At 38.5% G+C, this 144,179-nt stretch overlaps 1 long non-coding RNA gene across 1 annotated transcript; it reads left to right on the plus strand.

Moving 5' to 3' along the window:
• The first annotated feature begins 85,841 nt into the window (after positions 1–85,841).
• LOC139430412 (uncharacterized) lies at positions 85,842–86,989 on the plus strand. Its single transcript, XR_011640903.1, has 2 exons — positions 85,842–86,633; positions 86,687–86,989. It is a non-coding gene; the product is annotated as an uncharacterized lncRNA (long non-coding RNA).
• The last annotated feature ends 57,190 nt before the right edge of the window (positions 86,990–144,179 follow it).

Genomic DNA, 144,179 nt, shown 5'->3' on the forward strand with positions numbered 1-144,179 from the left:
TTATGACGTTACACGCCGTTCTGAGCCATGTTTGAAATTTCTATCACTTTTGGTTCCAATAATTCTGTTGACCATATTTGTGATATTCAGGGGCCAAATATCGTATTGGAGCATGTTGGAGATAAAAAACAAAATGTGCCCAAAACGTGATATTATGACGTTATACGCCGTTCTGAGCCATGTTTGAACTTTCTATCACTTTTGGTTCCGGTAATTCTGTTGACCATATATGTGATATTCAGGGGCCAAATGTCATATTGGAGCATGTTGGAGATAAAAAACAAAATGTGCCCAAAACGTGATATTATGACGTTATACGCCGTTCTGAGCCATGTTTGAACTTTCTATCACTTTTGGTTCCGATAATTCTGTTGACCATATTTGTGATATTCATTGGCCAAATATCGTATTGGAGCATGTTGGAGATAAAAAACAAAATGTGCCCAAAACGTGATATTATGACGTTATACGCCGTTCTGAGCCATGTTTGAACTTTCTATCACTTTTGGTTCCGGTAATTCTGTTGACCATATATGTGATATTCAGGGGCCAAATGTCATCATGGAGCATGTTGGAGATAAAAAACAAAATGTGCCCAAAACGTGATATTATGACGTTATACGCCGTTCTGAGCCATGTTTGAACTTTCTATCACTTTTGGTTCCGGTAATTCTGTTGACCATATATGCGATATTCAGAGGCCAAATGTCGTATTGGAGCATGTTGGAGATAAAAAACAAAATGTGCCCAAAACGTGTATTATGACGTTATACGCCGTTCTGAGCCATGTTTGAACTTTCTATCACTTTTGGTTCCGATAATTCTGTTGACCATATTTGTGATATTCAGGGGCCAAATATCGTATTGGAGCATGTTGAAGATAAAAAACAAAATGTGCCCAAAACGTGATATTATGACGTTACACGCCGTTCTGAGCCATGTTTGAACTTTCTATCACTTTTGGTTACGGTAATTCTGTTGACCATATATGTGATATTCAGGCGCCAAATGACATATTGGAGCATGTTGGAGATAAAAAACAAAATGTGCCCAAAACGTGATATTATGACGTTATACGCCGTTCTGAGCCCTGTTTGAACTTTCTATCACTTTTGGTTCCGATGATTCTGTTGACCATATATGTGATATTCAGGCGCCAAATGACATACTGGAGCATGTTGGAGATAAAAAACAAAATGTGCCCAAAACGTGATATTATGACGTTACACGCCGTTCTGAGCCACGTTTGAACTTTCTATCACTTTTGGTTCCGGTAATTCTGTTGACCATATATGTGATATTCAGGCGCAAAATGACATATTGGAGCATGTTGGAGATAAAAAACAAAATTTGCCCAAAACGTGATATTGTGACGTTATACGCCGTTCTGAGACATGTTTGAACTTTCTATCACTTTTGGTTCCGATGATTCTGTTGACCATATATGTGATATTCAGGCGCCAAATGACATATTGAAGCATGTTGGAGATAAAAAACAAAATGTGCCCAAAACGTGATATTATGACGTTATACGCCGTTCTGAGACATGTTTGAACTTTCTATCACTTTTGGAACCAAAATATGAATATCACAAATATGGTGGACAGAATTATCGGAACCAAAAGTGATAGAAAGTTCTGACATGGCTCAGAACGGCGTATAACGTCATAACATCACGTTTTGGGCACATTTTGTTTTTTATCTCCAACATGCTCCAATACGACATTTGGCCCCTGAATATCACAAATATGGTCAACAGAATTACCGGAACCAAAAGTGATAGAAAGTTCAAACATGGCTCAGAACGGCGTATAACGTCAAAATATCACGTTTTGGGCGCATTTTGTTTTTTATCTCCAACATGCTCCAATATGTCATTTGGCGCCTGAATATCACATATATGTCAACAGAATTACCGGAACCAAAAGTGATAGAAAGTTCAAACATGGCTCAGAACGGCGTATAACGTCATAATATCACGTTTTGGGCGCATTTTGTTTTTTATCTCCAACATGCTCCAAGATGTCATTTGGCGCCTGAATATCACATATATAGTCAACAGAATTACCGGAACCAAAAGTGATAGAAAGTTCAAACATGGCTCAGAACGGCGTATAACGTCATAATATCACGTTTTGGGCGCATTTTGTTTTTTATCTCCAACATGCTCCAAGATGTCATTTGGCGCCTGAATATCACAAATATGGTGGACAGAATTATCGGAACCAAAAGTGATAGAAAGTTCTGACATGGCTCAGAACGGCGTATAACGTCATAACATCACGTTTTGGGCACATTTAGTTTTTTATCTCCAACATGCTCCAAGACGACATTTGGCCACTGAATATCACATATATGGTCAACAGAATTACTGGAACCAAAAGTGATAGAAAGTTCAAACATAGCTCAGAACGGCGTATAACGTCATAATATCACGTTTTGGGCACATTTTGTTTTTTATCTCCAACATGCTCCAATACGACATTTGGCCCCTGAATATCACAAATATGGTCAACAGAATTATCGGAACCAAAAGTGATAGAAAGTTCAGACATGGCTCAGAACGCCGTATAACGTCATAATATCACGTTTTGGGCGCATTTTGTTTTTTATCTCCAACATGCTCCAAGATGTCATTTGGCGCCTGAATATCACATATATGGTCGACAGAATTATCGGAACCAAAAGTGATAAAAAGTTCAAACATGGCTCAGAACGGCGTATAACGTCATAATATCACGTTTTGGGCACATATTGTTTTTTATCTCCTACATGCTCCAACATGTCATTTGGCGCCTGAACATCACAAATATTGTCAACAGAATTACCGGAACCAAAAGTGATAGAAAGTTCAAACATGGCTCAGAACGGCGTATAACGTCATAATATCACGTTTTGGGCACATATTGATTTTATCTCCAACATGCTCCAACTGTCATTTGGCTCCTAAATATCACATATATGGTCAACAGAATTATCGGAATCAAAAGTGATAGAAAGTTCAAACATGGCTCAGAACGGCGTATAACGTCATAATATCACGTTTTGGGCACATATTGATTTTATCTCCAACATGCTCCAACATGTCATTTGGCGCCTGAATATCACAAATATGGTCAACAGAATTATCGGAACCAAAAGTGATAGAAAGTTCAAACATGGCTCAGAACGGCGTATAACGTCATAATATCACGTTTTGGGCACATTTTGTTTTTTATCTCCAACATGCTCCAATATGTCATTTGGCGCCTGAATATCACATATATGTCAACAGAATTACCGGAACCAAAAGTGATAGAAAGTTCAAACATGGCTCAGAACGGCGTATAACGTCATAATATCACGTTTTGGGCGCATTTTGTTTTTTATCTCCAACATGCTCCAAGATGTCATTTGGCGCCTGAATATCACATATATAGTCAACAGAATTACCGGAACCAAAAGTGATAGAAAGTTCAAACATGGCTCAGAACGGCCTATAACGTCATAATATCATGTTTTGGGCGCATTTTGTTTTTTATCTCCAACATGCTCCAAGATGTCATTTGGCGCCTGAATATCACAAATATGGTGGACAGAATTATCGGAACCAAAAGTGATAGAAAGTTCTGACATGGCTCAGAACGGCGTATAACGTCATAACATCACGTTTTGGGCACATTTAGTTTTTTATCTCCAACATGCTCCAAGACGACATTTGGCCACTGAATATCACATATATGGTCAACAGAATTACTGGAACCAAAAGTGATAGAAAGTTCAAACATGGCTCAGAACGGCGTATAACGTCATAATATCACGTTTTGGGCACATTTTGTTTTTTATCTCCAACATGCTCCAATACGACATTTGGCCCCTGAATATCACAAATATGGTCAACAGAATTATCGGAACCAAAAGTGATAGAAAGTTCAGACATGGCTCAGAACGCCGTATAACGTCATAATATCACGTTTTGGGCACATTTTGTTTTTTATCTCCAACATGCTCCAAGATGACATTTGGCCCCTGAATATCACATATATGGTCAACAGAATTACCGGAACCAAAAGTGATAGAAAGTTCAAACATGGCTCAGAACGGCGTATAACGTCAAAATATCACGTTTTGGGCGCATTTTGTTTTTTATCTCCAACATGCTCCAATATGTCATTTGGCGCCTGAATATCACATATATGTCAACAGAATTACCGGAACCAAAAGTGATAGAAAGTTCAAACATGGCTCAGAACGGCGTATAACGTCATAATATCACGTTTTGGGCGCATTTTGTTTTTTATCTCCAACATGCTCCAATACGACATTTGGCCCCTGAATATCACAAATATGGTCAACAGAATTATCGGAACCAAAAGTGATAGAAAGTTCAGACATGGCTCAGAACGCCGTATAACGTCATAATATCACGTTTTGGGCACATTTTGTTTTTTATCTCCAACATGCTCCAAGATGACATTTGGCCCCTGAATATCACATATATGGTCAACAGAATTACCGGAACCAAAAGTGATGGAAAGTTCAAACATGGCTCAGAACGGCGTATAACGTCATAATATCACGTTTTGGGCACATTTTGTTTTTTATCTCCAACATGCTCCAATATGTCATTTGGCGCCTGAATATCACATATATGGTCAGCAGAATTATGGGAACCAAAAGTGATAGAAAGTTCAAACATGGCTCAGAACGGCGTATAACGTCATAATATCACGTTTTGGGCGCATTTTGTTTTTTATCTCCAACATGCTCCAAGATGTCATTTGGCGCCTGAATATCACATATATGGTCAGCAGAATTATGGGAACCAAAAGTGATAGAAAGTTCAAACATGGCTCAGAACGGCGTATAACGTCATAATATCAAGTTTTGGGCACATTTTGTTTTTTATCTCCAACATGCTCCAATATGTCATTTGGCGCCTGAATATCACATATATGGTCAACAGAATCATCGGAACCAAAAGTTATAGAAAGTTCAAACATGTCTCAGAACGGCGTATAACGTCATAATATCACGTTTTGGGCACATTTTGTTTTTTATCTCCAACATGCTCCAAGATGTCATTTGGCGCCTGAATATCACAAATATGGTGGACAGAATTATCGGAACCAAAAGTGATAGAAAGTTCTGACATGGCTCAGAACGGCGTATAACGTCATAACATCACGTTTTGGGCACATTTAGTTTTTTATCTCCAACATGCTCCAAGACGACATTTGGCCACTGAATATCACATATATGGTCAACAGAATTACTGGAACCAAAAGTGATAGAAAGTTCAAACATAGCTCAGAACGGCGTATAACGTCATAATATCACGTTTTGGGCACATTTTGTTTTTTATCTCCAACATGCTCCAATACGACATTTGGCCCCTGAATATCACAAATATGGTCAACAGAATTATCGGAACCAAAAGTGATAGAAAGTTCAAACATGGCTCAGAACGGCGTATAACGTCATAATATCACGTTTTGGGCACATTTTGTTTTTTATCTCCAACATGCTCCAAGATGACATTTGGCCCCTGAATATCACATATATGGTCAACAGAATTACCGGAACCAAAAGTGATAGAAAGTTCAAACATGGCTCAGAACGGCGTATAACGTCATAATATCACGTTTTGGGCACACTTTGTTTTTTATCTCCAACATGCTCCAATACGACATTTGGCCCCTGAATATCACAAATATTGTCAACAGAATTACCGGAACCAAAAGTGATAGAAAGTTCAAACATGGCTCAGAACGGCGTATAACGTCATAATATCACGTTTTGGGCACATATTGATTTTATCTCCAACATGCTCCAACTGTCATTTGGCTCCTAAATATCACATATATGGTCAACAGAATTATCGGAATCAAAAGTGATAGAAAGTTCAAACATGGCTCAGAACGGCGTATAACGTCATAATATCACGTTTTGGGCACATATTGATTTTATCTCCAACATGCTCCAACATGTCATTTGGCGCCTGAATATCACAAATATGGTCAACAGAATTATCGGAACCAAAAGTGATAGAAAGTTCAAACATGGCTCAGAACGGCGTATAACGTCATAATATCACGTTTTGGGCACATTTTGTTTTTTATCTCCAACATGCTCCAATACGACATTTGGCCCCTGAATATCACAAATATGGTCAACAGAATTATCGGAACCAAAAGTGATAGAAAGTTCAAACATGGCTCAGAACGGCGTATAACGTCATAATATCACGTTTTGGGCACATTTTGTTTTTTATCTCCAACATGCTCCAAGATGACATTTGGCCCCTGAATATCACATATATGGTCAACAGAATTACCGGAACCAAAAGTGATAGAAAGTTCAAACATGGCTCAGAACGGCGTATAACGTCATAATATCACGTTTTGGGCACACTTTGTTTTTTATCTCCAACATGCTCCAATACGACATTTGGCCCCTGAATATCACAAATATTGTCAACAGAATTACCGGAACCAAAAGTGATAGAAAGTTCAAACATGGCTCAGAACGGCGTATAACGTCATAATATCACGTTTTGGGCACATATTGATTTTATCTCCAACATGCTCCAACTGTCATTTGGCTCCTAAATATCACATATATGGTCAACAGAATTATCGGAATCAAAAGTGATAGAAAGTTCAAACATGGCTCAGAACGGCGTATAACGTCATAATATCACGTTTTGGGCACATATTGATTTTATCTCCAACATGCTCCAACATGTCATTTGGCGCCTGAATATCACAAATATGGTCAACAGAATTATCGGAACCAAAAGTGATAGAAAGTTCAAACATGGCTCAGAACGGCGTATAACGTCATAATATCACGTTTTGGGCACATTTTGTTTTTTATCTCCAACATGCTCCAATATGTCATTTGGCGCCTGAACATCACATATATGTCAACAGAATTACCGGAACCAAAAGTGATAGAAAGTTCAAACATGGCTCAGAACGGCGTATAACGTCATAATATCACGTTTTGGGCGCATTTTGTTTTTTATCTCCAACATGCTCCAAGATGTCATTTGGCGCCTGAATATCACATATATAGTCAACAGAATTACCGGAACCAAAAGTGATAGAAAGTTCAAACATGGCTCAGAACGGCGTATAACGTCGTAACATCACGTTTTGGGCACATTTAGTTTTTTATCTCCAACATGCTCCAAGACGACATTTGGCCACTGAATATCACATATATGGTCAACAGAATTACTGGAACCAAAAGTGATAGAAAGTTCAAACATGGCTCAGAACGGCGTATAACGTCATAATATCACGTTTTGGGCACATTTTGTTTTTTATCTCCAACATGCTCCAATACGACATTTGGCCCCTGAATATCACAAATATGGTCAACAGAATTATCGGAACCAAAAGTGATAGAAAGTTCAGACATGGCTCAGAACGCCGTATAACGTCATAATATCACGTTTTGGGCACATTTTGTTTTTTATCTCCAACATGCTCCAAGATGACATTTGGCCCCTGAATATCACATATATGGTCAACAGAATTACCGGAACCAAAAGTGATAGAAAGTTCAAACATGGCTCAGAACGGCGTATAACGTCAAAATATCACGTTTTGGGCGCATTTTGTTTTTTATCTCCAACATGCTCCAATATGTCATTTGGCGCCTGAATATCACATATATGTCAACAGAATTACCGGAACCAAAAGTGATAGAAAGTTCAAAAATGGCTCAGAACGGCGTATAACGTCATAATATCACGTTTTGGGCGCATTTTGTTTTTTATCTCCAACATGCTCCAATACGACATTTGGCCCCTGAATATCACAAATATGGTCAACAGAATTATCGGAACCAAAAGTGATAGAAAGTTCAGACATGGCTCAGAACGCCGTATAACGTCATAATATCACGTTTTGGGCACATTTTGTTTTTTATCTCCAACATGCTCCAATACGACATTTGGCCCCTGAATATCACAAATATTGTCAACAGAATTACCGGAACCAAAAGTGATAGAAAGTTCAAACATGGCTCAGAACGGCGTATAACGTCATAATATCACGTTTTGGGCACATATTGATTTTATCTCCAACATGCTCCAACTGTCATTTGGCTCCTAAATATCACATATATGGTCAACAGAATTATCGGAATCAAAAGTGATAGAAAGTTCAAACATGGCTCAGAACGGCGTATAACGTCATAATATCACGTTTTGGGCACATTTTGTTTTTTATCTCCAACATGCTCCAATATGTCATTTGGCGCCTGAACATCACATATATGTCAACAGAATTACCGGAACCAAAAGTGATAGAAAGTTCAAACATGGCTCAGAACGGCGTATAACGTCATAATATCACGTTTTGGGCGCATTTTGTTTTTTATCTCCAACATGCTCCAAGATGTCATTTGGCGCCTGAATATCACATATATAGTCAACAGAATTACCGGAACCAAAAGTGATAGAAAGTTCAAACATGGCTCAGAACGGCGTATAACGTCGTAACATCACGTTTTGGGCACATTTAGTTTTTTATCTCCAACATGCTCCAAGACGACATTTGGCCACTGAATATCACATATATGGTCAACAGAATTACTGGAACCAAAAGTGATAGAAAGTTCAAACATGGCTCAGAACGGCGTATAACGTCATAATATCACGTTTTGGGCACATTTTGTTTTTTATCTCCAACATGCTCCAATATGTCATTTGGCGCCTGAACATCACATATATGTCAACAGAATTACCGGAACCAAAAGTGATAGAAAGTTCAAACATGGCTCAGAACGGCGTATAACGTCATAATATCACGTTTTGGGCGCATTTTGTTTTTTATCTCCAACATGCTCCAAGATGTCATTTGGCGCCTGAATATCACATATATAGTCAACAGAATTACCGGAACCAAAAGTGATAGAAAGTTCAAACATGGCTCAGAACGGCGTATAACGTCGTAACATCACGTTTTGGGCACATTTAGTTTTTTATCTCCAACATGCTCCAAGACGACATTTGGCCACTGAATATCACATATATGGTCAACAGAATTACTGGAACCAAAAGTGATAGAAAGTTCAAACATGGCTCAGAACGGCGTATAACGTCATAATATCACGTTTTGGGCACATTTTGTTTTTTATCTCCAACATGCTCCAATACGACATTTGGCCCCTGAATATCACAAATATGGTCAACAGAATTATCGGAACCAAAAGTGATAGAAAGTTCAGACATGGCTCAGAACGCCGTATAACGTCATAATATCACGTTTTGGGCACATTTTGTTTTTTATCTCCAACATGCTCCAAGATGACATTTGGCCCCTGAATATCACATATATGGTCAACAGAATTACCGGAACCAAAAGTGATAGAAAGTTCAAACATGGCTCAGAACGGCGTATAACGTCAAAATATCACGTTTTGGGCGCATTTTGTTTTTTATCTCCAACATGCTCCAATATGTCATTTGGCGCCTGAATATCACATATATGTCAACAGAATTACCGGAACCAAAAGTGATAGAAAGTTCAAACATGGCTCAGAACGGCGTATAACGTCATAATATCACGTTTTGGGCGCATTTTGTTTTTTATCTCCAACATGCTCCAATACGACATTTGGCCCCTGAATATCACAAATATGGTCAACAGAATTATCGGAACCAAAAGTGATAGAAAGTTCAGACATGGCTCAGAACGCCGTATAACGTCATAATATCACGTTTTGGGCACATTTTGTTTTTTATCTCCAACATGCTCCAATACGACATTTGGCCCCTGAATATCACAAATATTGTCAACAGAATTACCGGAACCAAAAGTGATAGAAAGTTCAAACATGGCTCAGAACGGCGTATAACGTCATAATATCACGTTTTGGGCACATATTGATTTTATCTCCAACATGCTCCAACTGTCATTTGGCTCCTAAATATCACATATATGGTCAACAGAATTATCGGAATCAAAAGTGATAGAAAGTTCAAACATGGCTCAGAACGGCGTATAACGTCATAATATCACGTTTTGGGCACATATTGATTTTATCTCCAACATGCTCCAACATGTCATTTGGCGCCTGAATATCACAAATATGGTCAACAGAATTATCGGAACCAAAAGTGATAGAAAGTTCAAACATGGCTCAGAACGGCGTATAACGTCATAATATCACGTTTTGGGCACATTTTGTTTTTTATCTCCAACATGCTCCAATACGACATTTGGCCCCTGAATATCACAAATATGGTCAACAGAATTATCGGAACCAAAAGTGATAGAAAGTTCAAACATGGCTCAGAACGGCGTATAACGTCATAATATCACGTTTTGGGCACATTTTGTTTTTTATCTCCAACATGCTCCAAGATGACATTTGGCCCCTGAATATCACATATATGGTCAACAGAATTACCGGAACCAAAAGTGATAGAAAGTTCAAACATGGCTCAGAACGGCGTATAACGTCATAATATCACGTTTTGGGCACACTTTGTTTTTTATCTCCAACATGCTCCAATACGACATTTGGCCCCTGAATATCACAAATATTGTCAACAGAATTACCGGAACCAAAAGTGATAGAAAGTTCAAACATGGCTCAGAACGGCGTATAACGTCATAATATCACGTTTTGGGCACATATTGATTTTATCTCCAACATGCTCCAACTGTCATTTGGCTCCTAAATATCACATATATGGTCAACAGAATTATCGGAATCAAAAGTGATAGAAAGTTCAAACATGGCTCAGAACGGCGTATAACGTCATAATATCACGTTTTGGGCACATATTGATTTTATCTCCAACATGCTCCAACATGTCATTTGGCGCCTGAATATCACAAATATGGTCAACAGAATTATCGGAACCAAAAGTGATAGAAAGTTCAAACATGGCTCAGAACGGCGTATAACGTCATAATATCACGTTTTGGGCGCATTTTGTTTTTTATCTCCAACATGCTCCAAGATGTCATTTGGCGCCTGAATATCACATATATAGTCAACAGAATTACCGGAACCAAAAGTGATAGAAAGTTCAAACATGGCTCAGAACGGCGTATAACGTCGTAACATCACGTTTTGGGCACATTTAGTTTTTTATCTCCAACATGCTCCAAGACGACATTTGGCCACTGAATATCACATATATGGTCAACAGAATTACTGGAACCAAAAGTGATAGAAAGTTCAAACATGGCTCAGAACGGCGTATAACGTCATAATATCACGTTTTGGGCACATTTTGTTTTTTATCTCCAACATGCTCCAATACGACATTTGGCCCCTGAATATCACAAATATGGTCAACAGAATTATGGGAACCAAAAGTGATAGAAAGTTCAGACATGGCTCAGAACGCCGTATAACGTCATAATATCACGTTTTGGGCACATTTTGTTTTTTATCTCCAACATGCTCCAAGATGACATTTGGCCCCTGAATATCACATATATGGTCAACAGAATTACCGGAACCAAAAGTGATAGAAAGTTCAAACATGGCTCAGAACGGCGTATAACGTCAAAATATCACGTTTTGGGCGCATTTTGTTTTTTATCTCCAACATGCTCCAATATGTCATTTGGCGCCTGAATATCACATATATGTCAACAGAATTACCGGAACCAAAAGTGATAGAAAGTTCAAACATGGCTCAGAACGGCGTATAACGTCATAATATCACGTTTTGGGCGCATTTTGTTTTTTATCTCCAACATGCTCCAATACGACATTTGGCCCCTGAATATCACAAATATGGTCAACAGAATTATCGGAACCAAAAGTGATAGAAAGTTCAGACATGGCTCAGAACGCCGTATAACGTCATAATATCACGTTTTGGGCACATTTTGTTTTTTATCTCCAACATGCTCCAAGATGACATTTGGCCCCTGAATATCACATATATGGTCAACAGAATTACCGGAACCAAAAGTGATGGAAAGTTCAAACATGGCTCAGAACGGCGTATAACGTCATAATATCACGTTTTGGGCACATTTTGTTTTTTATCTCCAACATGCTCCAATATGTCATTTGGCGCCTGAATATCACATATATGGTCAGCAGAATTATGGGAACCAAAAGTGATAGAAAGTTCAAACATGGCTCAGAACGGCGTATAACGTCATAATATCAAGTTTTGGGCACATTTTGTTTTTTATCTCCAACATGCTCCAATATGTCATTTGGCGCCTGAATATCACATATATGGTCAACAGAATCATCGGAACCAAAAGTTATAGAAAGTTCAAACATGTCTCAGAACGGCGTATAACGTCATAATATCACGTTTTGGGCACATTTTGTTTTTTATCTCCAACATGCTCCAAGATGTCATTTGGCGCCTGAATATCACAAATATGGTGGACAGAATTATCGGAACCAAAAGTGATAGAAAGTTCAAACATGGCTCAGAACGGCGTATAACGTCATAATATCACGTTTTGGGCACATTTTGTTTTTTATCTCCAACATGCTCCAAGATGACATTTGGCCCCTGAATATCACATATATGGTCAACAGAATTACCGGAACCAAAAGTGATAGAAAGTTCAAACATGGCTCAGAACGGCGTATAACGTCATAATATCACGTTTTGGGCACACTTTGTTTTTTATCTCCAACATGCTCCAATACGACATTTGGCCCCTGAATATCACATATATGGTCAGCAGAATTATGGGAACCAAAAGTGATAGAAAGTTCAAACATGGCTCAGAACGGCGTATAACGTCATAATATCAAGTTTTGGGCACATTTTGTTTTTTATCTCCAACATGCTCCAATATGTCATTTGGCGCCTGAATATCACATATATGGTCAACAGAATCATCGGAACCAAAAGTTATAGAAAGTTCAAACATGTCTCAGAACGGCGTATAACGTCATAATATCACGTTTTGGGCACATTTTGTTTTTTATCTCCAACATGCTCCAAGATGTCATTTGGCGCCTGAATATCACAAATATGGTGGACAGAATTATCGGAACCAAAAGTGATAGAAAGTTCAAACATGGCTCAGAACGGCGTATAACGTCATAATATCACGTTTTGGGCACATTTTGTTTTTTATCTCCAACATGCTCCAAGATGACATTTGGCCCCTGAATATCACATATATGGTCAACAGAATTACCGGAACCAAAAGTGATAGAAAGTTCAAACATGGCTCAGAACGGCGTATAACGTCATAATATCACGTTTTGGGCACACTTTGTTTTTTATCTCCAACATGCTCCAATACGACATTTGGCCCCTGAATATCACAAATATGGTCAGCAGAATTATGGGAACCAAAAGTGATAGAATGTTCAAACATGGCTCAGAACGGCGTATAACGTCATAATATCACGTTTTGGGCGCATTTTGTTTTTTATCTCCAACATGCTCCAAGATGTCATTCGGCGCCTGAATATCACAAATATGGTGGACAAAATTATCGGAACCAAAAGTGATAGAAAGTTCAGACATGGCTCAGAACGGCGTATAACGTCATAACATCACGTTTCGGGCACATTTTGTTCATAATATCACGTTTTGGGCACACTTTGTTTTTTATCTCCAACATGCTCCAATACGACATTTGGCCCCTGAATATCACAAATATGGTCAGCAGAATTATGGGAACCAAAAGTGATAGAATGTTCAAACATGGCTCAGAACGGCGTATAACGTCATAATATCACGTTTTGGGCGCATTTTGTTTTTTATCTCCAACATGCTCCAAGATGACATTTGGCCCCTGAATATCACATATATGGTCAACAGAATTACCGGAACCAAAAGTGATGGAAAGTTCAAACATGGCTCAGAACGGCGTATAACGTCATAATATCACGTTTTGGGCACATTTTGTTTTTTATCTCCAACATGCTCCAATATGTCATTTGGCGCCTGAATATCACATATATGGTCAGCAGAATTATGGGAACCAAAAGTGATAGAAAGTTCAAACATGGCTCAGAACGGCGTATAACGTCATAATATCAAGTTTTGGGCACATTTTGTTTTTTATCTCCAACATGCTCCAATATGTCATTTGGCGCCTGAATATCACATATATGGTCAACAGAATCATCGGAACCAAAAGTTATAGAAAGTTCAAACATGTCTCAGAACGGCGTATAACGTCATAATATCACGTTTTGGGCACATTTTGTTTTTTATCTCCAACATGCTCCAAGATGTCATTTGGCGCCTGAATATCACAAATATGGTGGACAGAATTATCGGAACCAAAAGTGATAGAAAGTTCAAACATGGCTCAGAACGGCGTATAACGTCATAATATCACGTTTTGGGCACATTTTGTTTTTTATCTCCAACATGCTCCAAGATGACATTTGGCCCCTGAATATCACATATATGGTCAACAGAATTACCGGAACCAAAAGTGATAGAAAGTTCAAACATGGCTCAGAACGGCGTATAACGTCATAATATCACGTTTTGGGCACACTTTGTTTTTTATCTCCAACATGCTCCAATACGACATTTGGCCCCTGAATATCACATATATGGTCAGCAGAATTATGGGAACCAAAAGTGATAGAAAGTTCAAACATGGCTCAGAACGGCGTATAACGTCATAATATCAAGTTTTGGGCACATTTTGTTTTTTATCTCCAACATGCTCCAATATGTCATTTGGCGCCTGAATATCACATATATGGTCAACAGAATCATCGGAACCAAAAGTTATAGAAAGTTCAAACATGTCTCAGAACGGCGTATAACGTCATAATATCACGTTTTGGGCACATTTTGTTTTTTATCTCCAACATGCTCCAAGATGTCATTTGGCGCCTGAATATCACAAATATGGTGGACAGAATTATCGGAACCAAAAGTGATAGAAAGTTCAAACATGGCTCAGAACGGCGTATAACGTCATAATATCACGTTTTGGGCACATTTTGTTTTTTATCTCCAACATGCTCCAAGATGACATTTGGCCCCTGAATATCACATATATGGTCAACAGAATTACCGGAACCAAAAGTGATAGAAAGTTCAAACATGGCTCAGAACGGCGTATAACGTCATAATATCACGTTTTGGGCACACTTTGTTTTTTATCTCCAACATGCTCCAATACGACATTTGGCCCCTGAATATCACAAATATGGTCAGCAGAATTATGGGAACCAAAAGTGATAGAATGTTCAAACATGGCTCAGAACGGCGTATAACGTCATAATATCACGTTTTGGGCGCATTTTGTTTTTTATCTCCAACATGCTCCAAGATGTCATTCGGCGCCTGAATATCACAAATATGGTGGACAAAATTATCGGAACCAAAAGTGATAGAAAGTTCAGACATGGCTCAGAACGGCGTATAACGTCATAACATCACGTTTTGGGCACATTTTGTTCATAATATCACGTTTTGGGCACACTTTGTTTTTTATCTCCAACATGCTCCAATACGACATTTGGCCCCTGAATATCACAAATATGGTCAGCAGAATTATGGGAACCAAAAGTGATAGAATGTTCAAACATGGCTCAGAACGGCGTATAACGTCATAATATCACGTTTTGGGCGCATTTTGTTTTTTATCTCCAACATGCTCCAAGATGTCATTCGGCGCCTGAATATCACAAATATGGTGGACAGAATTATCGGAACCAAAAGTGATAGAAAGTTCAGACATGGCTCAGAACGGCGTATAACGTCATAACATCACGTTTTGGGCACATTTTGTTTTTTATCTCCAACATGCTCCAAGATGACATTTGGCGCCTGAATATCACAAATATGGTGGACAGAATTATCGGAACCAAAAGTGATAGAAAGTTCAGACATGGCTCAGAACGGCGTATAACGTCATAACATCACGTTTTGGGCACATTTTGTTTTTTATCTCCAACATGCTCCAAGATGACATTTGGCCACTGAATATCACATATATGGTCAACAGAATTACCGGAACCAAAAGTGTTAGAAAGTTCAAACATGGCTCAGAACGGCGTATAACGTCATAATATCACGTTTTGGGCACACTTTGTTTTTTATCTCCAACATGCTCCAATACGACATTTGGCCCCTGAATATCACAAATATGGTCAGCAGAATTATGGGAACCAAAAGTGATAGAAATTTCAAACATGGCTCAGAACGGCGTATAACGTCATAATATCACGTTTTGGGCACATTTTGTTTTTTATCTCCAACATGCTCCAATATGTCATTTGGCGCCTGAATATCACATATATGGTCAGCAGAATTATGGGAACCAAAAGTGATAGAAAGTTCAAACATGGCTCAGAACGGCGTATAACGTCATAATATCACGTTTTGGGCGCATTTTGTTTTTTATCTCCAACATGCTCCAAGATGTCATTTGGCGCCTGAATATCACATATATGGTCAGCAGAATTATGGGAACCAAAAGTGATAGAAAGTTCAAACATGGCTCAGAACGGCGTATAACGTCATAATATCACGTTTTGGGCACATTTTGTTTTTTATCTCCAACATGCTCCAATATGTCATTTGGCGCCTGAATATCACATATATGGTCAACAGAATCATCGGAACCAAAAGTTATAGAAAGTTCAAACATGTCTCAGAACGGCGTATAACGTCATAATATCACGTTTTGGGCACATTTTGTTTTTTATCTCCAACATGCTCCAAGATGTCATTTGGCGCCTGAATATCACAAATATGGTGGACAGAATTATCGGAACCAAAAGTGATAGAAAGTTCAAACATGGCTCAGAACGGCGTATAACGTCATAATATCACGTTTTGGGCACATTTTGTTTTTTATCTCCAACATGCTCCAAGATGACATTTGGCCCCTGAATATCACATATATGGTCAACAGAATTACCGGAACCAAAAGTGATAGAAAATTCAAACATGGCTCAGAACGGCGTATAACGTCATAATATCACGTTTTGGGCACACTTTGTTTTTTATCTCCAACATGCTCCAATACGACATTTGGCCCCTGAATATCACAAATATGGTCAGCAGAATTATGGGAACCAAAAGTGATAGAATGTTCAAACATGGCTCAGAACGGCGTATAACGTCATAATATCACGTTTTGGGCGCATTTTGTTTTTTATCTCCAACATGCTCCAAGATGTCATTCGGCGCCTGAATATCACAAATATGGTGGACAGAATTATCGGAACCAAAAGTGATAGAAAGTTCAGACATGGCTCAGAACGGCGTATAACGTCATAACATCACGTTTTGGGCACATTTTGTTTTTTATCTCCAACATGCTCCAAGATGACATTTGGCCACTGAATATCACATATATGGTCAACAGAATTACCGGAACCAAAAGTGTTAGAAAGTTCAAACATGGCTCAGAACGGCGTATAACGTCATAATATCACGTTTTGGGCACACTTTGTTTTTTATCTCCAACATGCTCCAATACGACATTTGGCCCCTGAATATCACAAATATGGTCAGCAGAATTATGGGAACCAAAAGTGATAGAAAGTTCAAACATGGCTCAGAACGGCGTATAACGTCATAATATCACGTTTTGGGCGCATTTTGTTTTTTATCTCCAACATGCTCCAAGATGTCATTCGGCGCCTGAATATCACAAATATGGTGGACAGAATTATCGGAACCAAAAGTGATAGAAAGTTCAGACATGGCTCAGAACGGCGTATAACGTCATAACATCACGTTTTGGGCACATTTTGTTTTTTATCTCCAACATGCTCCAAGATGACATTTGGCGCCTGAATATCACAAATATGGTGGACAGAATTATCGGAACCAAAAGTGATAGAAAGTTCAGACATGGCTCAGAACGGCGTATAACGTCATAACATCACGTTTTGGGCACATTTTGTTTTTTATCTCCAACATGCTCCAAGATGACATTTGGCCACTGAATATCACATATATGGTCAACAGAATTACCGGAACCAAAAGTGTTAGAAAGTTCAAACATGGCTCAGAACGGCGTATAACGTCATAATATCACGTTTTGGGCAAACTTTGTTTTTTATCTCCAACATGCTCCAATACGACATTTGGCCCCTGAATATCACAAATATGGTCAGCAGAATTATGGGAACCAAAAGTGATAGAAAGTTCAAACATGGCTCAGAACGGCGTATAACGTCATAATATCACGTTTTGGGCACACTTTGTTTTTTATCTCCAACATGCTCCAATACGACATTTGGCCCCTGAATATCACAAATATGGTCAGCAGAATTATGGGAACCAAAAGTGATAGAAAGTTCAAACATGGCTCAGAACGGCGTATAACGTCATAATATCACGTTTTGGGCACATTTTGTTTTTTATCTCCAACATGCTCCAATACGACATTTGGACCCTGAATATCACAAATATGGTCAACAGAATTATCGGAACCAAAAGTGATAAAAAGTTCAAACATGGCTCAGAACGGCGTATAACGTCATAATATCACGTTTTGGGCGCATTTTGTTTTTTATCTCCAACATGCTCCAAGATGTCATTTGGCGCCTGAATATCACAAATATGGTGGACAGAATTATCGGAACCAAAAGTGATAGAAAGTTCAGACATGGCTCAGAACGGCGTATAACGTCATAACATCACGTTTTGGGCACATTTTGTTTTTTATCTCCAACATGCTCCAATATGTCATTTGGCGCCTGAATATCACATATATGGTCAACAGAATTACCGGAACCAAAAGTGATAGAAAGTTCAAACATGGCTCAGAACGGCGTATAACGTCATAATATCACGTTTTGGGCACATTTTGTTTTTTATCTCCAACATGCTCCAAGATGACATTTGGCCCCTGAATATCACATATATGGTCAACAGAATTACCGGAACCAAATGTGATAGAAAGTTCAAACATGGCTCAGAACGGCGTATAACGTCATAATATCACGTTTTGGGCACATTTTGTTTTTTATCTCCAACATGCTCCAAGATGACATTTGGCCCCTGAATATCACATATATGGTCAACAGAATTACCGGAACCAAATGTGATAGAAAGTTCAAACATGGCTCAGAACGGCGTATAACGTCATAATATCACGTTTTGGGCACATTTTGTTTTTTATCTCCAACATGCTCCAAGATGACATTTGGCCCCTGAATGTCACATATATGGTCAACAGAATTACCGGAACCAAAAGTGATAGAAAGTTCAAACTTGTCTCAGAACGGCGTATAACGTCATAATATCACGTTTTGGGCGCATTTTGTTTTTTATCTCCAACATGCTCCAAGATGTCATTTGGCGCCTGAATATCACATATATGGTCAACAGAATTACCGGAACCAAAAGTGATAGAAAGTTCAAACATGGCTCAGAACGGCGTATAACGTCATAATATCACGTTTTGGGCGCATTTTGTTTTTTATCTCCAACATGCTCCAATACGACATTTGGCCCCTGAATATCACAAATATGGTCAACAGAATTATCGGAACCAAAAGTGATAGAAAGTTCAAACATGGCTCAGAACGGCGTATAACGTCATAATATCACGTTTTGGGCACATTTTGTTTTTTATCTCCAACATGCTCCAAGATGACATTTTCCCCCTGAATATCACATATATGGTCAACAGAATTAGCGGAACCAAAAGTGATAGAAAGTTCAAACATGGCTCACAACGCCGTATAACGTCATAATATCACGTTTTGGGCGCATTTTGTTTTTTATCTCCAACATGCTCCAAGATGTCATTTGGCGCCTGAATATCACATATATGGTCAACAGAATTACCGGAACCAAAAGTGATAGAAAGTTCAAACATGGCTCAGAACGGCGTATAACGTCATAATATCACGTTTTGGGCGCATTTTGTTTTTTATCTCCAACATGCTCCAAGATGTCATTTGGCGCCTGAATATCACATATATGGTCAACAGAATTACCGGAACCAAAAGTGATAGAAAGTTCAAACATGGCTCAGAACGGCGTATAACGTCATAATATCACGTTTTGGGCACATTTTGTTTTTTATCTCCAACATGCTCCAATACGACATTTGGCCCCTGAATATCACAAGTATGGTCAACAGAATTATCGGAACCAAAAGTGATAGAAAGTTCAGACATGGCTCAGAACGCCGTATAACGTCATAATATCACGTTTTGGGCACATTTTGTTTTTTATCTCCAACATGCTCCAAGATGACATTTGGCCCCTGAATATTACATATATGGTCAACAGAATTACCGGAACCAAAAGTGATAGAAAGTTCAAACATGGCTCAGAACGGCGTATAACGTCATAATATCACGTTTTGGGCACATTTTGTTTTTTATCTCCAACATGCTCCAAGATGTCATTTGGCGCCTGAATATCACATATATAGTTAACGGAATTACCGGAACCAAAAGTGATAGAAAGTTCAAACATGGCTCAGAACGGCGTATAACGTCATAATATCACGTTTTGGGCGCATTTTGTTTTTTATCTCCAACATGCTCCAAGATGACATTTGGCCCCTGAATATCACATATATGGTCAACAGAATTACCGGAACCAAAAGTGATAGAAAGTTCAAACATGGCTCAGAACGGCGTATAACGTCATAATATCACGTTTTGGGCGCATTTTGTTTTTTATCTCCAACATGCTCCAAGATGTCATTTGGCGCCTGAATATCACATATATGGTCAACAGAATTACCGGAACCAAAAGTGATAGAAAGTTCAAACATGGCTCAGAACGGCGTATAACGTCATAATATCACGTTTTGGGCACATTTTGTTTTTTATCTCCAACATGCTCCAATACGACATTTGGCCCATGAATATCACAAATATGGTCAACAGAATTATCGGAACCAAAAGTGATAGAAAGTTCAGACATGGCTCAGAACGCCGTATAACGTCATAATATCACGTTTTGGGCACATTTTGTTTTTTATCTCCAACATGCTCCAAGATGACATTTGGCCCCTGAATATCACATATATGGTCAACAGAATTACCGGAACCAAAAGTGATAGAAAGTTCAAACATGTCTCAGAACGGCGTATAACGTCATAATATCACGTTTTGGGCGCATTTTGTTTTTTATCTCCAACATGCTCCAAGATGTCATTTGGCGCCTGAATATCACATATATGGTCAACAGAATTACCGGAACCAAAAGTGATAGAAAGTTCAAAAATGGCCCAGAACGGCGTATAACGTCATAATATCACGTTTTGGGCACATTTTGTTTTTTATCTCCAACATGCTCCAATACGACATTTGGCCCCTGAATATCACAAATATGGTCAACAGAATTATCGGAACCAAAAGTGATAAAAAGTTCAAACATGGCTCAGAACGGCGTATAACGTCATAATATCACGTTTTGGGCACATATTGTTTTTTATCTCCTACATGCTCCAACATGTCATTTGGCGCCTGAACATCACAAATATGGTCAACAGAATTACCGGAACCAAAAGTGATAGAAAGTTCAAACATGACTCAGAACGGCGTATTACGTCATAATATCATGTTTTGGGCGCATTTTGTAATTTATCTCCAACATGCTCCAAGATGTCATTTGGCTCCTGAATATCACATACATGGTCAACAGAATTATCGGAATCAAAAGTGATAGAAAGTTCAAACATGGCTCAGAACGGCGTATAACGTCATAATATCACGTTTTGGGCACATTTTGTTTTTTATCTCCAACATGCTCCAATATGTCATTTGGCGCCTGAATATCACATATATGTCAACAGAATTACCGGAACCAAAAGTGATAGAAAGTTCAAACATGGCTCAGAACGGCGTATAACGTCATAATATCACGTTTTGGGCGCATTTTGTTTTTTAGCTCCAACATGCTCCAAGATGTCATTTGGCGCCTGAATATCACATATATGGTCAACAGAATTATCGGATCCAAAAGTGATAGAAAGTTCAAACATGACTCAGAACGGCGTATAACGTCATAATATCACGTTTTGGGCACATATTGTTTTTTATCTCCAACATGCTCCAACATGTCATTTGGCGCCTGAATATCACAAATATGGTCAACAGAATTATCGGAACCAAAAGTGATAGAAAGTTCAAACATGGCTCAGAACGGCGTACAACGTCATAATATCACGTTTTGGGCACATTTTGTTTTTTATCTCCAACATGCTCCAATACGACATTTGGCCCCTGAATATCACAAATATGGTCAACAGAATTATCGGAACCAAAAGTGATAGAAAGTTCAAACATGGCTCAGAACGGCGTATAACGTAATAATATCACGTTTTGGACGCATTTTGTTTTTTATCTCCAACATGCTCCAAGATGTCATTTGGCGCCTGAATATCACATATATGGTCAACAGAATTACCGGAACCAAAAGTGATAGAAAGTTCAAACATGGCTCAGAACGGCGTATAACGTCATAATATCACGTTTTGGGCACATATTGTTTTTTATCTCCAACATGTCATTTGGCGCCTGAATATCACATATATGGTCAACAGAATCATCGGAACCAAAAGTGATAGAAAGTTCAAACATGTCTCAGAACGGCGTATAACGTCATAATATCACGTTTTGGGCACATTTTGTTTTTTTTCTCCAACATGCTCCAAGATGTCATTTGGCGCCTGAATATCACAAATATGGTGGACAGAATTATCGGAACCAAAAGTGATAGAAAGTTCAGACATGGCTCAGAACAGCGTATAACGTCATAATATCACGTTTTGGGCACATTTTGTTTTTTATCTCCAACATGCTCCAATACGACATTTGGCCCCTGAATATCACACATATGTCAACAGAATTACCGGAACCAAAAGTGATAGAAAGTTCAAACATGGCTCAGAACGGCGTATAACGTCATAATATCACGTTTTGGGCGCATTTTGTTTTTTATCTCCAACATGCTCCAAGATGTCATTTGGCGCCTGAATATCACATATATGGTCAACAGAATTACCGGAACCAAAAGTGATAGAAAGTTCAAACATGGCTCAGAACGGCGTATAACGTCATAATATCACGTTTTGGGCACATTTTGTTTTTTATCTCCAACATGCTCCAATACGACATTTGGCCCATGAATATCACAAATATGGTCAACAGAATTATCGGAACCAAAAGTGATAGAAAGTTCAGACATGGCTCAGAACGCCGTATAACGTCATAATATCACGTTTTGGGCACATTTTGTTTTTTATCTCCAACATGCTCCAAGATGACATTTGGCCCCTGAATATCACATATATGGTCAACAGAATTACCGGAACCAAAAGTGATAGAAAGTTCAAACATGTCTCAGAACGGCGTATAACGTCATAATATCACGTTTTGGGCGCATTTTGTTTTTTATCTCCAACATGCTCCAAGATGTCATTTGGCGCCTGAATATCACATATATGGTCAACAGAATTACCGGAACCAAAAGTGATAGAAAGTTCAAAAATGGCCCAGAACGGCGTATAACGTCATAATATCACGTTTTGGGCACATTTTGTTTTTTATCTCCAACATGCTCCAATACGACATTTGGCCCCTGAATATCACAAATATGGTCAACAGAATTATCGGAACCAAAAGTGATAAAAAGTTCAAACATGGCTCAGAACGGCGTATAACGTCATAATGTCACGTTTTGGGCACATATTGTTTTTTATCTCCTACATGCTCCAACATGTCATTTGGCGCCTGAACATCACAAATATGGTCAACAGAATTACCGGAACCAAAAGTGATAGAAAGTTCAAACATGACTCAGAACGGCGTATTACGTCATAATATCATGTTTTGGGCGCATTTTGTAATTTATCTCCAACATGCTCCAAGATGTCATTTGGCTCCTGAATATCACATACATGGTCAACAGAATTATCGGAATCAAAAGTGATAGAAAGTTCAAACATGGCTCAGAACGGCGTATAACGTCATAATATCACGTTTTGGGCACATTTTGTTTTTTATCTCCAACATGCTCCAATATGTCATTTGGCGCCTGAATATCACATATATGTCAACAGAATTACCGGAACCAAAAGTGATAGAAAGTTCAAACATGGCTCAGAACGGCGTATAACGTCATAATATCACGTTTTGGGCGCATTTTGTTTTTTAGCTCCAACATGCTCCAAGATGTCATTTGGCGCCTGAATATCACATATATGGTCAACAGAATTATCGGATCCAAAAGTGATAGAAAGTTCAAACATGACTCAGAACGGCGTATAACGTCATAATATCACGTTTTGGGCACATATTGTTTTTTATCTCCAACATGCTCCAACATGTCATTTGGCGCCTGAATATCACAAATATGGTCAACAGAATTATCGGAACCAAAAGTGATAGAAAGTTCAAACATGGCTCAGAACGGCGTACAACGTCATAATATCACGTTTTGGGCACATTTTGTTTTTTATCTCCAACATGCTCCAATACGACATTTGGCCCCTGAATATCACAAATATGGTCAACAGAATTATCGGAACCAAAAGTGATAGAAAGTTCAAACATGGCTCAGAACGGCGTATAACGTAATAATATCACGTTTTGGACGCATTTTGTTTTTTATCTCCAACATGCTCCAAGATGTCATTTGGCGCCTGAATATCACATATATGGTCAACAGAATTACCGGAACCAAAAGTGATAGAAAGTTCAAACATGGCTCAGAACGGCGTATAACGTCATAATATCACGTTTTGGGCACATATTGTTTTTTATCTCCAACATGCTCCAACATGTCATTTGGCGCCTGAATATCACATATATGGTCAACAGAATCATCGGAACCAAAAGTGATAGAAAGTTCAAACATGTCTCAGAACGGCGTATAACGTCATAATATCACGTTTTGGGCACATTTTGTTTTTTTTCTCCAACATGCTCCAAGATGTCATTTGGCGCCTGAATATCACAAATATGGTGGACAGAATTATCGGAACCAAAAGTGATAGAAAGTTCAGACATGGCTCAGAACAGCGTATAACGTCATAATATCACGTTTTGGGCACATTTTGTTTTTTATCTCCAACATGCTCCAATACGACATTTGGCCCCTGAATATCACACATATGTCAACAGAATTACCGGAACCAAAAGTGATAGAAAGTTCAAACATGGCTCAGAACGGCGTATAACGTCATAATATCACGTTTTGGGCGCATTTTGTTTTTTATCTCCAACATGCTCCAAGATGTCATTTGGCGCCTGAATATCACATATATGGTCAACAGAATTACCGGAACCAAAAGTGATAGAAAGTTCAAACATGGCTCAGAACGGCGTATAACGTCATAATATCACGTTTTGGGCACATTTTGTTTTTTATCTCCAACATGCTCCAATACGACATTTGGACCCTGAATATCACAAATATGGTCAACAGAATTATCGGAACCAAAAGTGATAAAAAGTTCAAACATGGCTCAGAACGGCGTATAACGTCATAATTTTACGTTTTGGGCACATATTGTTTTTTATCTCCTACATGCTCCAACATGTCATTTGGCGCCTGAACATCACAAATATGGTCATCAGAATTACCGGAACCAAAAGTGATAGAAAGTTCAAACATGGCTCAGAACGGCGTATTACGTCATAATATCATGTTTTGGGCGCATTTTGTTTTTTATCTCCAACATGCTCCAAGATGTCTTTTGGCGCCTGAATATCACATATATAGTCAACAGAATTACCGGAACCAAAAGTGATAGAAAGTTCAAACATGGCTCAGAACGGCGTATAACGTCATAATATCACGTTTTGGGCGCATTTTGTTTTTTATCTCCAACATGCTCCAAGATGTCATTTGGCGCCTGAATATCACATATATGGTCAACAGAATTACCGGAACCAAAAGTGATAGAAAGTTCAAACATGGCCCAGAACGGCGTATAACGTCATAATATCACGTTTTGGGCACATATTGATTTTATCTCCAACATGCTCCAACATGTCATTTGGCGCCTGAATATCACAAATATGGTCAACAGAATTATCGGAACCAAAAGTGATAGAAAGTTCAAACATGGCTCAGAACGGCGTATAACGTCATAATATCACGTTTTGGGCACATTTTGTTTTTTATCTCCAACATGCTCCAATATGTCATTTGGCGCCTGAATATCACATATATGGTCAACAGAATTATCGGAACCAAAAGTGATAGAAAGTTCAAACATGGCTCAGAACGGCGTATAACGTCATAATATCACGTTTTGGGCACATATTGTTTTTTATCTCCAACATGCTCCAACATGTCATTTGGCGCCTGAATATCACATATATGGTCAACAGAATCATCGGAACCAAAAGTGATAGAAAGTTCAAACATGGCTCAGAACGGCGTATTACGTCATAATATCATGTTTTGGGCGCATTTTGTTTTTTATCTCCAACATGCTCCAAGATGTCATTTGGCGCCTGAATATCACATATATAGTCAACAGAATTACCGGAACCAAAAGTGATAGAAAGTTCAAACATGGCTCAGAACGGCGTATAACGTCATAATATCACGTTTTGGGCGCATTTTGTTTTTTATCTCCAACATGCTCCAAGATGTCATTTGGCGCCTGAATATCACAAATATGGTGGACAGAATTATCGGAACCAAAAGTGATAGAAAGTTCAGACATGGCTCAGAACGGCGTATAACGTCATAACATCACGTTTTGGGCACATTTTGTTTTTTATCTCCAACATGCTCCAATACGACATTTGGCCCCTGAATATCACAAATATGGTCAACAGAATTATCGGAACCAAAAGTGATAAAAAGTTCAAACATGGCTCAGAACGGCGTATAACGTCATAATATCACGTTTTGGGCACATATTGTTTTTTATCTCCTACATGCTCCAACATGTCATTTGGCGCCTGAAAATCACAAATATGGTCATCAGAATTACCGGAACCAAAAGTGATAGAAAGTTCAAACATGGCTCGGAACGGCGTATAACGTCATAATATCACGTTTTGGGCGCACTTTGTTTTTTATCTCCAACATGCTCCAATACGACATTTGGCCCCTGAATATCACAAATATGGTCAGCAGAATTATGGGAACCAAAAGTGATAGAAAGTTCAAACATGGCTCAGAACGGCGTATAACGTCATAATATCACGTTTTGGGCACATATTGTTTTTTATCTCCAACATACTCCAAGATGTCATTTGGCGCCTGAATATCACATATATGGTCAATAGAATTACCGGAACCAAAAGTGATAGAAAGTTCAAACATGGCTCAGAACGGCGCATAACGTCATATCACGTTTTGGGCACACTTTGTTTTTTATCTCCAACATGCTCCAATACGACATTTGGCCCCTGAATATCACAAATATGGTCAGCAGAATTATGGGAACCAAAAGTGATAGAAAGTTCAAACATGGCTCAGAACGGCGTATAACGTCATAATATCACGTTTTGGGCACATTTTGTTTTTTATCTCCAACATGCTCCAATATGTCATTTGGCGCCTGAATATCACATATATGGTCAACAGAATCATCGGAACCAAAAGTTATAGAAAGTTCAAATATGTCTCAGAACGGCGTATAACGTCATAATATCACGTTTTGGGCGCATTTTGTTTTTTATCTCCAACATGCTCCAAGATGTCATTTGGCGCCTGAATATCACATATATGGTCAACAGAATTACCGGAACCAAAAGTGATAGAAAGTTCAAACATGGCTCAGAACGGCGTATAACGTCATAATATCACGTTTTGGGCACATTTTGTTTTTTATCTCCAACATGCTCCAATACGACATTTGGCCCCTGAATATCACAAATATGGTCAACAGAATTATCGGAACCAAAAGTGATAGAAAGTTCAGACATGGCTCAGAACGCCGTATAACGTCATAATATCACGTTTTGGGCACATTTTGTTTTTTATCTCCAACATGCTCCAATACGACATTTGGCCCCTGAATATCACAAATATGGTCAACAGAATTATCGGAACCAAAAGTGATAGAAAGTTCAGACATGGCTCAGAACGCCGTATAACGTCATAATATCACGTTTTGGGCGCATTTTGTTTTTTATCTCCAACATGCTCCAAGATGTCATTTGGCGCCTGAATATCACAAATATGGTGGACAGAATTATCGGAACCAAAAGTGATAGAAAGTTCAGACATGGCTCAGAACGGCGTATAACGTCATAACATCACGTTTTGGGCACATTTTGTTTTTTATCTCCAACATGCTCCAAGATGACATTTGGCCACTGAATATCACATATATGGTCAACAGAATTACCGGAACCAAAAGTGATAGAAAGTTCAAACATGGCTCAGAACGGCGTATAACGTCATAATATCACGTTTTGGGCACATTTTGTTTTTTATCTCCAACATGCTCCAATACGACATTTGGCCCCTGAATATCACAAATATGGTCAACAGAATTATCGGAACCAAAAGTGATAGAAAGTTCAGACATGGCTCAGAACGCCGTATAACGTCATAATATCACGTTTTGGGCACATTTTGTTTTTTATCTCCAACATGCTCCAAGATGACATTTGGCCCCTGAATATCACATATATGGTCAACAGAATTACCGGAACCAAAAGTGATAGAAAGTTCAAACATGGCTCAGAACGGCGTATAACGTCAGAATATCACGTTTTGGGCGCATTTTGTTTTTTATCTCCTACATGCTCCAACATGTCATTTGGCGCCTGAAAATCACAAATATGGTCATCAGAATTACCGGAACCAAAAGTGATAGAAAGTTCAAACATGGCTCAGAACGGCGTATAACGTCATAATATCACGTTTTGGGCGCACTTTGTTTTTTATCTCCAACATGCTCCAATACGACATTTGGCCCCTGAATATCACAAATATGGTCAGCAGAATTATGGGAACCAAAAGTGATAGAAAGTTCAAACATGGCTCAGAACGGCGTATAACGTCATAATATCACATTTTGGGCACATTTTGTTTTTTATCTCCAACATGCTCCAATACGACATTTGGCCCCTGAATATCACAAATATGGTCAACAGAATTATCGGAACCAAAAGTGATAAAAAGTTCAAACATGGCTCAGAACGGCGTATAGCGTCATAATATTACGTTTTGGGCACATATTGTTTTTTATCTCCTACATGCTCCAACATGTCATTTGGCGCCTGAAAATCACAAATATGGTCATCAGAATTACCGGAACCAAAAGTGATAGAAAGTTCAAACATGGCTCAGAACGGCGTATAACGTCATAATATCACGTTTTGGGCGCACTTTTTTTTTATCTCCAACATGCTCCAATACGACATTTGGCCCCTGAATATCACAAATATGGTCAGCAGAATTATGGGAACCAAAAGTGATAGAAAGTTCAAACATGGCTCAGAACGGCGTATAACGTCATAATATCACGTTTTGGGCACATATTGTTTTTTATCTCCAACATACTCCAAGATGTCATTTGGCGCCTGAATATCACATATATGGTCAATAGAATTACCGGAACCAAAAGTGATAGAAAGTTCAAACATGGCTCAGAACGGCGCATAACGTCATATCACGTTTTGGGCACACTTTGTTTTTTATCTCCAACATGCTCCAATACGACATTTGGCCCCTGAATATCACAAATATGGTCAGCAGAATTATGGGAACCAAAAGTGATAGAAAGTTCAAACATGGCTCAGAACGGCGTATAACGTCATAATATCACGTTTTGGGCACATTTTGTTTTTTATCTCCAACATGCTCCAATATGTCATTTGGCGCCTGAATATCACATATATGGTCAACAGAATCATCGGAACCAAAAGTTATAGAAAGTTCAAATATGTCTCAGAACGGCGTATAACGTCATAATATCACGTTTTGGGCGCACTTTGTTTTTTATCTCCAACATGCTCCAATACGACATTTGGCCCCTGAATATCACAAATATGGTCAGCAGAATTATGGGAACCAAAAGTGATAGAAAGTTCAAACATGGCTCAGAACGGCGTATAACGTCATAATATCACGTTTTGGGCACATATTGATTTTATCTCCAACATGCTCCAACATGTCATTTGGCGCCTGAATATCACAAATATGGTCAACAGAATTATCGGAACCAAAAGTGATAGAAAGTTCAAACATGGCTCAGAACGGCGTATAACGTCATAATATCACGTTTTGGGCGCATTTTGTTTTTTATCTCCAACATACTCCAAGATGTCATTTGGCGCCTGAATATCACATATATGGTCAACAGAATTACCGGAACCAAAAGTGATAGAAAGTTCAAACATGGCTCAGAACGGCGCATAACGTCATATCACGTTTTGGGCACACTTTGTTTTTTATCTCCAACATGCTCCAATACGACATTTGGCCCCTGAATATCACAAATATGGTCAGCAGAATTATGGGAACCAAAAGTGATAGAAAGTTCAAACATGGCTCAGAACGGCGTATAACGTCATAATATCACGTTTTGGGCACATTTTGTTTTTTATCTCCAACATGCTTCAATATGTCATTTGGCGCCTGAATATCACATATATGGTCAACAGAATCATCGGAACCAAAAGTTATAGAAAGTTCAAATATGTCTCAGAACGGCGTATAACGTCATAATATCACGTTTTGGGCGCATTTTGTTTTTTATCTCCAACATGCTCCAAGATGTCATTTGGCGCCTGAATATCACATATATAGTCAACAGAATTACCGGAACCAAAAGTGATAGAAAGTTCAAACATGGCTCAGAACGGCGTATAACGTCATAATATCACGTTTTGGGCACATTTTGTTTTTTATCTCCAACATGCTCCAATTCGACATTTGGCCCCTGAATATCACAAATATGGTCAACAGAATTATCGGAACCAAAAGTGATAAAAAGTTCAAACATGGCTCAGAACGGCGTATAGCGTCATAATATTACGTTTTGGGCACATATTGTTTTTTATCTCCTACATGCTCCAACATGTCATTTGGCGCCTGAAAATCACAAATATGGTCATCAGAATTACCGGAACCAAAAGTGATAGAAAGTTCAAACATGGCTCAGAACGGCGTATAACGTCATAATATCACGTTTTGGGCGCACTTTGTTTTTTATCTCCAACATGCTCCAATACGACATTTGGCCCCTGAATATCACAAATATGGTCAGCAGAATTATGGGAACCAAAAGTGATAGAAAGTTCAAACATGGCTCAGAACGGCGTATAACGTCATAATATCACGTTTTGGGCACATATTGTTTTTTATCTCCAACATACTCCAAGATGTCATTTGGCGCCTGAATATCACATATATGGTCAATAGAATTACCGGAACCAAAAGTGATAGAAAGTTCAAACATGGCTCAGAACGGCGCATAACGTCATATCACGTTTTGGGCACACTTTGTTTTTTATCTCCAACATGCTCCAATACGACATTTGGCCCCTGAATATCACAAATATGGTCAGCAGAATTATGGGAACCAAAAGTGATAGAAAGTTCAAACATGGCTCAGAACGGCGTATAACGTCATAATATCACGTTTTGGGCACATTTTGTTTTTTATCTCCAACATGCTCCAATATGTCATTTGGCGCCTGAATATCACATATATGGTCAACAGAATCATCGGAACCAAAAGTTATAGAAAGTTCAAATATGTCTCAGAACGGCGTATAACGTCATAATATCACGTTTTGGGCGCATTTTGTTTTTTATCTCCAACATGCTCCAAGATGTCATTTGGCGCCTGAATATCACATATATGGTCAACAGAATTACCGGAACCAAAAGTGATAGAAAGTTCAAACATGGCTCAGAACGGCGTATAACGTCATAATATCACGTTTTGGGCACATTTTGTTTTTTATCTCCAACATGCTCCAATACGACATTTGGCCCCTGAATATCACAAATATGGTCAACAGAATTATCGGAACCAAAAGTGATAGAAAGTTCAGACATGGCTCAGAACGCCGTATAACGTCATAATATCACGTTTTGGGCACATTTTGTTTTTTATCTCCAACATGCTCCAATACGACATTTGGCCCCTGAATATCACAAATATGGTCAACAGAATTATCGGAACCAAAAGTGATAGAAAGTTCAGACATGGCTCAGAACGCCGTATAACGTCATAATATCACGTTTTGGGCGCATTTTGTTTTTTATCTCCAACATGCTCCAATACGACATTTGGCCCCTGAATATCACAAATATGGTCAGCAGAATTATGGGAACCAAAAGTGATAGAAAGTTCAAACATGGCTCAGAACGGCGTATAACGTCATAATATCACGTTTTGGGCACATATTGATTTTATCTCCAACATGCTCCAACATGTCATTTGGCGCCTGAATATCACAAATATGGTCAACAGAATTATCGGAACCAAAAGTGATAGAAAGTTCAAACATGGCTCAGAACGGCGTATAACGTCATAATATCACGTTTTGGGCGCATTTTGTTTTTTATCTCCAACATACTCCAAGATGTCATTTGGCGCTTGAATATCACATATATGGTCAACAGAATTACCGGAACCAAAAGTGATAGAAAGTTCAAACATGGCTCAGAACGGCGCATAACGTCATATCACGTTTTGGGCACACTTTGTTTTTTATCTCCAACATGCTCCAATACGACATTTGGCCCCTGAATATCACAAATATGGTCAGCAGAATTATGGGAACCAAAAGTGATAGAAAGTTCAAACATGGCTCAGAACGGCGTATAACGTCATAATATCACGTTTTGGGCACATTTTGTTTTTTATCTCCAACATGCTCCAATATGTCATTTGTCGCCTGAATATCACATATATGGTCAACAGAATCATCGGAACCAAAAGTTATAGAAAGTTCAAATATGTCTCAGAACGGCGTATAACGTCATAATATCACGTTTTGGGCGCATTTTGTTTTTTATCTCCAACATGCTCCAAGATGTCATTTGGCGCCTGAATATCACATATATGGTCAACAGAATTACCGGAACCAAAAGTGATAGAAAGTTCAAACATGGCTCAGAACGGCGTATAACGTCATAATATCACGTTTTGGGCACATTTTGTTTTTTATCTCCAACATGCTCCAATACGACATTTGGCCCCTGAATATCACAAATATGGTCAACAGAATTATCGGAACCAAAAGTGATAGAAAGTTCAGACATGGCTCAGAACGCCGTATAACGTCATAATATCACGTTTTGGGCACATTTTGTTTTTTATCTCCAACATGCTCCAATACGACATTTGGCCCCTGAATATCACAAATATGGTCAACAGAATTATCGGAACCAAAAGTGATAGAAAGTTCAGACATGGCTCAGAACGCCGTATAACGTCATAATATCACGTTTTGGGCGCATTTTGTTTTTTATCTCCGACATGCTCCAAGATGTCATTTGGCGCCTGAATATCACAAATATGGTGGACAGAATTATCGGAACCAAAAGTGATAGAAAGTTCAGACATGGCTCAGAACGGCGTATAACGTCATAACATCACGTTTTGGGCACATTTTGTTTTTTATCTCCAACATGCTCCAAGATGACATTTGGCCACTGAATATCACATATATGGTCAACAGAATTACCGGAACCAAAAGTGATAGAAAGTTCAAACATGGCTCAGAACGGCGTATAACGTCATAATATCACGTTTTGGGCACATTTTGTTTTTTATCTCCAACATGCTCCAATACGACATTTGGCCCCTGAATATCACAAATATGGTCAACAGAATTATCGGAACCAAAAGTGATAGAAAGTTCAGACATGGCTCAGAACGCCGTATAACGTCATAATATCACGTTTTGGGCACATTTTGTTTTTTATCTCCAACATGCTCCAAGATGACATTTGGCCCCTGAATATCACATATATGGTCAACAGAATTACCGGAACCAAAAGTGATAGAAAGTTCAAACATGGCTCAGAACGGCGTATAACGTCAAAATATCACGTTTTGGGCGCATTTTGTTTTTTATCTCCTACATGCTCCAACATGTCATTTGGCGCCTGAAAATCACAAATATGGTCATCAGAATTACCGGAACCAAAAGTGATAGAAAGTTCAAACATGGCTCAGAACGGCGTATAACGTCATAATATCACGTTTTGGGCGCACTTTGTTTTTTATCTCCAACATGCTCCAATACGACATTTGGCCCCTGAATATCACAAATATGGTCAGCAGAATTATGGGAACCAAAAGTGATAGAAAGTTCAAACATGGCTCAGAACGGCGTATAACGTCATAATATCACGTTTTGGGCACATTTTGTTTTTTATCTCCAACATGCTCCAATACGACATTTGGCCCCTGAATATCACAAATATGGTCAACAGAATTATCGGAACCAAAAGTGATAAAAAGTTCAAACATGGCTCAGAACGGCGTATAACGTCATAATATCACGTTTTGGGCACATATTGTTTTTTATCTCCTACATGCTCCAACATGTCATTTGGCGCCTGAAAATCACAAATATGGTCATCAGAATTACCGGAACCAAAAGTGATAGAAAGTTCAAACATGGCTCAGAACGGCGTATAACGTCATAATATCACGTTTTGGGCGCACTTTGTTTTTTATCTCCAACATGCTCCAATACGACATTTGGCCCCTGAATATCACAAATATGGTCAGCAGAATTATGGGAACCAAAAGTGATAGAAAGTTCAAACATGGCTCAGAACGGCGTATAACGTCATAATATCACGTTTTGGGCACATTTTGTTTTTTATCTCCAACATGCTCCAATACGACATTTGGCCCCTGAATATCACAAATATGGTCAACAGAATTATCGGAACCAAAAGTGATAAAAAGTTCAAACATGGCTCAGAACGGCGTATAACGTCATAATATCACGTTTTGGGCACATATTGTTTTTTATCTCCTACATGCTCCAACATGTCATTTGGCGCCTGAACATCACAAATATGGTCAACAGAATTACCGGAACCAAAAGTGATAGAAAGTTCAAACATGGCTCAGAACGGCGTATTACGTCATAATATCAGGTTTTGGGCGCATTTTGTTTTTTATCTCCAACATGCTCCAAGATGTCATTTGGCTCCTGAATATCATATATATGGTCAACAGAATTATAGGAATCAAAAGTGATAGAAAGTTCAAACATGGCTCAGAACGGCGTATAACGTCATAATATCACGTTTTGGGCACATATTGATTTTATCTCCAACATGCTCCAACATGTCATTTGGCGCCTGAATATCACAAATATGGTCAACAGAATTATCGGAACCAAAAGTGATAGAAAGTTCAAACATGGCTCAGAACGGCGTATAACGTCATAATATCACGTTTTGGGCACATTTTGTTTTTTATCTCCAACATGCTCCAATATGTCATTTGGCGCCTGAATATCACATATATGGTCAACAGAATCATCGGAACCAAAAGTTATAGAAAGTTCAAATATGTCTCAGAACGGCGTATAACGTCATAATATCACGTTTTGGGCGCATTTTGTTTTTTATCTCCAACATGCTCCAAGATGTCATTTGGCGCCTGAATATCACATATATGGTCAACAGAATTATCGGAACCAAAAGTGATAAAAAGTTCAAACATGGCTCAGAACGGCGTATAGCGTCATAATATTACGTTTTGGGCACATATTGTTTTTTATCTCCTACATGCTCCAACATGTCATTTGGCGCCTGAAAATCACAAATATGGTCATCAGAATTACCGGAACCAAAAGTGATAGAAAGTTCAAACATGGCTCAGAACGGCGTATTACGTCATAATATCATGTTTTGGGCGCATTTTGTTTTTATCTCCAACATGCTCCAAGATGTCATTTGGCTCCTGAATATCACATATATGGTCAACAGAATTATCGGAATCAAAAGTGATAGAAAGTTCAAACATGGCTCAGAACGGCGTATAACGTCATAATATCACGTTTTGGGCACATATTGATTTTATCTCCAACATGCTCCAATATGTCATTTGGCGCCTGAATATCACAAATATGGTGGACAGAATTATCGGAACCAAAAGTGATAGAAAGTTCAGACATGGCTCAGAACGGCGTATAACGTCATAATATCACGTTTTGGGCACATATTGTTTTTTATCTCCAACATGCTCCAATACGACATTTGTCCCCTGAATATCACATATATGTCAACAGAATTACCGGAACCAAAAGTGATAGAAAGTTCAAACATGGCTCAGAACGGCGTATAACGTCATAATATCACGTTTTGGGCGCATTTTGTTTTTTATCTCCAACATGCTCCAAGATGTCATTTGGCACCTGAATATCACATATTTGTCAACAGAATTACCGGAACCAAAAGTGATAGAAAGTTCAAACATGGCTCAGAACGGCGTATAACGTCTTAATATCACGTTTTGGGCGCATTTTGTTTTTTATCTCCAACATGCTCCAATACGACATTTGGCCCCTGAATATCACAAATATGGTCAACAGAATTATCGGAACCAAAAGTGATAGAAAGTTCAAACATGGCTCAGAACGGCGTATAACGTCATAATATCACGTTTTGGGCACATATTGATTTTATCTCCAACATGCTCCAACATGTCATTTGGCTCCTAAATATCACATATATGGTCAACAGAATTATCGGAATCAAAAGTGATAGAAAGTTCAAACATGGCTCAGAACGGCGTATAACGTCATAATATCACGTTTTGGGCACATATTGATTTTATCTCCAACATGCTCCAACATGTCATTTGGCGCCTGAATATCACAAATATGGTCAACAGAATTATCGGAACCAAAAGTGATAGAAAGTTCAAACATGGCTCAGAACGGCGTATAACGTCATAATATCACGTTTTGGGCACATTTTGTTTTTTATCTCCAACATGCTCCAATATGTCATTTGGCGCCTGAATATCACATATATGTCAACAGAATTACCGGAACCAAAAGTGATAGAAAGTTCAAACATGGCTCAGAACGGCGTATAACGTCATAATATCACGTTTTGGGCGCATTTTGTTTTTTATCTCCAACATGCTCCAAGATGTCATTTGGCGCCTGAATATCACATATATAGTCAACAGAATTACCGGAACCAAAAGTGATAGAAAGTTCAAACATGGCTCAGAACGGCCTATAACGTCATAATATCACGTTTTGGGCGCATTTTGTTTTTTATCTCCAACATGCTCCAAGATGTCATTTGGCGCCTGAATATCACAAATATGGTGGACAGAATTATCGGAACCAAAAGTGATAGAAAGTTCTGACATGGCTCAGAACGGCGTATAACGTCATAACATCACGTTTTGGGCACATTTAGTTTTTTATCTCCAACATGCTCCAAGACGACATTTGGCCACTGAATATCACATATATGGTCAACAGAATTACTGGAACCAAAAGTGATAGAAAGTTCAAACATGGCTCAGAACGGCGTATAACGTCATAATATCACGTTTTGGGCACATTTTGTTTTTTATCTCCAACATGCTCCAATACGACATTTGGCCCCTGAATATCACAAATATGGTCAACAGAATTATCGGAACCAAAAGTGATAGAAAGTTCAGACATGGCTCAGAACGCCGTATAACGTCATAATATCACGTTTTGGGCACATTTTGTTTTTTATCTCCAACATGCTCCAAGATGACATTTGGCCCCTGAATATCACATATATGGTCAACAGAATTACCGGAACCAAAAGTGATAGAAAGTTCAAACATGGCTCAGAACGGCGTATAACGTCAAAATATCACGTTTTGGGCGCATTTTGTTTTTTATCTCCAACATGCTCCAATATGTCATTTGGCGCCTGAATATCACATATATGGTCAGCAGAATTATGGGAACCAAAAGTGATAGAAAGTTCAAACATGGCTCAGAACGGCGTATAACGTCATAATATCAAGTTTTGGGCACATTTTGTTTTTTATCTCCAACATGCTCCAATATGTCATTTGGCGCCTGAATATCACATATATGGTCAACAGAATCATCGGAACCAAAAGTTATAGAAAGTTCAAACATGTCTCAGAACGGCGTATAACGTCATAATATCACGTTTTGGGCACATTTTGTTTTTTATCTCCAACATGCTCCAAGATGACATTTGGCCCCTGAATATCACATATATGGTCAACAGAATTACCGGAACCAAAAGTGATAGAAAGTTCAAACATGGCTCAGAACGGCGTATAACGTCATAATATCACGTTTTGGGCACACTTTGTTTTTTATCTCCAACATGCTCCAATACGACATTTGGCCCCTGAATATCACAAATATGGTCAGCAGAATTATGGGAACCAAAAGTGATAGAATGTTCAAACATGGCTCAGAACGGCGTATAACGTCATAATATCACGTTTTGGGCGCATTTTGTTTTTTATCTCCAACATGCTCCAAGATGTCATTCGGCGCCTGAATATCACAAATATGGTGGACAGAATTATCGGAACCAAAAGTGATAGAAAGTTCAGACATGGCTCAGAACGGCGTATAACGTCATAACATCACGTTTTGGGCACATTTTGTTCATAATATCACGTTTTGGGCACACTTTGTTTTTTATCTCCAACATGCTCCAATACGACATTTGGCCCCTGAATATCACAAATATGGTCAGCAGAATTATGGGAACCAAAAGTGATAGAATGTTCAAACATGGCTCAGAACGGCGTATAACGTCATAATATCACGTTTTGGGCGCATTTTGTTTTTTATCTCCAACATGCTCCAAGATGTCATTCGGCGCCTGAATATCACAAATATGGTGGACAGAATTATCGGAACCAAAAGTGATAGAAAGTTCAGACATGGCTCAGAACGGCGTATAACGTCATAACATCACGTTTTGGGCACATTTTGTTTTTTATCTCCAACATGCTCCAAGATGACATTTGGCGCCTGAATATCACAAATATGGTGGACAGAATTATCGGAACCAAAAGTGATAGAAAGTTCAGACATGGCTCAGAACGGCGTATAACGTCATAACATCACGTTTTGGGCACATTTTGTTTTTTATCTCCAACATGCTCCAAGATGACATTTGGCCACTGAATATCACATATATGGTCAACAGAATTACCGGAACCAAAAGTGTTAGAAAGTTCAAACATGGCACAGAACGGCGTATAACGTCATAATATCACGTTTTGGGCACACTTTGTTTTTTATCTCCAACATGCTCCAATACGACATTTGGCCCCTGAATATCACAAATATGGTCAGCAGAATTATGGGAACCAAAAGTGATAGAAATTTCAAACATGGCTCAGAACGGCGTATAACGTCATAATATCACGTTTTGGGCACATTTTGTTTTTTATCTCCAACATGCTCCAATATGTCATTTGGCGCCTGAATATCACATATATGGTCAACAGAATCATCGGAACCAAAAGTTATAGAAAGTTCAAACATGTCTCAGAACGGCGTATAACGTCATAATATCACGTTTTGGGCACATTTTGTTTTTTATCTCCACCATGCTCCAAGATGTCATTTGGCGCCTGAATATCACAAATATGGTGGACAGAATTATCGGAACCAAAAGTGATAGAAAGTTCAAACATGGCTCAGAACGGCGTATAACGTCATAATATCACGTTTTGGGCACATTTTGTTTTTTATCTCCAACATGCTCCAAGATGACATTTGGCCCCTGAATATCACATATATGGTCAACAGAATTACCGGAACCAAAAGTGATAGAAAGTTCAAACATGGCTCAGAACGGCGTATAACGTCATAATATCACGTTTTGGGCACACTTTGTTTTTTATCTCCAACATGCTCCAATACGACATTTGGCCCCTGAATATCACAAATATGGTCAGCAGAATTATGGGAACCAAAAGTGATAGAATGTTCAAACATGGCTCAGAACGGCGTATAACGTCATAATATCACGTTTTGGGCGCATTTTGTTTTTTATCTCCAACATGCTCCAAGATGTCATTCGGCGCCTGAATATCACAAATATGGTCAACAGAATTACTGGAACCAAAAGTGATAGAAAGTTCAAACATGGCTCAGAACGGCGTATAACGTCATAATATCACGTTTTGGGCACATTTTGTTTTTTATCTCCAACATGCTCCAATACGACATTTGGCCCCTGAATATCACAAATATGGTCAACAGAATTATCGGAACCAAAAGTGATAGAAAGTTCAGACATGGCTCAGAACGCCGTATAACGTCATAATATCACGTTTTGGGCACATTTTGTTTTTTATCTCCAACATGCTCCAAGATGACATTTGGCCCCTGAATATCACATATATGGTCAACAGAATTACCGGAACCAAAAGTGATAGAAAGTTCAAACATGGCTCAGAACGGCGTATAACGTCAAAATATCACGTTTTGGGCGCATTTTGTTTTTTATCTCCAACATGCTCCAATATGTCATTTGGCGCCTGAATATCACATATATGGTCAGCAGAATTATGGGAACCAAAAGTGATAGAAAGTTCAAACATGGCTCAGAACGGCGTATAACGTCATAATATCAAGTTTTGGGCACATTTTGTTTTTTATCTCCAACATGCTCCAATATGTCATTTGGCGCCTGAATATCACATATATGGTCAACAGAATCATCGGAACCAAAAGTTATAGAAAGTTCAAACATGTCTCAGAACGGCGTATAACGTCATAATATCACGTTTTGGGCACATTTTGTTTTTTATCTCCAACATGCTCCAAGATGTCATTTGGCGCCTGAATATCACAAATATGGTGGACAGAATTATCGGAACCAAAAGTGATAGAAAGTTCAAACATGGCTCAGAACGGCGTATAACGTCATAATATCACGTTTTGGGCACATTTTGTTTTTTATCTCCAACATGCTCCAAGATGGCATTTGGCCCCTGAATATCACATATATGGTCAACAGAATTACCGGAACCAAAAGTGATAGAAAGTTCAAACATGGCTCAGAACGGCGTATAACGTCATAATATCACGTTTTGGGCACACTTTGTTTTTTATCTCCAACATGCTCCAATACGACATTTGGCCCCTGAATATCACAAATATGGTCAGCAGAATTATGGGAACCAAAAGTGATAGAATGTTCAAACATGGCTCAGAACGGCGTATAACGTCATAATATCACGTTTTGGGCGCATTTTGTTTTTTATCTCCAACATGCTCCAAGATGTCATTCGGCGCCTGAATATCACAAATATGGTGGACAGAATTATCGGAACCAAAAGTGATAGAGAGTTCAGACATGGCTCAGAACGGCGTATAACGTCATAACATCACGTTTTGGGCACATTTTGTTCATAATATCACGTTTTGGGCACACTTTGTTTTTTATCTCCAACATGCTCCAATACGACATTTGGCCCCTGAATATCACAAATATGGTCAGCAGAATTATGGGAACCAAAAGTGATAGAATGTTCAAACATGGCTCAGAACGGCGTATAACGTCATAATATCACGTTTTGGGCGCATTTTGTTTTTTATCTCCAACATGCTCCAAGATGTCATTCGGCGCCTGAATATCACAAATATGGTGGACAGAATTATCGGAACCAAAAGTGATAGAGAGTTCAGACATGGCTCAGAACGGCGTATAACGTCATAACATCACGTTTTGGGCACATTTTGTTCATAATATCACGTTTTGGGCACACTTTGTTTTTTATCTCCAACATGCTCCAATACGACATTTGGCCCCTGAATATCACAAATATGGTCAGCAGAATTATGGGAACCAAAAGTGATAGAATGTTCAAACATGGCTCAGAACGGCGTATAACGTCATAATATCACGTTTTGGGCGCATTTTGTTTTTTATCTCCAACATGCTCCAAGATGTCATTCGGCGCCTGAATATCACAAATATGGTGGACAGAATTATCGGAACCAAAAGTGATAGAAAGTTCAGACATGGCTCAGAACGGCGTATAACGTCATAACATCACGTTTTGGGCACATTTTGTTTTTTATCTCCAACATGCTCCAAGATGACATTTGGCGCCTGAATATCACAAATATGGTGGACAGAATTATCGGAACCAAAAGTGATAGAAAGTTCAGACATGGCTCAGAACGGCGTATAACGTCATAACATCACGTTTTGGGCACATTTTGTTTTTTATCTCCAACATGCTCCAAGATGACATTTGGCCACTGAATATCACATATATGGTCAACAGAATTACCGGAACCAAAAGTGTTAGAAAGTTCAAACATGGCTCAGAACGGCGTATAACGTCATAATATCACGTTTTGGGCACACTTTGTTTTTTATCTCCAACATGCTCCAATACGACATTTGGCCCCTGAATATCACAAATATGGTCAGCAGAATTATGGGAACCAAAAGTGATAGAAATTTCAAACATGGCTCAGAACGGCGTATAACGTCATAATATCACGTTTTGGGCACATTTTGTTTTTTATCTCCAACATGCTCCAATATGTCATTTGGCGCCTGAATATCACATATATGGTCAACAGAATCATCGGAACCAAAAGTGATAGAAAGTTCAAACATGGCTCAGAACGGTGTATAACGTCATAATATCATGTTTTGGGCACATTTTGTTTTTTATCTCCAACATGCTCCAATACGACATTTGGCCCCTGAATATCACAAATATGGTCAACAGAATTATCGGAACCAAAAGTGATAGAAAGTTCAAACATGGCTCAGAACGGCGTATAACGTCATAATATCACGTTTTGGGCACATTTTGTTTTTTATCTCCAACATGCTCCAAGATGACATTTGGCCCCTGAATATCACATATATGGTCAACAGAATTACCGGAACCAAAAGTGATAGAAAGTTCAAACATGGCTCAGAACGGCGTATAACGTCATAATATCACGTTTTGGGCACACTTTGTTTTTTATCTCCAACATGCTCCAATACGACATTTGGCCCCTGAATATCACAAATATGGTCAGCAGAATTATGGGAACCAAAAGTGATAGAATGTTCAAACATGGCTCAGAACGGCGTATAACGTCATAATATCACGTTTTGGGCGCATTTTGTTTTTTATCTCCAACATGCTCCAAGATGTCATTCGGCGCCTGAATATCACAAATATGGTGGACAGAATTATCGGAACCAAAAGTGATAGAAAGTTCAGACATGGCTCAGAACGGCGTATAACGTCATAACATCACGTTTTGGGCACATTTTGTTTTTTATCTCCAACATGCTCCAAGATGACATTTGGCCACTGAATATCACATATATGGTCAACAGAATTACCGGAACCAAAAGTGTTAGAAAGTTCAAACATGGCTCAGAACGGCGTATAACGTCATAATATCACGTTTTGGGCACACTTTGTTTTTTATCTCCAACATGCTCCAATACGACATTTGGCCCCTGAATATCACAAATATGGTCAGCAGAATTATGGGAACCAAAAGTGATAGAATGTTCAAACATGGCTCAGAACGGCGTATAACGTCATAATATCACGTTTTGGGCGCATTTTGTTTTTTATCTCCAACATGCTCCAAGATGTCATTCGGCGCCTGAATATCACAAATATGGTGGACAGAATTATCGGAGCCAAAAGTGATAGAAAGTTCAGACATGGCTCAGAACGGCGTATAACGTCATAACATCACGTTTTGGGCACATTTTGTTTTTTATCTCCAACATGCTCCAAGATGACATTTGGCGCCTGAATATCACAAATATGGTGGACAGAATTATCGGAACCAAAAGTGATAGAAAGTTCAGACATGGCTCAGAACGGCGTATAACGTCATAACATCACGTTTTGGGCACATTTTGTTTTTTATCTCCAACATGCTCCAAGATGACATTTGGCGACTGAATATCACATATATGGTCAACAGAATTACCGGAACCAAAAGTGTTAGAAAGTTCAAACATGGCTCAGAACGGCGTATAACGTCATAATATCACGTTTTGGGCACACTTTGTTTTTTATCTCCAACATGCTCCAATACGACATTTGGCCCCTGAATATCACAAATATGGTCAGCAGAATTATGGGAACCAAAAGTGATAGAAAGTTCAAACATGGCTCAGAACGGCGTATAACGTCATAATATCACGTTTTGGGCACATTTTGTTTTTTATCTCCAACATGCTCCAAGATGACATTTGGCCCCTGAATATCACATATATGGTCAACAGAATTACCGGAACCAAAAGTGATAGAAAGTTCAAACTTGTCTCAGAACGGCGTATAACGTCATAATATCACGTTTTGGGCGCATTTTGTTTTTTATCTCCAACATGCTCCAAGATGTCATTTGGCGCCTGAATATCACATATATGGTCAACAGAATTACCGGAACCAAAAGTGATAGAAAGTTCAAACATGGCTCAGAACGGCGTATAACGTCATAATATCACGTTTTGGGCACATTTTGTTTTTTATCTCCAACATGCTCCAAGATGACATTTGGCCCCTGAATATCACATATATGGTCAACAGAATTACCGGAACCAAATGTGATAGAAAGTTCAAACATGGCTCAGAACGGCGTATAACGTCATAATATCACGTTTTGGGCACATTTTGTTTTTTATCTCCAACATGCTCCAAGATGACATTTGGCCCCTGAATATCACATATATGGTCAACAGAATTACCGGAACCAAATGTGATAGAAAGTTCAAACATGGCTCAGAACGGCGTATAACGTCATAATATCACGTTTTGGGCACATTTTGTTTTTTATCTCCAACATGCTCCAAGATGACATTTGGCCCCTGAATATCACATATATGGTCAACAGAATTACCGGAACCAAAAGTGATAGAAAGTTCAAACTTGTCTCAGAACGGCGTATAACGTCATAATATCACGTTTTGGGCGCATTTTGTTTTTTATCTCCAACATGCTCCAAGATGTCATTTGGCGCCTGAATATCACATATATGGTCAACAGAATTACCGGAACCAAAAGTGATAGAAAGTTCAAACATGGCACAGAACGGCGTATAACGTCATAATATCACGTTTTGGGCGCATTTTGTTTTTTATCTCCAACATGCTCCAATACGACATTTGGCCCCTGAATATCACAAATATGGTCAGCAGAATTATGGGAACCAAAAGTGATAGAAAGTTCAAACATGGCTCAGAACGGCGTATAACGTCATAATATCACGTTTTGGGCACATTTTGTTTTTTATCTCCAACATGCTCCAATTCGACATTTGGCCCCTGAATATCACAAATATGGTCAACAGAATTATCGGAACCGAAAGTGATAAAAAGTTCAAACATGGCTCAGAACGGCGTATAGCGTCATAATATTACGTTTTGGGCACATATTGTTTTTTAACTCCTACATGCTCCAATACGACATTTGGCCCCTGAATATCACAAATATGGTCAACAGAATTATCGGAACCAAAAGTGATAGAAAGTTCAGACATGGCTCAGAACGCCGTATAACGTCATAATATCACGTTTTGGGCGCATTTTGTTTTTTATCTCCAACATGCTCCAATACGACATTTGGCCCCTGAATATCACAAATATGGTCAGCAGAATTATGGGAACCAAAAGTGATAGAAAGTTCAAACATGGCTCAGAACGGCGTATAACGTCATAATATCACGTTTTGGGCACATATTGATTTTATCTCCAACATGCTCCAAGATGACATTTGGCCCCTGAATATTACATATATGGTCAACAGAATTACCGGAACCAAAAGTGATAGAAAGTTCAAACATGGCTCAGAACGGCGTATAACGTCATAATATCACGTTTTGGGCACATTTTGTTTTTTATCTCCAACATGCTCCAATACGACATTTGGCCCATGAATATCACAAATATGGTCAACAGAATTATCGGAACCAAAAGTGATAGAAAGTTCAGACATGGCTCAGAACGCCGTATAACGTCATAATATCACGTTTTGGGCACATTTTGTTTTTTATCTCCAACATGCTCCAAGATGACATTTGGCCCCTGAATATCACATATATGGTCAACAGAATTACCGGAACCAAAAGTGATAGAAAGTTCAAACATGTCTCAGAACGGCGTATAACGTCATAATATCACGTTTTGGGCGCATTTTGTTTTTTATCTCCAACATGCTCCAAGATGTCATTTGGCGCCTGAATATCACATATATGGTCAACAGAATTACCGGAACCAAAAGTGATAGAAAGTTCAAAAATGGCCCAGAACGGCGTATAACGTCATAATATCACGTTTTGGGCACATATTGTTTTTTATCTCCTACATGCTCCAACATGTCATTTGGCGCCTGAACATCACAAATATGGTCAACAGAATTACCGGAACCAAAAGTGATAGAAAGTTCAAACATGGCTCAGAACGGCGTATAACGTCATAATATCACGTTTTGGGCGCATTTTGTTTTTTATCTCCAACATGCTCCAAGATGACATTTGGCCCCTGAATATCACATATATGGTCAACAGAATTACCGGAAACAAAAGTGATAGAAAGTTCAAACTTGTCTCAGAACGCCGTATAACGTCATAATATCACGTTTTGGGCGCATTTTGTTTTTATCTCCAACATGCTCCAAGATGTCATTTGGCGCCTGAATATCACATATATGGTCAACAGAATTACCGGAACCAAAAGTGATAGAAAGTTCAAACATGGCTCAGAACGGCGTATAACGTCATAATATCACGTTTTGGGCGCACTTTGTTTTTTATCTCCAACATGCTCCAATACGACATTTGGCCCCTGAATATCACAAATATGGTCAGCAGAATTATGGGAACCAAAAGTGATAGAAAGTTCAAACATGGCTCAGAACGGCGTATAACGTCATAATATCACGTTTTGGGCACATTTTGTTTTTTATCTCCAACATGCTCCAATTCGACATTTGGCCCCTGAATATCACAAATATGGTCAACAGAATTATCGGAACCAAAAGTGATAAAAAGTTCAAACATGGCTCAGAACGGCGTATAGCGTCATAATATTACGTTTTGGGCACATATTGTTTTTTATCTCCTACATGCTCCAATACGACATTTGGCCCCTGAATATCACAAATATGGTCAACAGAATTATCGGAACCAAAAGTGATAGAAAGTTCAGACATGGCTCAGAACGCCGTATAACGTCATAATATCACGTTTTGGGCGCATTTTGTTTTTTATCTCCAACATGCTCCAATACGACATTTGGCCCCTGAATATCACAAATATGGTCAGCAGAATTATGGGAACCAAAAGTGATAGAAAGTTCAAACATGGCTCAGAACGGCGTATAACGTCATAATATCACGTTTTGGGCACATTTTGTTTTTTATCTCCAACATGCTCCAATATGTCATTTGGCGCCTGAATATCACATATATGGTCAACAGAATCATCGGAACCAAAAGTTATAGAAAGTTCAAATATGTCTCAGAACGGCGTATAACGTCATAATATCACGTTTTGGGCGCATTTTGTTTTTTATCTCCAACATGCTCCAAGATGTCATTTGGCGCCTGAATATCACATATATGGTCAACAGAATTACCGGAACCAAAAGTGATAGAAAGTTCAAACATGGCTCAGAACGGCGTATAACGTCATAATATCACGTTTTGGGCACATTTTGTTTTTTATCTCCAACATGCTCCAATTCGACATTTGGCCCCTGAATATCACAAATATGGTCAACAGAATTATCGGAACCAAAAGTGATAAAAAGTTCAAACATGGCTCAGAACGGCGTATAGCGTCATAATATTACGTTTTGGGCACATATTGTTTTTTATCTCCTACATGCTCCAACATGTCATTTGGCGCCTGAAAATCACAAATATGGTCATCAGAATTACCGGAACCAAAAGTGATAGAAAGTTCAAACATGGCTCAGAACGGCGTATTACGTCATAATATCATGTTTTGGGCGCATTTTGTTTTTATCTCCAACATGCTCCAAGATGTCATTTGGCTCCTGAATATCACATATATGGTCAACAGAATTATCGGAATCAAAAGTGATAGAAAGTTCAAACATGGCTCAGAACGGCGTATAACGTCATAATATCACGTTTTGGGCACATATTGATTTTATCTCCAACATGCTCCAATATGTCATTTGGCGCCTGAATATCACAAATATGGTGGACAGAATTATCGGAACCAAAAGTGATAGAAAGTTCAGACATGGCTCAGAACGGCGTATAACGTCATAATATCACGTTTTGGGCACATATTGTTTTTTATCTCCAACATGCTCCAATACGACATTTGGCCCCTGAATATCACATATATGTCAACAGAATTACCGGAACCAAAAGTGATAGAAAGTTCAAACATGGCTCAGAACGGCGTATAACGTCATAATATCACGTTTTGGGCGCATTTTGTTTTTTATCTCCAACATGCTCCAAGATGTCATTTGGCACCTGAATATCACATATTTGTCAACAGAATTACCGGAACCAAAAGTGATAGAAAGTTCAGACATGGCTCAGAACGGCGTATAACGTCATAATATCACGCTTTGGGCACGTATTGTTTTTTATCTCCAACATGCTCCAAGATGTCATTTGGCGCCTGAATATCACATATATGTCAACAGAATTACCGGAACCAAAAGTGATAGAAAGTTCAAACATGGCTCAGAACGGCGTATAACGTCATAATATCATGTTTTGGGCACATTTTGTTTTTTATCTCCAACATGCTCCAATACGACATTTGGCCCCTGAATATCACAAATATGGTCAACAGAATTATCGGAACCAAAAGTGATAGAAAGTTCAGACATGGCTCAGAACGCCGTATAACGTCATAATATCACGTTTTGGGCACATTTTGTTTTTTATCTCCAACATGCTCCAAGATGACATTTGGCCCCTGAATATCACATATATGGTCAACAGAATTACCGGAACCAAAAGTGATAGAAAGTTCAAACATGGCTCAGAACGGCGTATAACGTCTTAATATCACGTTTTGGGCGCATTTTGTTTTTTATCTCCAACATGCTCCAATACGACATTTGGCCCCTGAATATCACAAATATGGTCAACAGAATTATCGGAACCAAAAGTGATAGAAAGTTCAAACATGGCTCAGAACGGCGTATAACGTCATAATATCACGTTTTGGGCACATTTTGTTTTTTATCTCCAACATGCTCCAATATGTCATTTGGCGCCTGAATATCACATATATGGTCAACAGAATCATCGGAACCAAAAGTGACAGAAAGTTCAAACATGTCTCAGAACGGCGTATAACGTCATAATATCACGTTTTGGGCACATTTTGTTTTTTATCTCCAACATGCTCCAATATGTCATTTGGCGCCTGAATATCACATATATGGTCAACAGAATCATCGGAACCAAAAGTGATAGAAAGTTCAAACATGTCTCAGAACGGCGTATAACGTCATAATATCACGTTTTGGGCACATTTTGTTTTTTATCTCCAACATGCTCCAAGAGGTCATTTGGCGCCTGAATATCACAAATATGGTGGACAGAATTATCGGAACCAAAAGTGATAGAAAGTTCAGACATGGCTCAGAACGCCGTATAACGTCATAATATCACGTTTTGGGCACATTTTGTTTTTTATCTCCAACATGCTCCAAGATGACATTTGGCCCCTGAATATCACATATATGGTCAACAGAATTACCGGAACCAAAAGTGATAGAAAGTTCAAACATGGCTCAGAACGGCGCATAACGTCATATCACGTTTTGGGCACACTTTGTTTTTTATCTCCAACATGCTCCAATACGACATTTGGCCCCTGAATATCACAAATATGGTCAGCAGAATTATGGGAACCAAAAGTGATAGAAAGTTCAAACATGGCTCAGAACGGCGTATAACGTCATAATATCACGTTTTGGGCACATTTTGTTTTTTATCTCCAACATGCTCCAATATGTCATTTGGCGCCTGAATATCACATATATGGTCAACAGAATCATCGGAACCAAAAGTTATAGAAAGTTCAAATATGTCTCAGAACGGCGTATAACGTCATAATATCACGTTTTGGGCGCATTTTGTTTTTTATCTCCAACATGCTCCAAGATGTCATTTGGCGCCTGAATATCACATATATGGTCAACAGAATTACCGGAACCAAAAGTGATAGAAAGTTCAAACATGGCTCAGAACGGCGTATAACGTCATAATATCACGTTTTGGGCACATTTTGTTTTTTATCTCCAACATGCTCCAATTCGACATTTGGCCCCTGAATATCACAAATATGGTCAACAGAATTATCGGAACCAAAAGTGATAAAAAGTTCAAACATAGCTCAGAACGGCGTATAGCGTCATAATATTACGTTTTGGGCACATATTGTTTTTTATCTCCTACATGCTCCAACATGTCATTTGGCGCCTGAAAATCACAAATATGGTCATCAGAATTACCGGAACCAAAAGTGATAGAAAGTTCAAACATGGCTCAGAACGGCGTATTACGTCATAATATCATGTTTTGGGCGCATTTTGTTTTTATCTCCAACATGCTCCAAGATGTCATTTGGCTCCTGAATATCACATATATGGTCAACAGAATTATCGGAATCAAAAGTGATAGAAAGTTCAAACATGGCTCAGAACGGCGTATAACGTCATAATATCACGTTTTGGGCACATATTGATTTTATCTCCAACATGCTCCAATATGTCATTTGGCGCCTGAATATCACAAATATGGTGGACAGAATTATCGGAACCAAAAGTGATAGAAAGTTCAGACATGGCTCAGAACGGCGTATAACGTCATAATATCACGTTTTGGGCACATATTGTTTTTTATCTCCAACATGCTCCAATACGACATTTGGCCCCTGAATATCACATATATGTCAATAGAATTACCGGAACCAAAAGTGATAGAAAGTTCAAACATGGCTCAGAACGGCGTATAACGTCATAATATCACGTTTTGGGCGCATTTTGTTTTTTATCTCCAACATGCTCCAAGATGTCATTTGGCACCTGAATATCACATATTTGTCAACAGAATTACCGGAACCAAAAGTGATAGAAAGTTCAAACATGGCTCAGAACGGCGTATAACGTCATAATATCACGTTTTGGGCGCATTTTGTTTTTTATCTCCAACATGCTCCAAGATGTCATTTGGCGCCTGAATATCACATATATGTCAACAGAATTACCGGAACCAAAAGTGATAGAAAGTTCAAACATGGCTCAGAACGGCGTATAACGTCATAATATCACGTTTTGGGCACATTTTGTTTTTTATCTCCAACATGCTCCAATACGACATTTGGCCCCTGAATATCACAAATATGGTCAACAGAATTATCGGAACCAAAAGTGATAGAAAGTTCAGACATGGCTCAGAACGCCGTATAACGTCATAATATCACGTTTTGGGCACATTTTGTTTTTTATCTCCAACATGCTCCAAGATGACATTTGGCCCCTGAATATCACATATATGGTCAACAGAATTACCGGAACCAAAAGTGATAGAAAGTTCAAACATGGCTCAGAACGGCGTATAACGTCTTAATATCACGTTTTGGGCGCATTTTGTTTTTTATCTCCAACATGCTCCAATACGACATTTGGCCCGTGAATATCACAAATATGGTCAACAGAATTATCGGAACCAAAAGTGATAGAAAGTTCAAACATGGCTCAGAACGGCGTATAACGTCATAATATCACGTTTTGGGCACATTTTGTTTTTTATCTCCAACATGCTCCAATATGTCATTTGGCGCCTGAATATCACATATATGGTCAACAGAATCATCGGAACCAAAAGTGATAGAAAGTTCAAACATGTCTCAGAACGGCGTATAACGTCATAATATCACGTTTTGGGCACATTTTGTTTTTTATCTCCAACATGCTCCAAGAGGTCATTTGGCGCCTGAATATCACAAATATGGTGGACAGAATTATCGGAACCAAAAGTGATAGAAAGTTCAGACATGGCTCAGAACGCCGTATAGCGTCATAATATCACGTTTTGGGCACATTTTGTTTTTTATCTCCAACATGCTCCAATACGACATTTGGCCCCTGAATATCACAAATATGGTCAACAGAATTATCGGAACCAAAAGTGATAGAAAGTTCAAACATGGCTCAGAACGGCGTATAACGTCATAATATCACGTTTTGGGCCCATTTTGTTTTTTATCTCCAACATGCTCCAATATGTCATTTGGCGCCTGAATATCACATATATGGTCAACAGAATCATCGGAACCAAAAGTGATAGAAAGTTCAAACATGTCTCAGAACGGCGTATAACGTCATAATATCACGTTTTGGGCACATTTTGTTTTTTATCTCCAACATGCTCCAATATGTCATTTGGCGCCTGAATATCACATATATGGTCAACAGAATCATCGGAACCAAAAGTGATAGAAAGTTCAAACATGTCTCAGAACGGCGTATAACGTCATAATATCACGTTTTGGGCACATTTTGTTTTTTATCTCCAACATGCTCCAAGATGTCATTTGGCGCCTGAATATCACAAATATGGTGGACAGAATTATCGGAACCAAAAGTGATAGAAAGTTCAGACATGGCTCAGAACGGCGTATAACGTCATAATATCACGTTTTGGGCACATATTGTTTTTTATCTCCAACATGCTCCAACATGTCATTTGGCGCCTGAATATCACAAATATGGTCAACAGAATTATCGGAACCAAAAGTGATAGAAAGTTCAAACATGGCTCAGAACGGCGTATAACGTCATAATATCACGTTTTGGGCACATTTTGTTTTTTATCTCCAACATGCTCCAAGAAGACATTTGGCCCCTGAATATCACAAATATGGTCAACAGAATTACCGGAACCAAAAGTGATAGAAAGTTCAAACATGGCTCAGAACGGCGTATAACATCATAATATCACGTTTTGGGCGCATTTTGTTTTTTATCTCCAACATGCTCCAAGATGTCATTTGGCGCCTGAATATCACATATATGGTCAACAGAATCATAGGAACCAAAAGTGATAGAAAGTTCAAACATGGCTCAGAACGGCGTATTACGTCATAATATCACGTTTTGGGCACATTTTGTTTTTTATCTCCAACATGCTCCAAGATGTCATTTGGCGCCTGAATATCACATATATGGTCAACAGAATCATCGGAACCAAAAGTTATAGAAAGTTCAAACATGTCTCAGAACGGCGTATAACGTCATAATATCACGTTTTGGGCACATTTTGTTTTTTATCTCCAACATGCTCCAAGATGTCATTTGGCGCCTGAATATCACAAATATGGTCAACAGAATCATCGGAACCAAAAGTGATAGAAAGTTCAAACATGTCTCAGAACGGCGTATAACGTCATAATATCACGTTTTGGGCACATTTTGTTTTTTATCTCCAACATGCTCCAATATGTCATTTGGCGCCTGAATATCACATATATGGTCAACAGAATCATCGGAACCAAAAGTGAGAGAAAGTTCAAACATGTCTCAGAACGGCGTATAACGTCATAATATCACGTTTTGGGCACATTTTGTTTTTTATCTCCAACATGCTCCAATATGTCATTTGGCGCCTGAATATCACATATATGGTCAACAGAATCATCGGAACCAAAAGTGATAGAAAGTTCAAACATGTCTCAGAACGGCGTATAACGTCATAATATCACGTTTTGGGCACATTTTGTTTTTTATCTCCAACATGCTCCAAGATGACATTTGGCCCCTGAATATCACATATATGGTCAACAGAATTACCGGAACCAAAAGTGATAGAAAGTTCAAACATGTCTCAGAACGGCGTATAACGTCATAATATCACGTTTTGGGCGCATTTTGTTTTTTATCTCCAACATGCTCCAATACGACATTTGGCCCCTGAATATCACAAATATGGTCAACAGAATTATCGGAACCAAAAGTGATAAAAAGTTCAAACATGGCTCAGAACGGCGTATAACGTCATAATATCACGTTTTGGGCACATATTGTTTTTTATCTCCTACATGCTCCAACATGTCATTTGGCGCCTGAACATCACAAATATGGTCAACAGAATTACCGGAACCAAAAGTGATAGAAAGTTCAAACATGGCTCAGAACGGCGTATTACGTCATAATATCATGTTTTGGGCGCATTTTGTTTTTTATCTCCAACATGCTCCAAGATGTCATTTGGCTCCTGAATATCACATATATGGTCAACAGAATTATCGGAATCAAAAGTGATAGAAAGTTCAAACATGGCTCAGAACGGCGTATAACGTCATAATATCATGTTTTGGGCACATATTGATTTTATCTCCAACATGCTCCAACATGTCATTTGGCGCCTGAATATCACAAATATGGTCAACAGAATTATCGGAACCAAAAGTGATAGAAAGTTCAAACATGGCTCAGAACGGCGTATAACGTCATAATATCACGTTTTGGGCGCATTTTGTTTTTTATCTCCAACATGCTCCAAGATGTCATTTGGCGCCTGAATATCACATATATAGTCAACAAAATTACCGGAACCAAAAGTGATAGAAAGTTCAAACATGGCTCAGAACGGCGTATAACGTCATAATATCACGTTTTGGGCGCATTTTGTTTTTCATCCCCAACATGCTCCAAGATGTCATTTGGCGCCTGAATATCACAAATATGGTGGACAGAATTATCGGAACCAAAAGTGATAGAAAGTTCAGACATGGCTCAGAACGGCGTATAACGTCATAACATCACGTTTTCGGCACATTTTGTTTTTTATCTCCAACATGCTCCAAGATGACATTTGGCCACTGAATATCACATATATGGTCAACAGAATTACCGGAACGAAAAGTGATAGAAAGTTCAAACATGGCTCAGAACGGCGTATAACGTCATAATATCACGTTTTGGGCACATATTGTTTTTTATCTCCTACATGCTCCAACATGTCATTTGGCGCCTGAACATCACAAATATGGTCAACAGAATTACCGGAACCAAAAGTGATAGAAAGTTCAAACATGGCTCAGAACGGCGTATTACGTCATAATATCAGGTTTTGGGCGCATTTTGTTTTTTATCTCCAACATGCTCCAAGATGTCATTTGGCTCCTGAATATCACATATATGGTCAACAGAATTATCGGAACCGAAAGTGATAGAAAGTTCAAACATGGCTCAGAACGGCGTATAACGTCATAATATCACGTTTTGGGCGCATTTTGTTTTTTATCTCCAACATGCTCCAAGATGTCATTTGGCGCCTGAATATCACAGATATGGTCAACAGTATTATCGGAACCAAAAGTGATAGAAAGTTCAAACATGGCTCAGAACGGCGTATAACGTCATAATATCATGTTTTGGGCACATTTTGTTTTTTATCTCCAACATGCTCCAATACGACATTTGGCCCCTGAATATCACAAATATGGTCAACAGAATTATCGGAACCAAAAGTGATAGAAAGTTCAAACATGGCTCAGAACGGCGTACAACGTCATAATATCACGTTTTGGGCGCATTTTGTTTTTTATCTCCAACATGCTCCAAGATGTCATTTGGCGCCTGAATATCACAAATATGGTGGACAGAATTATCGGAACCAAAAGTGATAGAAAGTTCAGACATGGCTCAGAACGGCGTATAACGTCATAACATCACGTTTTGGGCACATTTTGTTTTTTATCTCCAACATGCTCCAAGATGTCATTTGGCGCCTGAATATCACAAATATGGTGGACAGAATTATCGGAACCAAAAGTGATAGAAAGTTCAGACATGGCTCAGAACGGCGTATAACGTCATAACATCACGTTTTGGGCACATTTTGTTTTTTATCTCCAACATGCTCCAAGATGACATTTGGCCACTGAATATCACATATATGGTCAACAGAATTACCGGAACCAAAAGTGATAGAAAGTTCAAACATGGCTCAGAACGGCGTATAACGTCATAATATCACGTTTTGGGCACATTTTGTTTTTTATCTCCAACATGCTCCAATACGACATTTGGCCCCTGAATATCACAAATATGGTCAACAGAATTATCGGAACCAAAAGTGATAAAAAGTTCAAACATGGCTCAGAACGGCGTATAACGTCATAATATCACGTTTTGGGCACATATTGTTTTTTATCTCCTACATGCTCCAACATGTCATTTGGCGCCTGAACATCACAAATATGGTCAACAGAATTACCGGAACCAAAAGTGATAGAAAGTTCAAACATGGCTCAGAACGGCGTATTACGTCATAATATCAGGTTTTGGGCGCATTTTGTTTTTTATCTCCAACATGCTCCAAGATGTCATTTGGCTCCTGAATATCACATATATGGTCAACAGAATTATCGGAACCAAAAGTGATAGAAAGTTCAAACATGGCTCAGAACGGCGTATAACGTCATAATATCACGTTTTGGGCGCATTTTGTTTTTTATCTCCAACATGCTCCAAGATGTCATTTGGCGCCTGAATATCACAAATATGGTCAACAGTATTATCGGAACCAAAAGTGATAGAAAGTTCAAACATGGCTCAGAACGGCGTATAACGTCATAATATCATGTTTTGGGCACATTTTGTTTTTTATCTCCAACATGCTCCAATACGACATTTGGCCCCTGAATATCACAAATATGGTCAACAGAATTATCGGAACCAAAAGTGATAGAAAGTTCAGACATGGCTCAGAACGGCGTATAACGTCATAACATCACGTTTTGGGCACATTTTGTTTTTTATCTCCAACATGCTCCAAGATGACATTTGGCCACTGAATATCACATATATGGTCAACAGAATTACCGGAACCAAAAGTGATAGAATGTTCAAACATGGCTCAGAACGGCGTATAACGTCATAATATCACGTTTTGGGCACATTTTGTTTTTTATCTTCAACATGCTACAATACGACATTTGGCCCCTGAATATCACAAATATGGTCAACAGAATTATCGGAACCAAAAGTGATAGAAAGTTCAGACATGGCTCAGAACGGCGTATAACGTCATAATATCACGTTTTGGGCACATTTTGTTTTTTCTCTCCAACATGCCCCAATACGACATTTGGCCCCTGAATATCACAAATATGGTCAACAGAATTATCGGAACCAAAAGTGATAGAAAGTTCAGACATGGCTCAGAACGCCGTATAACGTCATAATATCACGTTTTGGGCACATTTTGTTTTTTATCTCCAACATGCTCCAAGATGACATTTGGCCCCTGAATATCACATATATGGTCAACAGAATTACCGGAACCAAAAGTGATAGAAAGTTCAAACATGTCTCAGAACGGCGCATAACGTCATAATATCACGTTTTGGGCGCTTTTTGTTTTTTATCTCCAACATGCTCCAAGATGTCATTTGGCGCCTGAATATCACATATATGGTCAACAGAATTACCGGAACCAAAAGTGATAGAAAGTTCAAACATGGCTCAGAACGGCGTATAACGTCATAATATCACGTTTTGGGCACATATTGTTTTTTATCTCCTACATGCTCCAACATGTCATTTGGCGCCTGAACATCACAAATATGGTCAACAGAATTACCGGAACCAAAAGTGATAGAAAGTTCAAACATGGCTCAGAACGGCGTATTACGTCATAATATCAGGTTTTGGGCGCATTTTGTTTTTTATCTCCAACATGCTCCAAGATGTCATTTGGCTCCTGAATATCACATATATGGTCAACAGAATTATCGGAACCGAAAGTGATAGAAAGTTCAAACATGGCTCAGAACGGCGTATAACGTCATAATATCACGTTTTGGGCGCATTTTGTTTTTTATCTCCAACATGCTCCAAGATGTCATTTGGCGCCTGAATATCACAGATATGGTCAACAGTATTATCGGAACCAAAAGTGATAGAAAGTTCAAACATGGCTCAGAACGGCGTATAACGTCATAATATCATGTTTTGGGCACATTTTGTTTTTTATCTCCAACATGCTCCAATACGACATTTGGCCCCTGAATATCACAAATATGGTCAACAGAATTATCGGAACCAAAAGTGATAGAAAGTTCAAACATGGCTCAGAACGGCGTACAACGTCATAATATCACGTTTTGGGCGCATTTTGTTTTTTATCTCCAACATGCTCCAAGATGTCATTTGGCGCCTGAATATCACAAATATGGTGGACAGAATTATCGGAACCAAAAGTGATAGAAAGTTCAGACATGGCTCAGAACGGCGTATAACGTCATAACATCACGTTTTGGGCACATTTTGTTTTTTATCTCCAACATGCTCCAAGATGTCATTTGGCGCCTGAATATCACAAATATGGTGGACAGAATTATCGGAACCAAAAGTGATAGAAAGTTCAGACATGGCTCAGAACGGCGTATAACGTCATAACATCACGTTTTGGGCACATTTTGTTTTTTATCTCCAACATGCTCCAAGATGACATTTGGCCACTGAATATCACATATATGGTCAACAGAATTACCGGAACCAAAAGTGATAGAAAGTTCAAACATGGCTCAGAACGGCGTATAACGTCATAATATCACGTTTTGGGCACATTTTGTTTTTTATCTCCAACATGCTCCAATACGACATTTGGCCCCTGAATATCACAAATATGGTCAACAGAATTATCGGAACCAAAAGTGATAAAAAGTTCAAACATGGCTCAGAACGGCGTATAACGTCATAATATCACGTTTTGGGCACATATTGTTTTTTATCTCCTACATGCTCCAACATGTCATTTGGCGCCTGAACATCACAAATATGGTCAACAGAATTACCGGAACCAAAAGTGATAGAAAGTTCAAACATGGCTCAGAACGGCGTATTACGTCATAATATCAGGTTTTGGGCGCATTTTGTTTTTTATCTCCAACATGCTCCAAGATGTCATTTGGCTCCTGAATATCACATATATGGTCAACAGAATTATCGGAACCAAAAGTGATAGAAAGTTCAAATATGGCTCAGAACGGCGTATAACGTCATAATATCACGTTTTGGGCGCATTTTGTTTTTTATCTCCAACATGCTCCAAGATGTCATTTGGCGCCTGAATATCACAAATATGGTCAACAGTATTATCGGAACCAAAAGTGATAGAATGTTCAAACATGGCTCAGAACGGCGTATAACGTCATAATATCACGTTTTGGGCACATTTTGTTTTTTATCTTCAACATGCTACAATACGACATTTGGCCCCTGAATATCACAAATATGGTCAACAGAATTATCGGAACCAAAAGTGATAGAAAGTTCAGACATGGCTCAGAACGGCGTATAACGTCATAATATCACGTTTTGGGCACATTTTGTTTTTTCTCTCCAACATGCCCCAATACGACATTTGGCCCCTGAATATCACAAATATGGTCAACAGAATTATCGGAACCAAAAGTGATAGAAAGTTCAGACATGGCTCAGAACGCCGTATAACGTCATAATATCACGTTTTGGGCACATTTTGTTTTTTATCTCCAACATGCTCCAAGATGACATTTGGCCCCTGAATATCACATATATGGTCAACAGAATTACCGGAACCAAAAGTGATAGAAAGTTCAAACATGTCTCAGAACGGCGCATAACGTCATAATATCACGTTTTGGGCGCATTTTGTTTTTTATCTCCAACATGCTCCAAGATGTCATTTGGCGCCTGAATATCACATATATGGTCAACAGAATTACCGGAACCAAAAGTGATAGAAAGTTCAAACATGGCTCAGAACGGCGTATAACGTCATAATATCACGTTTTGGGCACATTTTGTTTTTTATCTCCAACATGCTCCAAGATGTCATTTGGCGCCTGAATATCACATATATGGTCAACAGAATCATCGGAACCAAAAGTTATAGAAAGTTCAAACATGTCTCAGAACGGCGTATAACGTCATAATATCACGTTTTGGGCGCATTTTGTTTTTTATCTCCAACATGCTCCAAGATGTCATTTGGCCACTGAATATCACATATATGGTCAACAGAATTACCGGAACCAAAAGTGATAGAAAGTTCAAACATGGCTCAGAACGGCGTATAACGTCATAATATCACGTTTTGGGCGCATTTTGTTTTTTATCTCCAACATGCTCCAAGATGTCATTTGGCCACTGAATATCACAAATATGGTGGACAGAATTATCGGAACCAAAAGTGATAGAATGTTCAAACATGTCTCAGAACGGCGTATAACGTCATAATATCACGTTTTGGGCGCATTTTGTTTTTTATCTCTAACATGCTCCAAGATGTCATTTGGCGCCTGAATATCACAAATATGGTGGACAGAATTATCGGAACCAAAAGTGATAGAAAGTTCAGACATGGCTCAGAACGGCGTATAACGTCATAACATCACGTTTTGGGCACGTTTTGTTTTTTATCTCCAACATGCTCCAAGATGACATTTGGCCACTGAATATCACATATATGGTCAACAGAATTACCGGAACCAAAAGTGATAGAAAGTTCAAACATGGCTCAGAACGGCGTATAACATCATAATATCACGTTTTGGGCACATTTTGTTTTTTATCTCCAACATGCTCCAATACGACATTTGGCCCCTGAATATCACAAATATGGTCAACAGAATTATCGGAACCAAAAGTGATAGAAAGTTCAAACATGGCTCAGAACGGCGTATAACATCATAATATCACGTTTTGGGCACATTTTGTTTTTTATCTCCAACATGCTCCAATACGACATTTGGCCCCTGAATATCACAAATATGGTCAACAGAATTATGGGAACCAAAAGTGATAGAAAGTTCAAACATGGCTCAGAACGGCGTATAACGTCATAATATCAGGTTTTGGGCGCATTTTGTTTTTTATCTCCAACATGCTCCAATACGACATTTGGCCCCTGAATATCACAAATATGGTCAACAGAATTATGGGAACCAAAAGTGATAGAAAGTTCAAACATGGCTCAGAACGGCGTATTACGTCATAATATCAGGTTTTGGGCGCATTTTGTTTTTTATCTCCAACATGCTCCAAGATGTCATTTGGCTCCTGAATATCACATATATGGTCAACAGAATTATCGGAACCAAAAGTGATAGAAAGTTCAAACATGGCTCAGAACGGCGTATAACGTCATAATATCACGTTTTGGGCGCATTTTGTTTTTTATCTCCAACATGCTCCAAGATGTCATTTGGCGCCTGAATATCACAAATATGGTCAACAGTATTATCGGAACCAAAAGTGATAGAAAGTTCAAACATGGCTCAGAACGGCGTATAACGTCATAATATCATGTTTTGGGCACATTTTGTTTTTTATCTCCAACATGCTCCAATACGACATTTGGCCCCTGAATATCACAAATATGGTCAACAGAATTATCGGAACCAAAAGTGATAGAAAGTTCAAACATGGCTCAGAACGGCGTACAACGTCATAATATCACGTTTTGGGCGCATTTTGTTTTTTATCTCCAACATGCTCCAAGATGTCATTTGGCGCCTGAATATCACAAATATGGTGGACAGAATTATCGGAACCAAAAGTGATAGAAAGTTCAGACATGGCTCAGAACGGCGTATAACGTCATAACATCACGTTTTGGACACATTTTGTTTTTTATCTCCAACATGCTCCAAGATGTCATTTGGCGCCTGAATATCACAAATATGGTGGACAGAATTATCGGAACCAAAAGTGATAGAAAGTTCAGACATGGCTCAGAACGGCGTATAACGTCATAACATCACGTTTTGGGCACATTTTGTTTTTTATCTCCAACATGCTCCAAGATGACATTTGGCCACTGAATATCACATATATGGTCAACAGAATTACCGGAACCAAAAGTGATAGAAAGTTCAAACATGGCTCAGAACGGCGTATAACGTCATAATATCACGTTTTGGGCACATTTTGTTTTTTATCTTCAACATGCTACAATACGACATTTGGCCCCTGAATATCACAAATATGGTCAACAGAATTATCGGAACCAAAAGTGATAGAAAGTTCAGACATGGCTCAGAACGGCGTATAACGTCATAATATCACGTTTTGGGCACATTTTGTTTTTTCTCTCCAACATGCTCCAATACGACATTTGGCCCCTGAATATCACAAATATGGTCAACAGAATTATCGGAACCAAAAGTGATAGAAAGTTCAGACATGGCTCAGAACGCCGTATAACGTCATAATATCACGTTTTGGGCACATTTTGTTTTTTATCTCCAACATGCTCCAAGATGACATTTGGCCCCTGAATATCACATATATGGTCAACAGAATTACCGGAACCAAAAGTGATAGAAAGTTCAAACATGTCTCAGAACGGCGCATAACGTCATAATATCACGTTTTGGGCGCATTTTGTTTTTTATCTCCAACATGCTCCAAGATGTCATTTGGCGCCTGAATATCACATATATGGTCAACAGAATTACCGGAACCAAAAGTGATAGAAAGTTCAGACATGGCTCAGAACGCCGTATAACGTCATAATATCACGTTTTGGGCACATTTTGTTTTTTATCTCCAACATGCTCCAAGATGACATTTGGCCCCTGAATATCACATATATGGTCAACAGAATTACCGGAACCAAAAGTGATAGAAAGTTCAAACATGTCTCAGAACGGCGCATAACGTCATAATATCACGTTTTGGGCGCATTTTGTTTTTTATCTCCAACATGCTCCAAGATGTCATTTGGCGCCTGAATATCACATATATGGTCAACAGAATTACCGGAACCAAAAGTGATAGAAAGTTCAAACATGGCTCAGAACGGCGTATAATGTCATAATATCACGTTTTGGGCACATTTTGTTTTTTATCTCCAACATGCTCCAAGATGTCATTTGGCGCCTGAATATCACATATATGGTCAACAGAATCATCGGAACCAAAAGTTATAGAAAGTTCAAACATGTCTCAGAACGGCGTATAACGTCATAATATCACGTTTTGGGCGCATTTTGTTTTTTATCTCCAACATGCTCCAAGATGTCATTTGGCCACTGAATATCACATATATGGTCAACAGAATTACCGGAACCAAAAGTGATAGAAAGTTCAAACATGGCTCAGAACAGCGTATAACGTCATAATATCACGTTTTGGGCGCATTTTGTTTTTTATCTCCAACATGCTCCAAGATGTCATTTGGCCACTGAATATCACAAATATGGTGGACAGAATTATCGGAACCAAAAGTGATAGAATGTTCAAACATGTCTCAGAACGGCGTATAACGTCATAATATCACGTTTTGGGCGCATTTTGTTTTTTATCTCTAACATGCTCCAAGATGTCATTTGGCGCCTGAATATCACAAATATGGTGGACAGAATTATCGGAACCAAAAGTGATAGAAAGTTCAGACATGGCTCAGAACGGCGTATAACGTCATAACATCACGTTTTGGGCACGTTTTGTTTTTTATCTCCAACATGCTCCAAGATGACATTTGGCCACTGAATATCACATATATGGTCAACAGAATTACCGGAACCAAAAGTGATAGAAAGTTCAAACATGGCTCAGAACGGCGTATAACATCATAATATCACGTTTTGGGCACATTTTGTTTTTTATCTCCAACATGCTCCAATACGACATTTGGCCCCTGAATATCACAAATATGGTCAACAGAATTATCGGAACCAAAAGTGATAGAAAGTTCAAACATGGCTCAGAACGGCGTATAACATCATAATATCACGTTTTGGGCACATTTTGTTTTTTATCTCCAACATGCTCCAATACGACATTTGGCCCCTGAATATCACAAATATGGTCAACAGAATTATGGGAACCAAAAGTGATAGAAAGTTCAAACATGGCTCAGAACGGCGTATAACGTCATAATATCACGTTTTGGGCACATTTTGTTTTTTATCTCCAACATGCTCCAATATGTCATTTGGCGCCTGAATATCACATATATGGTCAACAGAATCATCGGAACCAAAAGTTATAGAAAGTTCAAACATGTCTCAGAACGGCGTATAACGTCATAATATCACGTTTTGGGCGCATTTTGTTTTTTATCTCCAACATGCTCCAAGATGTCATTTGGCGCCTGAATATCACATATATGGTCAACAGAATTACCGGAACCAAAAGTGATAGAAAGTTCAAACATGTCTCAGAACGGCGTATAACGTAATAATATCACGTTTTGGGCACATTTTGTTTTTTATCTCCAACATGCTCCAAGATGTCATTTGGCGCCTGAATATCACAAATATGGTGGACAGAATTATCGGAACCAAAAGTGATAGAAAGTTCAGACATGACTCAGAACGGCGTATAACGTCATAATATCACGTTTTGGGCACATTTTGTTTTTTATCTCCAACATGCTCCAATACGATATTTGGCCCCTGAATATCACAAATATGGTCAACAGAATTATCGGAACCAAAAGTGATAGAAAGTTCAAACATGGCTCAGAACGGCGTATAACGTCATAATATCACGTTTTGGGCACATTTTGTTTTTTATCTCCAACATGCTCCAAGATGACATTTGGCCCCTGAATATCACATATATGGTCAACAGAATTATCGGAACCAAAAGTGATAGAAAGTTCAAACATGGCTCAGAACGGCATATAACGTCGTAATATCACTTTTTGGGCACATATTGTTTTTATCTCCAACATGCTCTAATACGATATTTGGCCCCTGAATATCACAAATATGGTCAACAGAATTATCGGAACCAAAAGTGATAGAAAGTTCAAACATGGCTCAGAACGGCGTATAACTTCATAATATCACGTTTTGGGCACATATTGTTTTTTATCTCCAACATGCTCCAACATGTCATTTGGCGCCTGAATATCACAAATATGGTCAACAGAATTATCGGAACCAAAAGTGATAGAAAGTTCAAACATGGCTCAGAACGGCGTATAACATCATAATATCACGTTTTGGGCACATTTTGTTTTTTATCTCCAACATGCTCCAATACGATATTTGGCCCCTGAATATCACAAATATGGTCAACAGAATTATCGGAACCAAAAGTGATAGAAAGTTCAAACATGGCTCAGAACGGCGTATAACGTCGTAATATCACTTTTTGGGCACATATTGTTTTTATCTCCAACATGCTCTAATACGATATTTGGCCCCTGAATATCACAAATATGGTCAACAGAATTATCGGAACCAAAAGTGATAGAAAGTTCAAACATGGCTCAGAACGGCGTATAACTTCATAATATCACGTTTTGGGCACATATTGTTTTTTATCTCCAACATGCTCCAACATGTCATTTGGCGCCTGAATATCACAAATATGGTCAACAGAATTATCGGAACCAAAAGTGATAGAAAGTTCAAACATGGCTCAGAACGGCGTATAACGTCATATCACGTTTTGGGCACATTTTGTTTTTTATCTCCAACATGCTCCAAGATGACATTTGGCCCCTGAATATCACATATATGGTCAACAGAATCATCGGAACCAAAAGTGATAGAAAGTTCAAACATGGCTCAGAACGGCGTATAACGTCATAATATCACGTTTTGGGCACATTTTGTTTTTTATCTCCAACATGCTCCAAGATGACATTTGGCCCCTGAATATCACATATATGGTCAACAGAATCATCGGAACCAAAAGTGATAGAAAGTTTAAACATGGCTCAGAACGGCGTATAACGTCATAATATCACGTTTTGGGCACATTTTGTTTTTTATCTCCTACATGCTCCAATACGATATTTGGCACCTGAATATCACAAATATGGTCAACAGAATTATCGGAACCAAAAGTGATAGAAAGTTCAAACATGGCTTAGAACGGCGTATAACGTCATGATATCACGTTTTGGGCCCATTTTGTTTTTTATCTCCAACATGCTCCAAGATGACATTTGGCCCCTGAATATCACATATATGGTCAACAGAATTACCGGAACCAAAAGTGATAGAAAGTTCAAACATGGCTAAGAACGGCGTATAACGTCATAATATCACGTTTTGGGCACATTTTGTTTTTTATCTCCAACATGCTCCAATATGTCATATGGCGCCTGAATATCACATATATGGTCAACAGAATCATCGGAACCAAAAGTGATAGAAAGTTCAAACATGTCTCAGAACGGCGTATAACGTCATAATATCACGTTTTGGGCACATTTTGTTTTTTATCTCCAACATGCTCCAAGATGTCATTTGGCGCCTGAATATCACCTATATGGTCAACAGAATTACCGGAACCAAAAGTGATACAAAGTTCAAACATGGCTCAGAACGGCGTATAACGTCATAATATCACGTTTTGGGCACATATTGTTTTTTATCTCCAACATGCTCCAACATGTCATTTGGCGCCTGAATATCACAAATATGGTCAACAGAATTATCAGAACCAAAAGTGATAGAAAGTTCAAACATGTCTCAGAACGGCGTATAACGTCATAATATCACGTTTTGGGCACATTTTGTTTTTTATCTCCAACATGCTTAAAGATGTCATTTGGCGCCTGAATATCACATATATGGTCAACAGAATTACCGGAACCAAAAGTGATAGAAAGTTCAAACATGGCTCAGAACGACGTATAACGTCATAATATCACGTTTTGGGCGCATTTTGTTTTTTATCTCCAACATGCTCCAATACGATATTTGGCCCCTGAATATCACAAATATGGTCAACAGAATTATCGGAACCAAAAGTGATAGAAAGTTCAAACATGGCTCAGAACGGCGTATAACGTCATAATATAACGTTTTGGGCACATTTTGTTTTTTATCTCCAACATGCTCCAAGATGACATTTGGCCCCTGAATATCACATATATGGTCAACAGAATTACCGGAACCAAAAGTGATAGAAAGTTCAGACATGGCTCAGAACGGCGTATAACGTCATAATATCACGTTTTGGGCACATTTTGTTTTTTATCTCCAACATGCTCCAAGATGTCATTTGGCGCCTGAATATCACATATATGGTCAACAGAATTACCGGAACCAAAAGTGATAGAAAGTTCAAACATGGCTCAGAACGACGTATAACGTCATAATATCACGTTTTGGGCGCATTTTGTTTTTTATCTCCAACATGCTCCAATACGATATTTGGCCCTTGAATATCACAAATATGGTCAACAGAATTATCGGAACCAAAAGTGATAGAAAGTTCAAACATGGCTCAGAACGGCGTATAACGTCATAATATTACGTTTTGGGCACATTTCGTTTTTTATCTCCAACATGCTCCAATACGACATTAGGCCCCTGAATATCACAAATATGTTCGACAGAATTATCGGAACCAAAAGTGATAGAAAGTTCAAACATGGCTCAGAACGGCGTATAACGTCATAATATTACGTTTTGGGCACATTTCGTTTTTTATCTCCAACATGCTCCAATACGACATTAGGCCCCTGAATATCACAAATATGTTCGACAGAATTATCGGAACCAAAAGTGATAGAAAGTTCAAACATGGCTCAGAACGGCGTATAACGTCATAATATCACGTTTTGGACATATTTTGTTTTTTATCTCCAACATGCTCCAATATGTCATTAGGCGCCTGAATATCACATATATGCTCAACAGAATCATCGGAACCAAAAGTGATAGAAAGTTCAAACATGTCTCAGAACGGCGTATAACGTCATAATATCACGTTTTGGGCACATTTTGTTTTTTATCTCCAACATGCTCCAAGATGACATTTGGCCCCTGATTATCACATATATGGTCAACAGAATCATCGGAACCAAAAGTGATAGAAAGTTTAAACATGGCTCAGAACGGCGTATAACGTCATAATATCACGTTTTGGGCACATTTTGTTTTTTATCTCCTACATGCTCCAATACGATATTTGGCACCTGAATATCACAAATATGGTCAACAGAATTATCGGAACCAAAAGTGATAGAAAGTTCAAACATGGCTCAGAACGTCGTATAACGTCATGATATCACGTTTTGGGCCCATTTTGTTTTTTATCTCCAACATGATCCAAGATGACATTTGGCCCCTGAATATCACAGATATGGTCAACAGAATTACCGGAACCAAAAGTGATAGAAAGTTCAAACATGGCTAAGAACGGCGTATAACGTCATAATATCACGTTTTGGGTACATTTTGTTTTTTATCTCCAACGTGCTCCAATATGTCATGTGGCGCCTGAATATCACATATATGGTCAACAGAATCATCGGAACCAAAAGTGATAGAAAGTTCAAACATGTCTCAGAACGGCGTATAACGTCATAATATCACGTTTTGGGCACATTTTGTTTTTTATCTCCAACATGCTCCAAGATGTCATTTGGCGCCTGAATATCACCTATATGGTCAACAGAATTAGCGGAACCAAAAGTGATACAAAGTTCAAACATGGCTCAGAACGGCGTATAACGTCGTAATATCACTTTTTGGGCACATATTGTTTTTATCTCCAACATGCTCTAATACGATATTTGGCCCCTGAATATCACAAATATGGTCAACAGAATTATCGGAACCAAAAGTGATAGAAAGTTCAAACATGGCTCAGAACGGCGTATAACTTCATAATATCACGTTTTGGGCACATATTGTTTTTTATCTCCAACATGCTCCAACATGTCATTTGGCGCCTGAATATCACAAATATGGTCAACAGAATTATCGGAACCAAAAGTGATAGAAAGTTCAAACATGGCTCAGAACGGCGTATAACATCATAATATCACGTTTTGGGCACATTTTGTTTTTTATCTCCAACATGCTCCAATACGATATTTGGCCCCTGAATATCACAAATATGGTCAACAGAATTATCGGAACCAAAAGTGGTAGAAAGTTCAAACATGGCTCAGAACGGCGTATAACGTCGTAATATCACTTTTTGGGCACATATTGTTTTTATCTCCAACATGCTCTAATACGATATTTGGCCCCTGAATATCACAAATATGGTCAACAGAATTATCGGAACCAAAAGTGATAGAAAGTTCAAACATGGCTCAGAACGGCGTATAACGTCATAATATCACGTTTTGGGCACATATTGTTTTTTATCTCGAACATGCTCCAACATGTCATTTGGCGCCTGAATATCACAAATATGGTCAACAGAATTATCGGAACCAAAAGTGATAGAAAGTTCAAACATGTCTCAGAACGGCGTATAACGTCATAATATCACGTTTTGGGCACATTTTGTTTTTTATCTCCAACATGCTCCAAGATGTCATTTGGCGCCTGAATATCACATATATGGTCAACAGAATTACCGGAACCAAAAGTGATAGAAAGTTCAAACATGGCTCAGAACGGCGTATAACGTCATAATACACGTTTTGGGCACATTTTGTTTTTTATCTCCAACATGCTCCAATACGATATTTGGCCCCTGAATATCACATATATGGTCAACAGAATTACCGGAACCAATAGTGATAGAAAGTTCAAACATGGCTCAGAACGGCGTATAACGTCATAATATCACGTTTTGGGCACATTTTGTTTTTTATCTCCTACATGCTCCAATACGATATTTGGCACCTGAATATCACAAATATGGTCAACAGAATTATCGGAACCAAAAGTGATAGAAAGTTCAAACATGGCTCAGAACGGCGTATAACGTCATGATATCACGTTTTGGGCCCATTTTGTTTTTTATCTCCAACATGCTCCAAGATGACATTTGGCCCCTGAATATCACAAATATGGTCAACAGAATTATCGGAACCAAAAGTGATACAAAGTTCAAACATGGCTCAGAACGGCGTATAACGTCGTAATATCACTTTTTGGGCACATATTGTTTTTATCTCCAACATGCTCTAATACGATATTTGGCCCCTGAATATCACAAATATGGTCAACAGAATTATCGGAACCAAAAGTGATAGAAAGTTCAAACATGGCTCAGAACGGCGTATAACTTCATAATATCACGTTTTGGGCACATATTGTTTTTTATCTCCAACATGCTCCAACATGTCATTTGGCGCCTGAATATCACAAATATGGTCAACAGAATTATCGGAACCAAAAGTGATAGAAAGTTCAAACATGGCTCAGAACGGCGTATAACATCATAATATCACGTTTTGGGCACATTTTGTTTTTTATCTCCAACATGCTCCAATACGATATTTGGCCCCTGAATATCACAAATATGGTCAACAGAATTATCGGAACCAAAAGTGATAGAAAGTTCAAACATGGCTCAGAACGGCGTATAACGTCATCATATCACGTTTTGGGCACATTTTGTTTTTTATCTCCAACATGCTCCAAGATGACATTTGGCCCCTGAATATCACATATATGGTCAACAGAATTATCGGAACCAAAAGTGATAGAAAGTTCAAACATGGCTCAGAACGGCGTATAACGTCGTAATATCACTTTTTGGGCACATATTGTTTTTATCTCCAACATGCTCTAATACGATATTTGGCCCCTGAATATCACAAATATGGTCAACAGAATTATCGGAACCAAAAGTGATAGAAAGTTCAAACATGGCTCAGAACGGCGTATAACTTCATAATATCACGTTTTGGGCACATATTGTTTTTTATCTCCAACATGCTCCAACATGTCATTTGGCGCCTGAATATCACAAATATGGTCAACAGAATTATCGGAACCAAAAGTGATAGAAAGTTCAAACATGGCTCAGAACGGCGTATAACATCATAATATCACGTTTTGGGCACATTTTGTTTTTTATCTCCAACATGCTCCAATACGATATTTGGCCCCTGAATATCACAAATATGGTCAACAGAATTATCGGAACCAAAAGTGATAGAAAGTTCAAACATGGCTCAGAACGGCGTATAACGTCGTAATATCACTTTTTGGGCACATATTGTTTTTATCTCCAACATGCTCTAATACGATATTTGGCCCCTGAATATCACAAATATGGTCAACAGAATTATCGGAACCAAAAGTGATAGAAAGTTCAAACATGGCTCAGAACGGCGTATAACTTCATAATATCACGTTTTGGGCACATATTGTTTTTTATCTCCAACATGCTCTAACATGTCATTTGGCGCCTGAATATCACAAATATGGTCAACAGAATTATCGGAACCAAAAGTGATAGAAAGTTCAAACATGGCTCAGAACGGCGTATAACATCATAATATCACGTTTTGGGCACATTTTGTTTTTTATCTCCAACATGCTCCAATACGATATTTGGCCCCTGAATATCACAAATATGGTCAACAGAATTATCGGAACCAAAAGTGATAGAAAGTTCAAACATGGCTCAGAACGGCGTATAACGTCATAATATCACGTTTTGGGCACATTTTGTTTTTTATCTCCAACATGCTCCAAGATGACATTTGGCCCCTGAATATCACATATATGGTCAACAGAATTATCGGAACCAAAAGTGATAGAAAGTTCAAACATGGCTCAGAACGGCGTATAACGTCGTAATATCACTTTTTGGGCACATATTGTTTTTATCTCCAACATGCTCTAATACGATATTTGGCCCCTGAATATCACAAATATGGTCAACAGAATTATCGGAACCAAAAGTGATAGAAAGTTCAAACATGGCTCAGAACGGCGTATAACTTCATAATATCACGTTTTGGGCACATATTGTTTTTTATCTCCAACATGCTCCAACATGTCATTTGGCGCCTGAATATCACAAATATGGTCAACAGAATTATCGGAACCAAAAGTGATAGAAAGTTCAAACATGGCTCAGAACGGCGTATAACATCATAATATCACGTTTTGGGCACATTTTGTTTTTTATCTCCAACATGCTCCAATACGATATTTGGCCCCTGAATATCACAAATATGGTCAACAGAATTATCGGAACCAAAAGTGATAGAAAGTTCAAACATTTCTCAGAACGGCGTATAACGTCGTAATATCACTTTCTGGGCACATATTGTTTTTATCTCCAACATGCTCTAATACGATATTTGGCCCCTGAATATCACAAATATGGTCAACAGAATTATCGGAACCAAAAGTGATAGAAAGTTCAAACATGGCTCAGAACGGCGTATAACGTCATAATATTACGTTTTGGGCACATTTCGTTTTTTATCTCCGACATGCTCCAATACGACATTAGGCCCCTGAATATCACAAATATGTTCGACAGAATTATCGGAACCAAAAGTGATAGAAAGTTCAAACATGGCTCAGAACGGCGTATAACGTCATAATATCACGTTTTGGACATATTTTGTTTTTTATCTCCAACATGCTCCAATATGTCATTAGGCGCCTGAATATCACATATATGCCCAACAGAATCATCGGAACCAAAAGTGATAGAAAGTTCAAACATGTCTCAGAACGGCGTATAACGTCATAATATCACGTTTTGGGCACATTTTGTTTTTTATCTCCAACATGCTCCAAGATGACATTTGGCCCCTGATTATCACATATATGGTCAACAGAATCATCGGAACCAAAAGTGATAGAAAGTTTAAACATGGCTCAGAACGGCGTATAACGTCATAATATCACGTTTTGGGCACATTTTGTTTTTTATCTCCTACATGCTCCAATACGATATTTGGCACCTGAATATCACAAATATGGTCAACAGAATTATCGGAACCAAAAGTGATAGAAAGTTCAAACATGGCTCAGAACGTCGTATAACGTCATAATATCACGTTTTGGGCCCATTTTGTTTTTTATCTCCAACATGCTCCAAGATGACATTTGGCCCCTGAATATCACAGATATGGTCAACAGAATTACCGGAACCAAAAGTGATAGAAAGTTCAAACATGGCTAAGAACGGCGTATAACGTCATAATATCACGTTTTGGGTACATTTTGTTTTTTATCTCCAACGTGCTCCAATATGTCATGTGGCGCCTGAATATCACATATATGGTCAACAGAATCATCGGAACCAAAAGTGATAGAAAGTTCAAACATGTCTCAGAACGGCGTATAACGTCATAATATCACGTTTTGGGCACATTTTGTTTTTTATCTCCAACATGCTCCAAGATGTCATTTGGCGCCTGAATATCACCTATATGGTCAACAGAATTAGCGGAACCAAAAGTGATACAAAGTTCAAACATGGCTCAGAACGGCGTATAACGTCGTAATATCACTTTTTGGGCACATATTGTTTTTATCTCCAACATGCTCTAATACGATATTTGGCCCCTGAATATCACAAATATGGTCAACAGAATTATCGGAACCAAAAGTGATAGAAAGTTCAAACATGGCTCAGAACGGCGTATAACTTCATAATATCACGTTTTGGGCACATATTGTTTTTTATCTCCAACATGCTCCAACATGTCATTTGGCGCCTGAATATCACAAATATGGTCAACAGAATTATCGGAACCAAAAGTGATAGAAAGTTCAAACATGGCTCAGAACGGCGTATAACATCATAATATCACGTTTTGGGCACATTTTGTTTTTTATCTCCAACATGCTCCAATACGATATTTGGCCCCTGAATATCACAAATATGGTCAACAGAATTATCGGAACCAAAAGTGATAGAAAGTTCAAACATGGCTCAGAACGGCGTATAACGTCGTAATATCACTTTTTGGGCACATATTGTTTTTATCTCCAACATGCTCTAATACGATATTTGGCCCCTGAATATCACAAATATGGTCAACAGAATTATCGGAACCAAAAGTGATAGAAAGTTCAAACATGGCTCAGAACGTCGTATAACGTCATGATATCACGTTTTGGGCCCATTTTGTTTTTTATCTCCAACATGCTCCAATATGTCATTAGGCGCCTGAATATCACATATATGCCCAACAGAATCATCGGAACCAAAAGTGATAGAAAGTTCAAACATGTCTCAGAACGGCGTATAACGTCATAATATCACGTTTTGGGCACATTTTGTTTTTTATCTCCAACATGCTCCAAGATGACATTTGGCCCCTGATTATCACATATATGGTCAACAGAATCATCGGAACCAAAAGTGATAGAAAGTTTAAACATGGCTCAGAACGGCGTATAACGTCATAATATCACGTTTTGGGCACATTTTGTTTTTTATCTCCTACATGCTCCAATACGATATTTGGCACCTGAATATCACAAATATGGTCAACAGAATTATCGGAACCAAAAGTGATAGAAAGTTCAAACATGGCTCAGAACGTCGTATAACGTCATGATATCACGTTTTGGGCCCATTTTGTTTTTTATCTCCAACATGCTCCAAGATGACATTTGGCCCCTGAATATCACAGATATGGTCAACAGAATTACCGGAACCAAAAGTGATAGAAAGTTCAAACATGGCTAAGAACGGCGTATAACGTCATAATATCACGTTTTGGGTACATTTTGTTTTTTATCTCCAACGTGCTCCAATATGTCATGTGGCGCCTGAATATCACATATATGGTCAACAGAATCATCGGAACCAAAAGTGATAGAAAGTTCAAACATGTCTCAGAACGGCGTATAACGTCATAATATCACGTTTTGGGCACATTTTGTTTTTTATCTCCAACATGCTCCAAGATGTCATTTGGCGCCTGAATATCACCTATATGGTCAACAGAATTAGCGGAACCAAAAGTGATACAAAGTTCAAACATGGCTCAGAACGGCGTATAACGTCGTAATATCACTTTTTGGGCACATATTGTTTTTATCTCCAACATGCTCTAATACGATATTTGGCCCCTGAATATCACAAATATGGTCAACAGAATTATCGGAACCAAAAGTGATAGAAAGTTCAAACATGGCTCAGAACGGCGTATAACTTCATAATATCACGTTTTGGGCACATATTGTTTTTTATCTCCAACATGCTCCAACATGTCATTTGGCGCCTGAATATCACAAATATGGTCAACAGAATTATCGGAACCAAAAGTGATAGAAAGTTCAAACATGGCTCAGAACGGCGTATAACGTCGTAATATCACTTTTTGGGCACATATTGTTTTTATCTCCAACATGCTCTAATACGATATTTGGCCCCTGAATATCACAAATATGGTCAACAGAATTATCGGAACCAAAAGTGATAGAAAGTTCAAACATGGCTCAGAACGGCGTATAACTTCATAATATCACGTTTTGGGCACATATTGTTTTTTATCTCCAACATGCTCCAACATGTCATTTGGCGCCTGAATATCACAAATATGGTCAACAGAATTATCGGAACCAAAAGTGATAGAAAGTTCAAACATGGCTCAGAACGGCGTATAACATCATAATATCACGTTTTGGGCACATTTTGTTTTTTATCTCCAACATGCTCCAATACGATATTTGGCCCCTGAATATCACAAATATGGTCAACAGAATTATCGGAACCAAAAGTGATAGAAAGTTCAAACATGGCTCAGAACGGCGTATAACGTCATAATATCACGTTTTGGGCACATTTTGTTTTTTATCTCCAACATGCTCCAAGATGACATTTGGCCCCTGAATATCACATATATGGTCAACAGAATTATCGGAACCAAAAGTGATAGAAAGTTCAAACATGGCTCAGAACGGCGTATAACGTCGTAATATCACTTTTTGGGCACATATTGTTTTTATCTCCAACATGCTCTAATACGATATTTGGCCCCTGAATATCACAAATATGGTCAACAGAATTATCGGAACCAAAAGTGATAGAAAGTTCAAACATGGCTCAGAACGGCGTATAACTTCATAATATCACGTTTTGGGCACATATTGTTTTTTATCTCCAACATGCTCCAACATGTCATTTGGCGCCTGAATATCACAAATATGGCCAACAGAATTATCGGAACCAAAAGTGATAGAAAGTTCAAACATGGCTCAGAACGGCGTATAACGTCATAATATCACGTTTTGGGCACATTTTGTTTTTTATCTCCAACATGCTCCAAGATGACATTTGGCCCCTGAATATCACATATATGGTCAACAGAATCATCGGAACCAAAAGTGATACAAAGTTCAAACATGGCTCAGAACGGCGTATAACGTCATAATATCACGTTTTGGGCACATATTGTTTTTTATCTCCAACATGCTCTAACATGTCATTTGGCGCCTGAATATCACAAATATGGTCAACAGAATTATCGGAACCAAAAGTGATAGAAAGTTCAAACATGTCTCAGAACGGCGTATAACGTCATAATATCACGTTTTGGGCACATTTTGTTTTTTATCTCCAACATGCTCCAAGATGTCATTTGGCGCCTGAATATCACATATATGGTCAACAGAATTACCGGAACCAAAAGTGATAGAAAGTTCAAACATGGCTCAGAACGACGTATAACGTCATAATATCACGTTTTGGGCGCATTTTGTTTTTTATCTCCAACATGCTCCAATACGATATTTGGCCCCTGAATATCACAAATATGGTCAACAGAATTATCGGAACCAAAAGTGATAGAAAGTTCAAACATGGCTCAGAACGGCGTATAACGTCATAATATAACGTTTTGGGCACATTTTGTTTTTTATCTCCAACATGCTCCAAGATGACATTTGGCCCCTGAATATCACATATATGGTCAACAGAATTACCGGAACCAAAAGTGATAGAAAGTTCAGACATGGCTCAGAACGGCGTATAACGTCATAATATCACGTTTTGGGCACATTTTGTTTTTTATCTCCAACATGCTCCAAGATGTCATTTGGCGCCTGAATATCACATATATGGTCAACAGAATTACCAGAACCAAAAGTGATAGAAAGTTCAAACATGGCTCAGAACGACGTATAACGTCATAATATCACGTTTTGGGCGCATTTTGTTTTTTATCTCCAACATGCTCCAATACGATATTTGGCCCCTGAATATCACAAATATGGTCAACAGAATTATCGGAACCAAAAGTGATAGAAAGTTCAAACATGGCTCAGAACGGCGTATAACGTCATAATATTACGTTTTGGGCACATTTCGTTTTTTATCTCCAACATGCTCCAATACGACATTAGGCCCCTGAATATCACAAATATGTTCGACAGAATTATCGGAACCAAAAGTGATAGAAAGTTCAAACATGGCTCAGAACGGCGTATAACGTCATAATATCACGTTTTGGACATATTTTGTTTTTTATCTCCAACATGCTCCAATATGTCATTAGGCGCCTGAATATCACATATATGCTCAACAGAATCATCGGAACCAAAAGTGATAGAAAGTTCAAACATGTCTCAGAACGGCGTATAACGTCATAATATCACGTTTTGGGCACATTTTGTTTTTTATCTCCAACATGCTCCAAGATGACATTTGGCCCCTGATTATCACATATATGGTCAACAGAATCATCGGAACCAAAAGTGATAGAAAGTTTAAACATGGCTCAGAACGGCGTATAACGTCATAATATCACGTTTTGGGCACATTTTGTTTTTTATCTCCTACATGCTCCAATACGATATTTGGCACCTGAATATCACAAATATGGTCAACAGAATTATCGGAACCAAAAGTGATAGAAAGTTCAAACATGGCTCAGAACGTCGTATAACGTCATGATATCACGTTTTGGGCCCATTTTGTTTTTTATCTCCAACATGCTCCAAGATGACATTTGGCCCCTGAATATCACAGATATGGTCAACAGAATTACCGGAACCAAAAGTGATAGAAAGTTCAAACATGGCTAAGAACGGCGTATAACGTCATAATATCACGTTTTGGGCACATTTTGTTTTTTATCTCCAACATGCTCCAAGATGTCATTTGGCGCCTGAATATCACATATATGGTCAACAGAATTACCGGAACCAAAAGTGATAGAAAGTTCAAACATGGCTCAGAACGACGTATAACGTCATAATATCACGTTTTGGGCGCATTTTGTTTTTTATCTCCAACATGCTCCAATACGATATTTGGCCCCTGAATATCACAAATATGGTCAACAGAATTATCGGAACCAAAAGTGATAGAAAGTTCAAACATGGCTCAGAACGGCGTATAACGTCATAATATCACGTTTTGGGCACATTTTGTTTTTTATCTCCAACATGCTCCAATATGTCATATGGCGCCTGAATATCACATATATGGTCAACAGAATCATCGGAACCAAAAGTGATAGAAAGTTCAAACATGTCTCAGAACGGCGTATAACGTCATAATATCACGTTTTGGGCACATTTTGTTTTTTATCTCCAACATGCTCCAAGATGTCATTTGGCGCCTGAATATCACCTATATGGTCAACAGAATTACCGGAACCAAAAGTGATACAAAGTTCAAACATGGCTCAGAACGGCGTATAACGTCATAATATCACGTTTTGGGCACATATTGTTTTTTATCTCCAACATGCTCTAACATGTCATTTGGCGCCTGAATATCACAAATATGGTCAACAGAATTATCGGAACCAAAAGTGATAGAAAGTTCAAACATGTCTCAGAACGGCGTATAACGTCATAATATCACGTTTTGGGCACATTTTGTTTTTTATCTCCAACATGCTCCAAGATGTCATTTGGCGCCTGAATATCACATATATGGTCAACAGAATTACCGGAACCAAAAGTGATAGAAAGTTCAAACATGGCTCAGAACGACGTATAACGTCATAATATCACGTTTTGGGCGCATTTTGTTTTTTATCTCCAACATGCTCCAATACGATATTTGGCCCCTGAATATCACAAATATGGTCAACAGAATTATCGGAACCAAAAGTGATAGAAAGTTCAAACATGGCTCAGAACGGCGTATAACGTCATAATATAACGTTTTGGGCACATTTTGTTTTTTATCTCCAACATGCTCCAAGATGACATTTGGCCCCTGAATATCACATATATGGTCAACAGAATTACCGGAACCAAAAGTGATAGAAAGTTCAGACATGGCTCAGAACGGCGTATAACGTCATAATATCACGTTTTGGGCACATTTTGTTTTTTATCTCCAACATGCTCCAAGATGTCATTTGGCGCCTGAATATCACATATATGGTCAACAGAATTACCAGAACCAAAAGTGATAGAAAGTTCAAACATGGCTCAGAACGACGTATAACGTCATAATATCACGTTTTGGGCGCATTTTGTTTTTTATCTCCAACATGCTCCAATACGATATTTGGCCCCTGAATATCACAAATATGGTCAACAGAATTATCGGAACCAAAAGTGATAGAAAGTTCAAACATGGCTCAGAACGGCGTATAACGTCATAATATTACGTTTTGGGCACATTTCGTTTTTTATCTCCAACATGCTCCAATACGACATTAGGCCCCTGAATATCACAAATATGTTCGACAGAATTATCGGAACCAAAAGTGATAGAAAGTTCAAACATGGCTCAGAACGGCGTATAACGTCATAATATCACGTTTTGGACATATTTTGTTTTTTATCTCCAACATGCTCCAATATGTCATTAGGCGCCTGAATATCACATATATGCTCAACAGAATCATCGGAACCAAAAGTGATAGAAAGTTCAAACATGTCTCAGAACGGCGTATAACCTCATAATATCACGTTTTGGGCACATTTTGTTTTTTATCTCCAACATGCTCCAAGATGACATTTGGCCCCTGATTATCACATATATGGTCAACAGAATCATCGGAACCAAAAGTGATAGAAAGTTTAAACATGGCTCAGAACGGCGTATAACGTCATAATATCACGTTTTGGGCACATTTTGTTTTTTATCTCCTACATGCTCCAATACGATATTTGGCACCTGAATATCACAAATATGGTCAACAGAATTATCGGAACCAAAAGTGATAGAAAGTTCAAACATGGCTCAGAACGTCGTATAACGTCATGATATCACGTTTTGGGCCCATTTTGTTTTTTATCTCCAACATGCTCCAAGATGACATTTGGCCCCTGAATATCACAGATATGGTCAACAGAATTACCGGAACCAAAAGTGATAGAAAGTTCAAACATGGCTAAGAACGGCGTATAACGTCATAATATCACGTTTTGGGCACATTTTGTTTTTTATCTCCAACATGCTCCAAGATGTCATTTGGCGCCTGAATATCACATATATGGTCAACAGAATTACCGGAACCAAAAGTGATAGAAAGTTCAAACATGGCTCAGAACGACGTATAACGTCATAATATCACGTTTTGGGCGCATTTTGTTTTTTATCTCCAACATGCTCCAATACGATATTTGGCCCCTGAATATCACAAATATGGTCAACAGAATTATCGGAACCAAAAGTGATAGAAAGTTCAAACATGGCTCAGAACGGCGTATAACGTCATAATATAACGTTTTGGGCACATTTTGTTTTTTATCTCCAACATGCTCCAAGATGACATTTGGCCCCTGAATATCACATATATGGCCAACAGAATTACGGGAACCAAAAGTGATAGAAAGTTCAGACATGGCTCAGAACGGCGTATAACGTCATAATATCACGTTTTGGGCACATTTTGTTTTTTATCTCCAACATGCTCCAAGATGTCATTTGGCGCCTGAATATCACATATATGGTCAACAGAATTACCGGAACCAAAAGTGATAGAAAGTTCAAACATGGCTCAGAACGACGTATAACGTCATAATATCACGTTTTGGGCGCATTTTGTTTTTTATCTCCAACATGCTCCAATACGATATTTGGCCCCTGAATATCACAAATATGGTCAACAGAATTATCGGAACCAAAAGTGATAGAAAGTTCAAACATGGCTCAGAACGGCGTATAACGTCATAATATTACGTTTTGGGCACATTTCGTTTTTTATCTCCAACATGCTCCAATACGACATTAGGCCCCTGAATATCACAAATATGTTCGACAGAATTACCGGAACCAAAAGTGATAGAAAGTTCAAACATGGCTCAGAACGGCGTATAACGTCATAATATCACGCTTTGGACATATTTTGTTTTTTATCTCCAACATGCTCCAATATGTCATTAGGCGCCTGAATATCACATATATGCTCAACAGAATCATCGGAACCAAAAGTGATAGAAAGTTCAAACATGTCTCAGAACGGCGTATAACGTCATAATATCACGTTTTGGGCACATTTTGTTTTTTATCTCCAACATGCTCCAAGATGACATTTGGCCCCTGAATATCACAAATATGGTCAACAGAATTATCGGAACCAAAAGTGATAGAAAGTTCAAACATGGCTCAGAACGGCGTATAACGTCATAATATTACGTTTTGGGCACATTTCGTTTTTTATCTCCAACATGCTCCAATACGACATTAGGCCCCTGAATATCACAAATATGTTCGACAGAATTATCGGAACCAAAAGTGATAGAAAGTTCAAACATGGCTCAGAACGGCGTATAACGTCATAATATCACGTTTTGGACATATTTTGTTTTTTATCTCCAACATGCTCCAATATGTCATTAGGCGCCTGAATATCACATATATGCTCAACAGAATCATCGGAACCAAAAGTGATAGAAAGTTCAAACATGTCTCAGAACGGCGTATAACGTCATAATATCACGTTTTGGGCACATTTTGTTTTTTATCTCCAACATGCTCCAAGATGACATTTGGCCCCTGATAATCACATATATGGTCAACAGAATCATCGGAACCAAAAGTGATAGAAAGTTTAAACATGGCTCAGAACGGCGTATAACGTCATAATATCACGTTTTGGGCACATTTTGTTTTTTATCTCCTACATGCTCCAATACGATATTTGGCACCTGAATATCACAAATATGGTCAACAGAATTATCGGAACCAAAAGTGATAGAAAGTTCAAACATGGCTCAGAACGTCGTATAACGTCATGATATCACGTTTTGGGCCCATTTTGTTTTTTATCTCCAACATGCTCCAAGATGACATTTGGCCCCTGAATATCACAGATATGGTCAACAGAATTACCGGAACCAAAAGTGATAGAAAGTTCAAACATGGCTAAGAACGGCGTATAACGTCATAATATCACGTTTTGGGGACATTTTGTTTTTTATCTCCAACATGCTCCAATATGTCATATGGCGCCTGAATATCACATATATGGTCAACAGAATCATCGGAACCAAAAGTGATAGAAAGTTCAAACATGGCTCAGAACGGCGTATAACGTCATAATATCACGTTTTGGGCGCATTTTGTTTTTTATCTCCAACATGCTCCAAGATGTCATTTGGCGCCTGAATATCACATATATGGTCAACAGAATTACCGGAACCAAAAGTGATAGAAAGTTCAAACATGGCTCAGAACGGCGTATAACGTCATAATATCACGTTTTGGACATATTTTGTTTTTTATCTCCAACATGCTCCAATATGTCATTAGGCGCCTGAATATCACATATATGCTCAACAGAATCATCGGAACCAAAAGTGATAGAAAGTTCAAACATGGCTCAGAACGGCGTATAACGTCATAATATCACGTTTTGGGCACATTTTGTTTTTTATCTCCAACATGCTCCAAGATGACATTTGGCCCCTGAATATTACATATATGGTCAACAGAATTACCGGAACCAAAAGTGATAGAAAGTTCAAACATGGCTCAGAACGGCGTATAACGTCATAATATCACGTTTTGGGCACATTTTGTTTTTTATCTCCAACATGCTCCAAGATGACATTTGGCCCCTGAATATCACATATATGGTCAACAGAATCATCGGAACCAAAAGTGATAGAAAGTTTAAACATGGCTCAGAACGGCGTATAACGTCATAATATCACGTTTTGGGCACATTTTGTTTTTTATCTCCTACATGCTCCAATACGATATTTGGCACCTGAATATCACAAATATGGACAACAGAATTATCGGAACCAAAAGTGATAGAAAGTTCAAACATGGCTCAGAACGGCGTATAACGTCATAATACACGTTTTGGGCACATTTTGTTTTTTATCTCCAACATGCTCCAATACGATATTTGGCCCCTGAATATCACATATATGGTCAACAGAATTACCGGAACCAAAAGTGATAGAAAGTTCAAACATGGCTCAGAACGGCGTATAACGTCATAATATCACGTTTTGGGCACATTTTGTTTTTTATCTCCAACATGCTCCAATAGGATATTTGGCCCCTGAATATCACATATATGGTCAACAGAATTACCGGAAGCAAAAGTGATAGAAAGTTCAAACATGGCTCAGAACGGCGTATAACGTCATAATATCACGTTTTGGGCACATTTTGTTTTTTATCTCCAACATGCTCCAATACGATATTTGGCCCCTGAATATCACAAATATGGTCAACAGAATTATCGGAACCAAAAGTGATAGAAAGTTCAAACATGTCTCAGAACGGCGTATAACGTCATAATATCACGTCTTGGGCACATTTTGTTTTTTATCTCCAACATGCTCCAATACGATATTTGGCCCCTGAATATCGCATATATGGTCAACAGAATTACCGGAACCAAAAGTGATAGAAAGTTCAAACATGTCTCAGAACGGCGTATAACGTCATAATATCACGTCTTGGGCACATTTTGTTTTTTATCTCCAACATGCTCCAATACGATATTTGGCCCCTGAATATCACAAATATGGTCAACAGAATTACCGGAACCAAAAGTGATAGAAAGTTCAAACATGGCTCAGAACGGCGTATAACGTCATAATATCACCTTTTGGGCGCATTTTGTTTTTTATCTCCAACATGCTCCAATACGATATTTGGCCCCTGAATATCACATATATGGTCAACAGAATTACCGGAACGAAAAGTGATAGAAAGTTCAAACATGGCTCAGAACGGCGTATAACGTCATAATATCATGTTTTGGGCACATTTTGTTTTTTATCTCCAACATGCTCCAATAGGATATTTGGCCCCTGAATATCACATATATGGTCAACAGAATTACCGGAACCAAAAGTGATAGAAAGTTCAAACATGGCTCAGAACGGCGTATAACGTCATAATATCACGTTTTGGGCACATTTTGTTTTTTATCTCCAACATGCTCCAATACGATATTTGGCCCCTGAATATCACAAATATGGTCAACAGAATTATCGGAACCAAAAGTGATAGAAAGTTCAAACATGTCTCAGAACGGCGTATAACGTCATAATATCACGTTTTGGGCACATTTTGTTTTTCATCTCCAACATGTCATTTGGCGCCTGAATATCACAAATATGGTCAACAGAATTATCGGAACCAAAAGTGATAGAAAGTTCAAACATGTCTCAGAACGGCGTATAACGTCATAATATCACGTTTTGGGCACATTTTGTTTTTTATCTCCAACATGCTCCAATACGATATTTGGCCCCTGAATATCACAAATATGGTCAATATGGTATATTTGTGATATTCAGGGGCCAAACGTCGTATTGGAGCACGTTGGAGATAAAAAACAAAATGTGCCCAAAACGTGATATTATGAAGTTATACGCCGTTCTGAGCCATGTTTGAACTTTCTATCACTTTTGGTTCCGATGTGCGACCATATTTGTGATATTAAGGGGCCAAATGTCATCTTGGAGCATGTTGGAGATAAAAAACAAAATGCGCTCAAAACCTGATATTATGACGTTATACGCCGTTCTGAGACATGTTTGAACTTTCTATCACTTTTGGTTCGGGTAATTCTGTCGACCATATATGTGATATTCAGATGCCAAATGTCACATTAGAGCATGTTGGAGATAAAAAACAAAATGCGCCCAACACGTGATATTATGACGTTATACGCTGTTCTGAGACATGTTTGAACTTGCTATCACTTTTGGTTCCGGTAATTCTGTTGACCATATATGTGATATTCAGGCGCCAAATGACATCTTGGAGCATGTTGGAGATAAAAAACAAAATGCGCCCAATACGTGATATTATGACGTTATACGCCGTTGTGAGCCATGTTTGAACTTTCTATCACTTTTGGTTCCGGTAATTCTGTTGACCATATATGTGATATTCAGGCGCCAAATGACATCTTGGAGCATGTTGGAGATAAAAAACAAAATATGCCCAAAACGTGATATTATGACGTTATACGCCGTTCTGAGACATGTTTGAACTTTCTATCACTTTTGGTTCCGATGATTCTGTTGACCATATATGTGATATTCAGGCGCCAAATGACATCTTGGAACATGTTGGAGATAAAAAGCAAAATGTGCCCAAAACGTGATATTATGACGTTATACGCCGTTCTGAGCCATGTTTGAACTTTCTATCACTTTTGGTTCCGATAATTCTGTTGACCATATTTGTGATATTCAGGGGCCAAATGTCGTATTGGAGCATGTTGGAGATAAAAAACAAAATGTGCCCAAAACGTGATATTATGACGTTATACGCCGTTCTGAGCCATGTCTGAACTTTCTATCACTTTTGGTTCCGATAATTCTGTCCACCATATTTGTGATATTCAGGCGCCAAATGACATCTTGGAGCATGTTGGAGATAAAAAACAAAATGCGCCCAGAACGTGATATTATGACGTTATACGCCGTTCTGAGCCATGTTTGAACTTACTATCACTTTTGGTTCCGGTAATTCTGTTGACCATATATGTGATATTCAGGGGCCAAATGTCATCTTGGAGCATGTTGGAGATAAAAAACAAAATGTGCCCAAAACGTGATATTATGACGTTATACGCCGTTCTGAGCCATGTCTGAACTTTCTATCACTTTTGGTTCCGGTAATTCTGTTGACCATATATGTGATATTCAGGCGCCAAATGACATCTTGGAGCATGTTGGAGATAAAAAGCAAAATGTACCCAAAACGTGATATTATGACGTTATACGCCGTTCTGAGCCATGTTTGAACTTTCTATCACTTTTGGTTCCGATAATTCTGTTGACCATATTTGTGATATTCAGGGGCCAAATGTCGTATTGGAGCATGTTGGAGATAAAAAACAAAATGTGCCCAAAACGTGATATTATGACGTTATACGCCGTTCTGAGCCATGTTGTGGCGGCTTTTCAACAAAACAACAACAACACAATCGAACCCCTTTTAAAAAAATACAGATCTGCAACACCTCGGCTTCCCAGTGAAGATGGGGTGGGTTTGAATTTATAAGGCGCCACGCAGTTTCAGTTACAGATCGCTCTAACTGCGAAGAGGGCTGGAAGGGAAAAGGTTCGACAACACCAACATATAACAAAACACAAAGAAATCGCGAAATCATATACCATATAAAAACAAATTTATTAAGGAAAAAAAAATATGGTAAAACAAAATATAAAGTATATAAGTAGTAAATAAAATAACGGAGATTGTTCAAAAAAAAATCCCGAATAATTAGGGGGGTAAAAGAGAAAGAAAATAATAATGAACTGAATAAAACAAAATTAAAACAAACCTAAATAATGATCGCGACACGTCCCCGATTGACCCGAGCGCTCGATCAGGCGAACGGAAAAGAAAACAAAATCGAAATCAATACCGAAATTAATAACACCCCTAATAAATCCGATAACTTTACAAGAAAAATTAATTGATAATTAAAATGAGATAATAATAATAAAGAACTGGTTTAAAGTGAAATGAACAAAATGAACCAGTGAAGTTAACAAAAAAATTAAATGGTAAGTACAAAAGAAAATCTTACTTTATAAAAAAAATACAAAAGTATCTAACCACACTGATATTCTTTTTGTATAAAAAGGGAAATTCTGACCTTTATTCCAAACTCTTTTGAACGAAGGATGATGACTTCACGATGACAACAATTATACGTAGATACAGCAACAAAATCCAGCAAACCTCCTTTGGAAACACTTGTTCGATGGTAAGTACAGGAAACTTGGGTTATGTAGCTTCTAATTTACTTCTTTATTCCAGGTAGTACTTGTTTCCAGGATGGGAGATTTCCCAAGAACTTATGTAAGGAATAAGGCTCTCAGAAAAAAACCTAGCGTGTAAAGAAAAGAAAGAAAAATGTAAATAGATAATTAGGCAAGAATGTAGGGATGGATGATTTTATGTAGTGTGAAAGGAGTTTAAATGAATTTAGGTTTAAGTTAGTATTAAGCTAAAATTAGAGAAAATGTAAAAAGAAAAACCTACCTCAAGGTGGTATGAGGTTTTAACCAGCAAAATGAATAATCTTTGTAAAAATGTGCAATAAATCCGGTGAAACCGTAATCGTTGAATAATTTCCAAACGAAAAATTAAAGGATTAATTAACTCAGATCCCGAAAAATACGGATATAAATCGATCCAAAATTCTACACAGAATTATACCAAAATGTCGACTTAAAATTCTTGTTAACCATCCATACACTACAAAGGCTGGTTTCAAAAGAGGAAGAGTAAAATCGCGCACGGGTTTTCATTTCCCAAGATTTTAACCAAAAAACTCGTTATAAAATCGCGCGGTGCCAAGAATTCAAAATCACTCCCTCCCTCTATTATTGACAGTCTGAACTTAAAAATGTAAACAAAATTCATGATAGTAACGAAGAAGAGAAAAAGAAAAGTTTTAAGGTTAAGATTTATTGTGTGATTGTAATGAAGGTAATGAAAAAGAAAAAGGCGTTTAAAATGAGCGAAAGGAAAGGATTTAAGAAAAGTGATGAAAAGGAAAGGATTTTCAAGTGTTTCCAAATTCGGCTTGCTGTAACAAAAAAACAAAAATTATAACAAGGTAAATAAACAAAATGGTATATAATTCCCCGACTTCTAACAATTACAGACAATTCACAAGGAAATTCAATAACCTCGAACGGAACCGTTACATTCCCCCCTTACAACAAGAAAGTTTACTCGTAAACTTTAAACTTTAAACAAGCAACCCTAACAACCAAAATCCAACCCAAAAATAAGTATATGCAACTATGGAACCAACCACCTGATCCACCTCCTGCCCATAGCCTTCAGGTCTTCGACATTCGGTCGGAAGGGAAAATAATAAAATAATAAATGAAAATACAGAGATATAGGAATTCATGAATACCAACAATAAGTCACACAGTGATCATTCCAACCTAATATCAATAACATAGAGGAATTCGTAAAGCGAGGACACTCTAAAACAAAAAAGAAAAACGACTCGACTGGGACTAGAACAAAAATAGGTTCATTACTACAGTTAAAGGATAACAAGCGGAAAAAGGAAAAGAAAGTTAAGACGGGTTTGTTGGTCCATACCCACCCCTGAACTAAACTAAAATCACCCCGATAATCTCTTTTTCAAGAACCTAAGATACTAAACCTACGGTCGGTATATCGCTACCTGCGGCGAAAACGTGACAGTTTACAACTGTCACAAAACAAAATGTCAATGGCCAAACGCCCACGGACTTTGTGGTACTGGCTCTGAAAAATAGGGGAGGACAATGAAATTAAACAACTAGGGATGTACCACACCAAAGGGGAAATCAGTCAGGTAGATACTATCCATAATATCTATGGAATAGCACTAAACGAAATAACTAGTTGTACCAAACAATCACAACCAATTAGGACAAAACACACTCCGTAAGTTCCCAAGATGGACAGAACCAAAATAGAAACAGATGTACACGAAACGGAGACAGCCGGTCTTCTGGAGTAGTCTAAGGCCCCTGCCAGGTGAGCCAGCAAATCAAACAAGGAACAACTAACCCGGGTCAACAAGGTAAGGCTTCAAATCCTTGGCGTGCCAAGTTCCGACATTATTACCCTCACCATCCCTCAACTCGTAAGTCCAAGGTGACAAGACCTTATAAACAGAATACGGACCTACAAATTTAGGAGCCAGCTTTGCCGAAAAATATTTAGATGCATTAGACAATACAAAGTTTCTCTTCCAAACCTTTTGGCCAACCATAAACTTATCGCTTCTCCTCCTCAAATTATACCGCCTCTCATTCACACCAGACGCCTGTGCAATGCGTTTCCTAACATCAGCAAATACCTTCGACAGATCTTCGTTATCTAAGCTCCACTCACCATCACCCATGACTTTATCATACTGTTTCCCATTCAACACCAACTCTCGACCCGTACATACGAAATGTGGTGTTAATTTCGTAACCTCGTGACGAGCGGAATTAATCGCGCAAGTTATTTTAGAAACACTCACATCCCATTTACGTTGATCGTCTTTGCAATACAAGGACAAAATTCTTTTAAGCGTACGATTCACTCGCTCTACAGGGTTAGCCTGAGGGTGATAATTGGCGTTAAACCTAACAGAAACACCATACTGTTGAGTTAGTAAGTTCAATTTCCGGGATCTAAATTGAGGACCATTGTCACAAATAAGGGTTTTAGGAACACCAAATTTAAGAAAGACTTCCGTCTCAAGTATCTGCGAAATCTTATCTGCGGTAGCAGTTCTTATGGGATAAGCAAGTACAAATTTACTGAAGTAATCGGATATTACGAAGATAAATTGATTACCTTTTCTCGAACGAGGAAGAGGGCCAACAAGATCAATTGATATAAGCTGCCACGGTCTATCACTATCTGGGGTACGAACGAACTTACCAGCTGGTTTAACATTCGGAATCCTATAAGAAGCGCACAACTCACATCCAGAGATATACCTTACCACGTCTGCCTTCATTTTAGGCCATATATAGAGCTCAGAAATTCTACCAAGAGTATTGAAAACACCCATATGACCAGCAGTTTGAGAGTCATGAGAAAGAGCTAAAATCTCTTTACGAAAATCTCTTGGGACAACCCTTTTCCAAGGTTCGGAATTTCGTCCCAGAACAGATGACACTACATACTTATAAACCTCGCCATTCTCTACTCTAAATAAGGGGTGTTTAGCGGGAAAATTCAGAACTCTTTCTTTCAGCCTTCTATACCACACGTCAGAAGTATCAGAGAATTTCAATTCGGTCCTCTCTTGGATCGAATCGACGACCTCGAACGATCTCGAAAGTAAGTCAGGCACAACGTTCTCACAGCCTTTACGATGTTTAACGACAAAGTCGAATTGTTGCAATCTAATTGCCCATCTCGCGATACGCCCAGTAGGAACTTTCAACTTTAAAAGCCAAAGGAGAGAATAATGATCAGTAACCACCGTGAACGGGACTCCCTCAAGATAAGGTTTCAGCTTTTCAGCAGCCCAAATCACTGCCAAACACTCGCGTTCTGTGGCCGAGTAGTTGCGTTCGGCCGGACTTAATGACCTACTCAAGTATACCACCACTTGTTCACCATCCTCACCCGGTTGCAACAACACGGCACCCAAACCAACACCAGAGGCATCCGTGTGCAACTCAAAAGGCAGCGAATAATCAGGACATCGCAAGATTGGAGCAGATACAAGCTTTTCCTTAATGACTCTAAAAGATCTTTCACATTCATCCGTCCATTCAACTGGCTTATTCTTTTTCAGTAGGTTCGTAATCGGAGAAATCAAAGTCGCGAACTCGGGAATAAAACGTCTATACCATGAAAAGGTACCAAGTATACGTCTAACATCTTTCTGACACTTAGGAATAGGAATCTTAAGCATGGCGTTAACCTTTTCAGGGTCTACATGAAGTCCGTATTTATCAACGACATAGCCAAGGTAACGCAATTCAGATCTGCACAACTTACATTTCTCCCAGCTGACCTTCAATCCAGCAGCGAGCAACCTCTCAAATACACTCGACAGAACCTCAAGATGTTTTTCAAAGGTATCGGTAACAATGACAACATCGTCCAAATAAACGAACACATTAGGTTCCAACTCAGGACCCAAGACCCTATCAACAAGCCTTTGCCAAGTGGCAGGAGAATTGTGCAAGCCAAAAGGCATACGTGTAAATTGATATAGCCCTCTACCGGGCACCGTAAAAGCAGTAAAAGCCTTAGAAGCATTCTCCATTTGGACTTGCCAAAAAGCGGACTTAATGTCCAGGGAAGACAAAAACTTTGCGTTCCTGAGTTTATCGAGAGTTGCGGAAATATACGGGAGCGGATAACTATCACGTTCCGACACCGCATTCAGACGACGATAATCAACACAGAATCGATATGTGTTATCTTTCTTTCGCACTAACAGGATTGGGGAAGCCCAAGCACTCGATGAGGGTTCGACAACGCCCTGCTCTAACATGATATCAAGTTCTTTATTAATGTGCTGCTGCATGACCGGAGAAACGGGGTAATAGCGTTGTTTAATGGGATCAGCTGAAGTTCTAATCACGTGACTCACCAAGTGAGTACACCCTAAACCGTCACCCATTTTAGCTTTAAAAGAGTTAACCATGGTTTCTAAAAGTTGCTTATTAGAAGGGGACAAATCATCATCAAGAGAATCCATCTCGAAAACAGTCTCGTACGCGAAATTCCAAGAGTCATTTCTAAGGTCAGGCACTACTCCAACGGACTTGAAAAAATCAACACCCAAAATAAGGGTTTGGGGAAGTGTAGGTATCACCAGCATGTCAATAAGGGTAATTCTGTCCCTCAAAGTAACCGGAACCGTAACCACACCCAAACTCTCAACCAATTGTCCATTAGCTATTCTGACCGAAGAACTAACGCGACGACAATGAAATCCTAAATCGGACACGACTTTCCATCCCACACCTCCTAATATAGTTCTAGAGGCACCAGTGTCCAACAAACCTAGTAACTCTCTACCTAATATCGATATTTTCAGATAAGGCCTTTCATCCTTCTTACAACTATCTAAAACGAACTCCAACACGGAAGAAATCCTATCAGCCGGCTTTTCGTCTTCAATGTCAACTAGCCGACGACCTAGTGACGACGATTGGCATTTCCCGAAGACTTCCTATTACCATGGGGACATTTAGGACAATTTTTTGTAGTAAAACCCTCATTTCCACACTTAAAACAATGCAGTCTCTTGGGACTAGGACAACCACGAGCCATGTGACCCAAAACTCCACAATTGAAGCACTTAACAGGACTTGACTCAACCGCAGAAAAATCTGAAGTTTGGGGGTAGCTCAAGCAACCTAAGTAAGCTAATTCGGGTTCCAAAGTCTTATTGCGAATTTTAGGGGGCTGAAATTCCTTTACCGCGCGCCTAGACTCCTCTAACTGCTTACACTTGACCTTCAAATCAGAAACCGTATCAATAGTGTGAAGAGCTAGTTGGGTTTGAAAATAAGGTAAGAGGTTCTTACGGATAAGTTTAACCTTCGCCTCCTCGGAAAGTGGACAAGTGAGTCTACCGAATAAACCTAACATATTGGCGACGTAGATTGCAATAGGCTCTCGCTCACCCTGGGTTCTGTGTCGTATCTCATCCAACAGTTGTTCGTTGTAGTCGGAAGGTAAAAATTCACCCCTCAATAACACCTCTAATTCTCCCCACGAGCTAACTTCATCCCTGACAGAACGATACCAAAGTAGGGCGGGACCCTCAAATAAATCAAGAGCCGACACAAAAACTTCTCGAAGAGAAACACCTCGAGCTGCGGACAATTCATGTACTCGCTCTAAAAACGCTCCCACCGAAATACCCGTCCTTCCGGAAAATTTAAGGCCCCATTTATGTACGGGAATAGCCTTAGAAGACATCAAGGGTGGAGGACTAGTTGTTACAGGGGTAGACGAAGCAGCGCCCCCGCCTAAAGATACGTTCAGGGATCTTTCAAGGGCTTCTAACTCAATTGGCCTAGAAACGGAAGCAATGGCCTTCGTTAACCTATCCTTCAAAGACAAAGCCTCACGGAGAACAACGGCACGATCCTCACATAATTCACTCATACGCCTTATTCGCCCCAAAACATGCCAAATCTTAGTTTCAACCTTCTTAGCATTCTTAGATCGAAAATCATCTAACAATGTGGTAATTTCGGCCAGTTTGTCCCTAACCGCTAACAAATCTTCCTCCTCTGTGTAAGGGTTATCTGGGTAATCGTTGACCAAATCAGGGTTAAGTTTCTCCTTCTGTAGTAAAGAAGCAAACAACCTACGCATCTCATCGACACTAGAGGGATCCAAACCTCGGACAGTAAATTCATAACTCAATTCTTCCTTAGAAAGGTAATTAACCGTGACTTTAAGAGCCATCCCAAAAGGGTTGATCTCTCCTGAACCCGAGAAGAGATTGGTCAAATCGAAAACAGGGAACCGAAGAGTCGAAATAATTGGAATGGAATTAAGACACGAACCGAAGTCACTTTGTGTCCTCGATACAAATAAGGGTTCCGATAAAATTAAGAACTTCCAAGACAATACAACAAGGGCTCCCAAAACGATATGGGTCTCCAAAACAATATGGGACTTTCAAGACAATATGGCCTCCAAAGCAATATCGGGCCTCCAAAACAATATGGCCTTCCAAAACAATAGGGCCTTCCAAAACAATTGGCCCTCCAAAACAATATGGCCCCACGTTGGGCGCCAAAATTTGTGGCGGCTTTTCAACAAAACGACAACAACACAATCGAACCCCTTTTAAAAAAATACAGATCTGCAACACCTCGGCTTCCCAGTGAAGATGGGGTGGGTTTGAATTTATAAGGCGCCACGCAGTTTCAGTTACAGATCGCTCTAACTGCGAAGAGGGCTGGAAGGGAAAAGGTTCGACAACACCAACATATAACAAAACACAAAGAAATCGCGAAATCATATACCATATAAAAACAAATTTATTAAGGAAAAAAAATATGGTAAAACAAAATATAAAGTATATAAGTAGTAAATAAAATAACGGAGATTGTTCAAAAAAAAATCCCGAATAATTAGGGGGGTAAAAGAGAAAGAAAATAATAATGAACTGAATAAAACAAAATTAAAACAAACCTAAATAATGATCGCGACACGTCCCCGATTGACCCGAGCGCTCGATCAGGCGAACGGAAAAGAAAACAAAATCGAAATCAATACCGAAATTAATAACACCCCTAATAAATCCGATAACTTTACAAGAAAAATTAATTGATAATTAAAATGAGATAATAATAATAAAGAACTGGTTTAAAGTGAAATGAACAAAATGAACCAGTGAAGTTAACAAAAAAATTAAATGGTAAGTACAAAAGAAAATCTTACTTTATAAAAAAAATACAAAAGTATCTAACCACACTGATATTCTTTTTGTATAAAAAGGGAAATTCTGACCTTTATTCCAAACTCTTTTGAACGAAGGATGATGACTTCACGATGACAACAATTATACGTAGATACAGCAACAAAATCCAGCAAACCTCCTTTGGAAACACTTGTTCGATGGTAAGTACAGGAAACTTGGGTTATGTAGCTTCTAATTTACTTCTTTATTCCAGGTAGTACTTGTTTCCAGGATGGGAGATTTCCCAAGAACTTATGTAAGGAATAAGGCTCTCAGAAAAAAACCTAGCGTGTAAAGAAAAGAAAGAAAAATGTAAATAGATAATTAGGCAAGAATGTAGGGATGGATGATTTTATGTAGTGTGAAAGGAGTTTAAATGAATTTAGGTTTAAGTTAGTATTAAGCTAAAATTAGAGAAAATGTAAAAAGAAAAACCTACCTCAAGGTGGTATGAGGTTTTAACCAGCAAAATGAATAATCTTTGTAAAAATGTGCAATAAATCCGGTGAAACCGTAATCGTTGAATAATTTCCAAACGAAAAATTAAAGGATTAATTAACTCAGATCCCGAAAAATACGGATATAAATCGATCCAAAATTCTACACAGAATTATACCAAAATGTCGACTTAAAATTCTTGTTAACCATCCATACACTACAAAGGCTGGTTTCAAAAGAGGAAGAGTAAAATCGCGCACGGGTTTTCATTTCCCAAGATTTTAACCAAAAAACTCGTTATAAAATCGCGCGGTGCCAAGAATTCAAAATCACTCCCTCCCTCTATTATTGACAGTCTGAACTTAAAAATGTAAACAAAATTCATGATAGTAACGAAGAAGAGAAAAAGAAAAGTTTTAAGGTTAAGATTTATTGTGTGATTGTAATGAAGGTAATGAAAAAGAAAAAGGCGTTTAAAATGAGCGAAAGGAAAGGATTTAAGAAAAGTGATGAAAAGGAAAGGATTTTCAAGTGTTTCCAAATTCGGCTTGCTGTAACAAAAAAACAAAAATTATAACAAGGTAAATAAACAAAATGGTATATAATTCCCCGACTTCTAACAATTACAGACAATTCACAAGGAAATTCAATAACCTCGAACGGAACCGTTACATTCCCCCCTTACAACAAGAAAGTTTACTCGTAAACTTTAAACTTTAAACAAGCAACCCTAACAACCAAAATCCAACCCAAAAATAAGTATATGCAACTATGGAACCAACCACCTGATCCACCTCCTGCCCATAGCCTTCAGGTCTTCGACATTCGGTCGGAAGGGAAAATAATAAAATAATAAATGAAAATACAGAGATATAGGAATTCATGAATACCAACAATAAGTCACACAGTGATCATTCCAACCTAATATCAATAACATAGAGGAATTCGTAAAGCGAGGACACTCTAAAACAAAAAAGAAAAACGACTCGACTGGGACTAGAACAAAAATAGGTTCATTACTACAGTTAAAGGATAACAAGCGGAAAAAGGAAAAGAAAGTTAAGACGGGTTTGTTGGTCCATACCCACCCCTGAACTAAACTAAAATCACCCCGATAATCTCTTTTTCAAGAACCTAAGATACTAAACCTACGGTCGGTATATCGCTACCTGCGGCGAAAACGTGACAGTTTACAACTGTCACAAAACAAAATGTCAATGGCCAAACGCCCACGGACTTTGTGGTACTGGCTCTGAAAAATAGGGGAGGACAATGAAATTAAACAACTAGGGATGTACCACACCAAAGGGGAAATCAGTCAGGTAGATACTATCCATAATATCTATGGAATAGCACTAAACGAAATAACTAGTTGTACCAAACAATCACAACCAATTAGGACAAAACACACTCCGTAAGTTCCCAAGATGGACAGAACCAAAATAGAAACAGATGTACACGAAACGGAGACAGCCGGTCTTCTGGAGTAGTCTAAGGCCCCTGCCAGGTGAGCCAGCAAATCAAACAAGGAACAACTAACCCGGGTCAACAAGGTAAGGCTTCAAATCCTTGGCGTGCCAAGTTCCGACATTATTACCCTCACCATCCCTCAACTCGTAAGTCCAAGGTGACAAGACCTTATAAACAGAATACGGACCTACAAATTTAGGAGCCAGCTTTGCCGAAAAATATTTAGATGCATTAGACAATACAAAGTTTCTCTTCCAAACCTTTTGGCCAACCATAAACTTATCGCTTCTCCTCCTCAAATTATACCGCCTCTCATTCACACCAGACGCCTGTGCAATGCGTTTCCTAACATCAGCAAATACCTTCGACAGATCTTCGTTATCTAAGCTCCACTCACCATCACCCATGACTTTATCATACTGTTTCCCATTCAACACCAACTCTCGACCCGTACATACGAAATGTGGTGTTAATTTCGTAACCTCGTGACGAGCGGAATTAATCGCGCAAGTTATTTTAGAAACACTCACATCCCATTTACGTTGACCGTCTTTGCAATACAAGGACAAAATTCTTTTAAGCGTACGATTCACTCGCTCTACAGGGTTAGCCTGAGGGTGATAATTGGCGTTAAACCTAACAGAAACACCATACTGTTGAGTTAGTAAGTTCAATTTCCGGGATCTAAATTGAGGACCATTGTCACAAATAAGGGTTTTAGGAACACCAAATTTAAGAAAGACTTCCGTCTCAAGTATCTGCGAAATCTTATCTGCGGTAGCAGTTCTTATGGGATAAGCAAGTACAAATTTACTGAAGTAATCGGATATTACGAAGATAAATTGATTACCTTTTCTCGAACGAGGAAGAGGGCCAACAAGATCAATTGATATAAGCTGCCACGGTCTATCACTATCTGGGGTACGAACGAACTTACCAGCTGGTTTAACATTCGGAATCCTATAAGAAGCGCACAACTCACATCCAGAGATATACCTTACCACGTCTGCCTTCATTTTAGGCCATATATAGAGCTCAGAAATTCTACCAAGAGTATTGAAAACACCCATATGACCAGCAGTTTGAGAGTCATGAGAAAGAGCTAAAATCTCTTTACGAAAATCTCTTGGGACAACCCTTTTCCAAGGTTCGGAATTTCGTCCCAGAACAGATGACACTACATACTTATAAACCTCGCCATTCTCTACTCTAAATAAGGGGTGTTTAGCGGGAAAATTCAGAACTCTTTCTTTCAGCCTTCTATACCACACGTCAGAAGTATCAGAGAATTTCAATTCGGTCCTCTCTTGGATCGAATCGACGACCTCGAACGATCTCGAAAGTAAGTCAGGCACAACGTTCTCACAGCCTTTACGATGTTTAACGACAAAGTCGAATTGTTGCAATCTAATTGCCCATCTCGCGATACGCCCAGTAGGAACTTTCAACTTTAAAAGCCAAAGGAGAGAATAATGATCAGTAACCACCGTGAACGGGACTCCCTCAAGATAAGGTTTCAGCTTTTCAGCAGCCCAAATCACTGCCAAACACTCGCGTTCTGTGGCCGAGTAGTTGCGTTCGGCCGGACTTAATGACCTACTCAAGTATACCACCACTTGTTCACCATCCTCACCCGGTTGCAACAACACGGCACCCAAACCAACACCAGAGGCATCCGTGTGCAACTCAAAAGGCAGCGAATAATCAGGACATCGCAAGATTGGAGCAGATACAAGCTTTTCCTTAATGACTCTAAAAGATCTTTCACATTCATCCGTCCATTCAACTGGCTTATTCTTTTTCAGTAGGTTCGTAATCGGAGAAATCAAAGTCGCGAACTCGGGAATAAAACGTCTATACCATGAAAAGGTACCAAGTATACGTCTAACATCTTTCTGACACTTAGGAATAGGAATCTTAAGCATGGCGTTAACCTTTTCAGGGTCTACATGAAGTCCGTATTTATCAACGACATAGCCAAGGTAACGCAATTCAGATCTGCACAACTTACATTTCTCCCAGCTGACCTTCAATCCAGCAGCGAGCAACCTCTCAAATACACTCGACAGAACCTCAAGATGTTTTTCAAAGGTATCGGTAACAATGACAACATCGTCCAAATAAACGAACACATTAGGTTCCAACTCAGGACCCAAGACCCTATCAACAAGCCTTTGCCAAGTGGCAGGAGAATTGTGCAAGCCAAAAGGCATACGTGTAAATTGATATAGCCCTCTACCGGGCACCGTAAAAGCAGTAAAAGCCTTAGAAGCATTCTCCATGGGGACTTGCCAAAAAGCGGACTTAATGTCCAGGGAAGACAAAAACTTTGCGTTCCTGAGTTTATCGAGAGTTGCGGAAATATACGGGAGCGGATAACTATCACGTTCCGACACCGCATTCAGACGACGATAATCAACACAGAATCGATATGTGTTATCTTTCTTTCGCACTAACAGGATTGGGGAAGACCAAGCACTCGATGAGGGTTCGACAACGCCCTGCTCTAACATGATATCAAGTTCTTTATTAATGTGCTGCTGCATGACCGGAGAAACGGGGTAATAGCGTTGTTTAATGGGATCAGCTGAAGTTCTAATCACGTGACTCACCAAGTGAGTACACCCTAAACCGTCACCCATTTTAGCTTTAAAAGAGTTAACCATGGTTTCTAAAAGTTGCTTATTAGAAGGGGACAAATCATCATCAAGAGAATCCATCTCGAAAACAGTCTCGTACGCGAAATTCCAAGAGTCATTTCTAAGGTCAGGCACTACTCCAACGGACTTGAAAAAATCAACACCCAAAATAAGGGTTTGGGGAAGTGTAGGTATCACCAGCATGTCAATAAGGGTAATTCTGTCCCTCAAAGTAACCGGAACCGTAACCACACCCAAACTCTCAACCAATTGTCCATTAGCTATTCTGACCGAAGAACTAACGCGACGACAATGAAATCCTAAATCGGACACGACTTTCCATCCCACACCTCCTAATATAGTTCTAGAGGCACCAGTGTCCAACAAACCTAGTAACTCTCTACCTAATATCGATATTTTCAGATAAGGCCTTTCATCCTTCTTACAACTATCTAAAACGAACTCCAACACGGAAGAAATCCTATCAGCCGGCTTTTCGTCTTCAATGTCAACTAGCCGACGACCTAGTGACGACGATTGGCATTTCCCGAAGACTTCCTATTACCATGGGGACATTTAGGACAATTTTTTGTAGTAAAACCCTCATTTCCACACTTAAAACAATGCAGTCTCTTGGGACTAGGACAACCACGAGCCATGTGACCCAAAACTCCACAATTGAAGCACTTAACAGGACTTGACTCAACCGCAGAAAAATCTGAAGTTTGGGGGTAGCTCAAGCAACCTAAGTAAGCTAATTCGGGTTCCAAAGTCTTATTGCGAATTTTAGGGGGCTGAAATTCCTTTACCGCGCGCCTAGACTCCTCTAACTGCTTACACTTGACCTTCAAATCAGAAACCGTATCAATAGTGTGAAGAGCTAGTTGGGTTTGAAAATAAGGTAAGAGGTTCTTACGGATAAGTTTAACCTTCGCCTCCTCGGAAAGTGGACAAGTGAGTCTACCGAATAAACCTAACATATTGGCGACGTAGATTGCAATAGGCTCTCGCTCACCCTGGGTTCTGTGTCGTATCTCATCCAACAGTTGTTCGTTGTAGTCGGAAGGTAAAAATTCACCCCTCAATAACACCTCTAATTCTCCCCACGAGCTAACTTCATCCCTGACAGAACGATACCAAAGTAGGGCGGGACCCTCAAATAAATCAAGAGCCGACACAAAAACTTCTCGAAGAGAAACACCTCGAGCTGCGGACAATTCATGTACTCGCTCTAAAAACGCTCCCACCGAAATACCCGTCCTTCCGGAAAATTTAAGGCCCCATTTATGTACGGGAATAGCCTTAGAAGACATCAAGGGTGGAGGACTAGTTGTTACAGGGGTAGACGAAGCAGCGCCCCCGCCTAAAGATACGTTCAGGGATCTTTCAAGGGCTTCTAACTCAATTGGCCTAGAAACGGAAGCAATGGCCTTCGTTAACCTATCCTTCAAAGACAAAGCCTCACGGAGAACAACGGCACGATCCTCACATAATTCACTCATACGCCTTATTCGCCCCAAAACATGCCAAATCTTAGTTTCAACCTTCTTAGCATTCTTAGATCGAAAATCATCTAACAATGTGGTAATTTCGGCCAGTTTGTCCCTAACCGCTAACAAATCTTCCTCCTCTGTGTAAGGGTTATCTGGGTAATCGTTGACCAAATCAGGGTTAAGTTTCTCCTTCTGTAGTAAAGAAGCAAACAACCTACGCATCTCATCGACACTAGAGGGATCCAAACCTCGGACAGTAAATTCATAACTCAATTCTTCCTTAGAAAGGTAATTAACCGTGACTTTAAGAGCCATCCCAAAAGGGTTGATCTCTCCTGAACCCGAGAAGAGATTGGTCAAATCGAAAACAGGGAACCGAAGAGTCGAAATAATTGGAATGGAATTAAGACACGAACCGAAGTCACTTTGTGTCCTCGATACAAATAAGGGTTCCGATAAAATTAAGAACTTCCAAGACAATACAACAAGGGCTCCCAAAACGATATGGGTCTCCAAAACAATATGGGACTTTCAAGACAATATGGCCTCCAAAGCAATATCGGGCCTCCAAAACAATATGGCCTTCCAAAACAATAGGGCCTTCCAAAACAATTGGCCCTCCAAAACAATATGGCCCCACGTTGGGCGCCAAAATTTGTGGCGGCTTTTCAACAAAACGACAACAACACAATCGAACCCCTTTTAAAAAAATACAGATCTGCAACACCTCGGCTTCCCAGTGAAGATGGGGTGGGTTTGAATTTATAAGGCGCCACGCAGTTTCAGTTACAGATCGCTCTAACTGCGAAGAGGGCTGGAAGGGAAAAGGTTCGACAACACCAACATATAACAAAACACAAAGAAATCGCGAAATCATATACCATATAAAAACAAATTTATTAAGGAAAAAAAAATATGGTAAAACAAAATATAAAGTATATAAGTAGTAAATAAAATAACGGAGATTGTTCAAAAAAAAATCCCGAATAATTAGGGGGGTAAAAGAGAAAGAAAATAATAATGAACTGAATAAAACAAAATTAAAACAAACCTAAATAATGATCGCGACACGTCCCCGATTGACCCGAGCGCTCGATCAGGCGAACGGAAAAGAAAACAAAATCGAAATCAATACCGAAATTAATAACACCCCTAATAAATCCGATAACTTTACAAGAAAAATTAATTGATAATTAAAATGAGATAATAATAATAAAGAACTGGTTTAAAGTGAAATGAACAAAATGAACCAGTGAAGTTAACAAAAAAATTAAATGGTAAGTACAAAAGAAAATCTTACTTTATAAAAAAAATACAAAAGTATCTAACCACACTGATATTCTTTTTGTATAAAAAGGGAAATTCTGACCTTTATTCCAAACTCTTTTGAACGAAGGATGATGACTTCACGATGACAACAATTATACGTAGATACAGCAACAAAATCCAGCAAACCTCCTTTGGAAACACTTGTTCGATGGTAAGTACAGGAAACTTGGGTTATGTAGCTTCTAATTTACTTCTTTATTCCAGGTAGTACTTGTTTCCAGGATGGGAGATTTCCCAAGAACTTATGTAAGGAATAAGGCTCTCAGAAAAAAACCTAGCGTGTAAAGAAAAGAAAGAAAAATGTAAATAGATAATTAGGCAAGAATGTAGGGATGGATGATTTTATGTAGTGTGAAAGGAGTTTAAATGAATTTAGGTTTAAGTTAGTATTAAGCTAAAATTAGAGAAAATGTAAAAAGAAAAACCTACCTCAAGGTGGTATGAGGTTTTAACCAGCAAAATGAATAATCTTTGTAAAAATGTGCAATAAATCCGGTGAAACCGTAATCGTTGAATAATTTCCAAACGAAAAATTAAAGGATTAATTAACTCAGATCCCGAAAAATACGGATATAAATCGATCCAAAATTCTACACAGAATTATACCAAAATGTCGACTTAAAATTCTTGTTAACCATCCATACACTACAAAGGCTGGTTTCAAAAGAGGAAGAGTAAAATCGCGCACGGGTTTTCATTTCCCAAGATTTTAACCAAAAAACTCGTTATAAAATCGCGCGGTGCCAAGAATTCAAAATCACTCCCTCCCTCTATTATTGACAGTCTGAACTTAAAAATGTAAACAAAATTCATGATAGTAACGAAGAAGAGAAAAAGAAAAGTTTTAAGGTTAAGATTTATTGTGTGATTGTAATGAAGGTAAGGAAAAAGAAAAAGGCGTTTAAAATGAGCGAAAGGAAAGGATTTAAGAAAAGTGATGAAAAGGAAAGGATTTTCAAGTGTTTCCAAATTCGGCTTGCTGTAACAAAAAAACAAAAATTATAACAAGGTAAATAAACAAAATGGTATATAATTCCCCGACTTCTAACAATTACAGACAATTCACAAGGAAATTCAATAACCTCGAACGGAACCGTTACAATGTCTGAACTTTCTATCACTTTTGGTTCCGATAAATCTGTCCACCATATTTGTGATATTCAGGCGCCAAATGACATCTTGGAGCATGTTGGAGATAAAAAACAAAATGCGCCCAGAACGTGATATTATGACGTTATACGCCGTTCTGAGCCATGTCTGAACTTTCTATCACTTTTGGTTCCGATAATTCTGTCCACCATATTTGTGATATTCAGGCGCCAAATAACATCTTGGAGCATGTTGGAGATAAAAAACAAAATGCGAGCAAAACGTGATATTATGACGTTATACGCCGTTCTGAGCCATGTTTGAACTTACTATCACTTTTGGTTCCGGTAATTCTGTTGACCATATATGTGATATTCAGGGGCCAAATGTCATCTTGGAGCATGTTGGAGATAAAAAACAAAATGTGCCCAAAACGTGATATTATGACGATATACGCCGTTCTGAGCCATGTCTGAACTTTCTATCACTTTTGGTTCCGGTAATTCTGTTGACCATATATGTGATATTCAGGCGCCAAATGACATCTTGGAGCATGTTGGAGATAAAAAGCAAAATGTACCCAAAACGTGATATTATGACGTTATACGCCGTTCTGAGCCATGTTTGAACTTTCTATCACTTTTGGTTCCGATAATTCTGTTGACCATATTTGTGATATTCAGGGGCCAAATGTCGTATTGGAGCATGTTGGAGATAAAAAACAAAATGTGCCCAAAACGTGATATTATGACGTTATACGCCGTTCTGAGCCATGTCTGAACTTTCTATCACTTTTGGTTCCGATAATTCTGTCCACCATATTTGTGATATTCAGGCGCCAAATGACATCTTGGAGCATGTTGGAGATAAAAAACAAAATGCGCCCAGAACGTGATATTATGACGTTATACGCCGTTCTGAGCCATGTCTGAACTTTCTATCACTTTTGGTTCCGATAATTCTGTCCACCATATTTGTGATATTCAGGCGCCAAATAACATCTTGGAGCATGTTGGAGATAAAAAACAAAATGCGAGCAAAACGTGATATTATGACGTTATACGCCGTTCTGAGCCATGTTTGAACTTTCTATCACTTTTGGTTCCGGTAATTCTGTTGACCATATATCTGATATTCGGGGGCCAAATGTCATCTTGGAGCATGTTGGAGATAAAAAACAAAATGTGCCCAAAACGTGATATTATGACGTTATACGCCGTTCTGAGCCATGTTTGAAATTTCTATCACTTTTGGTTCCGATAATTCTGTTGACCATATTTGTGATATTCAGGCGCCAAATGACATGTTGGAGCATGTTGGAGATAAAAAACAAAATGTGCCCAAAACGTGATATTATGAAGTTATACGCCGTTCTGAGACATGTTTGAACTTTCTATCACTTTTGGTTCCGATGATTCTGTTGACCATATATGTGATATTCAGGCGCCAAATGACATGTTGGAGCATGTTGGAGATAAAAAACAAAATGTGCCCAAAACGTGATATTATGAAGTTATACGCCGTTCTGAGACATGTTTGAACTTTCTATCACTTTTGGTTCCGATGATTCTGTTGACCATATATGTGATATTCAGGCGCCAAATGTCATCTTGGAGCATGTTGGAGATAAAAAACAAAATGTGCCCAAAACGTGATATTATGACGTTATACGCCGTTCTGAGCCATGTTTGAAATTTCTATCACTTTTGGTTCCGATAATTCTGTTGACCATATTTGTGATATTCAGGCGCCAAATGACATGTTGGAGCATGTTGGAGATAAAAAACAAAATGTGCCCAAAACGTGATATTATGAAGTTATACGCCGTTCTGAGACATGTTTGAACTTTCTATCACTTTTGGTTCCGATGATTCTGTTGACCATATATGTGATATTCAGGCGCCAAATGACATCTTGGAGCATGTTGGAGATAAAAAACAAAATGCGCCCAAAACGTGATATTATGACGTTATACGCCCTTCTGAGCCATGTTTGAACTTTCTATCACTTTTGGTTCCGGTAATTCTGTTGACCATATATGTAATATTCAGGGGCCAAATGTCATCTTGGAGCATGTTGGAGATAAAAAACAAAATGCGCCCAAAACGTGATATGAAGTTATACGCCGTTCTGAGCCATGTTTGAACTTTCTATCACTTTTGGTTCCGATAATTCTGTTGACCATATTTGTGATATTCAGGCGCCAAATGACATCTTGGAGCATGTTGGAGATAAAAAACAAAATGCGAGCAAAACGAGATATTATGACGTTATACGCCGTTCTGAGTCATGTTTGAACTTTCTATCACTTTTGGTTCCGGTAATTCTGTTGACCATATTTGTGATATTCAGGCGCCAAATGACATATTGGAGCATGTTGGAGATAAAAAACAAAATGTGCCCAAAACGTGATATTATGACGTTATACGCCGTTCTGAGCCATGTCTGAACTTTCTATCACTTTTGGTTCCGATAATTCTGTCCACCATATTTGTGATATTCAGGCGCCAAATGACATCTTGGAGCATGTTGGAGATAAAAAACAAAATGCGAGCAAAACGTGATATTATGACGTTATACGCCGTTCTGAGCCATGTTTGAACTTTCTATCACTTTTGGTTCCGGTAATTCTGTTGACCATATATCTGATATTCGGGGGCCAAATGTCATCTTGGAGCATGTTGGAGATAAAAAACAAAATGCGCACAAAACGTGATATTATGACGTCATACGCCGTTCTGAGCCATGTTTGAACTTTCTATCACTTTTGGTTCCGGTAATTCTGTTGACCATATATGTGATATTCAGGCGCCAAATGACATCTTGGAGCATATTGGAGATAAAAAACAAAATGCGCCCAAAACGTGATATTATGACGTCATACGCCGTTCTGAGCCATGTTTGAACTTTCTATCACTTTTGGTTCCGGTAATTCTGTTGACCATATATGTGATATTCAGGCGCCAAATGACATCTTGGAGCATATTGGAGATAAAAAACAAAATGCGCCCAAAACGTGATATTATGACGTTATACGCCGTTCTGAGCCATGTTTGAAATCTCTATCATTTTTGGTTCCGATAATTCTGTTGACCATATTTGTGATATTCAGGCGCCAAATGACATGTTGGAGCATGTTGGAGATAAAAAACAATATGTGCCCAAAACGTGATATTGTGACGTTATAGGCCGTTCTGAGCCATGTTTGAACTTTCTATCACTTTTGGTTCCGCTAATTCTGTTGACCATATATGTGATATTCAGGCGCCAAATGACATCTTGGAGCATGTTGGAGATAAAAAACAATATGTGCCCAAAACGTGATATTGTGACGTTATAGGCCGTTCTGAGCCATGTTTGAGCTTTCTATCACTTTTGGTTCCGATAATTCTGTTGACCATATTTGTGATATTCAGGCGCCAAATGACATGTTGGAGCATGTTGGAGATAAAAAACAATATGTGCCCAAAACGTGATATTGTGACGTAATAGGCCGTTCTGAGCCATGTTTGAACTTTCTATCACTTTTGGTTCCGGTAATTCTGTTGACCATATATGTGATATTCAGGCGCCAAATGACATCATGGAGCATGTTGGAGATAAAAAACAAAATGTGCCCAAAACGTGATATTATGACGTTATACGCCGTTCTGAGACATGTTTGAACTTTCTATCACTTTTGGTTCCGATAATTCTGTCCACCAAATTTGTGATATTCAGGCGCCAAAAGACATCTTGGAGCATGTTGGAGATAAAAAACAAAATGCGAGCAAAACGTGATATTATGACGTTATACGCGGTTCTGACCCATGTTTGAACTTTCTATCACTTTTGGTTCCGGTAATTCTGTTGACCATATATCTGATATTCAGGGGCCAAATGTCATCTTGGAGCATGTTGGAGATAAAAAACAAAATGTGCCCAAAACGTGATATTATGACGTTATACGCCGTTCTGAGCCATGTTTGAACTTTCTATCACTTTTGGTTCCGGTAATTCTGTTGACCATATATCTGATATTCGGGGGCCAAATGTCATCTTGGAGCATGTTGGAGATAAAAAACAAAATGTGCCCAAAACGTGATATTATGACGTTATACGCCGTTCTGAGCCATGTTTGAAATTTCTATCACTTTTGGTTCCGATAATTCTGTTGACCATATTTGTGATATTCAGGCGCCAAATGACATGTTGGAGCATGTTGGAGATAAAAAACAATATGTGCCCAAAACGTGATATTGTGACGTTATAGGCCGTTCTGAGCCATGTTTGAACTTTCTATCACTTTTGGTTCCGGTAATTCTGTTGACCATATATCTGATATTCAGGCGCCAAATGGCATCTTGGAGCATGTTGGAGATAAAAAACAAAATGCGCCCAAAACGTGATATTATGACGTCATACGCCGTTCTGAGCCATGTTTGAACTTTCTATCACTTTTGGTTCCGGTAATTCTGTTGACCATATATGTGATATTCAGGCGCCAAATGACATCTTGGAGCATATTGGAGATAAAAAACAAAATGCGCCCAAAACGTGATATTATGACGTTATACGCCGTTCTGAGCCATGTATGAACTTTCTATCACTTTTGGTTCCGGTAATTCTGTTGACCATATATCTGATATTCGGGGGCCAAATGTCATCTTGGAGCATGTTGGAGATAAAAAACAAAATGTGCCCAAAACGTGATATTATGACGTTATACGCCGTTCTGAGCCATGTTTGAAATTTCTATCACTTTTGGTTCCGATAATTCTGTTGACCATATTTGTGATATTCAGGCGCCAAATGACATGTTGGAGCATGTTGGAGATAAAAAACAATATGTGCCCAAAACGTGATATTGTGACGTTATAGGCCGTTCTGAGCCATGTTTGAACTTTTTATCACTTTTGGTTCCGGTAATTCTGTTGACCATATATGTGATATTCAGGCGCCAAATGACATCTTGGAGCATGTTGGAGATAAAAAACAATATGTGCCCAAAACGTGATATTGTGACGTTATAGGCCGTTCTGAGCCATGTTTGAGCTTTCTATCACTTTTGGTTCCGATAATTCTGTTGACCATATTTGTGATATTCAGGCGCCAAATGACATGTTGGAGCATGTTGGAGATAAAAAACAATATGTGCCCAAAACGTGATATTGTGACGTTATAGGCCGTTCTGAGCCATGTTTGAACTTTCTATCACTTTTGGTTCCGGTAATTCTGTTGACCATATATGTGATATTCAGGCGCCAAATGACATCATGGAGCATGTTGGAGATAAAAAACAAAATGTGCCCAAAACATGATATTATGACGTTATACGCCGTTCTGAGACATGTTTGAACTTTCTATCACTTTTGGTTCCGGTAATTCTGTTGACCATATATCTGATATTCGGGGGCCAAATGTCATCTTGGAGCATGTTGGAGATAAAAAACAAAATGTGCCCAAAACGTGATATTATGACGTTATACGCCGTTCTGAGCCATGTTTGAAATTTCTATCACTTTTGGTTCCGATAATTCTGTTGACCATATTTGTGATATTCAGGCGCCAAATGACATGTTGGAGCATGTTGGAGATAAAAAACAATATGTGCCCAAAACGTGATATTGTGACGTTATAGGCCGTTCTGAGCCATGTTTGAACTTTTTATTACTTTTGGTTCCGGTAATTCTGTTGACCATATATGTGATATTCAGGCGCCAAATGACATCTTGGAGCATGTTGGAGATAAAAAACAATATGTGCCCAAAACGTGATATTGTGACGTTATAGGCCGTTCTGAGCCATGTTTGAGCTTTCTATCACTTTTGGTTCCGATAATTCTGTTGACCATATTTGTGATATTCAGGCGCCAAATGACATGTTGGAGCATGTTGGAGATAAAAAACAATATGTGCCCAAAACGTGATATTGTGACGTTATAGGCCGTTCTGAGCCATGTTTGAACTTTCTATCACTTTTGGTTCCTGTAATTCTGTTGACCATATATCTGATATTCAGGGGCCAAATGTCATCTTGGAGCATGTTGGAGATAAAAAACAAAATATGCCCAAAACGTGATATTATGACGTTATACGCCGTTCTGAGCCATGTTTGAACTTTCTATCACTTTTGGTTCCGGTAATTCTGTTGACCATATATCTGATATTCAGGGGCCAAATGCCACCTGTTAGCATGTTGGAGATAAAAAACAAAATGTGCCCAAAACGTGATATTATGACGTTATACGCCGTTCTGAGCCATGTTTGAACTTTCTATCACTTTTGGTTCCGGTAATTCTGTTGACCATATATCTGATATTCAGGGGCCAAATGTCATCTTGGAGCATGTTGGAGATAAAAAACAAAATGTGCCCAAAACGTGATATTATGACGTTATACGCCGTTCTGAGCCATGTTTGAAATTTCTATCACTTTTGGTTCCGATAATTCTGTTGACCATATTTGTGATATTCAGGGGCCAAATGTCGTATTGGAGCATGTTGGAGATAAAAAACAAAATGTGCCCAAAACGTGATATTATGACGTTATACGCCGTTCTGAGCCATGTTTGAACTTTCTATCACTTTTGGTTCCGATAATTCTGTTGACCATATTTGTGATATTCAGGCGCCAAATGACATGTTGGAGCATGTTGGAGATAAAAAACAATATGTGCCCAAAACGTGATATTGTGACGTTATAGGCCGTTCTGAGCCATGTTTGAACTTTCTATCACTTTTGGTTCCGATAATTCTGTTGACCATATTTGTGATATTCAGGCGCCAAATGACATCATGGAGCATGTTGGAGATAAAAAACAAAATGTGCCCAAAACGTGATATTATGACGTTATACGCCGTTCTGAGACATGTTTGAACTTTCTATCACTTTTGGTTCCGATAATTCTGTCCACCATATTTGTGATATTCAGGCGCCAAATGACATCTTGGAGCATGTTGGAGATAAAAAACAAAATGCGAGCAAAACGTGATATTATGACGTTATACGCCGTTCTGAGCCATGTTTGAACTTTCTATCACTTTTGGTTCCGGTAATTCTGTTGACCATGTATGTGATATTCAGGGGCCAAATGTCATCTTGGAGCATGTTGGAGATAAAAAACAAAATGTGCCCAAAACGTGATATTATGACGTTATACGCCGTTCTGAGCCATGTTTGAACTTTCTATCACTTTTGGTTCCGATAATTCTGTTGACCATATTTGTGATATTCAGGGGCCAAATGTCGTATTGGAGCATGTTGGAGATAAAAAACAAAATTCGAGCAAAACGTGATATTATGACGTTATACGCCGTTCTGAGCCATGTTTGAACTTTCTATCACTTTTGGTTCCGGTAATTCTGTTGACCATATATCTGATATTCAGGGCCAAATGTCATCTTGGAGCATGTTGGAGATAAAAAACAAAATGTGCCCAAAACGTGATATTATGACGTTATACGCCGTTCTGGGCCATGTTTGAACTTTCTATCACTTTTGGTTCCGGTAATTCTGTTGACCATATTTGTGATATTCAGGGGCCAAATGTCGTATTGGAGCATGTTGGAGATAAAAAACAAAATGTGCCCAAAACGTGATATTATGACGTTATACGCCGTTCTGAGCCATGTTTGAACTTTCTATCACTTTTGGTTCCGATAATTCTGTTGACCATATTTGTGATATTCAGGCGCCAAATGACATGTTGGAGCATGTTGGAGATAAAAAACAATATGTGCCCAAAACGTGATATTGTGACGTTATACGCCGTTCTGAGCCATGTTTGAACTTTCTATCACTTTTGGTTCCTTTAATTCTGTTGACCATATATGTGATATTCAGGCGCCAAATGACATCTTGGAGCATGTTGGAGATAAAAAACAAAATGTGCCCAAAACGTGATATTATGACGTTATACGCCGTTCTGAGCCATGTCTGAACTTTCTATCACTTTTGGTTCCGATAATTCTGTCCACCATATTTGTGATATTCAGGCGCCAAATGACATCTTGGAGCATGTTGGAGATAAAAAACAAAATGCGCCCAATACGTGATATTATGACGTTATACGCCGTTGTGAGCCATGTTTGAACTTTCTATCACTTTTGGTTCCGGTAATTCTGTTGACCATATATGTGATATTCAGGCGCCAAATGACATCTTGGAGGATGTTGGAGATAAAAAACAAAATATGCCCAAAACGTGATATTATGACGTTATACGCCGTTCTGAGACATGTTTGAACTTTCTATCACTTTTGGTTCCGATGATTCTGTTGACCATATATGGGATATTCAGGCGCCAAATGACATCTTGGAGCATGTTCGAGATAAAAAACAAAATGAGCCCAAAACGTGATATTATGACGTTATACGCCGTTCTGAGCCATGTTTGAACTTTCTATCACTTTTGGTTCCGGTAATTCTGTTGACCATATATGTGATATTCAGGTCCAAATGTCATCTTGGAGCATGTTGGAGATAAAAAACAAAATGTGCCCAAAACGTGATATTATGACGTTATACGCCGTTCTGAGACATGTTTGAACTTTCTATCACTTTTGGTTCCGATGATTCTGTTGACCATATATGGGATATTCAGGCGCCAAATGACATCTTGGAGCATGTTCGAGATAAAAAACAAAATGCGCCCAAAACGTGATATTATGACGTTATACGCCGTTCTGAGCCATGTTTGAACTTTCTATCACTTTTGGTTCCGATGATTCTGTTGACCATATATGTGATATTCAGGCGCCAAATGACATATTGGAGCATGTTGGAGATAAAAAACAAAATGTGCCCAAAACGTGATATTATGACGTTATACGCCGTTCTGAGCCATGTCTGAACTTTCTATCACTTTTGGTTCCGGTAATTCTGTTGACCATATATGTGATATTCAGGCGCCAAATGACATCTTGGAGCATGTTGGAGATAAAAAACAAAATGTGCCCAAAACGTGATATTATGACGTTATACGCCGTTCTGAGCCATGTTTGAACTTTCTATCACTTTAGGTTCCGATAATTCTGTTGACCATATTTGTGATATTCAGGGGCCAAATGTCGTATTGGAGCATGTTGGAGATAAAAAACAAAATGTGCCCAAAACGTGATATTATGACGTTATACGCCGTTCTGAGCCATGTCTGAACTTTCTATCACTTTTGGTTCCGGTAATTCTGTTGACCATATATGTGATATTCAGGCGCCAAATGACATATTGGAGCATGTTGGAGATAAAAAACAAAATGTGCCCAAAACCTGATATTATGACGTTATACGCCGTTCTGAGCCATGTTTGAACTTTCTATCACTTTTGGTTCCGATGATTCTGTTGACCATATATGTGATATTCAGGCGCCAAATGACATATTGGAGCATGTTGGAGATAAAAAACAAAATGTGCCCAAAACGTGATATTATGACGTTATACGCCGTTCTGAGCCATGTCTGAACTTTCTATCACTTTTGGTTCCGATAATTCTGTCCACCATATTTGTGATATTCAGGCGCCAAATGACATCTTGGAGCATGTTGGAGATAAAAAACAAAATGCGCCCAAAACGTGATATTATGACGTTATACGCCGTTCTGAGCCATGTTTGAACTTTCTATCACTTTTGGTTCCGGTAATTCTGTTGACCATATATGTGATATTCAGGGGCCAAATGTCATCTTGGAGCATGTTGGAGATAAAAAACAAAATGTGCCCAAAACGTGATATTATGACGTTATACGCCGATCTGAGACACGTTTGAACTTTCTATCACTTTTGGTTCCGATGATTCTGTTGACCATATATGTGATATTCAGGCGCCAAATGACATATTGGAGCATGTTGGAGATAAAAAACAAAATTTGCCCAAAACGTGATATTATGACGTTATACGCCGTTCTGAGACATGTTTGAACTTTCTATCACCTTTGGTTCCGATGATTCTGTTGACCATATATGTGATATTCAGGCGCCAAATGACATATTGGAGCATGTTGGAGATAAAAAACAAAATACGCTCAAAACGTGATATTATGACGTTATACGCCGTTCTGAGCCATGTTTGAACTTTCTATCACTTTTGGTTCCGATAATTCTGTTGACCATATTTGTGATATTCAGGGGCCAAATGTCGTATTGGAGCATGTTGGAGATAAAAAACAAAATGTGCCCAAAACGTGATATTATGACGTTATACGCCGTTCTGAGCCATGTCTGAACTTTCTATCACTTTTGGTTCCGGTAATTCTGTTGACCATATATGTGATATTCAGGCGCCAAATGACATATTGGAGCATGTTGGAGATAAAAAACAAAATGTGCCCAAAACGTGATATTATGACGTTATACGCCGTTCTGAGACATGTTTGAACTTTCTATCACTTTTGGTTCCGATGATTCTGTTGACCATATATGGGATATTCAGGCGCCAAATGACATCTTGGAGCATGTTCGAGATAAAAAACAAAATGCGCCCAAAACGTGATATTATGACGTTATACGCCGTTCTGAGCCATGTTTGAACTTTCTATCACTTTTGGTTCCGATGATTCTGTTGACCATATATGTGATATTCAGGCGCCAAATGACATATTGGAGCATGTTGGAGATAAAAAACAAAATGTGCCCAAAACGTGATATTATGACGTTATACGCCGTTCTGAGCCATGTCTGAACTTTCTATCACTTTTGGTTCCGGTAATTCTGTTGACCATATATGTGATATTCAGGCGCCAAATGACATCTTGGAGCATGTTGGAGATAAAAAACAAAATGTGCCCAAAACGTGATATTATGACGTTATACGCCGTTCTGAGCCATGTTTGAACTTTCTATCACTTTAGGTTCCGATAATTCTGTTGACCATATTTGTGATATTCAGGGGCCAAATGTCGTATTGGAGCATGTTGGAGATAAAAAACAAAATGTGCCCAAAACGTGATATTATGACGTTATACGCCGTTCTGAGCCATGTCTGAACTTTCTATCACTTTTGGTTCCGGTAATTCTGTTGACCATATATGTGATATTCAGGCGCCAAATGACATATTGGAGCATGTTGGAGATAAAAAACAAAATGTGCCCAAAACCTGATATTATGACGTTATACGCCGTTCTGAGCCATGTTTGAACTTTCTATCACTTTTGGTTCCGATGATTCTGTTGACCATATATGTGATATTCAGGCGCCAAATGACATATTGGAGCATGTTGGAGATAAAAAACAAAATGTGCCCAAAACGTGATATTATGACGTTATACGCCGTTCTGAGCCATGTCTGAACTTTCTATCACTTTTGGTTCCGATAATTCTGTCCACCATATTTGTGATATTCAGGCGCCAAATGACATCTTGGAGCATGTTGGAGATAAAAAACAAAATGCGCCCAAAACGTGATATTATGACGTTATACGCCGTTCTGAGCCATGTTTGAACTTTCTATCACTTTTGGTTCCGGTAATTCTGTTGACCATATATGTGATATTCAGGGGCCAAATGTCATCTTGGAGCATGTTGGAGATAAAAAACAAAATGTGCCCAAAACGTGATATTATGACGTTATACGCCGATCTGAGACACGTTTGAACTTTCTATCACTTTTGGTTCCGATGATTCTGTTGACCATATATGTGATATTCAGGCGCCAAATGACATATTGGAGCATGTTGGAGATAAAAAACAAAATTTGCCCAAAACGTGATATTATGACGTTATACGCCGTTCTGAGACATGTTTGAACTTTCTATCACCTTTGGTTCCGATGATTCTGTTGACCATATATGTGATATTCAGGCGCCAAATGACATATTGGAGCATGTTGGAGATAAAAAACAAAATACGCTCAAAACGTGATATTATGACGTTATACGCCGTTCTGAGCCATGTTTGAACTTTCTATCACTTTTGGTTCCGATAATTCTGTTGACCATATTTGTGATATTCAGGGGCCAAATGTCGTATTGGAGCATGTTGGAGATAAAAAACAAAATGTGCCCAAAACGTGATATTATGACGTTATACGCCGTTCTGAGCCATGTCTGAACTTTCTATCACTTTTGGTTCCGGTAATTCTGTTGACCATATATGTGATATTCAGGCGCCAAATGACATATTGGAGCATGTTGGAGATAAAAAACAAAATGTGCCCAAAACCTGATATTATGACGTTATACGCCGTTCTGAGCCATGTTTGAACTTTCTATCACTTTTGGTTCCGGTAATTCTGTTGACCATATTTGTGATATTCAGGCGCCAAATGACATATTGGAGCATGTTGGAGATAAAAAACAAAATACGCCCAAAACGTGATATTATGACGTTATACGCCGTTCTGAGCCATGTTTGAACTTTCTATCACTTTTGGTTCCGATGATTCTGTTGACCATATATGTGATATTCAGGCGCCAAATGACATATTGGAGCATGTTGGAGATAAAAAACAAAATGTGCCCAAAACGTGATATTATGACGTTATACGCCGTTCTGAGCCATGTTTGAACTTTCTATCACTTTTGGTTCCGATGATTCTGTTGACCATATATGTGATATTCAGGCGCCAAATGACATATTGGAGCATGTTGGAGATAAAAAACAAAATGTGCCCAAAACGTGATATTATGACGTTATACGCCGTTCTGAGCCATGTTTGAACTTTCTATCACTTTTGGTTCCGATAATTCTGTTGACCATATTTGTGATATTCAGGGGCCAAATGTCGTATTGGAGCATGTTGGAGATAAAAAACAAAATGTGCCCAAAACGTGATATTATGACGTTATACGCCGTTCTGAGCCATGTCTGAACTTTCTATCACTTTTGGTTCCGATAATTCTGTCCACCATATTTGTGATATTCAGGCGCCAAATGACATCTTGGAGCATGTTGGAGATAAAAAACAAAATGCGAGCAAAACGTGATATTATGACGTTATACGCCGTTCTGAGCCATGTTTGAACTTTCTATCACTTTTGGTTCCGGTAATTCTGTTGACCATATATCTGATATTCGGGGGCCAAATGTCGTCTTGGAGCATGTTGGAGATAAAAAACAAAATGCGCCCAAAACGTGATATTATGACGTCATACGCCGTTCTGAGCCATGTTTGAACTTTCTATCACTTTTGGTTCCGGTAATTCTGTTGACCATATATGTGATATTCAGGCGCCAAATGACATCTTGGAGCATATTGGAGATAAAAAACAAAATGCGCCCAAAACGTGATATTATGACGTTATACGCCGTTCTGAGCCATGTTTGAACTTTCTATCACTTTTGGTTCCGGTAATTCTGTTGACCATATATCTGATATTCGGGGGCCAAATGTCATCTTGGAGCATGTTGGAGATAAAAAACAAAATGTGCCCAAAACGTGATATTATGACGTTATACGCCGTTCTGAGCCATGTTTGAACTTTCTATCACTTTTGGTTCCGATAATTCTGTTGACCATATTTGTGATATTCAGGGGCCAAATGTCGTATTGGAGCATGTTGGAGATAAAAAACAAAATGCGCCCAAAACGTGATATTGTGACGTTATAGGCCGTTCTGAGGCATGTTTGAACTTTCTATCACTTTTGGTTCCGGTAATTCTGTTGACCATATATGTGATATTCAGGCGCCAAATGACATCTAGGAGCATGTTGGAGATAAAAAACAAAATGTGCCCAAAACGTGATATTATGACGTTATACGCCGTTCTGAGCCATGTTTGAACTTTCTATCACTTTTGGTTCCGATGATTCTGTTGACCATATTTGTGATATTCAGGGGCCAAATATCGTATTGGAGCATGTTGGAGATAAAAAACAAAATGTGCTCAAAACGTGATATTATGACGTTATACGCCGTTCTGAGCCATGTTTGAACTTTCTATCACTTTTGGTTCCGATAATTCTGTTGACCATATTTGTGATATTCAGGGGCCAAATGTCGTATTGGAGCATGTTGGAGATAAAAAACAAAATGCGCCCAAAACGTGATATTGTGACGTTATAGGCCGTTCTGAGGCATGTTTGAACTTTCTATCACTTTTGGTTCCGGTAATTCTGTTGACCATATATGTGATATTCAGGCGCCAAATGACATCTAGGAGCATGTTGGAGATAAAAAACAAAATGTGCCCAAAACGTGATATTATGACGTTATACGCCGTTCTGAGCCATGTTTGAACTTTCTATCACTTTTGGTTCCGATGATTCTGTTGACCATATTTGTGATATTCAGGGGCCAAATATCGTATTGGAGCATGTTGGAGATAAAAAACAAAATGTGCTCAAAACGTGATATTATGACGTTATACGCCGTTCTGAGCCATGTTTGAACTTTCTATCACTTTTGGTTCCGGTAATTCTGTTGACCATATATCTGATATTCGGGGGCCAAATGTCATCTTGGAGCATGTTGGAGATAAAAAACAAAATGTGCCCAAAACGTGATATTATGACGTTATACGCCGTTCTGAGCCATGTTTGAACTTTCTATCACTTTTGGTTCCGATAATTCTGTTGACCATATTTGTGATATTCAGGGGCCAAATGTCGTATTGGAGCATGTTGGAGATAAAAAACAAAATGCGCCCAAAACGTGATATTGTGACGTTATAGGCCGTTCTGAGGCATGTTTGAACTTTCTATCACTTTTGGTTCCGGTAATTCTGTTGACCATATATGTGATATTCAGGCGCCAAATGACATCTAGGAGCATGTTGGAGATAAAAAACAAAATGTGCCCAAAACGTGATATTATGACGTTATACGCCGTTCTGAGCCATGTTTGAACTTTCTATCACTTTTGGTTCCGATGATTCTGTTGACCATATTTGTGATATTCAGGGGCCAAATATCGTATTGGAGCATGTTGGAGATAAAAAACAAAATGCGCCCAAAACGTGATATTATGACGTTATACGCCGTTCTGAGCCATGTTTGAACTTTCTATCTCTTTTGGTTCCGGTAATTCTGTTGACCATATATGTGATATTCAGGGGCCAAATGTCATCTTGGAGCATGTTGGAGATAAAAAACAAAATGTGCCCAAAACGTGATATTATGACGTTATACGCCGTTCTGAGCCATGTTTGAACTTTCTATCACTTTTGGTTCCGATAATTCTCTTGACCATATTTGTGATATTCAGGGGCCAAATGTCGTATTCGAGCATGTTGGAGATAAAAAACAAAATGTGCCCAAAACGTGATATTATGACGTTATACGCCGTTCTGAGCCATGTTTGAACTTTCTATCACTTTTGGTTCCGGTAATTCTGTTGACCATATATGTGATATTCAGGCGCCAAATGACATCTTGGAAGCATTTTAGAAAAAAAAAAACAAAATGCGCCCAAAACGTGATATTATGACGTTATACGCCGTTCTGAGCCATGTTTGAACTTTCTATCACTTATGGTTCCGATAATTCTGTTGACCATATTTGTGATATTCAGGCGCCAAATGACATGTTGGAGCATGTTGGAGATAAAAAACAATATGTGCCCAAAACGTGATATTATGACGTTATACGCCGTTCTGAGCCATGTTTGAACTTTCTATCACTTTTGGTTCCGCTAATTCTGTTGACCATATTTGTGATATTCAGGGGCCAAATGTTGTATTGGAGCATGTTGGAGATAAAAAACAAAATGTGCCCAAAACGTGATATTATGACGTTATACGCCGTTCTGAGACATGTTTGAACTTTCTATCACTTTTGGTTCCGATGATTCTGTTGACCATATATGTGATAATCAGGCGCCAAATGACATATTGGAGCATGTTGGAGATAAAAAACAAAATGTGCCCAAAACGTGATATTATGACGTTATACGCCGTTCTGAGCCATGTTTGAACTTTCTATCACTTTTGGTTCCGGTAATTCTGTTGACCATATATGTGATATTCAGGCGCCAAAGGACATCTTGGAGCATGTTGGAGATAAAAAACTAAATGCGCCCAAAACGTGATATTATGACGTTATACGCCGTTCTGAGCCATGTTTGAACTTTCAATCACTTTTGGTTCCGATAATTCTGTCCACCATATTTGTGATATTCAGGCGCCAAATGACATCTTGGAGCATGTTGGAGATAAAAAACAAAATGCGCCCAAAACGTGATATTATGACGTTATACGCCGTTCTGAGACATGTTTGAACTTTCTATCACTTTTGGTTCCGGTAATTCTGTCGACCATATATGTGATATTCAAGGGCCAATTATCGTATTGGAGCATGTTGGAGATAAAAAACAAAATGTGCCCAAAACGTGATATTATGACGTAATACGCCGTTCTGAGCCATGTTTGAACTTTCTATCACTTTTGGTTCCGGTAATTCTGTCCACCATATTTGTGATATTCAGGCGCCAAATGACATCTTGGAGCATGTTGGAGATAAAAAACAAAATGCGCCCAAAACGTGATATTATGACGTTATACGCCGTTCTGAGCCATGTTTGAACTTTCTATCACTTTTGGTTCCGGTAATTCTGTTGACCATATATGTGATATTCAGGCGCCAAATGACATCTTGGAGCATGTTGGAGATAAAAAACAAAATGCGCCCAAAACGTGATATTATGACGTTATACGCCGTTCTGAGACATGTTTGAACTTTCTATCACTTTTGGTTCCGGTAATTCTGTCGACCATATATGTGATCTTCAGGGGCCAAATATCGTATTGGAGCATGTTGGAGATAAAAAACAAAATGTGCCCAAAACGTGACATTATGACGTTATACGCCGTTCTGAGCCATGTTTGAACTTTCTATCACTTTTGGTTCCGGTAATTCTGTTGACCATATATGTGATATTCAGGCGCCAAATGATATGTTGGAGCATGTTGGAGATAAAAAACAAAATGGGCCCAAAACGTGATATTATGACGTTATACGCCGTTCTGAGCCATGTTTGAACTTTCTATCACTTTTGGTTCCGGTAATTCTGTCGACCATATATGTGATATTCAGGCGCCAAATGATATGTTGGAGCATGTTGGAGATAAAAAACAAAATGGGCCCAAAACGTGATATTATGACGTTATACGCCGTTCTGAGCCATGTTTGAACTTTCTATCACTTTTGGTTCCGGTAATTCTGTCGACCATATATGTGATATTCAGATGCCAAATGTCACATTAGAGCATGTTGGAGATAAAAAACAAAATGCGTCCAAAAACGTGATATTATGACGTTATACGCCGTTCTGAGCCATGTTTGAACTTTCTATCACTTTTGGTTCCGGTAATTCTGTTGACCATATATGTGATATTCAGGCGCCAAATGACATCTTGGAGCATGTTGGAGATAAAAAACAAAATGCGCCCAAAACGTGATATTATGACGTTATACGCCGTTCTGAGCCATGTTTGAACTTTCTATCACTTTTGGTTCCGGTAATTCTGTTGACCATATATGTGATATTCAGGCGCCAAATGATATGTTGGAGCATGTTGGAGATAAAAAACAAAATGGGCCCAACACGTGATATTATGACGTTATACGCCGTTCTGAGACATGTTTGAACTTTCTATCACTTTTGGTTCCGGTAATTCTGTTGACCATATATGTGATATTCAGGCGCCAAATGACATCTTGGAGCATGTTGGAGATAATAAACAAAATGGGCCCAAAACGTGATATTATGACGTTATATGACGTTCTGAGATATGTTTGAACTTTCTATCACTTTTGGTTCCGGTAATTCTGTCGACCATATATGTGATATTCAGATGCCAAATGTCACATTAGAGCATGTTGGAGATAAAAAACAAAATGCGTCCAAAAACGTGATATTATGACGTAATACGCCGTTCTGAGACATGTTTGAACTTTCTATAACTTTTGGTTCCGGTAATTCTGTCGACCATATATGTGATATTCAGATGCCAAATGTCACATTGGAGCATGTTGGAGATAAAAAACAAAATGTGCCCAAAACGTGTTATTATGACGTTATACGCCGTTCTGAGCCATGTCTGAACTTTCTATCACTTTTGGTTCCGATAATTCTGTCCACCATATTTGTGATATTCAGGCGCCAAATGACATCTTGGAGCATGTTGGAGATAAAAAACAATATGTGCCCAAAACGTGATATTGTGACGTTATACGCCGTTCTGAGCCATGTTTGAACTTTCTATCACATTTGGTTCCGGTAATTCTGTTGACCATATATGTGATATTCAGGCGCCAAATGACATCTTGGAGCATGTTGGAGATAAAAAACAAAATGTGCCCAAAACGTGATATTATGACGTTATACGCCGTTCTGAGACATGTTTGAACTTTCTATCACTTTTGGTTCCGATGATTCTGTTGACCATATATGTGATATTCAGGCGCCAAATGACATATTGGAGCATGTTGGAGATAAAAAACAAAATGTGCCCAAAACGTGATATTATGACGTTATACGCCGTTCTGAGCCATGTTTGAACATTCTATCACTTTTGGTTCCGGTAATTCTGTTGACCATATATGTGATATTCAGGCGCCAAATGACATCTTGGAGCATGTTGGAGATAAAAAACAAAATGAGCCCAAAACGTGATATTATGACGTTATACGCCGTTCTGAGACATGTTTGAACTTTCTATCACTTTTGTTTCCGATGATTCTGTTGACCATATATGTGATATTCAGGCGCCAAATGACATATTGGAGCATGTTGGAGATAAAAAACAAAATGTGCCCAAAACGTGATATTATGACGTTATACGCCGTTCTGAGCCATGTTTGAACTTTCTATCACTTTTGGTTCCGGTAATTCTGTTGACCATATATGTGATATTCAGGCGCCAAATGACATCTTGGAGCATGTTGGAGATAAAAAACAAAATGCGCCCAAAACGTGATATTATGACGTTATACGCCGTTCTGAGACATGTTTGAATTTTCTATTACTTTTGGTTCCGATAATTCTGTTGACCATATTTGTGATATTCAGGGGCCAAATGACATCTTGGAGCATGTTGGAGATAAAAAACAAAATGCGCCCAAAACGTGATATTATGACGTTATACGCCGTTCTGAGCCATGTTTGAACTTTCTATCACTTTTGGTTCCGGTAATTCTGTTGACCATATATGTGATATTCAGGCGCCAAATGACATCTTGGAGCATGTTGGAGATAAAAAACAAAATGCGCCCAAAACGTGATATTATGACGTTATACGCCGTTCTGAGACATGTTTGAACTTTCTATCACTTTTGGTTCCGATGATTCTGTTGACCATATATGTGATATTCAGGCGCCAAATGACATATTGGAGCATGTTGGAGATAAAAAACAAAATGTGCCCAAAACGTGATATTATGACGTTATACGCCGTTCTGAGACATGTTTGAACTTTCTATCACTTTTGGTTCCGATAATTCTGTTGACCATATTTGTGATATTCAGGCGCCAAATGACATGTTGGAGCATGTTGGAGATAAAAAACAAAATGTGCCCAAAACGTGATATTATGACGTTATACGCCGTTCTGAGATATGTTTGAACCTTCTATCACTTTTGGTTCCGATGATTCTGTTGACCATATATGTGATATTCAGGCGCCAAATGACATCTTGGAGCATGTTGGAGATAAAAAACAAAATGCGCCCAAAACGTGATATTATGACGTTATACGCCGTTCTGAGCAATGTTTGAACTTTCTATCACTTTTTGTTCCGGTAATTCTGTTGACCATATATGTGATATTCAGGCGCCAAATGACATATTGGAGCATGTTGGAGATAAAAAACAAAATGTGCCCAAAACGTGATATTATGACGTTATACGCCGTTCTGAGCCATGTCTGAACTTTCTATCACTTTTGGTTCCGATAATTCTGTCCACCATATTTGTGATATTCAGGCGCCAAATGACATCTTGGAGCATGTTGGAGATAAAAAACAAAATGCGCCCAAAACGTGATATTATGACGTTATACGCCGTTCTGAGCCATGTTTGAACTTTCTATCACTTTTGGTTCCGGTAATTCTGTTGACCATATATGTGATATTCAGGCGCCAAATGACATCTTGGAGCATGTTGGAGATAAAAAACAAAATGTGCCCAAAACGTGATATTATGACGTTATACGCCGTTCTGAGATATGTTTGAACTTTCTATCACTTTTGGTTCCGATGATTCTGTTGACCATATATGTGATATTCAGGCGCCTAATGACATATTGGAGCATGTTGGAGATAAAAAACAAAATGTGTCCAAAACGTGATATTATGACGTTATACGCCGTTCTGAGACATGTTTGAACTTTCTATCACTTTTGGTTCCGATAATTCTGTTGACTATATTTGTGATATTCAGGCGCCAAATGACATCTTGGAGCATGTTGGAGATAAAAAACAAAATGCGCCCAAAACGTGATATTATGACGTTATACGCCGTTCTGAGATATGTTTGAACTTTCTATCACTTTTGGTTCCGATGATTCTGTTGACCATACCGGGTGTCCCTCAAAAGTGGCTCACCCCCATATTTTTCTTTATTATTGGTGATATAAGAAAACCATTTGGAATGCATGGTTAGGTCGCTAAAACGGATTATTACGACATGAAATCATTCTTTTTGTACTTCCGGTTACATCGGATGTGACTACTAATTTCGCTATTTATTTAAATCTATAATTTTTTTTTCTTCAGTGGGGTAGACAGTATAATTTCACATAACTTTTACTTGAAAAAATTTTCACGATCGCTTATAATTTTTGAAAAAAAAATTATTTTCGTTATTTTTTAACGTTTTAGTACCTTCGGAAAATGTATTAAAACTTTTGACGCATAGCAGCTAGGTTAATAGTACAAACTACGTTATGTCCCTCTTAATTTGCTATTCCTCGAGCAGTGATCACTGCTATGCTTTAGTTAGTAGTTCTTTTTTAATAATGGTGTAAATTAACAGTTGTATTAAATTAGTTTTAAAAGAAAAACGCTATCCAACAATTAAATTTAATTCAATTGTAAGATCAAAAAAACTAATTTTTTAAATTTTCAAAATGCTCCCGCCTCGATTTTTACATAATTGTATCTTGCGTATTGTCGATCTAACGACTCGACGTTATTTCTGCGGAGATATTTAGGTAATACAATTTCTAACTCGATTTATTTTCTAATACCTCACGAGACCTTACTGGTGTATTATACAGCTCATTTTTGATTTTGCCCCATAAAAAGAATCTAAAGGTGTGTGGTCAGGTGATCTGAGAGGTTTTAACCAAAATAAAGTAAACAATCCAAATTATAATGTACAATGGACATTGTAAGTTACTATCAGCTACAGAACATTTAGTGTAAAAGAACAAAAAATAAAGAAAAAAATAAAAAATCAAAAATAATTGAATTAAACTTAATTGTTTGATCGCGTTTTTCTTTTAAAACTAATTTAATACAACTGTTAATTTACACCATTATTAAAAAAGAACCACTGACTAAAGCATAGCAGTGATCACTGCTCGAGAAATAGCAAATCAAGAGGGACATAACGTGGTTTATACTATTAACCTAGCTACAATGCGTCAAAAGTTGTAATACATTTTCCGAAGGTACTAACGTTATAAAATAACGAAAATAATTTTTTTTTTTTTTAAGTTATAAGCGATCGTGAAAATTTTTTCAAGTAAAAGTTATGTGAAATTATACTATCAACCCAACTGAAGAAAAAAAAATTATAGATTTAAAAAAATAGCGAAATTAGTACTCACATCCGGTATAACCGGAAGTACAAAAAGAATGATTTCATGTCGTAATAATCCGTTTTAGCGACCTAACTATTCATACCAAATGGTTTTCTTATATCACCAATAATAAAGAAAAATATGGGGGTGAGCCACTTTTGAGGGACACCCGGTATATGTGATATTCAGGCGCCTAATGACATATTGGAGCATGTTGGAGATAAAAAACAAAATGTGTCCAAAACGTGATATTATGACGTTATACGCCGTTCTGAGCCATGTTTGAACTTTCTATCACTTTTGGTTCCGATAATTCTGTTGACCATATTTGTGATATTCAGGGGCCAAATATCGTATTGGAGCATGTTGGAGATAAAAAACAATATGTGCCCAAAAAGTGATATTACGACGTTATACGCCGTTCTGAGCCATGTTTGAACTTTCTATCACTTTTGGTTCCGGTAATTCTGTTGATCATATATGTGATATTCAGGCGCCAAATGACATCTTGGAGCATGTTGGAGATAAAAAACAAAATGTGCCCAAAACGTGATATTATGACGTTATACGCCGTTCTGAGACATCTTTGAACTTTCTATCACTTTTGGTTCCGGTAATTCTGTTGACCATATATGTGATATTCAGGCGCCAAATGACATCTTGGAGCATGTTGGAGATAAAAAACAAAATGCGCCCAAAACGTGATATTATGACGTTATACGCCGTTCTGAGCCATGTTTGAACTTTCTATCACTTTTGGTTCCGGTAATTCTGTTGATCATATATGTGATATTCAGGCGCCAAATGACATCTTGGAGCATGTTGGAGATAAAAAACAAAATGTGCCCAAAACGTGATATTATGACGTTATACGCCGTTCTGAGACATCTTTGAACTTTCTATCACTTTTGGTTCCGATAATTCTGTTGACTATATTTGTGATATTCAGGCGCCAAATGACATCTTGGAGCATGTTGGAGATAAAAAACAAAATGCGCCCAAAACGTGATATTATGACGTTATACGCCGTTCTGAGCCATGTTTGAACCTTCTATCGCTTTTGGTTCCGGTAATTCTGTTGACCATATATGTGATATTCAGGCGCCAAATGACATCTTGGAGCATGTTGGAGATAGAAAACAAAATGTGCCCAAAACGTGATATTATGACGTTATACGCCGTTCTGAGCCATGTTTGAACTTTCTATCACTTTTTGTTCCGGTAATTCTGTTGACCATATATGTGATATTCAGGCGCCAAATGACATCTTGGAGCATGTTGGAGATAAAAAACAAAATGTGCCCAAAACGTGATATTATGACGTTATACGCCGTTCTGAGCCATGTTTGAACTTTCTATCACTTTTGGTTCCGATAATTCTGTTGACCATATTTGTGACATTCAGGGCCAAATATCGTATTGGAGCATGTTGGAGGTAAAAAACAAAATGTGCCCAAAACGTGATATTATGACGTTATACGCCGTTCTGAGCCATGTTTGAACATTCTATCACTTTTGGTTCCGGTAATTCTGTTGACCATATATGTGATATTCAGGCGCCTAATGACATATTGGAGCATGTTGGAGATAAAAAACAAAATGTGTCCAAAACGTGATATTATGACGTTATACGCCGTTCTGAGCCATGTTTGAACTTTCTATCACTTTTGGTTCCGATAATTCTGTTGACCATATTTGTGATATTCAGGGGCCAAATATCGTATTGGAGCATGTTGGAGATAAAAAACAATATGTGCCCAAAAAGTGATATTACGACGTTATACGCCGTTCTGAGCCATGTTTGAACTTTCTATCACTTTTGGTTCCGGTAATTCTGTTGACCATATATGTGATATTCAGGCGCCAAATGACATCTTGGAGCATGTTGGAGATAAAAAACAAAATGCGCCCAAAACGTGATATTATGACGTTATACGCCGTTCTGAGCCATGTTTGAACTTTCTATCACTTTTGGTTCCGATAATTCTGTTGACCATATTTGTGATATTCAGGGACCAAATGTATTGGAGCATGTTGGAGATAAAAAACAAAATGTGCCCAAAACGTGATATTATGACGTTATATGCCGTTCTAAGCCATGTTTGAACTTTCTATCACTTTTGGTTCCGGTAATTCTGTTGACCATATTTTGTGATATTCAGGCGCCAAATGACATATTGGAGCATGTTGGAGATAAAAAACAAAATGCGCCCAAAACGTGATATTATGATGTTATACGCCGTTCTGAGCCATGTTTGAACTTTCTATCACTTTTGGTTCCGGTAATTCTGTTGTCCATATATGTGATATTCAGGCGCCAAATGACATATTGGAGCATGTTGGAGATAAAAAACCAAATGTGCCCAAAACGTGATATTATGACGTTATACGCCGTTCTGAGCCATGTTTGAACTTTCTATCACTTTTGGTTCCGATAATTCTGTTGACCATATTTGTGATATTCAGGCGCCAAATGACATATTGGAGCATGTTGGAGATAAAAAACAAAATGCGCCCAAAACGTGATATTATGACGTTATACGCCTTTCTGAGCCATGTTTGAACTTTCTATCACTTTTGGTTCCGATAATTCTGTTGACCATATTTGTGATATTCAGGCGCCAAATGACATATTGGAGCATGTTGGAGATAAAAAACAAATTGCGCCCAAAACGTGATATTATGACGTTATACGCCGTTCTGAGACATGTTTGAACTTTCTATCACTTTTGGTTCCGGTAATTCTGTTGACCATATATGTGATATTCAGGGGCCAAATGTCGTGTTGGAGCATGTTGGAGATAAAAAACAAAATGTGCCCAAAACGTGATATTATGACGTTATACGCCGTTCTGAGCCATGTTTGAACTTTCTATCACTTTTGGTTCCGGTAATTCTGTTGACCATATATGTGATATTCAGGCGCCAAATGACATGTTGGAGCATGTTGGAGATAAAAATCAATATGTGCCCAAAACGTGATATTATGACGTTATACGCTGTTCTGAGCCATGTTTGAACTTTCTATCACTTTTGGTTCCGTTAATTCTGTTGACCATATATGTGATATTCAGGCGCCAAATGACATCTTGGAGCATGTTGGAGATAAAAAACAAAATGCGCCCAAAACGTGATATGACGTTATACGCCGTTCTGAGCCATGTTTGAACTTTCTATCACTTTTGGTTCCGGTAATTCTGTTGACCATATATGTGATATTCAGGGGCCAAATGACATCTTGGAGCATGTTGGAGATAAAAAACAAAATGTGCCCAAAACGTGATATTATGACGTTATACGCGGTTCTGAGCCATGTTTGAACTTTCTATCACTTTTGGTTCCGGTAATTTTGTTGACCATATATGTGATATTCAGGCGCCTAATAATATATTGGAGCATGTTGGAGATAAAAACAAAATGTGCCCAAAACGTGATATTATGACGTTATACGCCGTTCTAAGACATGTTTGAACTTTCTATCACTTTTGGTTCCGATAATTCTGTTGACCATAATTGTGATATTCAGGCGCCAAATGACATGTTGGAGATAAAAAACAATATGTGCCCAAAACGTGATATTATGACGTTATACGCGGTTCTGAGCCATGTTTGAACTTTCTATCACTTTTGGTTCCGGTAATTCTGTTGACCATATATGTGATATTCAGGGGCCAAATGTCATCTTGGAGCATGTTGGAGATAAAAAACAAAATGTGCCCAAAACGTGATATTATGACGTTATACACTGTTCTGAGCCATGTTTGAACTTTCTATCACTTTTGGATCCGGTAATTCTGTTGACCATATATGTGATATTCAGGCGCCAAATGACATCTTGGAGCATGTTGGAGATAAAAAACAAAATGCGCCCAAAACGTGATATTATGACGTTATACGCCGTTCTGAGCCATGTTTGAACTTTCTATCACTTTTGGTTCCGGTAATTCTGTTGAACATATATGTGATATTCAGGGGCCAAATGTCTTCTTGGAGCATGTTGGAGATAAAAAACAAAATGTGCCCAAAACGTGATATTATGACGTTATACGCCGTTCTGAGACATGTTTGAACTTTCTATCACTTTTGGTTCCGATGATTCTGTTGACCATATATGTGATATTCAGGGGCCAAATGTCATCTTGGAGCATGTTGGAGATAAAAAACAAAATGTGCCCAAAACGTGATATTATGACGTTATACGCCGTTCTGAGCCATGTTTGAACTTTCTATCACTTTTGGTTCCGATAATTCTGTTGACCATATTTGTGATATTCAGGGGCCAAATATCGTATTGGAGCATGTTGGAGATAAAAAACAAAATGTGCCCAAAACGTGATATTATGACGTTATACGCCGTTCTGAGCCATGTCTGAACTTTCTATCACTTTTGGTTCCGGTAATTCTGTTGACCATATATGTGATATTCAGGCGCCAAATGACATCTTGGAGCATGTTGGAGATAAAAAACAAAATGCGCCCAAAACGTGATATTATGACGTTATACGCCGTTCTGAACCATGTTTCAACTTTCTATCACTTTTGGTTCCGGTAATTCTGTTGACCATATATGTGATATTCAGGGGCCAAATGTCATCTTGGAGCATGTTGGAGATAAAAAACAAAATGTGCACAAAACGTGATATTATGACGTTATACGCCGTTCTGAGCCATGTTTGAACTTTCTATCACTTTTGGTTCCGGTAATTCTGTTGACCATATATGTGATATTCAGGCGCCAAATGACATCTTGGAGCATGTTGGAGATAAAAAACAAAATGCGCCCAAAACGTGATATGACGTTATACGCCGTTCTGAGCCATGTTTGAACTTTCTATCACTTTTGGTTCCGATGATTCTGTTGACCATATATGTGATATTCGGGCGCCAAATGACATATTGTAGCATGTTGGAGATAAAAAACAAAATGTGCCCAAAACGTGATATTATGACGTTATACGCCGTTCTGAGACATGTTTGAACTTTCTATCACTTTTGGTTCCGATGATTCTGTTGACCATATATGTGATATTCAGGGGCCAAATGACATATTGGAGCATGTTGGAGATAAAAAACAAAATGTTCCCAAAACGTGATATTATGACGTTATACGCCGTTCTGAAACATGTTTGAACTTTCTATCACTTTTGGTTCCGATGATTCTGTTGACCATATATGTGATATTCAGGTGCCAAATGTCATCTTGGAGCATGTTGGAGATAAAAAACAAAATGTGCCCAAAACGTGATATTATGACGTTATACGCCGTTCTGAGCCATGTTTGAACTTTCTATCACTTTTGGTTCCGGTAATTCTGTTGACCATATATGTGATATTCAGGCGCCAAATGACATCTTGGAGCATGTTGGAGATTAAAAACAAAATGCGTCCAAAACGTGATATTATTACGTTATACGCCGTTCTGAGCCATGTTTGAACTTTCTATCACTTTTGGTTCCGATGATTCTGTTGACCATATATGTGATATTCAGGCGCCAAATGACATATTGGAGCATGTTGGAGATAAAAAGCAAAATGTGCCCAAAACGTGATATTATGACGTTATACGCCGTTCTGAGACATGTTTGAACTTTCTATCACTTTTGGTTCCGATGATTCTGTTGACCATATATGTGATATTCAGGCGCCTAATAACATATTGGAGCATGTTGGAGATAAAAACAAAATGTGCCCAAAACGTGATATTATGACGTTATACGCCGTTCTGAGCCATGTTTGAACTTTCTATCACTTTTGGTTCCGATAATTCTGTTGATCATATTTGTGATATTCAGGGGCCAAATGTCGTATTGGAGCATGTTGGAGATAAAAAACAAAATGTGCCCAAAACGTGATATTATGACGTTATACGCCGTTCTGAGCCATGTTTGAACTTTCTATCACTTTTGGTTCCGGTAATTCTGTTGACCATATATGTGATATTCAGGGGCCAAATGTCATCTTGGAGCATGTTGGAGATAAAAAACAAACTGCGTCCAAAACGTGATATTATTACGTTATACGCCGTTCTGAGACATGTTTGAACTTTCTATCACTTTTGGTTCCGATGATTCTGTTGACCATATATGTGATATTCATGCGCCTAATAATATATTGGAGCATGTTGGAGATAAAAACAAAATGTGCCCAAAACGTGATATTATGACGTTATACGCCGTTCTGAGACATGTTTGAACTTTCTATCACTTTTGGTTCCGATAATTCTGTTGACCATATTTGTGATATTCAGGCGCCAAATGACATGTTGGAGATAAAAAACAATATGTGCCCAAAACGTGATATTATGACGTTATACGCGGTTCTGAGCCATGTTTGAACTTTCTATCACTTTTGGTTCCGGTAATTCTGTTGACCATATATGTGATATTCAGGGGCCAAATGTCATCTTGGAGCATGTTGGAGATAAAAAACAAAATGTGCCCAAAACGTGATATTATGACGTTATACGCCGTTCTGAGACATGTTTGAACTTTCTATCACTTTTGGTTCCGGTAATTCTGTTGACCATATATGTGATATTCAGGCGCCAAATGACATGTTGGAGCATGTTGGAGATAAAAATCAATATGTGCCCAAAACGTGATATTATGACGTTATACGCTGTTCTGAGCCATGTTTGAACTTTCTATCACTTTTGGTTCCGTTAATTCTGTTGACCATATATGTGATATTCAGGCGCCAAATGACATCTTGGAGCATGTTGGAGATAAAAAACAAAATGCGCCCAAAACGTGATATTATGACGTTATACGCCGTTCTGAGTCATGTTTGAACTTTCTATCACTTTTGGTTCCGGTAATTCTGTTGACCATATATGTGATATTCAGGGGCCAAATGACATCTTGGAGCATGTTGGAGATAAAAAACAAAATGTGCCCAAAACGTGATATTATGACGTTATACGCGGTTCTGAGCCATGTTTGAACTTTCTATCACTTTTGGTTCCGGTAATTTTGTTGACCATATATGTGATATTCAGGCGCCTAATAATATATTGGAGCATGTTGGAGATAAAAACAAAATGTGCCCAAAACGTGATATTATGACGTTATACGCCGTTCTAAGACATGTTTGAACTTTCTATCACTTTTGGTTCCGATAATTCTGTTGACCATAATTGTGATATTCAGGCGCCAAATGACATGTTGGAGATAAAAAACAATATGTGCCCAAAACGTGATATTATGACGTTATACGCGGTTCTGAGCCATGTTTGAACTTTCTATCACTTTTGGTTCCGGTAATTCTGTTGACCATATATGTGATATTCAGGGGCCAAATGTCATCTTGGAGCATGTTGGAGATAAAAAACAAAATGTGCCCAAAACGTGATATTATGACGTTATACGCCGTTCTGAGTCATGTTTGAACTTTCTATCACTTTTGGTTCCGGTAATTCTGTTGACCATATATGTGATATTCAGGGGCCAAATGACATCTTGGAGCATGTTGGAGATAAAAAACAAAATGTGCCCAAAACGTGATATTATGACGTTATACGCGGTTCTGAGCCATGTTTGAACTTTCTATCACTTTTGGTTCCGGTAATTTTGTTGACCATATATGTGATATTCAGGCGCCTAATAATATATTGGAGCATGTTGGAGATAAAAACAAAATGTGCCCAAAACGTGATATTATGACGTTATACGCCGTTCTAAGACATGTTTGAACTTTCTATCACTTTTGGTTCCGATAATTCTGTTGACCATAATTGTGATATTCAGGCGCCAAATGACATGTTGGAGATAAAAAACAATATGTGCCCAAAACGTGATATTATGACGTTATACGCGGTTCTGAGCCATGTTTGAACTTTCTATCACTTTTGGTTCCGGTAATTCTGTTGACCATATATGTGATATTCAGGGGCCAAATGTCATCTTGGAGCATGTTGGAGATAAAAAACAAAATGTGCCCAAAACGTGATATTATGACGTTATACACTGTTCTGAGCCATGTTTGAACTTTCTATCACTTTTGGATCCGGTAATTCTGTTGACCATATATGTGATATTCAGGCGCCAAATGACATCTTGGAGCATGTTGGAGATAAAAAACAAAATGTGCCCAAAACGTGATATTATGACGTTATACACTGTTCTGAGCCATGTTTGAACTTTCTATCACTTTTGGATCCGGTAATTCTGTTGACCATATATGTGATATTCAGGCGCCAAATGACATCTTGGAGCATGTTGGAGATAAAAAACAAAATGCGCCCAAAACGTGATATTATGACGTTATACGCCGTTCTGAGCCATGTTTGAACTTTCTATCACTTTTGGTTCCGGTAATTCTGTTGAACATATATGTGATATTCAGGGGCCAAATGTCTTCTTGGAGCATGTTGGAGATAAAAAACAAAATGTGCCCAAAACGTGATATTATGACGTTATACGCCGTTCTGAGACATGTTTGAACTTTCTATCACTTTTGGTTCCGATGATTCTGTTGACCATATATGTGATATTCAGGGGCCAAATGTCATCTTGGAGCATGTTGGAGATAAAAAACAAAATGTGCCCAAAACGTGATATTATGACGTTATACGCCGTTCTGAGCCATGTTTGAACTTTCTATCACTTTTGGTTCCGATAATTCTGTTGACCATATTTGTGATATTCAGGGGCCAAATATCGTATTGGAGCATGTTGGAGATAAAAAACAAAATGTGCCCAAAACGTGATATTATGACGTTATACGCCGTTCTGAGCCATGTCTGAACTTTCTATCACTTTTGGTTCCGGTAATTCTGTTGACCATATATGTGATATTCAGGCGCCAAATGACATCTTGGAGCATGTTGGAGATAAAAAACAAAATGCGCCCAAAACGTGATATTATGACGTTATACGCCGTTCTGAACCATGTTTCAACTTTCTATCACTTTTGGTTCCGGTAATTCTGTTGACCATATATGTGATATTCAGGGGCCAAATGTCATCTTGGAGCATGTTGGAGATAAAAAACAAAATGTGCACAAAACGTGATATTATGACGTTATACGCCGTTCTGAGCCATGTTTGAACTTTCTATCACTTTTGGTTCCGGTAATTCTGTTGACCATATATGTGATATTCAGGCGCCAAATGACATCTTGGAGCATGTTGGAGATAAAAAACAAAATGCGCCCAAAACGTGATATGACGTTATACGCCGTTCTGAGCCATGTTTGAACTTTCTATCACTTTTGGTTCCGATGATTCTGTTGACCATATATGTGATATTCGGGCGCCAAATGACATATTGTAGCATGTTGGAGATAAAAAACAAAATGTGCCCAAAACGTGATATTATGACGTTATACGCCGTTCTGAGACATGTTTGAACTTTCTATCACTTTTGGTTCCGATGATTCTGTTGACCATATATGTGATATTCAGGGGCCAAATGACATATTGGAGCATGTTGGAGATAAAAAACAAAATGTTCCCAAAACGTGATATTATGACGTTATACGCCGTTCTGAAACATGTTTGAACTTTCTATCACTTTTGGTTCCGATGATTCTGTTGACCATATATGTGATATTCAGGTGCCAAATGTCATCTTGGAGCATGTTGGAGATAAAAAACAAAATGTGCCCAAAACGTGATATTATGACGTTATACGCCGTTCTGAGCCATGTTTGAACTTTCTATCACTTTTGGTTCCGGTAATTCTGTTGACCATATATGTGATATTCAGGCGCCAAATGACATCTTGGAGCATGTTGGAGATAAAAAACAAAATGCGTCCAAAACGTGATATTATTACGTTATACGCCGTTCTGAGCCATGTTTGAACTTTCTATCACTTTTGGTTCCGATGATTCTGTTGACCATATATGTGATATTCAGGCGCCTAATAACATATTGGAGCATGTTGGAGATAAAAACAAAATGTGCCCAAAACGTGATATTATGACGTTATACGCCGTTCTGAGCCATGTTTGAACTTTCTATCACTTTTGGTTCCGATAATTCTGTTGATCATATTTGTGATATTCAGGGGCCAAATGTCGTATTGGAGCATGTTGGAGATAAAAAACAAAATGTGCCCAAAACGTGATATTATGACGTTATACGCCGTTCTGAGCCATGTTTGAACTTTCTATCACTTTTGGTTCCGGTAATTCTGTTGACCATATATGTGATATTCAGGGGCCAAATGTCATCTTGGAGCATGTTGGAGATAAAAAACAAACTGCGTCCAAAACGTGATATTATTACGTTATACGCCGTTCTGAGACATGTTTGAACTTTCTATCACTTTTGGTTCCGATGATTCTGTTGACCATATATGTGATATTCATGCGCCTAATAATATATTGGAGCATGTTGGAGATAAAAACAAAATGTGCCCAAAACGTGATATTATGACGTTATACGCCGTTCTGAGACATGTTTGAACTTTCTATCACTTTTGGTTCCGATAATTCTGTTGACCATATTTGTGATATTCAGGCGCCAAATGACATGTTGGAGATAAAAAACAATATGTGCCCAAAACGTGATATTATGACGTTATACGCGGTTCTGAGCCATGTTTGAACTTTCTATCACTTTTGGTTCCGGTAATTCTGTTGACCATATATGTGATATTCAGGGGCCAAATGTCATCTTGGAGCATGTTGGAGATAAAAAACAAAATGTGCCCAAAACGTGATATTATGACGTTATACGCCGTTCTGAGACATGTTTGAACTTTCTATCACTTTTGGTTCCGATAATTCTGTTGACCATATTTGTGATATTCAGGCGCCAAATGACATGTTGGAGATAAAAAACAATATGTGCCCAAAACGTGATATTATGACGTTATACGCGGTTCTGAGCCATGTTTGAACTTTCTATCACTTTTGGTTCCGGTAATTCTGTTGACCATATATGTGATATTCAGGGGCCAAATGTCATCTTGGAGCATGTTGGAGATAAAAAACAAACTGCGTCCAAAACGTGATATTATTACGTTATACTCCGTTCTGAGCCATGTTTGAACTTTCTATCACTTTTGGTTCCGATGATTCTGTTGACCATATATGTGATATTCAGGCGCCTAATAATATATTGGAGCATGTTGGAGATAAAAACAAAATGTGCCCAAAACGTGATATTATGACGTTATACGCCGTTCTGAGACATGTTTGAACTTTCTATCACTTTTGGTTCCGGTAATTCTGTTGACCATATATGTGATATTCAGGGGCCAAATGTCATCTTGGAGCATGTTGGAGATAAAAAACAAAATGTGCCCAAAACGTGATATTATGACGTTATACGCCGTTCTGAGACATGTTTGAACTTTCTATCACTTTTGGTTCCGATAATTCTGTTGACCATATTTGTGATATTCAGGCGCCAAATGACATGTTGGAGATAAAAAACAATATGTGCCCAAAACGTGATATTATGACGTTATACGCGGTTCTGAGCCATGTTTGAACTTTCTATCACTTTTGGTTCCGGTAATTCTGTTGACCATATATGTGATATTCAGGGGCCAAATGTCATCTTGGAGCATGTTGGAGATAAAAAACAAACTGCGTCCAAAACGTGATATTATTACGTTATACGCCGTTCTGAGACATGTTTGAACTTTCTATCACTTTTGGTTCCGATGATTCTGTTGACCATATATGTGATATTCAGGCGCCTAATAATATATTGGAGCATGTTGGAGATAAAAACAAAATGTGCCCAAAACGTGATATTATGACGTTATACGCCGTTCTGAGACATGTTTGAACTTTCTATCACTTTTGGTTCCGATAATTCTGTTGACCATATTTGTGATATTCAGGCGCCAAATGACATGTTGGAGATAAAAAACAATATGTGCCCAAAACGTGATATTATGACGTTATACGCGGTTCTGAGCCATGTTTGAACTTTCTATCACTTTTGGTTCCGGTAATTCTGTTGACCATATATGTGATATTCAGGCGCCAAATGACATCTTGGAGCATGTTGGAGATAAAAAACAAAATGTGCCCAAAACGTGATATTATGACGTTATACGCCGTTCTGAGCCATGTTTGAACTTTCTATCACTTTTGGTTCCGGTAATTCTGTTGACCATATATGTGATATTCAGGCGCCAAATGACATCTTGGAGCATGTTGGAGATAAAAAACAAAATGCGCCCAAAACGTGATATTATGACGTTATACGCCGTTCTGAGCCATGTTTGAACTTTCTATCACTTTTGGTTCCGGTAATTCTGTTGACCATATATGTGATATTCAGGGGCCAAATGTCATCTTGGAGCATGTTGGAGATAAATAACAAAATGTGCACAAAACGTGATATTATGACGTTATACGCCGTTCTGAGCCATGTTTGAACTTTCTATCACTTTTGGTTCCGGTAATTCTGTTGACCATATATGTGATATTCAGGCGCCAAATGACATCTTGGAGCATGTTGGAGATAAAAAACAAAATGCGCCCAAAACGTGATATTATGACGTTATACGCCGTTCTGAGCCATGTTTGAACTTTCTATCACTTTTGGTTCCGGTAATTTTGTTGACCATATATGTGATATTCAGGGGCCAAATGTCATCTTGGAGCATGTTGGAGATAAAAAACAAAATGTGCCCAAAACGTGATATTATGACTTTATACGCCGTTCTGAGACATGTTTGAACTTTCTATCACTTTGGTTCCGATGATTCTGTTGACCATATTTGTGATATTCAGGCGCCAAATGACATGTTGGAGCATGTTGGAGATAAAAAACAATATGTGCCCAAAACGTGATATTATGACGTTATACGCCGTTCTGAGCCATGTTTGAACTTTCTATCACTTTTGGTTCCGGTAATTTTGTTGACCATATATGTGATATTCAGGTGCCAAATGACATCTTGGAGCATGTTGGAGATAAAAAACAAAATGTGCCCAAAACGTGATATTATGACGTTATACGCCGTTCTGAGCCATGTTTGAACTTTCTATCACTTTTGGTTCCGGTAATTCTGTTGACCATATATGTGATAGTCAGGGGCCAAATGTCATCTTGGAGCATGTTGGAGATAAAAAACAAAATGTGCCCAAAACGTGATATTATGACGTTATACGCCGTTCTGAGCCATGTTTGAACTTTCTATCACTTTTGGTTCCGATAATTCTGTTGACCATATTTGTGATATTCAGGCGCCAAATGACATGTTGGAGATAAAAAACAATATGTGCCCAAAACGTGATATTATGACGTTATACGCGGTTCTGAGCCATGTTTGAACTTTCTATCACTTTTGGTTCCGGTAATTCTGTTGACCATATATGTGATATTCAGGGGCCAAATGTCATCTTGGAGCATGTTGGAGATAAAAAACAAAATGTGCCCAAAACGTGATATTATGACGTTATACACTGTTCTGAGCCATGTTTGAACTTTCTATCACTTTTGGTTCCGGTAATTCTGTTGACCATATATGTGATATTCAGGCGCCAAATGACATCTTGGAGCATGTTAGAGATAAAAAACAAAATGTGCCCAAAACGTGATATTATGACGTTATACGCCGTTCTGAGCCATGTTTGAACTTTCTATCACTTTTGGTTCCGGTAATTCTGTTGACCATATATGTGATATTCAGGCGCCAAATGACATCTTGGAGCATGTTGGAGATAAAAAACAAAATGCGCCCAAAACGTGATATTATGACGTTATACGCCGTTCTGAGCCATGTTTGAACTTTCTATCACTTTTGGTTCCGGTAATTCTGTTGACCATATATGTGATATTCAGGGGCCAAATGTCATCTTGGAGCATGTTGGAGATAAATAACAAAATGTGCACAAAACGTGATATTATGACGTTATACGCCGTTCTGAGCCATGTTTGAACTTTCTATCACTTTTGGTTCCGGTAATTCTGTTGACCATATATGTGATATTCAGGCGCCAAATGACATCTTGGAGCATGTTGGAGATAAAAAACAAAATGCGCCCAAAACGTGATATTATGACGTTATACGCCGTTCTGAGCCATGTTTGAACTTTCTATCACTTTTGGTTCCGATGATTCTGTTGACCATATTTGTGATATTCAGGCGCCAAATGACTTGTTGGAGCATGTTGGAGATAAAAACAAAATGTGCCCAAAACGTGATATTATGACGTTATACGCCGTTCTGAGCCATGTTTGAACTTTCTATCACTTTTGGTTCCGATAATTCTGTTGACCATATTTGTGATATTCAGGCGCCAAATGACATGTTGGAGCATGTTGGAGATAAAATCAATATGTGCCCAAAACGTGATATTATGACGTTATACGCCGTTCTGAGCCATGTTTGAACTTTCTATCACTTTTGGTTCCGGTAATTCTGTTGACCATATATGTGATATTCAGGCGCCAAATGACATATTGGAGCATGTTGGAGATAAAAAACAAAATGGGCCCAAAACGTGATATTATGACGTTATACGCCGTTCTGAGCCATGTTTGAACTTTCTATCACTTTTGGTTCCGGTAATTCTGTTGACCATATATGTGATATTCAGGAGCCAAATGACATCTTGGAGCATGTTGGAGATAAAAAACAAAATGCGCCCAAAACATGATATTATGACGTTATACGCCGTTCTGAGCCATGTTTGAAATTTCTATCACTTTTGGTTCCGATAATTCTGTTGACCATATTTGTGATATTCAGGTGCCAAATGACATCTTGGAGCATGTTGGAGATAAAAAACAAAATGCGCCCAAAACGTGATATTATGACGTTATACGCCGTTCTGAGCCATGTTTGAAATTTCTATCACTTTTGGTTCCGATAATTCTGTTGACCATATTTGTGATATTCAGGCGCCAAATGACATATTGGAGCATGTTGGAGATAAAAAACAAAATGGGCCCAAAACGTGATATTATGACGTTATACGCCGTTCTGAGCCATGTTTGAACTTTCTATCACTTTTGATTCCGATAATTCTGTTGACCATATATGTGATATTCAGGAGCCACATGACATCTTGGAGCATGTTGGAGATAAAAAACAAAATGCGCCCAAAACGTGATATTATGACGTTATACGCCGTTATGAGCCATGATTGAAATTTCTATCACTTTTGGTTCCGATAATTCTGTTGACCATATTTGTGATATTTAGGCGCCAAATGACATGTTGGAGCATGTTGGAGATAAAAAACAATATGTGCCCAAAACGTGATATGACGTTATACGCTGTTCTGAGCCATGTTTGAACTTTCTATCTCTTTTGGTTCCGATAATTCTGTTGACCATATTTGTGATATTCAGGCGCCAAATGACATGTTGGAGCATGTTGGAGATAAAAAACAAAATGTGCCCAAAACGTGATATTATGACGTTATACGCCGTTCTGAGCCATGTTTGAAATTTCTATCACTTTTGGTTCCGATAATTCTGTTGACCATATTTCTGATATTCAGGTGCCAAATGACATCTTGGAGCATGTTGGAGATAAAAAACAAAATGCGCCCAAAACGTGATATTATGACGTTATACGCCGTTCTGAGCCATGTTTGAAATTTCTATCACTTTTGGTTCCGATAATTCTGTTGACCATATCTGTGATATTCAGGTGCCAAATGACATCTTGGAGCATGTTGGAGATAAAAAACAATATGCGCCCAAAACGTGATATTATGACGTTATACGCCGTTCTGAGCCATGTTTGAAATTTCTATCACTTTTGGTTCCGATAATTCTGTTGACCATATCTGTGATATTCAGGTGCCAAATGACATCTTGGAGCATGTTGGAGATAAAAAACAAAATGCGCCCAAAACGTGATATTATGACGTTATACGCCGTTCTGAGCCGTGTTTGAACTTTATATCACTTTTGGTTCCGATAATTCTGTTGACCATATTTGTGATATTCAGGTGCCAAATGACATCTTGGAGCATGTTGGAGATAAAAAACAAAATGCGCCCAAAACGTGATATTATGACGTTATACGCCGTTCTGAGCCGTGTTTGAACTTTATATCACTTTTGGTTCCGATAATTCTGTTGACCATATTTGTGATATTCAGGGGCCAAATATCGTATTGGAGCATGTTGGAGATAAAAAACAAAATGTGCCCAAAACGTGATATTATGACGTTATACGCCGTTCTGAGTCATGTTTGAACTTTCTATCACTTTTGGTTCCGATAATTCTGTTGACCATATATGTGATATTCAGGGGCCAAATGTCATCTTGGAGCATGTTGGAGATAAAAAGCAAAATGTGCCCAAAACGTGATATTATGACGTTATACGCCGTTCTGAGACATGTTTGAACTTTCTATCACTTTTGGTTCCGATAATTCTGTTGACCATATTTGTGATATTCAGGCGCCAAATGACATGTTGGAGCATGTTGGAGATAAAAAACAAAATGTGCCCAAAACGTGATATTATGACGTTATACGCCGTTCTGAGCCATGTTTGAAATTTCTATCACTTTTGGTTCCGATAATTCTGTTGACCATATTTGTGATATTCAGGTGCCAAATGACATCTTGGAGCATGTTGGAGATAAAAAACAAAATGCGCCCAAAACGTGATATTATGACGTTATACGCCGTTCTGAGCCATGTTTGAAATTTCTATCACTTTTGGTTCCGATAATTCTGTTGACCATATTTGTGATATTCAGGTGCCAAATGACATCTTGGAGCATGTTGTAGATAAAAAACAAAATGCGCCCAAAACGTGATATTATGACGTTATACGCCGTTCTGAGCCATGTTTGAACTTTCTATCACTTTTGGTTCCGATAATTCTGTTGACCATATTTGTGATATTTAGGCGCCAAATGACATGTTGGAGCATGTTGGAGATAAAAAACAATATGTGCCCAAAACGTGATATGACGTTATAAGCCGTTCTGAGCCATGTTTGAACTTTCTATCACTTTTGGTTCCGGTAATTCTGTTGACCATATATGTGATATTCAGGGGCCAAATGTCATCTTGGAGCATGTTGGAGATAAAAAGCAAAATGTGCCCAAAACGTGATATTATGACGTTATACGCCGTTTTGAGCCATGTTTGAACTTTCTATGACTTTTGGTTCCGATAATTCTGTTGACCATATTTGTGATATTCAGGGGCCAAATATCGTATTGGAGCATGTTGGAGATAAAAAACAAAATGTGCCCAAAACGTGATATTATGACGTTATACGCCGTTCTGAGTCATGTTTGAACTTTCTATCACTTTTGGTTCCGATAATTCTGTTGACCATATATGTGATATTCAGGGGCCAAATGTCATCTTGGAGCATGTTGGAGATAAAAAGCAAAATGTGCCCAAAACGTGATATTATGACGTTATACGCCGTTCTGAGCCATGTTTGAACTTTCTATCACTTTTGGTTCCGATAATTCTGTTGACCATATTTGTGATATTCAGGCGCCAAATGACATGTTGGAGCATGTTGGAGATAAAAAACAATATGTGCCCAAAACGTGATATGACGTTATAAGCCGTTCTGAGCCATGTTTGAACTTTCTATCACTTTTGGTTCCGGTAATTCTGTTGACCATATATGTGATATTCAGGGGCCAAATGTCATCTTGGAGCATGTTGGAGATAAAAAGCAAAATGTGCCCAAAACGTGATATTATGACGTTATACGCCGTTTTGAGCCATGTTTGAACTTTCTATGACTTTTGGTTCCGATAATTCTGTTGACCATATTTGTGATATTCAGGGGCCAAATATCGTATTGGAGCATGTTGGAGATAAAAAACAAAATGTGCCCAAAACGTGATATTATGACGTTATACGCCGTTCTGAGTCATGTTTGAACTTTCTATCACTTTTGGTTCCGATAATTCTGTTGACCATATATGTGATATTCAGGGGCCAAATGTCATCTTGGAGCATGTTGGAGATAAAAAGCAAAATGTGCCCAAAACGTGATATTATGACGTTATACGCCGTTCTGAGCCATGTTTGAACTTTCTATCACTTTTGGTTCCGATAATTCTGTTGACCATATTTGTGATATTCAGGCGCCAAATGACATGTTGGAGCATGTTGGAGATAAAAAACAAAATGTGCCCAAAACGTGATATTATGACGTTATACGCCGTTCTGAGCCATGTTTGAAATTTCTATCACTTTTGGTTCCGATAATTCTGTTGACCATATTTGTGATATTCAGGTGCCAAATGACATCTTGGAGCATGTTGGAGATAAAAAACAAAATGCGCCCAAAACGTGATATTATGACGTTATACGCCGTTTTGAGCCATGTTTGAACTTTCTATGACTTTTGGTTCCGATAATTCTGTTGACCATATTTGTGATATTCAGGGGCCAATATCGTATTGGAGCATGTTGGAGATAAAAAACAAAATGTGCCCAAAACGTGATATTATGACGTTATACGCCGTTCTGAGTCATGTTTGAACTTTCTATCACTTTTGGTTCCGATAATTCTGTTGACCATATATGTGATATTCAGGGGCCAAATGTCATCTTGGAGCATGTTGGAGATAAAAAGCAAAATGTGCCCAAAACGTGATATTATGACGTTATACGCCGTTCTGAGACATGTTTGAACTTTCTATCACTTTTGGTTCCGATAATTCTGTTGACCATATTTGTGATATTCAGGCGCCAAATGACATGTTGGAGCATGTTGGAGATAAAAAACAAAATGTGCCCAAAACGTGATATTATGACGTTATACGCCGTTCTGAGCCATGTTTGAAATTTCTATCACTTTTGGTTCCGATAATTCTGTTGACCATATTTGTGATATTCAGGTGCCAAATGACATCTTGGAGCATGTTGGAGATAAAAAACAAAATGCGCCCAAAACGTGATATTATGACGTTATACGCCGTTCTGAGCCATGTTTGAAATTTCTATCACTTTTGGTTCCGATAATTCTGTTGACCATATATGTGATATTCAGGTGCCAAATGACATCTTGGAGCATGTTGGAGATAAAAAACAAAATGCGCCCAAAACGTGATATTATGACGTTATACGCCGTTCTGAGCCGTGTTTGAACTTTATATCACTTTTGGTTCCGATAATTCTGTTGACCATATTTGTGATATTCAGGCGCCAAATGACATGTTGGAGCATGTTGGAGATAAAAAACAATATGTGCCCAAAACGTGATATTATGACGTTATATGCCGTTCTGAGCCATGTTTGAACTTTCTATCACTTTTGGTTCCGGTAATTCTGTTGACCATATATGTGATATTCAGGTGCCAAATGACATCTTGGAGCATGTTGGAGATAAAAAACAAAATGCGCCCAAAACGTGATATTATGACGTTATACGCCGTTCTGAGCCGTGTTTGAACTTTATATCACTTTTGGTTCCGATAATTCTGTTGACCATATTTGTGATATTCAGGCGCCAAATGACATGTTGGAGCATGTTGGAGATAAAAAACAAAATGTGCCCAAAACGTGATATTATGACGTTACACGCCGTTCTGAGCCATGTTTGAAATTTCTATCACTTTTGGTTCCGATAATTCTGTTGACCATATTTGTGATATTCAGGGGCCAAATATCGTATTGGAGCATGTTGGAGATAAAAAACAAAATGTGCCCAAAACGTGATATTATGACGTTACACGCCGTTCTGAGCTATGTTTGAACTTTCTATCACTTTTGGTTCCGGTAATTCTGTTGACCATATATGTGATATTCAGGGGCCAAATGTCATCTTGGAGCATGTTGGAGATAAAAAACAAAATGCGCCCAAAACGTGATATTATGACGTTATACGCCGTTCTGAGCCCTGTTTGAACTTTCTATCACTTTTGGTTCCGATGATTCTGTTGACCATATATGTGATATTCAGGCGCCAAATGACATCTTGGAGCATGTTGGAGATAAAAAACAAAATGCGCCCAAAACGTGATATTATGACGTTATACGCCGTTCTGAGCCATGTTTGAACTTTCTATCACTTTTGGTTCCGGTAATTCTGTTGACCACATATGTGATATTCAGGCGCCAAATGACATATTGGAGCATGTTGGAGATAAAAAACAAAATGGGCCCAAAACGTGATATTATGACGTTATACGCCGTTCTGAGCCATGTTTGAACTTTCTATCACTTTTGGTTCCGGTAATTCTGTTGACCATATATGTGATATTCAGGAGCCAAATGACATCTTGGAGCATGTTGGAGATAAAAAACAAAATGCGCCCAAAACGTGATATTATGACGTTATACGCCGTTCTGAGCCATGTTTGAAATTTCTAT

Source organism: Onthophagus taurus, chromosome 7, assembly GCF_036711975.1.
Source record: "Onthophagus taurus isolate NC chromosome 7, IU_Otau_3.0, whole genome shotgun sequence".
NCBI classification, from domain to species: Eukaryota; Metazoa; Arthropoda; class Insecta; order Coleoptera; family Scarabaeidae; genus Onthophagus; species Onthophagus taurus.